Here is a 140,634-nt window from a genome sequence, read left to right on the forward strand (position 1 = left end):
AGCCCGGCTGCCGACCGATGATGCACTGAGTGCCAGACGAGCGCGGTTTCAGCCACAGCCCCAACCACCTGGCCACCACCTGGCCTAGCCAACAAGCGTGCAAGGGGGCACAGTCAGCGCAGCGGGGGGCCTGATTGGGTCATCGTTTTCTGGCCATGGCCTCGGCCACCCGATCTGCCGCTTGGCCTAGCCGGCGTGCATGCGCGGGGGAGCATGGGCCTAACCGAGTGGTCAGCTAGATCCACTAGATCTGATGAAGCCCCATACCTTGCTCATCTCCGCATACAACATGTGCCCAGCCTTGGCATCCACCAACAGCTTCATGCTAAGTGCTTCCATCACCAGTAGGAGATGGAGCACACCACGTCTAGGGATGTCGTAGCCAGATAAGATGAGGTCCTGCTCCTGTAGCACCTCATGCGCCAGCACCGAGGAGGTGACCATGATGCCTAGATTGGCACCACAAAGACACCAAGCAGATGCAGCCACCACCATTGAAGAAACGCTGAATCCAGCTGTGGAACCGATGGATCCGACCATTGAACCAATGGATCCAGCCAAGGAACTGGTGGGTCTGGTAATTATGGAGCTAACGAGGTCACGACCACTGGAAATTAGGAGCATGGACCGGTGACCACAAGCGTAGGGAAGTGAAGATACACAGAAGGGGAAGAGGAAAGGAAGCCTCGCCACAACCATCATTGCCGCTGGCAGCTGGCTCTAGCTACGACGAGATGCTGGGGCACATGGGGGAGGGCGACAGTGCCATCCTTGAAACCTATTGTGCTTTTCGTTTTTTGCTGCTTCAATAAATTGTGAAGCCCTAGAGTGGTCGGGCTGACTAGGATAGCCCGTAGCTAATGCAAGCCCTGATGGGATCTCTCCGGGGCATGTTTTGTGTTTCAAGAGATCTTGCCAATGTGCCTTGCGTGTCACGCTCCCAATGAGGCTCCTCTAGTGATGTCTCCTGTGTATCTCACTTGATGGCTTGGGCACATGCCTTCTTCTTCTTCTTCTCTAGCTCCATATCAACTGGGATGGGAGCCTTGGATACAAGCCCCTAAAGACACCCTGTAGGGAAAAGGTTCAACACCATCAGAGAGCATTCAGCAACAAAGAGGTTGGATGCAAGATAAGGCACTTATGGTGTGTTTGGCATGCCGAAATGTGTTTCGGATTCTAGTCTGGAACACAAGAACCAGATCCAAGCGATTGACTCTGAGAAATGTTTCTACCAGAATCATCCTAAAATGTTTATGGTTTTTGCACTTTTGGATTGAAATGGTAAAAGACTAGTTTTGCATGAGGATCACTTCTATTTCTCTATCTATGTGTGTGCTAACAATTATATTTTCTTTAGTTGTAATCCTTTTTTGGTGTAACAAGTTAAAATGGGTTGTATTTAAATTGTTCTTTGCCACAAAAAGGTTTGTTTTTTTAAATATATTTTATGTATATGATTTTTAGGAAAATATATATTTTCTCATGGATCAAAATCTAGTCTACTAGCCAAACATTTTATTCTAATTCACCATCCAAAACTTAATAAATGTCTATATTAGAATCTGGATCCCTACAAAACGCACCCTTACTCTGTTTAGGGGTCAACGAGAGTAAATGGAATCATGTGGCTGAAGGTATTTAGGCTCATCTCTGAGTCCAAGGGCATCCAGACTTGGTTCTCCACCTTGTGTGGTGCAGTCTCCCAAGTCTCATCTTGTGGGTCAACATACTCATACATTGGATGGACATGCAGATTTGGATACACACTACACTCCTCAAGTTGCTATGCCAAGGACAATCACTAGAGTTCGAGCATGACAATTTAATCTCTGAGTGAAGTCATTCCTAAGTACTCCTTTTGTGATTATGAGAATAGATTTATACCTAATAATGATATTATTATTCTTAGGAATGATGGACAGGTAAAAGAAGTACATGGAGAGATACATGGAGGCGGAGAAGACCAGCATGGGAATCCAAGCCAAGTTGGAGGCCCAATCCATATCAAGTTCGAGTCCATCTCGGGCCACAGGAGTTACTCACACTAAAATTGTTGTCCAGGTTGGATACATATTCCATTTTTAATTTTCTATATATGCATAGAAAGATAAGGCAATAATATTTCTAATGGTACCAATCCCACATTAAAAATCCTTATGGGTCAATAGGAATCCTCAGAACAAGTGGGCATATAGAATCTATCGTCATCACCATCTTTCGGGCTGTTGGGTCGTGTATCATGTTGGAGTCCATTAGGGACATGTCCTGGGGTCTGGCCGCCCCTAATACTATGTATTCAGTAACTGATGCCCAAGTTAGGGTTTGGATTCTGCTTAAATTATTTTTTCAATGAATAGTTTTGCTAACAATATTTCAGACTGTGTTCTTTTTATTATTTCTTGTGTTCTTCTATTCCTATTTAGGGATTAGACTTCATGGTGAGGCCAATCGGGAAGTGCACGGTTGATAACTAGACAAGATGTGATGTTGCAATTATTGAGTTTGGGTCTTTGTGATCAGAAGCCATCGTGTGTATCAAGTTTCCACCAAATTGAGAGTTATCTTCACCCACCAGAAGAATGGCCACCCATGTTCCCATCACTTGAGAAACCAAACTTGATTACATTGGTTCTTTTACGATGCTCTATTTTCATATTATCATGGCTTTAACAACAAGAGGTTGCTAGGAGCTGAGCCAGAAGGTTTGTGAAGGTATACAAAAGATTGAAGGATTGCTTTTGTCCTCAGAGTTGGATGTGGGCATGTGTCCATGAAGGTCATGCCTCATGATGCACACGAGAGGAGGAGAGGGGAGCTTAACCCCCCTCCCAGTGTTTGAAAGATTGTGTGAAAGAATAGTAAGAAGAAAGAAATAGAGGCATTGGAAAAGGAGGAAGAACTCAACCTCCTACAATGTGATGCTAGATCCTCAATGATAGGAACCTAGTTGGTTTATATGGCTTGTGCCTCTGGAAAGGTGAATTACTACTAGTTTACAAGCACATGTTGACCAATAAATTTTATACTCACTTGCATGACCATAGTAAACCATCATTGAATTTAGTTGTTAGGTTTTGGATTCTCAATGACATTGCATCAGCTCTACTTTATCCTATGTGTATGCATTCATCCTAGAGGTGGTATGTGGCAGACAAACATTTTGGACAGACTCTCACAATGAATAACAACTCTTTGTTGATTATGTCCTTAAGTTCTTGCAATAAGATTTGGTCATATTCATCATGGATCCAAAATTAGAATTGGGAGGAGAGCTCATGAAGGAGACAGAGGCAGTGCCAATGCTTGTTTGGCAAACATGAAGCTTGTTTGGCAGTACTTTCTTTTGGCAACAAGAGCCTTGAGCCCCCACCCCCCCCCCCCCAACCCCCCACCTGGATCCATCCCTAAGTACTTGTGGGGGCATTTGCAGAGATGGTAGAACAATGGATCATGTTAACATGAATCAACATATTATGGGAAGAGCATTATGTACCCCCCAGATGAAGCAGGGATAAGGTACATACTCTAAGTGCTAAGTATTTTCCATATAAGCTGCATTCATTTTCCATGTAGGATTGAAGATCCTTTGTTGCTTAAGAGTGTAGAGTTAAACAATTTCTGTGTTTTTTTTACTGTCAATGGCCCCTTTGTATGTACTGAGGAGGTAATAAATGTTTTGCATTCATTTGCTATGTGGCTAATCAGGACAAACATGGTAGAACCCATTTGCCATCGTGATATACAAGTTGAACTTAGGATCGAATTCATAATTTTGATTTTTTTTAGGCAACAAGCACTGTTGTTCTTCATGGCTTATTTACTTCAGCTATTGTGGCATGTGTTCCCCAAGTTCATTATATATGCGCTGGAATCTAGCTATATAGGCAATACTGCCTCGAGCTGTAATGTGCATCACTGGCCACTCCCATTCCTCAGCCCCCACAGCAGCCTCTGGGCTCTCAAAATCCTAGTTTCCTGGGTAGCCCTCACGGCCATCGAAGTGGCGGCAGCCAGGTGCAGCAGGAACCCTAACGCCCTCAGCCCCTCAAACTTATACATTCCAACCTAACAAAGCCTCTCTACGGTTGCCATTCGTCCTAAAAAACAAAACAGGAATCATAACTAAGTATGCAAAACCAAAAAAAAAAGACATTATTACCATTCGTCCTAAAATTAGTAAACCCGGAAGCTTTTGGTCGGCTGCTTGCAAACTAGCAATTCAGGCCACAGAATAAATGGCAAACTAGCCTCCTACGGCTGAGGGGGGCTCCTGATTAGACTACCGTTGCGCAAACTATTTAGGTTGACGAAAACAGGGACGCAAAACAGCGCACAGAGCTCTAGTGATCGAGAGGCAAGGGACGTAAGAAGTCGCCTAATTCTTTGATCGAATTAGGCGCCTTCTTCGCCCCACGCTCCTCTCTTTATTTGTAATTTAGCACGCTAACTTCTAATCTGCAGGATCTAAGAAACACTTGATTCAATTATGGACGGATTGGTAGGCCTCTTGAAAGTCCGGGTGGTCCGGGGCATCAACCTTGCCTACCGTGACGCAAGAGGCAGCGATCCATATGTCGTCATACGACTTGGCAAGAAGGTCTGTGTTCTTGTTGGATTCTTAACTTTTGTTCCATCTAGGAGTATATATCCAGCATTTTTTTGGCATTGTTGATTCCTTAGCGTTTGATTATACTGCAGATAATGTATGTGTCCTTATCTCACCTAGCCAAGTATTGTCTTTTATGATCTGCATGCAGAAACTGAAGACAAGCGTGAAGAAGAGATCTGTGAACCCCATCTGGCATGAGGAGCTAACTCTGACCGTCACAAATCCCAGCCAACCACTCAAGCTTGTGAGTGTGCAGGAGATCTATTTGTTTGTTGCCATTCATGGTTTCTAGATTGTCATGTACAGTACAATATATTCCTTTTCTGAATATATAGTATGAGTACTCACGCACAATTATATATATATATATATATATATATATATATATATATATATATATATATATATATTTATTTATCTATCTATCTCTTGTGATGCATTGGTGCATACAGGAGGTGTTCGACAAGGACACATTCAGCAGAGATGACCCGATGGGAGACGCGGAGATCGACGTCGCGCCATTGATGGAGGCGGTGAACATGAACCCGGAGGAGATCAAGAACGGCACCATCATCAGGTCTGTGAGGCCGAGCACCAAGAACTGCCTCGCCGACGAGAGCCACGTGTGCTGGAGGAACGGCAAGTTCGTGCAGGACATGATCCTCCGGCTCAAGAACGTCGAGAGCGGGGAGATACAGCTGCAGCTGCAATGGGTAAACATTCCTCCGGTTGCAACAAGGTGAAGCGACCTGATCATCCGATCGTAGCTGCTGTTCCTGTCATTGCCTGAGAGGCACAGGAATTCTCTGAATCGATGAGCACGGGACGCAGATGCCCGCCTCTGTTCATCCGCGAAATGAAGCGTCCCGTTTCAATCGCATTTTCACCTCTTGTGAATGTCGGATTGTATATAACTTAACCAGCAATGGGGTCAGGGTAGTTGATGTTGCTTCGTAGGGGGGAGAAGAAACAAGAAAAAAAGAAAAAGGAGAGTAAAATAATGTGGGATGGCGCTGCCAAAATGTATATATCCGGGGACAGGACACGCACGGCTTTGTAAAGTTCGGGACAGCATAATTGAAGTCAAGTGGTAGGATCCTGTTTGGTAATAAACACCGTATCTTTGTCTGGACTGGAACAATGAAATTCCTACCACAAACTTAACATACTCTGAAACAATAAACAAAAAAATATATGTATATCCACAGTACTACTTGTATGGTGTGTCATGCCAATCCCCGTACTACTTGTATGGTGTGGACCAGCATAGTGCTTATGTGGCTTGCCACTGTAGACATCTTATGTTAACCAAGAAACCTGAGCTGGTGTACAATTTTGTGTAATAGTCCTCCTATCTATAAAAGTGTTTCATTGCTGGCCATTCCCGACCCTAACTATTCGTCTTCTCCGCTGGTGGTGGAGGACTCGGAGGTGTGTTATTGTGGCCATCATTGGCAAGGGAGTCCGCACATGAAGGAGATTATATTGGATAAGTGGGATTGACCGACGCTAGACAAGCATGCTACGACGACCGAGAAGGATGGCGGTGTGATTGCAACGGAAATGGGATGCAAAGCCTTTGTACAGTGAGTTCATGATGCCCTAGTCTCTATGCTTTTCTTAGATTCTGTGATGCAGAACGGGATGCAGAAGGGATCCAAGCAATCGCTTCCATGTTTGGCGCCGGTATCACAACACACTCCAATGTCATCTTTGCCAAAAGTTTTGAGCCCAAACTGAGTTAATTATGTGCAGAAGAGAAATTGCATGTGTGGGTTGAGCACCTAGATGTCTTCAATCAAATGGTTATTGATCTAGCACATAGAGATGTCAAAAATTGATGATGAAGACAAGAAAATAATTCTTTTGTGCTCTCTACTACCATACTATGAGCATGTTGTTACTACACTATCATATAGCAAGGAAACTATCAATATTGAGGATATTACTGCAGCATTGCTTGCTTGAGTACAAAGGAGGAAGAACAATGCAGTGGAGGCACCTCAAGATGAAGGTCTGTTGGTCAGTGGTGAGCATATACTAGCAGGGGAAGGTGGAGGCCAAGAGCAACATGAAGAAGAAGGTGACGTGCTTCAAGTGCGAAGATTGGGGACATGTGAAGAAGGACTATCTAGGGAAGAAGGAGGCAAGTGCTAATGTTGCAACATCTGTGGGTGAATCAGACAATGAGAGTAATCTTCTCTAGTTGGTAGAGAGATGGTGTTGTAGCTGTACAAGATGCAAGGATGCACTGTTAGAGCTAGAGTCACTGGGAATGAAGTTGCAAGGCTAGCGGGGCTTCCTGTGGCAGTGCGTCTAAGGCCAAGTCAGACTCAGTCGGGCTGCTCTTCGTGAAGCAGCAAAGTCAGACAACTCAAGTCTAGAGTACATGGTGATTCACGCATGACAAGCTTCAAAATGGGGAAATATTTGCCAAGGTGGAAACGATGTAAATGTGTCAAATATTTATTTGTACTAAATAGGATATAGTGGACTTATGTTGTAATTAGCATTAGAGGGTTAGGTGGAGCTAACTGTTGGGTGCTTAGAATCAAGTCCTCTCTATAAAAGGGAGGGCTGCTGTTGTAACCCAAGGGGACAGAGTGGTAGCACAAACCACATAGTGACAGGCTCATGGGAGGGTGCTAGCGGCTTTGGGTGGCCAACACCCTGGGCGAGCGATGTCGTAGTTTTGGGGAGGAGTGCCTATAAGCATGGCTCGGGGTCCGGGGTCGTAGGCTTCAGGTCGAACCTCGTTACCAAATTTTGAGTCTCTAGTGTGTTGTCTAATCTTCTATGAGCATCTCGTACGTAGATCCAAGCAATCACTTCCGTGTTAGGCACTGGTATCACAACACAATTCAATGTCATCTTTGCCAAAAGTTTTGAGTCCAGAGAGAGTTAATTATGTGCAGAAGAATCTTGGTGATAAATTGCATGTGTCTACATTGATCTAAAGAACAAGAGGGTTGAGCAACAGATATTGATACATGAAGATGTTAATGAAGCTAGTTCCAAAGATAGTGAGAATGAAGATAAATATTTCTTGGACACTGATTATGAGTTAGAGGATGGAGATGATGATTTGTTTCAGGAGAATGTGGACTAAGAGGTGGAGAATGTGGACTAAGAGGTGGAAGGACTCTTAAGAGAGAGTGGAAGCAAAAGGGAACACAATGGGAAAGGGAAGTCAACTCAACTCTTAGAGACAAATGATGATTTGTAAAGTTTGGGGCAACATGATTGAAGGTAAGTGGTAAGCCTCAAGAAACACAATAAAGCCATGATGCTTAAGAACCTTCACAAGTTCTTCAACAGATTGGACATTCCACGGGTAAAACTGATATGAGAAAAGTTATACTTCAATGGGAAACTGCCAAACCACACCAAAAAATGATTGTTTTGGTGGCAGGAAAATCCGACAATTCTAGAGAACTACGAAGACATTGCAAAGGTGCACTTAGGCAATGGGTTGAGTATCTTCTTTTGGAAAGACAAATGGGACATTGAGGCTCTGGAAAACACTTTCCAAGAGCTATACCCCTTTGTAAAGAACAAGTCTCTACTAGTCAGCAAAGTCTTCAAACAAGATCAAATCACTACACTATTATATTTCATCTACCTCTCTCAGAACTAGCTTTTGCTCAATTACAGACCCTCTTAGCTATAATGGAAGAAACCATCTTATTTGACAGAGAGGACAACTAGGCCTACTTCTCCTCTGAATCTCTGATGCATACAAGGCCTTGGTTGGACAAAGGCAGGTACATATACTGCACAAATGGTTATGGGAATCTATGTGTCAGCCAAAAACACATTATTTTTCTAGATCCCCATTAAAGATAGACTAAGCACAAGGAATATCTTAAAACGGAAGAACATGCATCTTGATTCATACAGCCGTGCCCTTTACTCACTCCAAGTGGAAGAAAGTGCAGACCATCTCTCGATATACAGTCCTTTGGCAAGTTCAAGCTGGAATCTTCTAAATATAACCATACTAGTGTAACACCCTAGTTTTAAAATTTTCCAATTTCCTAAAAGTTCTTAGATTTAAATTAAGTTTATGACCAAATAATAGTGGAAGAAAAATATATATTATAAATTAAATTGTATTTAAGTTGCATTCATGCTGCTTGCATTTTTTTATTGAGTGAAAAAGAATTTATTTATATCCGATTTAGGTTCGAATCATTTTTGCTCTACTTATAAAATAAACAAAGTAGTTAAAAAGTTATTGTGAAACAAGTTCAAAATTTAGTTTCCAAAATTCACAAATATTAAAAAAGTTTTCTAAAATTTATTTGGTTCAAAAATCTTTTGATTTGGCTTTGAAATGAATTTACAAAAAAGAAAAGAAAACCTCTCTCGCTCCCTGGGCCGAATCCGGCCGGCCCACTCCTCTCCCTGCGCCCGCCCGGTGGGCCAGACCGAGCCGCAGTCGGCCGCACCGCACCTCCCTCTCTCTGACAGTGTGGTCCCCACCTGTCAGGACCATCTCCCACCTCTGGTCGTCCCTAACCTCCGCCATCACCGGCTCCCGAGCGACCAGGCTGCTATGCGCGACCGATCCTGCCGCGAGGACCGCGCCCTCCCCTTCCCTACTCTACCTCGTCCGCTCCTCCCCAGTCCACCGCGATACGCTCTCTGCGCGGTTCTAGGACCGCAGCCGTCATGGGTGGCATATGACCGAGCTCACCCACCACTCATTCCTCCCCCTCTCTAACCAATTCAAGGGAAGCTCCGGCCCCTTGCAAGCACACCGCCACCGCCCCACTGCTTCCCGCTCCCTCTCCCATCCCACGGAGCCTCCCGCCGCCATTGGCGAGCACACATCCGAGCTCTCGCTCTCCCACTATAGGCCCACGCTCGCCTCGCTATTGCTACTCTCAACCTCGCAGAAGAACACCGCACCCGCTGCGACCCTCTTCGACGCCAATCCTGGCCGTTGTGGGGTGCTACAAGCTCGCCGAAGCACGTCACCACCATCCATCTGCCTCTCCGCGACGCCTCCCCTCTTGGTGCCACTCCCGTCGACAAGATACCCTCCATCGGCTTCGCAGTGAGCTCCTGAGTCCAACGAACTTGATATCATCGTCTCTCGTGCTCCGTAGCCCGAGATCGTGCTCCGTAGCCCGAGATCGGGTTGCGTAGGCAGGCCCGTCCCATGGGGGAGGGCAGGCAGTGCGACGACCGGGGGCCCATGGCACTAGGGGCCCATGAGTATACGTATATGTAGTACATGTATTTGGCTCCATACGGTCACGTCCAGTTCAGTCTGTGGCTCTGCGCGGCAACCCTTTCCTATTCGCGACTCCGCGTCAAAGCATGCGTGCTATTGCGCAGCGGCGGCTGTTCCGGCGTTCCCAAATCCTGAAATCCCGATTTCCGTAATCTGGAATCCTGTGATCCCTAGCAGGCGCCCACTAACCCAGCTGCGCTGTAGTCCCTTCATCCCTGTCCCCTACTCTCTGCGGTAAGTGATTATGGTTTCAGTTCATCAGTATTTATTGTTTGTTCGATCTGAAAACTTCAGTTTCTTTTTTACCTTGCAATCCAATACATACAGGCATCAAGCGATAGTGCAGCGAATTGTTGATCTATTAGTTTAATTATTTAATTCATCAAGGAACTTATGGACATGCCACAGGCAGCAGGCTGCCCATAATTTATTTTAAATTTTAAGTCATTTCATGGTACTGTGATTTCACTGTTCTTTAAGCTTCTTTGATGTATTGTCATTTTTTAACGAACTATATTTTGTGAGTTAACTCTTATTACCAGTAGTACTATATAGTTCAATCTCGTGATATTAAAATATTAGATTGCCGGGACTTAATTGTCTTGCTTGCCCAAGGGCCCTAGAAATTGTTGGGACGGCCCTATGCGTAGGCGAGGGTTCGCCGCCGGCGACCATGGTGCCGCCGTGCTCTTCTCTCCCTCCAGCATACCCCTTCACTCTGGGCATGGTCCACGGTGCACCGCACACCCCACCACCTCCAGTGCACGGCCCGTGGACTCAGTCCACAGAACAGTCAACCGGGCGTGCCCTTTTGTAAAAGAGCCCCCTGGTTTTCCACGAAATCAACCCGCAGTCCTTGGTTCCTTTTCTTTTACTGTTTTCTTTTATTTAAAATCCAAAAATAAATTTAGTTTATTTACAGAAATGCCACTGATTTCAAAGCTTATATCTTGTAAACCGTAGCTCGGTTTTAGGTGGTTCTTTCGCTCACGAGTTCATAACGACGAGTACTATGCGATAGTAAACTTTATAATATGTTTGGTGTACTGTTTCTTATTATGTTTTGTGGGCCATGTTTGTTGTTGTGTCAGCAGAAGGTGCTGAGTGCGAGAACTTCTAGGATCAGGAGTTCGATATCCCCGAGCAAACCCAGTTCGAAGGCAAGTGTCCTTGACCATCTTGCACCTACATTTGTTTTACTTTGAGTTAGAGTAGTTAGACCATTAGTTGTATGCAGAGTCATAATTTGAATCCCCTGTTAGGGTTTACTAGTCCTTGTTTATATCTTCCTTGAAACCTTAGGTTGGATGGGTAGATTCACATGCTTAGCCTGTAGTCTTAGGTTGGGAAGAGTTTAGTATAATTTTGACTAATGATCTATGAAACTTTCATGTGGGTTGGTAACCCGTTGTTGGTAAGTAACATGGTGAGTAGGCAAATCCAGCAGGATAGACCGTTTGGTTGAGGTTGGTTTATGCCATGGTATGGCAGCTGATGTTGGTGGATTGGGTTTATGCTAGTGTCCTGCCTGGATCCTAAGGACCGGTTCTCGAAACCTGTAACCCTGGCTTAATAGCGCATCCATGAGACCTACATGGGCTATGGGCCTGGCTAATTAATTAGTTTTGTCCAAGGTATGCTACATCGGGACAGCTTATGTTGCTCACGAGGGGTCCCCTGGGGTCGCAGACTTATGTACGGGGGAGAATCCTTAGAGGTAGGTATAACACAGACTTGGAGGGGCTTTGTAAAGGCCTTGTAGTGTGACCCCGCTAAGCACCTAGGTAGTGTAAAGCGTGATGGGAAAAACACGACTCGTGGTGAAAGTGTGTAACCTCTGCAGAGTGTAAAACTGGTATATCAGCCATGCTCACGAACAAGAGCGGCTTGGACTTCTTCGGGATTAGATGGCTCTCTGGTTTCGGATGGGTGGTTCCCTTAGGTAAGAGAACGGGTGGTTCAGTTGGGAGGTCGGATGGAATCCAAGTGTGGTGGAGGAGAACGCAGAATTTACCTAGTAGTTAGGTGCTAAGGATTTAAGGAAAAATAGGATGTGTCCCTTAAGTACTTGTGTCAAACCTTGTAAGCCTTTCCTTGTGTTGGCCCTCATTTCATACTTTTCCTACACTTGCGGAGTACATTTCGATAGTACTCACCCTTCCTCTTTGTCCCCCCTTGCTACCCCATCCAGCTTGTTCGGACTAGAAGACGAAGTTTATAGAAGATGGAGTTTTCCAAAAGATGGTGTTTCCTTAAGACGGTATCGTTGTTAGGCTGGTGCTGCCCCCAGTCAACCTTCCTGTGAAGACAGCGTCCATTTCCGCTGGAAGATTATGAGATTTTCTTTTAGACCCAGGGTAACTTTATAATAATATTTCGTTATGTAAACAACTCTGATTTTGATACTATAATGAAGTCGACATATGTATGAATAATTGATCCTAGCATACATATGTTGTGCATCCGATTTTGTCCTTTAAATTCGGATGTGACAACTAGCCTAGACAAGTTTCCTAGACATTGTGAGCTATTTGAACGATCAACTTAATTCTATCTTTATGAATGCAATAGTACTGATGTGTTGGACAATTTGGTCAGCAAGGAATCACAAGATTTTCAGAGGGCACCAAGAAAATGTACAAAAGAGCGAGATGTTACTAAAAAGAGCTATCCTTGCTCACTTTAACAGTGACTTCAAGAAAAGCCACGCCTCTTTCTTTATGGATCAAATCTTGTGTAATACGTTGCTTTGTACCTTCTTCTTCCTTTTTATATTTCTTTAAATAAATGGTGTAGGGACTAAAGCCCCTTCATATCCTTCCAAAAAGATCAAGTGGCAGGATCTGCTTGGTAACAAATGTCTGTCCACCTGTCGTGGTACCGTGTGGCACCAATGAAATTCCTATCGCAAACTGAACCCTCCGTCAAAAAAAAATTACAATTTTAGCACAGTGCTATATTTTAATATCTTAAATCTGGCCAATTATAGATAAAAAGTATTAACATTTATCCAATAAATACCATTAGATTAAGTATGCTATTTATTTTCATAATAAATTAATTTAGAGTCATAAATACAAATACTATTCACTAGAAACTTAATCAAACGTGAACCGCTTTATCTGACATGCAACTCGTAATTATATATTTTTTTGGACAGACTTAGTGCTCTTATAAAAAAAGAATATATGTAGACTGTACTTCCATCGTCCTGTTCGTTTGGGCTGGTTTGACTTATAAGCCATGATTGAAAGTACTGTTGACTGGTTTGATATGAGAGAAAAATATTGTTCATTGACTAATAAGCCTATGACTTATAAGCCAAATACGATCGAAGCTAACAGAAGCATTAGCTGCAACCAACGTTCACTCTGTGTCCTGTCTGAAATTTTCTGAACAAGCTTCGTTCTCAGTGTCAGTGGACTGTTTGCCGTGGTTCACGCTGATGGGGCAGTTCAGTGCTGTGAATGTTGATGCCACTCGTTCTCATCAATTGCAAAAGTTGCATGATCTGGCGCGTCAGAAAGAAACTTTGGCTGGAAGTTTGCTGCTGTGCATTATTGGTATTGCAGGGTCAGGGTGCCGCGGCACGGTTCGTCGTCTCGTCGGCGGGGGCTTCTCCACCGCAGGGCCACCGGGCGAGGCGATAACCCAACCAGTGGCCATTGATCCGCCACCCAAAATTCTCGCTCCCCTGCCAATTTCGTCGCCAAGAAAACGAAAAATACTAATCCATCCATTCTCGTTTCCACATTATCCGCCGATGAATCAATCTGCACGGCCGCAACGCGACAAGTCCATATTCCAAATCTCTCTCCCTCCGGGCTCCGTCCTCCACCCACACGCAGACGCACGAGGCACGACGGACAGCAGTCAGCACAGCAGTAGAGTACAAATCCTCACCTGCTCCACTGCTTCCTGGTTTTCGTCCCCACCTGCCTTCCCCATTCTCTCCCGCGGCCCGTGACTCATCCATCCAGTCCACCCGCCACTCCACGGGAGGAAGGGGAACGGCGGCGGCGGAGGAGTGACGGCAGCGGGGCAAGATGGCGAGGAAGCCGCTGGACTACGAGGAGCTGAACGAGAACGTCAAGAAGGTGCGGTACGCGGTGCGCGGGGAGCTGTACCTCCGCGCCTCCGAGCTCCAGAAGGAGGGCAAGAAGATCATCTTCACCAACGTCGGCAACCCGCACGCCCTCGGCCAGAAGCCGCTCACCTTCGGGCGCCAGGTCAGGCCCATCCATCTCCGCTTCGCATCCTCATGGAGTTGGTTGCTCGACGCCTTCTATTCTATTCTTACCCAGACGGCTGAACCCTGTGTGTGACTGCATCCCGTGCGCAGGTGGTGGCGCTGTGCCAGGCTCCGTTCCTCCTCGATGATCCCCACGTCGGCCTCATGTTTCCGGCGGATGCCATCGCTAGGGCCAAGCACTACCTCGCCATGGCTAAGGGCGGTCTAGGTGCGTTACCATACCATACAGTGTTCTTGTTTTGGGGGGGAAAACAAGAGCCATTGGTTTTAGGTCTCCTAGAATTATCATATTCATATCCTGTGTAATGTTATCTTCCTGCAAGGTTCATAAAACGAGCACAAAGTATCAAACCTTTTGCAGTCTGAATAATAATCGAAAAAAGAAGCAACTTTTATCAGTTGTATGTGTTGTCGTAGGTTCATAGCCATATGAGATTATGAGTACTCTGACCAAACTTTTCATCTGACCATCAGGTGCGTACAGTGATTCCCGTGGTATCCCTGGAATTAGGAAGGAAGTTGCTGACTTCATCCACAAGCGTGATGGATATCCGACGTTGAATTCTTTACTGCAGAAATTTATTTTTTTTTAGAAATAACTGCTGAAAATTAATTTTATCAGAGCTGTAGGCCATTTTATCTCTAATGCTTATATGCTCTGCTTACTGCAGTGATCCAGAACTCATTTACCTGACAGACGGTGCCAGCAAAGGTGTGATGCAAATACTGAACACCATCATCAGAAACGAGAGTGATGGGGTATGATTGTTCTTCAAAAACATGTCTTTTCGGTTTTTCCACATATCGATGTGATGCTATTTCTACTCAAGAGTAAAGACTAACTTTGTTGATAAATCTTCTGTGGCAGATCTTGGTCCCTGTTCCTCAATACCCACTTTATTCAGCTTCCATTTCCCTCTATGGTGGTTCTCTGGTCCCATACTACTTGGAAGAAGAGGCTAACTGGAGCCTTGACTTTGTAAATATCCGACAAACAGTTGTGGAGGCACGGTCAAAGGGAATCACAGTGAGTGTTTTATTAGTCATCATTGTGCTAATCAAAATTTCCCTTCTCTTGCTACATGATTTCTGCAATTTTTGCACATGGCATTGTGAGCATGCCTATTGCCCATCCGTAGTTACATATACATGGATACAGAAAATGATACCAAGTAAAATGTCAATACCATATCATTGACTGATTCTAGTCTCATCGAGCTATTTCCAGCATTTCCTTTGTGGAACCACTCATGAATATTTTGTGCCATGGGCTTCAAATCGTGCCCCTTAGTTCAACAACTTGTCATGTCCAGCAAACTTGTAGGAGGCCTTTGGTATTGATCACCTAACAACTAACAGATAGCATGTAGAATTTTGGTCTTAATGATTAATATTGATCACTAAACATCATTTCAGCTTCTTGCAGTTCTTGGTTCTTTTTATCTTTTTGAAACCATCATAGTCATGCCACTCATGTAAAAATGTTGTCTCTCTCCTTTTTTTTTATGTATTCCACTCTGATGATCACATAGTCAATACTCAATACTACTCATGTAAAAATGGGGCCTTTTTTTATGTATGTATTCTGCTCTGATCTTTTCCTTTTCCTTACCTATGATGCTTAGGTTCGAGCAATGGTGATTATAAATCCAGGAAATCCCACTGGCCAATGCCTTAGTGAAGCAAATATAAAGGAAGTTCTGCAATTTTGCTACCATGAAAACTTAGTTCTGCTTGCAGATGAAGTGTATCAGCAGAACGTTTTTCAAGATGAGCGGCCATTTATAAGCGCAAGAAAGGTACTTTTGTTTTCTGACCAATGACTCTTTGTCATGAACTCATGGTTGCAACTTGACTTAAGCTTATGGTTTTCATCTGACAATCCTATAATATTGGGCTCACCAAAACATCCCTTAGAACCAAATATGGACAATATATTAAGAACTAAAATAAAAGATTATCTCTCTAACATGGTACATTAAAAGATTGTTGGGAATTCCAAAACTCGCTGCTGATGTTGCCTTTCTCGACTTTTTCCAGGTTATGTTCGACATGGGTCCGCCACTAAGCAGGGAGCTTCAGCTTGTTTCTTTCCACACTGTGTCCAAAGGGAACTGGGGAGAGTGTGGACAACGTGGTGGATACTTTGAAATGACAAATCTTCCTCCCAAGGTAATATTTCATTGCAGCATGTCAGAATGTCACTTGTCCCAAGTATCATTGAAAAGTTCCTAGCTACGTAAAGTCAATGAGACAATGAGTGTATGAAAAGATGTAAATGAGATATTCGAAAATATTGAATTGTTCACACCCAACTGCAAACACATTAAGTAAACTGCACAGCATAATTAATTGGCCATGCTGTGCCGTTTAACTTTGTTAATATCTTGCACAATGCAATTTGGGCCAATGCTCCATCCAACTGACTAGAGTGCAGTTATTACATTTGTTGCATCAGTGTCTTACTTTTACCAAAGTCTCCTTTGACAAACTTTCGGAAACTTTAGAGTAATCAGTAGGGTCTACTGGAGTTACATATTTATGCCACCACGATGTACATTTACAACTGGTTTCCTTGTCCAGTCTAAACTGCAGAGTAGTGTTAAATGCTCTGGAAACCTTTAAACTTTGTCAGTTAAGATTCTCCCTTTAAACAAGCTAGGCACTTAAATAAGGCATGCTAGACTCTATTGTACAAAAAGGCACTTTGAAGGTCATTTTCTAAATATAATGTTCAAGGTCTGATGCTAACCACTCTGTTGATTTGAGCTTGCAGACAGTAGATGAGATTTACAAGGTTGCATCAATAGCACTGAGTCCAAATGTTCCTGGGCAAATTTTTGTAAGTGAAACACTGCTCAATGTTTGATTCTTTATTATTTTTCCCTTCACTAAACCCGGTACTCTGTTTTGGAATGACATATGTTTGGATTCATCTCGGGACCTCAATTAGAAGTTTTCAAATTCAAATTATGTCAATCACTGATTTTATTCATGAAGCATCAAGCAATATTTCTATGGATCAGTATAGTTATGGGATGCAGATAATTGATTGAGCATCTTAATAATCTCTTCTTTTTTGTGGTTTGTTTACTGACAAGTTTGTTCGCTCACGTTAACCTGGAATGCTGTACAGGTTATTACTGTATGCAATTTTTTTTCATTCTTTGGACCTACACCAATTTTTCTTAACCTAATTCAGTTCAAGCTATGCTAATTTGCTTGAAACTTCGTTTCTTTGCTTTACCAAATTACAAAGCAGTTCTGAATAGCTGCTTCTGGAAAAAAGGGGGTTCTGAATAAGTTTTCCTTTTACAGATGGGAGTAATGGTTAACCCTCCTAAACCTGGAGATATCTCATACCCCAAATTCGCTGCTGAAAGGTTAAACATACTGCCCCTCAGAAGTTTTAGTCTGCATCCAGTTTCAGTTGAAAAATGAAACTATGCGGGATACTGAATACTTATTTGTCTTTTTTGTACATTCTTAAGTTTAATGTTTGATGTGGCTCCAAATGATGTTGCAGCAAGTCCGTCCATGAATCTTTGAGGAGGAGAGCACGCATGATGACAGATGGTTTCAACAGTTGCCGAAATGTCGTGTGCAATTTCACAGAAGGTAACATCAAAATTCTAAATGATTTGCAGCAATTAGAGTATGGTCATTGCTTACTTACTAGATTCTCTTGCAATTGATTGTGTTGTTGCAGGAGCTATGTACTCTTTCCCCCAAATACGGCTGCCACCAAGAGCGATTGAGGCGGCAAAAAGAGCCGGCAAAGCAGCAGACGTTTTCTACTGCCTCAAGCTCCTGGAGGCAACAGGAATTTCCACTGTTCCAGGCTCTGGTTTTGGGCAAAAGGAAGGGTAAGTGATTTTTTTATATGATGACTTATCTGTGATGTATAACGTTTCATAAATTTAAGACCTCAGAACGGAATATATATATAGTTTGTGTCACTGAAAAAAAAATGAAGCGTAGCTTTTTGTCAAAAAAAAAATGACGCGTAGTTGAATCTGCTGCCCCTGACCTTCATCCAGTTTTTTATATTCTTATCAGTATCTTCTGAGACATATTACTTTGATTTTCTTCTGTGATCTGTAAATAACAACAGAGTAGAAAATCTGAGAGAACGTTACTGAAGTGGTGGATTTGTTGTTTTTCTCTGAACACAGGGTGTTCCACCTTCGGACAACTATCCTTCCAGCGGAGGAAGACTTCCCTGCCATCATGTCGAGCTTCAAGAAGTTCAACGACTCATTCATGGAGCAATACGAGGGCTACTCCAGGATGTGAACAAGAGCAGAAAACAAGATACTAAAGGATGGGCTGAGAGATTCGTTGTTCCAGTCTCAGCACGATGGAGCATTTCTGAAGAGATGATGAATTGAAAGTTAATTAGTTGTAACTCTCTTAAAAAGAAGCAACTGCCTCCTTTGATGATATGTATAGGGAACAGAAGTTCTGCGGGTTATTACTGAATAACAGTCCGCCATTTGCTTCTACTGCCATAGTATATAATAATTGTCTTGTACCTGCTGGAAGATGTATGCTGCTGCTGCTGCTGTTGGACCATTATGCCATACAACTATCACAGTTGACAACAGTCTATATGCCTGCAAAGCTTGTTTGCTCCCTCCATTCCAATATCCATAGGACTAATGGGAGGGAGAGGGTTGTCTGCTGGTTGCTCAATCTGTGCATGGATCACGCGGCAAATTGACTGCTGGTTGAACTGTCCTCTTATAACTGCTGGAATTTATTGCTTCCTCCAGCACAAAATTACTGTTGCTCAGTTGGGGAGTTTGGTTTTGGTGTGGCTACTAGATGTTGTTTTGGTTGTATTTACAGTGCTAGCCTGTTGTTGCGCCAACAAACATATGCGCCCTATTATATTGGTTGCTTGGTGGTTTCAGAAATTCAGAGAGACTGAACAGGCGTATAACCAATTCAGATTTCAGAGACCACCAAGTGTGTCTTATACATGTTCTGATGACATCGTGGGGCTGGAGCAGTGAGTTGTGAAATTGTAGGCGAATGCTCGCAGCACAGATATAATATAATGATGGTTTGATTTGATCACGCAGACAGGCGTTGATTAAAAATTTGATGGTACTCGATATCTCTGACTTGTGACTTTTTGAGGCCAAATTTTTCATGTCGGCCAAGGTCCTGACCCATGTGTGTACCTGTAGTACCTATCAAGTCAGCTGCCCCTCCTCCTGGCCTGGGTCAAGTTGCATTTCGGATTTTCAGTGTAGTCATGGCTGCTAAGCAAGAGTCTTGCTACAGGTATAGATTTTCAGTATATTTCTAGCCGATGCTGCAGTAAACAGCCGCAGCCGCAGGGCTGCGAGAAGTGCAGCCGAGCAAGCTGAATGGAATTCTTGTACTAATTAATCATTTCATGCTAAGTAAAGCAGAGTGGGATTACAGTATATTCTAGTGTACTAGCTAGTTGATTCGTCAAAAAAAGTGTACTAGCTAGTTTGTTGGGGAGCAAGGAATGCATGAGAACATGTCACTATGTCAGATTGCTCCGGCTGGTGTACGAATGAATATATAATATAATATAAAGGCACTGCAGGTCTTTGCGAATGTTTTTTTTTTTCCTGAATGCAGAGACATTTGACAGGAACGAGTCCGCAGCCTCAAAAGACCAGCACTGCCTGCACATATCTTATTAGTCATCATCAGTCTGTAAGTCAGGATTAAGTGATGAGCTCACTGACACTCAGAGCGAGAAGAAGAAAGTAGCACCGTTGAATATATGGCCCCCAGACCAGACTCTGGCTAACTGCGAGTCTTGAACTGCGACTAACTCACCGTGCATACATATTTTTGTTATATATTTTGACCATTCCCTATTGTTGCTGGGGCCCTCCATTGTCTGGTCTGCTGGTGGCTTTATATATAGCCTATAGTGAATTCCTATATATAGCACACTGCAGTTGGTTGGCGTGCAGAGTAGAGACGAACGAACGGAGCACACACGATACCATTCGAAAAAGCCATCGATAGAATTGAAATTGTAACTGCTGCTACATCTATAGAGAAGCAAAGCAAGCTAGCATTTCTTCCATCTCTCTGTCCATCTACTAGTAGCTAGCAATAGCAATGGGTGAGGAGGCGGCAGCTACTCCGTTGCTGGTGCGGGGCAACGATGGTGACGATCTCCGCCTCGACCTCACCCACACCATCGTCCATGGAGATGGAGATGATCAGCGGAAAGCTGCAGGAGAGGCGGCGTCATCGGCAACGTCGAGGCATGCGGTGCTGGGGTGGGACTGGGCGGAGGTGACGGGGCAGCTGGGCTTCGCGGCGCCCATGGTGGCCACCAGCATGGCCTACTACGCCATCCCGCTCGTCTCCGTCATGTTCGCCGGCCGCCTCGGCGACCTGCAGCTCGCCGCCGCCACGCTAGGCAACTCCTGGGGCACCGTCACCGGCATCGCGCTCATGGTACGTACGCCACATCTCTATATATATAGCAAATTTAATCAATTCGGCTTCAAAATTAGAACTTTTTTACATACAAATATAACAAACAATCCACCGAAATTTCACACAGACCGGGCTGAGCGGGTCACTGGAGACGCTGTGCGGGCAAGGGTACGGCGCGCGGGCGTACCGGACGATGGGCCGTGCACCTGCAGGCTTCCCTGCTCACCTCGGCGCTGGCCTCCGCCGTCGTCTCCCTCCTCTGGCTCTACTCGGAGCCGCTGCTGGTCTTCCTCGGCCAGGACCCGGAGACGTCGCGCCTGGCGGCCGACTTCCTCCGCCACTCGGTGCCCGCGCTTCTCGCCTACGGCTTCATCCAGTGCGCGCTCCGGTTCCTGCAGGCGCAGTCCGTGGTGTGGCGCCGCTCGTCGCCTTCTCGCTGCTCCCGCTGGCCGCGCACGTCGGCGTCGCCCACGCGCTCGTCAACGTGCTCGGCATGGGGTTCGCCGGCGCCGCCGTGGCAACCTCCGTCTCGCTCTGGATGTCGTTCCTCATGCTCGCGGCGTACGTCATGTTGTCGGCCAGGTTCAGGGAGACCTGGCTGGGGCTCACAACCGAGGCCTTCCGACACGTCCTGCCTGGCATGAAGCTCGCCATCCCCTCCGCGGTCATGGTCTGGTTAGTCTGATGATCTCCTCACACATTGTCAGATGTCAGCTACTCAAATTCGTGGTGGTTTTGAGATGATATTTTTTTGCTGAATATATGAAAATGGCATGCAGCTTCGAGTACTGGTCGTTCGAGATCCTGGTTCTGTTTGCTGGGCTGATGCCGGAGTCTCAGCTCAGCACTTCCATCATTGCAATGTGGTAAGTACATTTCAATTTGATTAAAAATCCTGTCTTCATGTGTTCTTTACAATATATTTAGTGATGTGGCTATTTCTATTTGACAGCCAAAACACTGAAGCCATATCATACATGATCACCGATGGCTTCGCCGCTGTCATCAGGTATTTGTTACTCTACTAGTCATGCCATCTTCTTTCTTTGAAGCTGCTGACAATATTCATGCATCATCAGCACAAGGGTGTCCAACGAGCTGGGAGACCGGAACATCGCCAACGCGAAGAAGGCGCTCACCGTGTCGCTGGCGCTGTCCCTGATGCTGGGGGTGGTGTTCCTGCTACTCCTGGGCCTCGGCCACGAGCTGTGGGCGCGGCTCTTCAGCAGCAGCGAGGCCGTGGTGAGGATATTATTGCCAACAGGCATGAATGAGTACTGAAGCTATTAAAGAGAAAAGTTTACGTTTATGAGTTTGAAGTTCTTATAGCCTGCCCGGTCTTTCCTACTTTTTTGATCTGGTGTGATCGACTTGTGGAGGGAAGTACTTAATACGCGTTCAAGAACAACCCAGGAAAGAAGACCGGTGAGATATGGAATGGAAAAGGTTGGAAAAAGGGGTACTAATAAAAGTACCGAGCATGTAGATATCTCTGCTGAGTACTTGCTCCCCATTTCCACAAGCACCTGTGAGTGCTGCCCCCCTTGTTAAGGGAAACCGAACAGACGCTTCAGGGCGAGTCAAAGAGGGATATTGTAAGGACCCAAGAGCTTAACGGTATAATTTTGGATCAGCTGGCGAGCCATCTGATAATTTAAGAACTTCAGTAGTAGCAATAGGCGTTGAGACAGCCTTGGCATCAAGGCTTAGCTCAGGACCCCACTACTCATTGTATTTGGTTTGATATGGCTACCACATATGATTTCGAAAGTCATGATGATATTACTGAGGAACGTCTTTATCAGAACATTTTTGCTTCTCACTTTGGGCAGTTAGCAATAATCTTTCTATGGACGTCCGGAAATCTGTTTCATGTAGCTTGGTAAGGAAATTTTGAATCATGGTTACAGGATCCTTTACACGTAAGACCTATAGCACCCGATTCTCTCTACTCTGCACTTGGCCGGGATACCGAACTTAGGTGGGAACTTTTGGATAAAGGCTTAAACCTATTCATCTATCCTATCCCTCGCTTGACTCGTCTCGGAAAAGGTTCTCGTTCTCATGAATCTTGATCCGCCTCCTGGCATTGATAGCGATTGATCGAATTCCTACTCTTGTTTGAGAAGTTTTTCAGTTTTCCTTATCTCTCGTGCCTTTGAACTGTCCTGACTGAAAAGAAGCGTTACTTTTATTCTTTTTTTTTCCGCTTACCCACATGTTTAGATTATTTACTTGCCCTTTCACTTTTTCTTCGGCTGTCACCAACTTTGTTCAATGCTAGTCCCTAACCCATGAATAAGGGCTCCGCTGGCTACCGGGTTCAGAGAAGTTTGTAAGCTCTTTCTCTTTTTTTTGTTTTTCGGCACCTCCTGTGTCTTTCCGTTTAAGGTCTTTAATTCAGCATTAGCTTGGATAGAGAAAGCCATGCGTGAACTACAAAGCACCGGATCCTGGACACCATGAAAAAAGCGTACAACTTTTCAATAAGGTCCGACTTACTTTTCAGAGAGGAGAGACAGTATACTTTAGACCCTAAATCTGGAATCTAATCTTTCATGATGTGAATATGTGCTAGTATACTTTTTATATGGAATCTATTCTTTTTATGACGTGAATATGTGTTGTGTTAGTGGACTGACAGAGTGAGCTGTAAAGGTAGAAAAAAAGATCCATCTTTGAGTGGTTCGGCTTTTTTTTCTGAGCAAGGACAGAGCCGTCGAGTGAGGATTGGCTGAGCGTGCTTTTCGCTGCTCGTGATGGAGTACTTTTTTAATTATTCGCTCTATTATTGCCTCAGGATGTGATCGGGATTAAGTCGCATGTGTTCTTACCCGGCCAAAAAGCTATATATTTAAAATAAGAGCACGTCGAACTAGGGCCCAACTATTGCTTTTTTTACTAATAGTAAGCAGGTGTGCTCGTCACCAATCTTATTCCGTTTAACTATTAGTAGATAGTTGCGTGCAACTACTGATGCCGGGGGGCGGGGAGGAGTTAGACCTGACCATGTTCAACAAGGACAACGATTTCGTCTGCTGAGGATCCAGAAAGAGGCATGCTAGTTTCCATGTACTTTTTGCTTCTTCTGTTGTTGACTTGTTGAACCCTGAGCAACAGGCTTGACAGAGCTGTCTAATGTTTGCTCATGAGCCATCATAGTGTAACACTACAGATTGTACTAGTAATACAATATACCGAAGCAACTTACCCTGAGGAAAATGCGTCCATCAATGCCTGTAAAACTGATGTTCACTTGTAAAACAGAGTCGTTGGAAAGTGCTATGGACTGTGCAAAGTTTCAGAGGGCATTGCAGTGCCAAATGGACAAGGAAGCACAGACTTCAGCATACCATTAGGCATCAAAATGACAATTTCCAACGCTCAGCAAAATGTTGGTTCAATCTTTTTTCTAAGCAAGCATAGTTTCAAAATGAACAACCGTACATCCATTCCAGGAACTAACAGGAAGCAGAGTTTCAGTATCATCTTCCAGATGGGCCCACAAAACTTTACATCTACTACTAACTTTAGAGCTACTAACTATTCCTTACTCAAGATCTGGAGAACATGAAGGCCACCAGTCTCTCAGATATAGGCCAGGTAACAACAAAAAAACAAAACTAGTTCAGGGAAAAATGTGCATCATGTACACTTTCAGGGCACTGCAATGCTATATTCCCTAACACTTACAAGAGCGTGGACTTGCAAACCACATTCTCACTATTCCATGTATGGTACACAGGACCAACATCTCATCAAGTCCTTAACAAAGCGTATGGCACACAACCATCTTCCATTCTAAGGAAAGGAAAACTCTGTTCCTAGCTAGACAGGTTATCCATCTATCACTAAGAGTAACATGCCTAATTCCTATCGAGACTGCATATCCTAGGTAATGTCTGACTTCCAAAGACGACGTTCTTCATTCAGTCCAGAGCTCCAGCAAACCCAGTATGTTCAGTGGTCTCGTGTTCTTTCAGAATACAGCCACCATTTGCTCCAGCCTCCACGGCTCCAAGTTAGTAGTGTAGTAGTACTAGTCCAGAATCGGATCACTCAAGTACCATGCATATAAAACAGCCCAGCACGTGATCCCAACCCAGCTCCCCAGCTGTGGTTTAGATCAAACAGCGAAGAACTGCACAAGTCATGGCTGCTTTCGGGCCAACAAAATGCCGTGATGAGAGTGTCTGCCATGCTCTGTGCAAATAGTAGCTCCCCTGTTTTGATGCTCCAAATGCGAACAGTGCAGTCCTCCCCACCTAGCAATGAATGGGCATGTTTTGTGAAATGAGGATTTCATGCCCTTGAAATAGGCATTGTAATTTACTAAATCCACGTACAAACTAACTAGTACACAAATAATTTCGTAAATCACAATTCAACCTAGACAATCTGTAATTCAACATTAATCTATATCCCTTGGTGACATTATCATGCAGCATTTCAGAAATCCAGATGCAGCCATGCAGTAAGCCATAACCCTTCCACTGCAGCAGTTGATAGATTTAGGTCATCAAGTGAGAATGCAAACAAACTACTGTGTAAGTTTCTACTGATCAATAACCACTTCAAGCAAAATATAGAGCTTAAATAACACAAACTATTGCATAAGCTTCAAAGAGCATCCCCTAGCACTAAATGGCAAAAAACATAAACACTTATTTACACATACACAGCTAAAAATGAACAAACCTGACATAAGTAAGGTCTCAGATGGATCAACAACAATTGGTAAATGTGTGTGTGATTTCACATGCCCCTCATTAGACTGTATACCTCCCTTCTGAATGAGACGAAGATCGAAGAGTTTGATCTGTACAACAAAATAATTTTAAGTCAACTTCAAACTCTTAATCATAAAGAGGTGCAAAAATACGAGACAATAATTTTAGATAAGATAACTAATAACTAGTTCACAGCGATGGACGCTGTTTGCCCTCAAAATATTTGAAATATCCATGTCCAATTTATTATTCAATCAATGGTGTTTTATTTCAATATATGTGCCTGTCATTGTAATAAAGATGAACCAAAAATCCGTGAAATTAACTTCATGCATGATATTCAAGTGTCAAATTTCAAATCTGGCACATTACATGATTACAACAGATAAGTGGGAAAAGACTAAACACAACTCTAATTAAAATATTGTTACTGCATCGATGTGTGGTGTCATCAAACAATTCTAGTTTTGGAATAAAGCAATCCTAGCAGATTCCGAGCAAAGTGTGTGCTTGAGAGTTTGTCACCTAATCTAGCTAGAGCTCTTTTGCTCGCTAGTGAGGATTTCTATCTTTGGAGTTTAACTAGCGCTAGAGGCGTTTCAATCCTCCTTGCCGTTGTTGAGTTGAGTTTTTTAGGTCATGTCGTTTTTACCTTGGGCAAAGGCGCTATTGTTGTATGCGTGTGAGTTTGTGTTGAGTTCGTGCGGATTTGTAAGGGCTCTCACCCCTTTTTTCTCTTCTTAATATAATGATACACAGCTCTCCTCTACATGTTCGAGAGAAAAAAAATCTTGCTCATAACACTAAAAAAATGATCCGAGTATAACTTACAGATCCATCCATGGAGCTTCCTAAGAAGTAGTTCTCATCTGATGAGAGTGTAACCAAACTGTGCAACAATGTCAGTTTCAGTACTAGGGAACATAAACATTGTCCAGCACTAAGGAAAGAACATTAGTGTTACCTACAAACTGCTGACGACATAGAAATAACTCTTGAAAATTTATCCATGCCAGCCTGCATGACAAGTTTCCAAGAGACAACAATAGCATCACAGTGGCAAAATTATGCATTCAAAATAAATAAATATATTTCCCATCATGCATTTTATTGTAGCTCTATGTCAACTAGGAGGAACCTAACTTGACCAGTTTAATAGATGGTGATTCACAGTGGCTACAGTAAACACCTGTTACAGAATTGAAATTGAAATATCTAAATTTTTCCAATCCCTTTAATCATTTAGGATGTCATGTGAACACAGTGCTCTAAAAAACTTGCTCCACCTGCACTGTGAGTATGACCTCTGACACAATAAGCCTATAAAACAGAGAAGTCAGCATATAGATCTTGGACCTATCCTGTCCTGTGCCCTAGATAACCACTTCAACAAACGAATCAACTGATTCCATGTGGCAGACATGTATGGTAACAATGGATGTTGTTTACTAGTATTACACACCTGGTTTCTCTTCTTCCCAGCATGCCTAGTGGGCAGAATGGGAACTGTCCTCCTAGCATTGCTAGATGAAGCCACTCCAGTAGGCTGATTATGCTGCTTTTGCCGTACATCAACAGGGGCTATACTCCCATTCCGTAGACCACATAGCACAACTTTCCCCTTAATAGAGTGAGAAAATTCAGTGAGCATAGCAGAGACAGGAATAGCATGTCATAGTAAATTCCGAATTAATCATAACACAGATACAGGGTCAACAAGAAAGAATAAAATCCATATTACTTAGTTCTGCAAATTATCACATATGCTGCAATAGGAATGGCCACATCGGTAGCATATTGCTTTCCTTTCAAAACTTTGAGAATCATGTAGTCATGCATTAGACACCACCAAATTTAAGCTAATTGAGAAGTGGGAGCAAAAGGTTGAGGCAAGCAAAATTTTCAGTAACTCTCTGTTATGACCGGAATACAGTATGTAAGGAGAAGGCCCACTAGGTGGCTGACCTGGGCGCCTGATGCATGGGCTTAGGGCCCAGGATAATTAGCTATATTAGAATTATGGGCTATTGCCGAGTTAGTTTCCTATTTTTAGAAGGACTATATATATAGATGCATTGTAAAACGATTGGAATTAAGCAGAAACAATATATTGTTTCCGGCTTCCTCAGGGAGCCGGGATTGTGCCCTAGCCGCCTCTTCCCTACTGCTCACGCGCCCTCAAGCCTCGCCACGGCGCCTACTCGCCGGCAGCGAGGTCCCAAGCCAGCTCTCCCTCCCTCTCATCCCTACAGGCTTCGTAGTATCCCTGGTAGGATCAGGAATCCTATCAATCTGGTATCAGCTTGCCAGGCTACGATGTCGCTTCCCTTGCCTACAGCCACCACGCAGCCGGCCGTCACCCCCACCGCGCCGCCGTCCTCCATGAACTCTGCGATCTCCGATGTAACGGTTTCCTCCGGGGCGCCCCTCACGCTGCATGCGTTGGCCTCCGTCGTCGTCGACATCCAGCGCGAGATGCGGGAGATGAGGGCTGCCTGGAACGGGCTCGTCCAGCAACCGCAGCCGCCGCCGTTCCCGGCGCCTCCCCATCCGCCGCCGCCCACATCTTCCACACCAACGCCATCTGCTCCGACGGCGTCTTACCCCTACGGCATGCCGCACTCGGGGTCCAGCGTTCCCCTCCATCAGCTGCAGTGGCCGAACTCGCCGTCGCCGCTACCCGCCTGGCTGCAGGCCCAGATGGCGGCCTCCGCGCCGATCTACTCGACAGCCGTCTCCTCTACGCCAGCGACTCCGGCTCCGTCATCGACGATCGCGGCCTCTTCCCTGCCCCCCGCCGGCGACATCTTCTATGGGGGGGTAGATGGACCGCTGTTCCAGGGAGCACCTCCACCCTCGGCCGGCCAGTACACAGGGATGGTCGACCCCGGCCTTGCTGCGGCGCTCGCCTTGGGTGGCGCCCAAGCCGGGCCCAAATTCTACAAGCTGGAGTTCCCGACATTCGATGGATCGGTGGACCCCCTCAACTGGTTGAACCAGTGCGAGCAGTTCTTCAGGGGACAGCAGACGCCGGCCTCGTCCAGGACTTGGCTCGCGTCCTACCACTTGCGCGGTGCAGCTCAGACTTGGTATTATGCCCTGGAGCAAGACGAGGGGATGCCACCATGGGAGCGCTTTCGAACCCTCTGCTCACTCCGTTTCGGACCGCCGGTTCTGGGTACCCGTTTGGCGGAGCTCGCCCGTCTTCCCTTCGTCTCTACGGTGCAGGACTACTCCGAGCGCTACAACGCCGTGCTCTGCCATGCCCGCGACCTCTCCGCTCGCCAAAAGGCGGAGTTGTACGTGGGCGGCCTCCCGGACCACCTCAGGAAGCAGGTACAGATGCGTGCGCCGCCGGACCTCCAGTCCGCCATGTACCTGGCGCGGGCCTTTGAGGACTGCACGTCTACGCCGACGCCTTCACCACCAGCGCGCGGCGCCCGACCACCACAGCGGTCGGCCTGGGCACAACAGCAGCAGCGCCACCCTAACGTCGCCCCTGCCGCGGTCGGAGCCGTGCCGCCACCGGCCCAGGGGGCCGTCGCAGCCCCGCCCGTGCGCCAGTTTCGTCGCCTGTCTCCTGCCGAGCAGCAGGAACGTCGCCGTCAGGGGTTGTGCTTCAACTGCGACGAGCCCTACGTTCGCGGCCATGTGTGCCCGCGGCTCTTCTACCTGGAGGGCGACGACTACCTCGACGACGAGCCGGCAGCCGACGCCCAGGATGGGCTGCCGGTCGACCAGGACGCCCACGCGCCGCCTGCCGCTAATGCCCTCGTGGTTTCCCTTCAGGCTGTTGCAGGGATTCGGGCGGCTAATTCCATGCTGCTGCCCGTCACCATCCAGGGGGAACGTTTCCTCGCCCTCCTCGATACCGGGTCGACGCACAACTTCGTGGCCGGGGAGACCATGCGTCGCCTCGGCCTCGTTCCGGCCGGTGGTGACCACCTGCGGATCACGGTGGCCAATGGTGACCGCATGCCCTGCGAGGGTATCGCTCGCAACGTGCCCATCCGCATCTACGAGGAGGACTTCGCCGTCACCTGCGTTGGTCTCAACTTGGGCGGTTTCGACTTCATCATCGGCTTCGATTTCATCCGGACCTTGGGCCCCATCCTATGGGACTGCGAGGCCCTCACGCTATCGTTCTGGAGGAACGGCCGCCGCATCACCTGGCAGGGGGTGGCCTGGTGCGTCTGCACCTCAACCGGCCGCCTCTGCCCAGCTGTTCGCCGCGATGGCACCGGACTCCCGGCTGCCCTTGCTGGACGCCCTCCTTCAGCAGCACGCCGCCGTCTTCGCGGAGCCCATGGGGCTCCCGCCGGCGCGTCTCTACGACCACCGCATCCACCTGCTGCCCGGTACCGCCCCTGTGGCGGTGCGCCCCTACCGCTACCCCCAGCTGCAGAAGGACGAGCTGGAACGGCAGTGCGCGGTTATGCTGGCGCAGGGCATCATCCGGCCCAGCACGTCGCCGTTCTCCGCGCCCGTTCTCTTGGTACGGAAGGCGGATCAGTCTTGGCGTTTCTGCATCGACTACCGCGCTCTTAACGCCAAGACCTCCAAGGACAAGTTCCCGATACCGGTGGTCGACGAACTGCTGGATGAGTTGCACGGGGCGAGATTCTTCACCAAGCTTGACCTCCGCTCCGGGTACCACCAGGTGCGGATGCACCCCGACGACATCGACAAGACGGCGTTCCGCACCCACCATGGCCACTTCGAGTTCCTGGTCATGCCGTTTGGGCTCTCCAATGCCCCGGCCACGTTCCAGGCCTTGATGAACGACGTCCTCCGCTCCTATCTCCGGAGGTTCGTGCTGGTATTTTTCGATGACATACTTATCTACAGCTCGTCGTGGGCCGAGCACTTGCAGCATGTCAACATCGTCCTCAACGCCCTGCAAGCGCACCACCTACATCTGAAGCGCTCCAAGTGCTCCTTTGGGGCGCCGTCCGTGGCTTATCTGGGCCATGTCATCACCGAGGGCGGTGTCGCCATGGACGCCGACAAGGTCACCGCCGTGGCGGCATGGCCGCTTCCCCGCTCCGCCCGGGCCCTCCGCGGCTTCTTGGGCCTGGCGGGATACTACCGGAAATTCATCAAGGACTTCGGCATCATCGCTGCCCCGCTGACGCGTCTCTTGCGGCGAGACGCGTTCCTGTGGGATGACAACGCGACGACAGCTTTCGAGGCGCTCAAGCGCGCCTTGACCACAGGGCCCGTCCTGCAGATGCCGGACTTCGACGCGACCTTTGTGGTCGATTGCGACGCGTCGGGTGCGGGGTTCGGCGCTGTCCTCCACCAGGGCGCGGGACCCCTCGCCTACTTCAGCCGGCCCTTTGCAGTTCGGCATCTCAAGCTCGCCGCCTACGAACGCGAGCTGATCGGATTGGTGCAGGCGGTGCGCCATTGGCGCCCTTATCTATGGGGGCGGCCCTTCCTGGTTCGCACTGATCATTATAGTCTCAAATTTTTGCTTGACCAGCGTTTGTCCACCGTTCCTCAGCACCAGTGGATCAGTAAACTTTTCGGCTTCGACTTCACGGTGGAGTACCGCCCGGGACGCCTGAATACCGTGGCAGACGCCTTGTCCCGCCGCGATGTTGGGGACAGCGCAGCCGCTTCAGCACCGGGAGCGTCCGGGGCGGCTATGGCCGTGTCAGGGCCCTCGTTCTCCCTCCTGGAGGACATTCGACGCGCGACGTCGTTGGCACCGGACGGCCAACGGCTGCTGCAGCAGCTGCAGGCCGGCGAGCTCGGCGAGTCATGGCGTCTCGACCACGGGCTCCTCCTCCATGGATCCCGCGTTTATGTGCCGGACCATGAGGATCTCCGCCACCAGGTGCTCCTGCTGGTCCATGCGGCCGGCCATGAGGGCATCCAGAAGACGCTGCATCGCCTCCGCGCCGACTTCTACTTTCCGCGGGACAAGGTGCTGGTTCAGGACTTGGTGCGTTCCTGTACCACGTGCCAGCGCAACAAGACGGAGACGCTGCAGCCGGCGGGACTGCTGCAGCCCCTCGACGTGCCCTCCCAAGTGTGGGCGGATATCTCCATGGACTTCATCGAGGGGCTGCCGAAGGTTGCGGGCAAATCCGTCATCCTCACCGTCGTCGACCGTTTCTCCAAGTACGCGCATTTTATTGCACTCGGCCACCCCTACACCGCCACCTCGGTCGCCCGTGCTTTCTTCGACGGCATTGTGCGCCTGCACGGGTTCCCCCTCTCCATCGTCAGCGACCGGGACCCCGTGTTCACCGGCCATGTGTGGCGGGACCTTTTCAAGATGGCGGGCGTGCAGCTCCGCATGAGTACCGCTTTTCATCCTCAGACGGACGGCCAGTCCGAGGTGGTCAACAAGGTGATAGCTATGTATTTGCGCTGTGTGACAGGTGACCGGCCTCGGGCGTGGGTGGACTGGCTGTCATGGGCGGAGTATTGCTATAATACTTCCTTCCATACCGCCCTCCGCGCTACGCCCTTCGAGGTCGTCTACGGCCGCCCTCCACCGGCCATTCTGCCCTACAGACCGGGGACGGCCCGCACGGAGGCCGCCGATACTATCCTCCGCAGCCGTGACGAGATGCTTGCCGAGGTCCGTCAGCGGCTCCTTCAAGCTCAGCAGCTGTCCAAGAAGCACTACGACGCCAACCACAGGAACGTGGAGTTCGAGGTGGGGTCGTGGGTCTGGCTGCGTCTTCTCCACCGCACCACGCAGTCCCTCGACCCGCGCGCCAAGCGCAAGTTGGGGCCCCAGTTGGGCTGGGCCGTTCCGCGTTCTCGAACGCATCGGTCGTGTCGCCTACCGTCTCCAGCTGCCGGAGGGCGCTCGCATCCACGACGTCTTCCATGTTGGCCTCCTGAAGCAGCATCGCGGTGACCCTCCACCGACTCCAGGCGACCTTCCTCCAGTACACGACGGTAGGGTGCTGCCCGCTCCGGAGCGTGCCTTGCGCGCCCATCAGCGCCGCGGGGTCTGGCGCGTTTTGATCAAGTGGAATGGCCTTCCTGAAGATGACGCGACGTGGGAGATCCTCGACGACTTCCGTGCTGACTACCCCGACTTCCAGCTCGAGGACGAGCTGTTTTTGCAGGCGGGGAGAGATGTTATGACCGGAATACAGTATGTAAGGAGAAGGCCCACTAGGTGGCTGACCTGGGCGCCTGATGCATGGGCTTAGGGCCCAGGATAATTAGCTATATTAGAATTATGGGCTATTGCCGAGTTAGTTTCCTATTTTTAGAAGGACTATATATATAGATGCATTGTAAAACGATTGGAATTAAGCAGAAACAATATATTGTTTCCGGCTTCCTCAGGGAGCCGGGATTGTGCCCTAGCCGCCTCTTCCCTACTGCTCACGCGCCCTCAAGCCTCGCCACGGCGCCTACTCGCCGGCAGCGAGGTCCCAAGCCAGCTCTCCCTCCCTCTCATCCCTACAGGCTTCGTAGTATCCCTGGTAGGATCAGGAATCCTATCACTCTCATTTGACAACAAACCATAACAATATCTGAACCAGTTAAAACTACAAAGTGAGAAGAAGTTTATGTAGATTTAGATTATTACCGAGTGCACAAATTTCAGGGAAAGAACGTCACTTTTAGATCGACATAGCCACGATAATCCCCTTGTTTCCAAATCGAGTAGACCAGCACCAATGTCTGAACCTAGAAATAAGATGAACAAGTGAAAAGTAAATCCCAAGCGAAAAGGATGCTGTATTGTGCCAGTAACATAAGCAGGCTGCGAATTGCAAAAACTGTAAGAATGAGAACATCTTGTTATGACAATTAAATTAATTCCTCCAACTATAGAAATGACTAACCTTTAAATTGAAAAAAGGCATCACAAGAACCAAAATTAACTGAGTTATGGTGGAAGAAAAGTATATAGGTATACAAGTACCAAAACAAGAAGGTCGCTATATGGATTCAATACTCAACTGTCAAGTTTAAATCCTCAAAGAATTTCAGGAATGCTGATTCAGTAGCAAAATTGTCAGTGAACGCATCCAACTTGATAGAGTTATGTAACACAAAGTTAAAACAGAAACAAGTTACAAAAATAGTGTATCTATGTGCAAGGGAAATTTTATTTATCTCCTACATTTAAGCTCTGACTCAGTGAACTCACCGAAAGCTGCATGTGTGCCATCAGAACTACAATCAGCTGTCCACATTGTACGATCAAGTGAATGAACTCTATAGGTAGTCCATGATCCCATTGCCGAGTCAATAGCTTCAGAAAGATCCATAGTATATATAGAGCCGCCAGATTCTCCAGATCCAAGAGTAGCCACCATGTTTCACAATGTCAAGGGACCCAAGCTCACAGCATATTTCCAGTTAACACTAAAGAAAACAGAATGCAAAACATGTGCAACTATGGCAACACCAAATATATAGATAGTACAGTAAGTAACGAGTTTAGGATACAATGCTCACTGAACTGATGAATTGGTGTTGGATGCATCAGGGACATGACGTCCAAGCTTCTTTATACATGATATACTGGATGGGAAAGTTGTGTAGCCTACTTCAGATGACCAAATGCTGGGGAGTGCGCCTGCCTTGTGCTTTCCTACGGGAGTCCAAGCAGGTTCGGGCAAAAACTCTGCCTCATTCTCAAAGTTATTCAGAGCAGTCCCTAATCCGTATAACCTGTGAGAGGATTATAGGAAAATGTACCATTGCATTTGACATCAGTAAGGCCATGAGCTCATGCTCTTACAAAGAAGTGAGAACAATTGAAGACGAAACAGATCGACTGATTGAAGGATAAATAAACAGCACATGTTCACTTAGAGCGACCAACAGTCTAAGACGAAAGACAATTTGTGCAAGCAGACAATACAGTAGCATGACAATTTGTGCAAGCAGACAATACAGCGGCTGTGACATAGTGATACCAAGATAGGCTCAACAAAGGCTTGCATACTACAATTTCAGTCTCAGGCTACATATGGTAATGTCATAAATCTACATAACTGGAACAAAAATAAAAACAGATCGATTCAAATACTAGATAGTAAATAGAAACAGATGCGAATGAAGACTCTTACCCAATCAAACCATTCATGCTGCTGGTGACTAGCATCCTGGACTCTTTCAACCCTTGCGGTGTCTGAACCATGGCGTCCAATTGTTCGAGCGCCTTATCAGCCACAGAGGAGGTGGTGGCTTGGTACTTCCAGACCTGCCAGCCGCACAATGATGAAAGATTACAGAGTATAACAATACAGTAACGCACCAAAAACAATCAACGGAGTAAGTAGCTCGGGCAATCACCATGGGTTGAGACGCCTGCGCGTAGTGCCACTGCTGCTTGAACGTGGACCTAGGCGGCGCTATTGGAGAAGATGACCCCGCCGCCGTGCATCTCCCTAGCGCTGAGCAGCTCGGGCCGCCTCGCCCTCTTCCTGCTGCATCCCGTTGTGTCCGCGGGCAGCGGTGGCACTGCGGGAGCGGGAGGGGGGCGGCGGCGGACAGCAGCGCCCGGGATGGGGCCCCTGATTGGGAAGTAGCGATTCTTCTCTGGGTCGTAGTAGAACCCCGGCAGCTCTGCAGGCAAGCGGTCGTCGTCTCTCGACTTCAGAGAAGCGCGGGGAGGGGTAGGACAATAGGAGGAGAAGGAGAAGAGGACGGACCTTTGGGCGGCATGTCGCCGGCGCGGCGGTTGGAACGGCGAACCGAGGGGCGGCGGCGTCGGCGGTGGAGCGGTTCGAGAAGCAAGGCGAGGAAGGAGGAGGAGAGGGCCCAGGGGCGTGGGCCACTTTTATCTTAGCAGGCCGTGCCGGAACGGGCCCATATATGTGTGACGATGTTAAATATTTTTTTTTATGAAAAGCACATTATTTTGCTGTAAATCAATTTGCTACTGTGGCTACTTCCTGCTGCTATGATCCAAACTCATCTTCAAGCTGCACCTGCACCAAACATCTTGATTCTTGAGGGGGAACAAGAACATATTTCCAATTCATTGACAACACAAAGCGAAAACGGGAAGAAGAAAAAAACACCTATGTTTTAATTTCCGTTCCACCACACCTTTGTTCATCAGCATTTGAAGTACCAATCAGGCACAGGAAACAAAAGGGCAGCCGGAAGCATCCAACGCTCAACAGTTCATGACGCAGCAAGCAAGCTGATCTGATGCTCCTCGACGCGCGCACAACCCACAAGACTCAAAGTCAAACAAATCAAAACAACAATAAAGTAGCAATATTATGAACAAACTTAATAATCTCAGAGACTAAAGAGTACAATCGAGCACTCGCACATCTCTTGAAACAGGATTCATTTCAGGCACATCTGCATTCTGCGGTGTCTGTCGAACATCTGCTTACAAGGTAGCCGCTGCATGTCTAAAGAATATATATGCCAACAGCAATAGATGCAGATGACAGAGTTTCAGTATTGGACGGCAATTTTACTGATTACAATGACCCTATCCCAGGAAAATTAATAGCTTTGCTGTAGAAACTGTTCATTCAGTTGAACAACAGATATGTCCATGTTTTAACAAGTGTAAATGCTTCTGTCAGCCATCAAAACTGTAATTTAGGGCGATTTTGATGTGGCCAAAGATATCCCAGATTCCAGAAGACGTGTATACTGTGGACTCGTGGTTCACAAAAATAGGTATATCCAGCCAAAACCTATAGTGCAGACAGTAAAACTAATAATGAATTATATATTCTTGGCGTTTGGCGTTTTCAGCGCTGCAGTTTCCTCCTTGCAAGGGCCGGGGTCTTCTTGGGTATGTAGACCTTGTAGCTGACCTATAAAAACAGAGAGAAAAAGGAATTAGATTGGATGAATATAGTTTCAGCATGACAATTCAAGGCACCTGAAGCCACAGTGAAGGTCTGCTCCTTACCTCCACTGTCTCTCCATCATGCATTCTAGAGAAAGTCTTCTTCTGAAAACTATCTTTATCCTCAATCCTAGCCTGGCTCTTGTCCTCGGCAGGTGACAATACAGAGCCGTTAGAGGTTGGAGCTTCACTTGTTTTTTTGTCCTCTCCATTAGTTCCTTCAGCCTTGTCAGTGTCATTCAGAGGGAGTCCAACTTTGCTACTGCTTTCAACAGGGGAAGAATCCTCACTGAGCTTAGGGGGTGTAGTATGTGTGCTACCATCAAGCCTTTCCCTATTGGGTATGCTCACAACTGATCTAATCCTTGGAGCTCCATTGACATGATTCAGCCCTGCACTGCTTCCTAACCTTTGATTTACGCTAGCAGAACTACCTGGAGGGGGCACCAGCCTTTGCATTACACTGCGACCATTCCTAGCATCCAATGGTGACAAAAACTGAGAAGCCAAACGAGTTGATTCTACAGCTCTTCCCTTCAGTTGAGTTGGGCCACCAGTCTCAGCAGGCTCAAGTGTTCCAGGTGATCCAGCCCCATAACTCAAGCCGGCACTGTTTTCCTGCTTCCAAGAATGACTTGCACCATTCCCAAAATTCTGTGATCTAGGTGATCCAGCAGAATGTCTGGCTCCAAGCCTGCTTCCCTGACTCTGAAAATGGGCTGCTTCAGCAACCTTTGTGCCAGCATTCTTTAGGCTATCATCTGTTAATGCTTCCTTCCCTGCAGCTCCATTATCTGTTTTGCCTCCCATGGTCGCTGCTGCCCTGAACTTTCTGAAGTTCTCAAGAGCTTTCTGCCTAAGAATCAGCTCCAGATCCTGAGCATCTGAATTTCCACCACTGGCAGGTACAATCTCTTCTGTTTCATTGGCATTCTTGGAAGGTGAACTCTCCAATTCTGAATTCTTCTTGTACCTGTCAATATCATTGTCCGCCTCCTTGGCAATGGCAAGTCTGCCTTCATCCTTATCATCCTCATCCACGTTCATGTCAGACCAAGAAGAACGGCGATCGGTGTAGTCCTTTTCCATCTTATCCCTTGTAGTGCCATCCTTAGTGCTACCAACAGTTCTCCGCTTCATGCTCTTGCTCTTGCTCTTGCTCCTACTCTCCTGCTCCTGCTCCTGCTCCTGCTCCTGCTCCTACCACTACTTGCTGAGGTGCTAGACGAACTTGCCAATCTCTGCAGCTTTCTCCCCTTGCGATCCCTTTTTCTGTCCCTCCCCCTCCCCATCACTTTTTTCTTCCTAACATCTCTGGACCGGCTCCTGGGCAGCGGGCTCACCGACCTCTCTGAGGCGCTGCTGCTGCTACATGAAGAGCCACTGCGTCGAGCTACTGAGGAAGGGCTGCTGCTGAGGCTACGGCTAGGGCTTGGGCTAAGACTACGGTGCCGATGTCTGCGGCTGCTGCTGCCACTCGCCTTGCTCCTCTTGCTCTTCTTGTCAGGAACCCTCTTGCTGTGCTTCTTGGTGCGCTTGCGGGGCGGAGATTCAGAACTAGAGGAGGAGCAGCTGTGACGGCGTCGCCGGCGCTTAGTGCGTGAAGACCGGATCTTCTTGGGCTCAGCATCATCCTAGTAGCAAGTAAAAAAAAGGGGGGAAATTCAGTCAGCAGGGGGTTTCGGGACAAGATACAGCAATATACACGGTTGAAGAATCGGCGCCTCAATTTGACAGTTAATTTCGTTTTGGCGTGGCTTCTGAATTCAGGGCTCCTCTATTCTAATTGTCATGAATGAACACATGAAAGAATGGGCATCTTAAACGAGGTGAAAAAAACACATGATCCTAATCGATGTGGAAGAATTGTGAATCTGGAGTACGGGTACAGTAAAGCAGCAGTTTTTTTGTCGACTCATATCAATAAAAAAAAGGAAATTTTGTTCTCAAGAACCGGAGGTAGGTATACCCTAGCTAGGTTTTAAGAAACCGACCGGAGTGTAAAATAAAAGGAGAAAGATGGATATGCGGGCCGCGATGGTTACCTCGTCGGCGGCGGATGCCTTGGCCTTCATGAGGCGGGCGCCGGTCCGTCGGCAGGGGCGCAGGGCAACTGGAGCCTGGAGGAGAGCGGGACAGAAGCAAGGGAGAGAGAGAGGGTGAGGGAGAGGCGAAGTGAACCTGGAGGAGTGGAGATGGATCGGATCGACGGCCGACGGAAGGAGAGGAGATTCGGGCGGCGGCCGCACCTCCGTGTCCCTGCTGGCCGGGCCGGGCTTCTCTTCTTGGCTGGGGCTGGGGGCCAGGCCACACGGGCTCTTCTCCTTTTGGTGGATAAAGGGAAAGGAACCCAGGATTCCCGAGTCCCGACAGGTGGGGACACCTCTCTTTTGGATTTTCCACTAAAAAAAAAACTCTCTTTTGGATTTGGACAGACAAACAAGAGGTTCTATGTTATGTCCTACTCCTTTGCTATACTTATATGCTCCTATGTTTCGGTATACTCCTATGTTTAGTGGGCAAATTGCCAACCTTTTTCTTTCCAAAACGAATTTCTAACTTTTTTGTCTTTTGATGAGACGAAATCCTCAACTTTGTATATTCCCTACGTGTGATATGGCTATGTATGAATATAAAATGTCTCATTCTCCCATGCCAAGAGTGTGACGCATGACTAGACATGGCAAAGTGATCGGTCTCGGTTGTTGGGCATATCTATCACTACTAAAAATGGCCTAACATCATTTAAAAAAAATTGGCCTAACATGAGACGATGTGCTAGTTCAATTTCATCTTGGAAATAACTCTGGAAGTTAACGCCAAGATCCAATTCTGGCCAAAATGGTATGGTAATGTCTCTGCCTATGCAACTCCCTTCGATAATGGAATTTTTACATATTTACCATCATGGCGATGTGAGTGGTATAAGAAATACCATGTCAGTGACTCATATGTGTCAGTGACACAGTGTAAGATGTCATCCGTAATAGTGGTAAATATGTAAATGCCCCTTCGATAATAATAGATGATGTTACATCAAATTTGTCTTGAAATAGTTATTTACCGAGCAAACATCATCCAGTTATATCATCTAGCATCAAATATAATGCATCGGACATCCATCATCTCCACATCTAAACCGACCTAATGAATTACCGTTGACTATTCGATCTTTAGGATACCTCGTTGTCTACTCTACCCTAGTTGATGGCTATCTTTTTCAAAAAAAAAAGTTAATGGGTAGCCTTGTCAGCAAGTCTAGTAGGCAAGACTTCGCTTCTCTGATTTCATATGTATATGACTCTGGCGAAGTTTTTAGTCGGATCCACGATAGCAAGCGAGCGGGTTGTGGACCATCCACAAGCCACCGAACATGTCGTCCGAATTTTTTACTTTTTAGCCCTTTTTTCGAAAGTTTCTCACAAATAGACCCCTGGCGGAAAGAATTCAGAAAATGGACCCTAGCTCGACGCCACCGATGCTGGCGCCGAGCTCGGCGCCAGCGTCCCTGGCGCCGAGCCCCTGGGCTGGGGCAAACTTACGTGGAGCCCAGGAGCTTCCTTCCATGTAAGTTTGCCCTAGCCCAGGGGCTCGGCGCCAGAGACGCTGGCGCCGAGCTCGGCGCCAGCATCGGTGGCGCCGAGCTAGGGTCCATTTTTTGAATTCTTTCCGCCAGGGGTCTATTTGTGAGAAACTTTTGAAAAAATGGCTAAAAAGTAAAAAATTCGGACATGTCGTCTAGAGATTAAGCAGTCTTTGTGGTAGTCACAGGGCATAGGCCTATCCTCACTATTATTTACTACATAGATGCTTAAAACTCACTAGTGTCTGTTGGAGATCGTGAACACTAATAGAGTACTGACATCCTTAAAAGGAATTTCTAGCCATATTATCTGGAAAATAAGGACATTTGATTACATTGCTTAAAATTAAAAATAATATTAGCTTCTATCAAGTCAGTAGACCATGCGCTATGACTTAGTGGTGCAAGCCAATGAAGCAGAATATGAATGGTCATACAAATATCAAAAGACAGAAAATTGGGGTATATATAGAGTATCTAATATAGAGCATAGACAGAACACAACACAATGACTTAGTGGTATGAGTTTCTTGAATAATTGTACATGTCACCCTGCAATCTGAACAGTATTCTTTTAGAAATTAGGAGAAGTTGCACCCTATTTGGTTATATGAATATATTGTCGTTGAAAAGTATAAGTTCTTACAAAGGCGCTCAAGAAACAAAATGTTGTTCACGATACCTAATATATTATTAATCTAAACAGTAATTTACTCCATAGTATCCACAATTCTAAGTAATTTCTAAAAATAATGAACTAGATAGACATCGTAGGCATCCAAATTAGCTTCTTATTGTAGGAATTCATAAACTCAAACTATGTTTCTTATTGCAATTATTTTCGTAATTTTTTTGTGACGTTCAAATATCCACAGAAACCTTCATTACACATTTTTAATAGTTAGAGAATTAGGCACGGCATAGTATACTATGTTATGTTCATATACAAACTAATATGTTTGGTCATTATAGTATAAACTATTTTTCATATTTTGGTTCTTTTGTTGTTGTTGTCATTTTGGAAAAAAAATAATAGTAGTTCAAATGCTTCTCGTTCCATGTTTGGGTAGTACCACACTAGTAGAGAAACGACTTTTGATCTACTTCGAAATTTGGCTTTAGTCCCGGTATTTTTCACGCCCGGAACTAGAGAAATCTTTAGTCCCGGTTGGTAGCTCCAATCAGGACTAAAGGTCCCTGCCCAACGGCTACTGCGGCGGGCTTTTGCTGCAGGGGACCTTTAGTTCCGGTTGGAGCTACCAACCGGGACTAAAGGTTAACTTTTACTCCCGGTTGGTCCCTTCAACCGGGAGTAAAAGTCTACTCCCGACTGGAGGCTCCGTCCTGGATTAGAAAGGGACCTTTAGTCCCGGTTGCTGTCTCCAACAGTTTATGTTGAACGTGGGACTTCCAAAAATTTCCTTGGCAAAAATTTTACCGACTCCAACAGTTTCTCTCTCCTCTTCTTCATCCTTATCTTCTCAACATCCTCACGCCAGTGCTGCATCTCATCCTCTCTTCAGTCTTCACTCTCTCTCTTCAATCTCCAATCCACCGGATCTCCTTTTCCAAGCTGTGCGCCATTGTGCGAGCCGAGCCGCGACGACGGCTGCACGCTGGCTTGCGGCGCACCGGCCGTGCGGCGGTGGCGTCATGCGGGCCTAGGAGCTGCGTCTCCAGCGAGTTCGTGGCACAAGCTCTTGCGGCAACGGCACTCTAGGTGTAGTGGATCTGGCTATTTTCGGCCAGGTGATATGCGTTGTGGTCGCTCTCATGGAGTCCATGCATGCAGCGCTTGCGGCAAGTCAGGAAGACAAAGCCCCGTGGAGCCTTGAAGTCGTGCTTGGATAAGTGAGGTGAGTACACCAGTAAAATTCCTAATCTTGTTGGCCAAAACTTTGAAACTTTGTCAGAGTAATGTATTTTTTTCCTTTATATTCTTGTTGCGGTTGCATGAATGAATGAAACATTTAATGGGAAGAACAAGAAAAATTATTCATTTTTTATGGGGAGATTGGTTAATTCTTTGCGTTAATCCTTCTATGCAGATTGGTCAATTCTTTGTGCGGGGGATGCATCAATGGATTCCGGCTGCAGCGATGAGCTCTCGCAACACAGTGTGTTTGCTAGTAGTTGTTCGCATGGCCAGCGACGGTTTTTGGAAGTCCCGGTTGCTGTCTCCAACAGTTTTTGGAAGTCCCAAGGATATGATAAAATATACAATGCAAGCTTTATTTGTAATATATATATATATATACATATTATATGTACATAAAATAACATACAATATATGTATATGCATGTAATATATACGTTAGTTTCATACTTTAGTTTGTACAAAATGTTCGAACATTATAAGCATGTAGAATACGTATATTATTAGCAGCGTAGAATGCGTATTCGAAAACCTATTCGAAAACCAAAACGAATCATCAATTGAAAATAGAAACAAAAAAAAGAAAACCTTTAGTCCCGGTTGATAACCGGGACTAAAGGGCCGGCCCACGTGGCCAGACCGGAAGGCCTCTTTAGCCCCGGTTGGTATTACCAACCGGGACTAAAGGACCTTTAGTCCCGGGCGAGAAACCGGGACTAAAGGAGGGGCCCTTTAGTTCCGGATTCGTGCTCCCGGTTGGGAAACCGGGACTGAAGGGGTTTCTCAACCAGGAGTACAGCTTGTTTCTGTACTAGTGCCACCTACATTCTACGACAAGGCAAAGGCGTTCAAATTAACTCAGATTGCTTTCCTATTCTGTTTATGAGTTTATCTCTCATGTCCGGTACTCCCTGTGTCCAAAAATAGAAGTTGTTCTTGCTTCCTGAGAAGTCAATTTTTTTTTAACTTTGATCAATTATATATAAAAGAATATTAATATTTATAATACATAATTAGTATCATTAAATAGGTCATCGAATATACTTTCATAATAAATTTATTTAGAAATATAAATGTTACACATATTTTCTACAAACCTAGTTAAAGTTGGGAAAGTTTGATCTGCACACATCCCATAACGACTTATATTATGGGAAGGAGGGAGTAGTAACTTAGCAGCCACGTTCTCATACCAATAGGAATGAGAAATGTGAAACAAGAGTGGTGCTATACTTAGGTTTTTGCACTGTTGGGACGGAGCTAACTGTTCCCGGAATGACATTTTTTAGACGAGGAACATGGTCATGTACTCATGTTTCATATTTCCGACCGCTAAGGTCTAGTACCTCCTAATCCTTCAATGATATCTAAAACAATGAAAGTGGTACGTAAGTGGGAAATTTCTGTGTACGTGCCTCAATTCTGAAACCAAGCCGCATGGATGTGATTTGCATGTGTGCCAACGTGACATGTACCTGATTTGCATGTGTATGAGATTTAGTGACTAGCTTGTGGGTGTGTAATCCAAAAAATCAAAGGCTCACATTTAATTTATTATTTGAGGTATTACCTCCTAGCAAGCGAATGATGTACCGTAGCATTGTCCTTAAAAATAAGAGTATGTTGCCTCTTCAAGCACACCTTTATACTGTAATAAACAGTCAGCTTTGATGCAGCCTGACATTAGAATGCGCGATAATAATGTTGCCGGAGCTTACCTAATTAGTCTAAAAAAATGAGAACTCGTCAAAAGCGATCACTAACCTCCACTGTAAACACATAGAACCGATGGGAACTTGCGGTTTCTGCGGAATGGAGGATGAAACTACTTACCACCCACTTACACACTGCACCTTTGCGACTGAGTTTTGGAACATGTTCAGAACACTCACATCAGGAGTGAAGTTGCCTGCGCTTTGTCCGAGAACATGGGCAAGGGATTTGCTAGAGATCGAGTTCCTTTTGCAATAAGGAGGACAGGGGCGGCGTGATCATGTGCGGGATGTGGTCTTTATGGAGAAGTAGCAATGACCGTCGGCATGGAAAAATACCAATAGATCCAGGCAAGGCTTTGGCTTGGGTGATTGAGACATGCTACCAGCTGATTAGTGGCAAGCAGAAAGATTCACAGACAACACTGAGGCAGGTGAAGCATTGGCAACCGCCTGGGGAGGGGACAGTGAAAATTATATTGATGGAGGATACCACCATGAGTCCAACACCGAGCAAGGGGGTAGTGTTATAGCTCGATTTGGTAGTGTCATGTGTCATCTTGAGCATGGTGAAGACGGTTCAAGTTTAGGAGCAACTATTTCGTCGTGTTGAACGCATTAAAATTCGTGCATGACACTTGTTTCGGTTGCCTGGTCACCATCGCGCGGAGCCTTGGCGTCGCTGAGCTTGGCCGCGCGCGCGCTGCCGCGCTTGGCTGGCCTCGGCTGCCCCTTCCTGGCCGCCTTAGCTCGGTAGTGTGGGGCTGTTGCTGCTGTCGCTTGCGACGTCGGGCTTGACGCTGCCTGCTCGCCGTGCTGCCCCATTGCGTGGCCGCCCGTGCCACGATGGAGCCATGCCGGTGTCGTTTCCTCGTCGTCGCGATTCGTGCACTGCTGCACTGCCTTCTCACTACCATGCTGCGTTGCGGTCGCTCGCTTGCTCCCGCGTGCACGTGGGATGCCTCGGCCGCGCTCGCGTCGTCACCTCGCCTTAATGGCGCTGCGGCCGCGCAAGCCACGCCATGCATGTCTGTCCCGCACACGCATGTGGTCCGGTCATGTGTCGCGTAGCTCGGGCACAAGCGCAGCCGCATGTCCGGCCGACCACTTGCCGCCAAGGCTAGCCGAGCGGTGCCCTGTCGCACCATCTCTCTTCCTCTTCCTCTGTTCTCGTCACCGCGTCGCGCCCACGTGTAAGCCAGTAGGCGGTCACCTTTCAGTAATTACTGGCGCCTACACTTTCACCCTCCCGTCTTATCGCCAACCGAACCCGCACAACCATAATGGCGGCCCGGCCATGCGCCAATTTGGTGTTTTCCCTCCAGCATGCCGTTAAGGCCGCATCCTGGCCATGACCAAGGGCAGGCCTCAATTCCTCCACCCGCGTCCAATTGCTTGCGCCACTGCACTCGCACTGCTTCCCTCCTCGCCCTGCGCGCTTCCGTCCAACCGCTACCGCCCTCACTTCTCCACTGACGCGTTCGTGCCACCGCGGAGCGTCGTCGGAAGGCACTGTAGCACGTGCCTAGCCTTGCTCGGGGCATCTCCGGCCGAACCATCTCCACGGGCAGGCTTGTGGTGAGTCACTGGTAGTCACCCGTTGTCTCTACTGTTTCCATAAGGCCGTAGCTCATCGAAACTTGGCTACCACCGCCGCAGGGTGCTCGTCGTCGTGGAGAGGCCATTCTACTGTGTCCTGCTCATCCAACCGTTGTCTGAAGTTGCACGTCGTCCTATATAGGTGGGGGTCGGCCTCCTAGGTGAGTCGGAGGGGCCCCCGGTTGCCCGGCGTGCCGATCCCACGCCGGTGAGCGCGGGGGTGTTGGGAACCGACCGGATGTAAAGATGATTGGGGGCGAGGGCCTTTTGGCAAAGGACCCGACTGTAGGAATAGTGTGCATAAGAGTGGCGTTAATACTAGAAAGAGCAAGGGCGCTTTTGCAAAAGTGTCATGCGTGCGGGCTCCCTTCTGCCGTGGGCCGGCATGTGTGCATGGGCCACGCGTGCGCATGCGTGCCGCGCGCGCATGTGGGCCGCTTCCGCGTGGTGGTGGGCCGCGCGGGTGGAATTCGTTTTTCCTTTTCTTAAGGAATTAGAAATAGCTTTTCATTTATATTTCTGAGCTGAAGTTTGGTAAATCATATAAATCATGTAGGTATCCAAAAATTGTGAAACTAATTTTGTTAAGTTCCTAAAATTATGCTCTATCTGTTAGTATATTTAGTTTATATATATACTTGTTGATACCAGGAGCTATTAAATCATTTGAGAGTGATTAATATTATTAAGTTAAATATTGTAGGAATTTTTGTGGTAAATTGGTGATAGCTTTAGCTTTGAAAATTTTACAGTAGCTTTATGGTATTATTATGTGCTCACTGTAATTTTTGTAGCTTTAGAATAGACCTAACATAAGGGTAGTTAAATGCTCTTTGTTTCAAATATACATTAAGTCATTAGTGGAAATGAAGATATATCCTTCGTTTGTAAAGCTAGGTGTTTGTTAGTTGAACCCAACACTTTACTTGAGGAAGATGATAGTTAACTTAGTATCTTAGTCATTAGAGCTAGCTTAGTAGTTTACCATGGGTATTCTTATTTTAAGAGTTGTTGTTGCCAAAATGCTAAGTGTTGCATCATCATCGCATGCATGTAGAGAATGAGTTGACGAAGATCGTGACCATCGAAGACCACGAGTTTGAGGAAATCATTGAGGAGTACGAGGAGGAGATTCTCGTGTAGGAGGAGGTTCTGGAGCCGCCACTGACTGACTGAGCTGACACCCCACCTACCCAAGGTAAGCCCCGATGCATAACCCTTTTTTTTTGAATAATCACTGGATATATATATATATATATATATATATATATATATATATATATATATATATATATATATATATATATATATATATGTGTGTGTGATGTGCAGTTATGTTACAGGCTTATTATTGAAACTACATGCATAGATATACCTACCTATGAGTTCTACTAGCTTAGGCCACGTAGCTGCTATGTTTAGTTTTTTCGGTGGCGTGAGTAACCTGTCGTTACTCACAATAGATGATTATTAATATTACTCTCATGATAAAATGGTGAAAGGAAATGGAGATCGGGTAGGGATATGGACGGGTATTGGTGGGTGTAAGAGGTTGTGTTCCGTGGCCAACGGAGTATAGCTTGGTTACATTGTTTTCCCTGTCCGTGTCGGTTAAGGATCGGCCGTTGCATTGAATTCTAGTTAGGTCACAGACTTTTATTCTGAGCACATACTTGTTTGTGGGAGCAGGGAAGGCTCGTTGCTCTCTTATCGTGGGTTCCAGCTCTTTCCGTATCGACTGATTGGAGGCAGGGATGGTGGTGGTCTAAGCACCACACTGAGTTCGAGACTCAGATGTGGGGGCTTGGAGTCTAAGTTTGGACGGGGATCTAGACCCCTTGACAAGAGAGTGGTGGATTGGTCCTGTTTGTGTCTAGGGTACAAGCGGGGCGTGTGTTTTGGGGTACCCAGTTGGGCTACATTGGTTCATGAATCACCGTGTAATACGGTACGACTTGTCTACGATCTAGCACTATAGTAAAAACTGAAAGATAAAAGATGGTGAAATGGATCTGATTGCTCAACTCTTGTTTGAAGGTAGAACAGGTTCTTACATAGAATGGTTAGCTAATGAACTAATCATGACCGCTAATAAAACACATACATAAGGATTCACTACTAGTATTGCTTTTTACAAAAAGAAAACCCAGCAAACCATAAAGCTTATCATATCATTTGGAGTCAGAAAATTATTCCCACTAGTCGGGTAAGTCTTGCGAGTATATTGTATACTCAGAGTTTATTTACCCCTGTTGCAGGTGCAGCTTGAGGAGTGACTGTTGTGTGGAGGATTCTTCTGGTGGGCACAGACAGATCCTTGTATCTTATCGTTAGATATTTATTTTAATTCCGCTGTTTAAATTCCGCACTCTGAACTTGATATTGTAATAATGTATTTCCGAGAACTCTTGTTGTATGAAATGGACTAAGTACTGTAAACTCGTTCTTATTATTGGATCCTGGATGAAAACATGGAGTGTTCGAGTTCTTCCTTGGGGTGTGCTCGATGAAATCGTCTGGTGTAGCCAACTTTTGGGGTGCTTAGTGTCTAGTGGAAGACGAGTGCCTCCGAAAGGTGTTTTATCTCGGACGGTTCTGCCACAGTCTGTGACGCTCGATACATGATAATTTAAAAATCCATCGTAGATAACCTTCTATGATGGATGTTGGGGATATTATGACGAAATGGATCCATCATGTATCAACAGAATTCATGTAGTGTTTTTTTTATGAAATATGTGTGAAGTCGTGTTCTCAGAAATGAAAAAAACAAGACTCGACTTAACTATGTTTGGATGATTTTTTATATCAAGATGGAAGATCTTTTTATGATATAGTAAACTTCATATAGCTCATAGGATCCGCGCTGAGAGCTCTATGTTTTGTCACTATTCACCAATCGTGTGCAGCCACGTGGGCTCGTGCGTGTGTGAGCCTCAGTTTGGTCTCACTTCGTTCAATTGGGCCCTCCTGCTAACCCTCGCTCTCTCCGTCGGTCAAAGTAAAAAAAAGGAAAAATCCTCGCCCGGACTCGCGCCTCGCCGTCTCCATCCGTGCTTCTTCCTCTTCCTCTCCCTAGCTACGGTGCCTCTAGCTCCTCGGTTCTTCTAGCTCCGGTAGGGTTGCCTTTTTGCTCCGATTTCTGCCTAGGTTCGTGACTCCGTCGTTTTTTGTCCTCTGCTCTGTTCTTCAATTCCATATAACGCGCTCAGGCCGATCTGCAGAATTTTTGGGTCCTATGCGCTATGAAGGTTGCCTCATCGTCTCCTATCCTACGACCTTCTGCCGTCGTCGCTTCGTGCCCTGCGTATGTCTCCTTCGACCATGGCGACCTCCGTCCACGAGCACTCCGCTGCCACGACCTCGAGATCTCCACGAACCACGCTGCCTACAACACTAGCAGGCACGAACCAGCGCCGGCCTTGGCCGCGTCCTCCTCTGCGAGAACCCTCGCCATTTGGTATGTGCTCTCGAACAACCAAAGACTCATGGAATTAGATAATCAGTACAATCGCTACGAAATAGAAATTCCAGGCGTGGAATGACTCAATCATGTCAGGATTAGTTAGCATCCTTGGTGATACCAGTACGTGCAGTGGATTTTAGTAGATTTATTCCAGAAAATTTATCCATGGAATGGTATTGTCTCCTTTTCTTTTCGTTCAACGACCAAGATTAGAATGGATTTTTCAAGGTGCTAGGAACATGTCTCTTTTAGAATTGCTACTCGCATGCTCCTAGTCCTACTGTTCAACCAATGAGGCCTCACGGTCCTCTCCAAGAAGGTGACCTTCTTATCTGATAGGCTATTATAGCCTTATTATTAGGCCAAACATTCATCTTAATTTGGAGATTTGCCAATAACTTTGGTCCAATAATATTTTGCTTCACTAGGATCTGCAGAATGGAATGTGTGGCCTAAAATCAGGGCTCCCTTTTTTTTGTTGCATATTTTGCATCCTGTTTTTAGCAATAATTCATCGTCATTGCCATTTTATATGCAGCACGCTACTATGGCTTGCTTTGTGTAAATAACTAATTCACATTACTAATGGAGGATGCAGCATGTGTTACATGACCACAAAATCACGTAAACGAAAGATCAGGACTTAGGTTAGGTTCTCGCGTGTCATTTTGCATGGAAGGAATTGACGGCTTGATTTCTCCTTTTAGGTTTAATCGTAGAGAGGTCAGAGCAAATCTCAAAGGTGGGAATGCTGGCAAATGTAAATTCAGTTCTGACATTGAACTAGCAAAATTTATGTTCAGGATGCATGACTTCTTTATCATGAACTTGTGGTTCGGTTTAGCCTCAGATTCCCGGGTTCCATCACCTAGATTGGCTCTATGAAGCCTGGATTGAACACTCAAACTGACAAATATGTGTCATGTTCAAGCAATGTTATGTGCCAATGGCATTGCAGTGAAGGAAAACTCCATTTGCGGAGTGCCAGAACGATTTCATGTGAGTAGTTGCGGCACCATCTCTTCATGGTTGTATGCAGGGACCCTGATTTCAATGCCTTCAGTCTCAAGGTTCAAATATGGTGTCACTATTGGTTTGTGCATATTTTTTTTTAGTTCATACCAAACATTGCTAATCGATTTTTTTTCAGGAACCAATGGCCCAACGAATTGCTAATGTTGATGCTGAGTTTTCTATATACTCCTACTTCATATGATTAGGCCCTTTCACTTCTCAAGTTCGTGCTATGAGTTTTAGTATTTTTGTGTGTCAAGGTTGTGATAGAGTCCCAACTGCATACGGTCCTAATAAATTGGCGGATTAACCAAGCGAATGAAACATCAAAGCAAAAAATAAAAAATAAAAATAAAAATACTTAGGTGTGCATGAGGATTACATTGAAAAGTAGGTTTCCAAGCATAGGTCCATAATCATATCACCATGTCTAAACTGATTTACATGACAATACTGGTACAATGCCTCATATTAAGGTACATGAATTATATGCCAAACTTACTGCAGCTTAGCTTCATCATGTCACCATGTTCATTTCAGTACTCGCCGGTAATCTCATATTTTTAATATTGATCTATCCTTATGTACTGAGAAATGCTATGTGCCATTATTTGTTGATAATGCAGTACATTGTTTACTTGCTATTAATATTTTCAGGATTTATCTATATCCAACTATCTAACAGTGAAGGATATAAATTCTTACAGCCTTACAGGGTTTTCAGATGAATCATCTTTTGCAGACTATAGCAAATACCCATGAGGCTACGGCGGTCGTGTTGTCACCAGGTACTCAGTTGAACAGCACTTAGAAGTGATGAAGATCACTACTTTTCATCTTTGTCCTACAAGCAAGTGTCAAACATCCGATGTGACAGGGAACTTTATTCAAGCTATCCCAACACCTGGGTACAGTGTTTCTGACAGTCATGCAGCTAACGCTAACAAATCTCACCTGAGCTTTATGGCTCCCAATACAAACCGGCCCACAATGGCATAGGATACCTCATGGCAAAAACAAGCAAAGGTAAAATGGTAGCACCTCTTTAAAAGTAAAGCAAAAGGCTGATTGCTACAAGGACCACTGGCTTTCTATGGCAGCATTAGATGCCATTATCGTTTGTGCTGTTATATTATAGGCAAATTTGTGAGTTATTATACCAATTGATGGAAGAAATTAGTACTACTGACTAGTGAGGGCTTGTTATGCAGAATGTATCCTTTCTTGGTTGAGCAAAGCCAAAGTTATATGCCAAGTTTAGTAAGTGTGAATTTTGGTTGAGCAAAATACCTTTCTTGGGTCATGTCTTATCTAAAGGTGGAATTTCTGTAGACCCATCTAAAGTACAAGAGGTCATGGATTGGAGGGCTCTGACTTCGGTTCATGAAGTTCAGAGTTTTCTAGGGTTAGCAGGTTACTATCATCGTTTTATTCCTAATTTCTCTAAGATAGCTAAGCCCATAATTAGACTACTTTAGAAGGATGAAAAGTTTAGTTGGTCGCCAAAGTGTGAAAGTGCTTTTCACACCCTAAGGACCTTGTTAATTACAGCTCCTGTTCTAGCACAACCCAACATTGAAAAGGCTTTTGATGTGTTCTGTGATGCATCGGGTATAGGAATAGGGTGTGTGCTCATGCAACAAGGTCGAGTTATTGCCTATGCTTCTCGGTAGTTGAGAAAGCATGAAGTCAATTACCCTACACACGATTTAGAGCTTGCAGCAGTTGTTCATGCGTTGAAGATATGGAGACATTATTTGTTGGAAAACGTATGTCACATATATACTGACCATAAAAGTCTTAAATACATCTTCACTCAACCTAAGCTGAACATGAGACAGCGAAGATGGTTAGAGCTAATCAAGGACTACAATTTAGAAGTGCACTACTATTTAGGAAAAGCCAATGTTGTAGTAGATGCACTTAGTCAGAAATTTCATTGCAACACTTTGGAAGCATTGTTAGAAAATGGATTTAATTTGTTACATCCTGTTGTGCTGCACAATATCACTGTGAGTTGCTCACTTGAGAGCAAAGTCATAGAACTACAGAAGATAGATGTAGGTGTATCTCACATCAAGAGAAAGATGAAAGAGCAAGGAACCAAGCATTTTAGGTTAGATGAAAAAGGTGTGCTATGGTTTGAGGTGCGACTTGTGGTACCGAAAGACTGTGAGCTTAGAAATCAAATTTTAGATGAAGCTTATTCATCCAAGTTATCTATCCATCCGTGTAGTAGCAAAATATATCAAGATTTAAAAAACCCATTTTTGGTAGACCAAGATGAAGAAAGAGATCGCCACCTATGTCGCTAGGTGTGATAATTGCAATAGAGTAAATGTCGTTCATTTGAAATCTGCTGGATTACTTCAGCCATTGCCTATCCTAGGCTAGAAATGGGAGGAAATAAGTATGGACTTTATTACAGTCCTTTTGGTGACACAACAAGGTCACGATTTCATATGGTTCATTGTAGATCGTCTCACCAAGTCAGCATATTTTATACCGATGAACACAAGGTATCACGTGGGAAAGTAGGCTGAGTTGTATGTTTCTTTGATCATGAGGCTACATGGAGTACCCAGGACCATAATCTCATATCGGGGACCACAGTTTATAGCTCGTTTCTAAGAACACTTGCACCAAGCATTGAGGACTAAATTAATCAGAAGTTCAACATATCATCCACAAACTTTGAGACAGACCGAGCAAGTGAACCAAATCTTAGAAGATATGTTGAGAGCTTGTGTTATATCTTCCAAGGGTTCATGGGAGAAATGGCTACCTTTAGCCGAGTTCTCCTACAACAATAGTTATCAAGCGAGCATCAAGATGGCTCCTTTTGAAGCCTTGTACGGTCAGAAATGTAGAACTCTTTTGAATTGGATTGAGCCCGATGAAAGAAGATACTTTGGCATTGACTTTGTCACCGAAGCTAAAGAGCAGGTACGCATTATCCAACATCATATGAAAGCAGCTCAGTCCAGACAAAAGAGTTATGCTAATAAAAGAAGAAGACCACTAACTTTTGAAGTGGGAGACTATGTATACTTAAAAGTGTCACCCATGAAAGGAGTGCAGAGATTTAGAGTAAAAAGAAAGCTTGCGTCTAGATATGTGGGGCCATACGAGATTATTGAACGAAAAGGAAATGTCGCTTACAAGTTATAACTTCCTCCAGAAATAAGTGTGATATTCGATGTCTTCCATGTTTCTCAGTTGAAAATATATCTTCGTATACCTGAGGAAGCCATTGCACCGACCAACATTAAGCTCCAATCGGATTTGACGTATGAAGAGAAACCAATCCGAGTGTTAGAAGAGATGGAAAGAGTAACACGAAGCAAGATCATTAAGTTTTACAAAGTGGTGTGGAATAACCACAGTGAACAAGATGTCACATGGGAACGGGAGGATTACTTACATGAGGTTTATCCCACCTTTTATGAAGAATGGTAGGTCTTGCAATTCTCAGGATAAGATTTCTATAAGAGGGATGGGTTGTAACACCTTTGTGTTAAGCATTGCAATTAACACTTGCATTTCATGAGCACAAGCATCATCCAAGCATTCATGAACAAGAGCATATGAAAATTCATCTCCTTATGCATTATCACATGAAATGTTAACTTATATATATGTTTATGCTTGCATTCATGTATGACCAATGTATGAAATGGTTGTGAGGTCATGAAAACCCCTTAGACACATCTAGGATGGCAAATGGAACAATGTTTGTATTCATGACCTAGGCCAATTTTGCTTCTAAGTGTTGGTTTCATTTGAAATGTCATTTTCATGATGCTAGTTTGACTAAAGTTGAACAGTAGCTTAGATTGTTTGCATGGTTGTGTGACCTAAATAAAAATTGTAGTACTTGACTAGAGTAACAACTTTTATTTTTGGGTCAAGGTCTAATTCAATGCATAGCATGCTCAAAAATAGCTCACAAATATCAACATAATGTTGTTTTGAGACTTGAAAAATTTTCTAAGTGTTGAAACAATTTTCAGTTTTAAAGTACCTCACTTTGGAGCAATGTAGTTTGTTAACTAGTGACAATTAAATGATAGTCCTTAAAGCAAAGTTGGAGATCTCATGTAGCTCTACAACTTTTATTAAGGAAGTTTTTGTAGTGGACAAACGGATTAGATAATATAGCATTGTTAACTTGCACATTCAGTCAGTGATGGCGGTGCCAAAACTCGCGCCCGTGCGCGGTGTCGTGGCCGACCGGCCACAGGCCGTGGCCGCTGTGTGTCGGTAGCACATCAGCGTTGGCCTAGCTGGTTAAGAATGAGCATGCACTTAAGCGCCATGCACCCACCGCACCCGCCCTCGCCTTCTCCCTCTCGCTCTGCTCTCCGCAACGTCGCGCCAAGCACCGTCGTAGCCACTCATCGCCGATGCAGCCTCACTGGCTGATTCGTCTTGGCCATAGCTACTATGCCATCCACTCCACCTCCTCAAGCCACCAGCACCACCTACCGACCATAGGTAGAGCGGCATTTTGCCTCGCTACAGCTGCCGCCATCATCAGAGCATCGCCGCGCTCGTGGCTCACTGTGGCCTCGCCATCCCACTGCATCAGAGGCCTTCGTTTTCTTTGGTCCAGCACCATGCTAGAGTATAGAAGCTTAGGCCAGAGTTAGGGATGATGCCACCACGTGACGGCACTGAAACGAGCCACCGCTCCGCCCGCGCCCGCCATTGCCATCGTGGCACTCGAGCTCGCTACTGTCAAATTGGTTCACCATCTCCCTCCTTTCTCATGCGCCTTAGATCGAGTAACTCTAGGCCTCGCTAATGTCATGACGGAGACTCGCCTTTCACTGCCGTTTAGTCAAAACAGCATAAGCACTACCATGCTCCATGCGCCGCCGCACGGCCATGCACGCGACCGAGCTCACCGACGCCACCCCGAGCCCTCACCTATGCCGTGTAGCTTCGCTTGGTTAGCAGGATGGAGTAGCCATCCTCACCTGAGTGTGCTATAGACGGAGATGGCCGGCGTACCGCCGCCGACCTTCGTCGTCTTCCACGGCCGTCGTTGAGCTTGCTACGGCGAGCCACCGAGCAAACTAAGCCTACCAGTCGATGTGCGTGGATGAGATGAGTGCGGTGGTGAAGACGCTACCGTCGAAGACCTAGCCGTCGGTGAGTTCTCACCGATCAGCGTCGTCCTCTGTTTTGTTCTCACTAACGGGTGGGTCCCCGTTGACCGTGGGCCCCGGTTGTTAGTTTATGTGATGTTTGATTTTCTGATTTATTTTTCTAGATTTGAATGCATGTTTCAAAAATTCATATCTCAAGCTAGGAGTTTCCAATTTTGGTGAACCGAATTTTGTTAGTTTCATCTTGAAGTGTAGTATTTGATAAAAATATAACATGCACTATTTCTAGTATTTTTCTAGGAGAATAAAATGCAGCTAGATAAATGCTTTTTAAATGGTTTTTATCTTGTAAATTGCATAACTTGAGCTAGATAGGTGATAAAATTGTGATTTCAATTTGTTAGTCTTATGTTGACATGCTCTAGCTAGGAAAAATACTAAACTTGCAGTGGTCATACTTTGAATATGGTCTTCATATTTAATCCTAATTAATTACTGGTTTCTACTGAAATTTATTGGGGTAAAAATACATAACATATGATCATGTAATTTTTTACACAATATTCTTATGCTTGGAGGAATGTAAGAAAAATATTAAATCTATTGCTTAATACTTTTCACTATGCTAAACTATTTTTGCTAAAATGAGCCTATGTAACTTGTCATTTTTGTAGAGGTAGTTGTACTCATCCAAATGGCATGACATTTGTACAATAGACTATTGAGGTTATTTGTAGGCTACTATAATTTTATCAGAATTTATTAAGTACTAGAAATAATTATCCTTTAAATCACCTTATTATCTAAGGAAATTAATAAATGGATATAAATAATTTAGGTATGTTTAACCATAATGTTTTCTATGGTGCTTGAGATGCATAGGATCTGTTGATGTTATTATTAAGGCTTAAAGGCAATTGGTTGTATGCAACTAGTTAGTTATTGCTTTCTACTTCAACTAGATGGCTGCATGTATAGTTTTAGTTGAGTTGATAATTTCATGATGATGATGGTCTTTTCTGTAAAACTTATTAACAACAAAGTTGTAGATAACTTACCGATATACCTTGTGTTAAATTTTCATAGTCATAGGCCTTATGGTTTAAGGATTTTGGCTATTAGAAGTCTGCTGTCAGGAATGCTTGCTCTTTGGACATATCTTAAGGATTGATTGTTTTCACCTAGATAACTATTGAATCATATTATGATGATTAAAAAAAAGTTGTGGGGAATTTCATAAGCTTTCCATAATGTCCATAACCATATTGTTTTGATATGTATAACTCCAGTTATGGTTAAAACAAGTGGCTGTTGTCTTGTAGTTCAGAAAATAATTTACATAAGTGTTTGTTTAGTTATTAGAAAAGAGATATGTATCTACTCAGTAAAATAAGATGCAACTTGTTATTACTTGATGCAAGATCATTGAAAACACTTACGAGGATGCATTCATTACATCATATCATATTATACATGTCATCATATATGTATTCATGATATCTTAATTCATGCTCATGCATATAGGATCATCCGAAGAAATAACGCTGTTGGAGTTTAACAAAGAAGAGGAGGAGGACCAGTAGGAGACGCCTTAGGCCGCAGATCCAGGAGAAGAGGAGTAGACTCTCGAAGATCTCCCTGAGTACTCGAATCACCAGCCAACCTCTTTCCTCAAAGGCAAGCTCCAGAGCATTCTAAGTCTCCCATGTTTTACAAAATATCACTTGAATCCTTTATTTTTGATGCATTAGGTTATAAGAATTGATTGAAAACACTTGATGCATAGAACTACCTTGTCCAGTTACATATACCTTTAACCCTGTGTAGGTCTAGGATCGAATATATGCTTAGCCATGCTTAGACCGGTAGAAGTCGGGTGATTTCCTATCACTTGCGAGATATAGATGGATACCAAAGCACGGTTGACTATATTTGCTATCGTGAAAAAGAACCATAGGGTAATGTAAATGGAGGTCAAGCAGAGTCTATGTGTAGGTGGACTCATGTGATTCCGTCTACGCCGATTAAGGATCGTACCGTTGTCGGCACTTCTAACAAGATTGAATGCATGCCTCTCACTTAGCTGGCCGGATAACTCGTTTCGACCGTGAAGCCGAGTAGCTTAACTCAGACCGGGCCCCGTTTTGTTAGAGTGCACACTATGGATGGTAGTAAGGATATGCGGGGAGCCAGACATAAGGCCAAGGGTAGGCCAGGCCTAAACATCCTGGTAGCTGGTTGTCCCTAATTGTGCGTTGCTAGGTGAACCCGTGAAATGTTGACCTAAGTTGTACCAAAGGTGACCTAAGGTGACCGTTGATCTGGTCTGTCTAGGTTTATGTTAGGAATAAATTTTCAGCTGGTTGAAATCGATTTGAATCACCGTCTCTCCTAGACAGTGAGAAACTTGGCTAGCCCCAATATCGTAGTAATTGTGTTATGAAATGTGGTGGTTTGAATGAACATGGAATTACTACACCGGCTATGGTTACTATTGTATGCTACTAAATGATATACCACATGTTTGGCACAGGCTAGCTGCTAATCTAGAGATGAATAGCTATAATTAACTTGATGACCAAAGTATAATTCCATGGAGTCACCTTATTTTTTGTTTATAACGGGTAAGTCTAGCTGAGTACCTTCTTGTATTCAGGGTTTTATTCCTATTGTTGTAGATGGTACAATTTGTCATGGCTATTGCAAGAACTGCTTCTGTCCCGCCGTAGATAAGGAGTAAGCCCTGGGCAAGCATCTCTTAATAATCCTTCTTATATGCTTTTGGGGGAGTGTGATCATGAACTGGCACTATATATTTAAACTATGATGGCAGATGTTAATTTCAAACTTTAAATTTGCTTCTGCTACTATTTACTAAACTTGGTTTGTAATAACATTAATTCGTACTCTGATGAATGAACTCTATTTGTGAACCTTATGTAACATATGACATGTATGTTGAATTATGTACGGTCTTGGTTGTATGTTGATGGTTAATCGAGACCCGTCGTGGTACTCAACGGACTACCGGGTTTATATGGGCTTAAGTATAACAGTGCGACCGCTTGCGGGCTGTCATTGTACTTGTGCTCTTATAAATTGGTCGGTTCTGCTACAGATTCCACGCTTCAAATTAACTCTATGCTCTAGTTAGTTTGAGGTGGTTTTAAAGACATGGTATTATCTTTTTTAAGGTAGAAAAAATTCAATAAATACTTGACAACGGCTAACTTTCTAAAAATTTAGAAATAGGTTGGCACATGACGAATCCGAACAAAATATTTAACGCTCACGAAGACATCTTCATGAACTTCAACAAATTGGGTTTATCTCTAAAAACTTCTAGAAAATTTCTAAAATATTCTAATCGATGTATAAACATGTTTCTTTTTAAAAAAAAAAACTTTGCACGACAGAAACATAAGATGTAACCAGCATGAAATATAATGCAACATACATTAGTGCCGAGTGTATTTATGCTATGCATATTTGTACTAGTTGCTTGTTATGTCTTCCGTTGCCTAAAGTTTTCAAAACACATTTATATGTCCGTTAGAATGTTTTGGGATTTTTTTTGGATTCCTTTTCTACTATCCTAGACCTAAGTTTATCTTTTCCAAAATATCTAGAGATATTCTCACGAGCTATAAATATTTTTCTGATTTATCATATCCCAATCTATCTTTATATACTTTTTGAAATTTTCAAAAGTTTAGAGATATTTTCGGTATTTTAAAAACATTATCAAGCATTTGTTAATTTTTTTCATAATAAAAAGTATAAAGCCATCTTTTGAAACTGAGACAATTTAAACGGTTTTGAGAGCTCTGGGATACGATACAGCCTGTTCGACAGCGTGTATCTGGCTTATAAGCCTTGTCTTATCAACCAATGAATAATATTTTTCTCTCACACCAAACCAGCCATAATACTTTCAGTCATGACTTATAAGCCAATTCAGCCAAAACGAACAGACAATCGTCGATAGTACAACAGCTAGAATAGATTTTTGGGATTTTCCCCGAAGAAACTTCGCGAAAACATCACGCGACCACAGACCACACCGGCCTCTTCTAGTCCTACCAACAAACGCGGCCAACCACCTGGTTTTCTGCTCCCGCCGCGCTCCCGCTCCCGCTCCGCCCCCGCACCGCCGGCCTGTAGCCTGTTCCTTCGTCTCCGGTGGCCCCACCACCGCCACTGGAAGAGACAAAGTAAAGAAGATCAATTTTTTTGGGTTATTTTGATTCAAAGCCCTTATAATTTTCATGCTTTGAAAATTTATCATTACAATTCAGCTATTTGAAAATTTGCCATTATAATTGTTGAAGTTGCTGATAATTGTCATTATAGACGTATCCAACGCTCTTAGACCCACCTGCAGGTGTTGCATGCATACTGTATTTCCGTATGGACCGAATTGCCCCTGTGGACAAAAGGATAAGGTCCGATTCCTATCAGCTCGATTTAGCGTTTCAGTCGTACGTGTCCGTGGCTGAACAAGGCCGGGGGCGTACTGGCTTTCCAGCAGCCTCGATTCAGGTCTCACCGGCGGCGGCTTTGTAGACCGGTGCAGGCTGCCGGTCGCGGCATGCGAGCAGTCGCGGGTGGGCCGTCACTGCGGAGGCAGGTGTGGCGGTGGCGGGCGCAGGTGATGCGGCGGAGGCGGGCGGACGCTGCGGAGGCCGTCGCGGCAGGCGCAACTAGCGCGGCGGGCGGACGCTGCGGAGGCAGTCGTGGCGGGCGCAACTGGCGCGGCGGGCGGACGCTGCGGAGGCAGTCGTGGCGGGCGCAGCTGGCGCATGCGGTCGCTACGAAGGCAGGTGCTGCAGCGCTGGTGGCTAGAGCAGGCACTGCTTCAGCAAATGCAAATGCTGTTTTCTGAGAAACCTGAACACAAATTCCTTCAAAGGTACAGCACAATTCACGCCTGAACTTATCAAGCACAGTACATAGGCCAAAATTGACAAATCAAAAGCCGTTGAAATGGTAATCATACCACGTAATACAAAAGATTTCATTAGAACAGAATCACAAACTGAACATGCTAAAGGCAGCAACTACATTCAGGCATTCAGGTCAAGAGTAGACAGGAGGCAGTGAGCATTTAGAACAGAGAGACATTCAGAGCAGCAGCATGGCTGGGAGGGTAGAGAGACATTCAGAGCAGCTAACATTCAGAGCATTTAGAGAAGAGAGACATTCAGAGCAACTCGCCGCAGCTCGCTGAGAAGAGGACGCGATGACTGTAGGTCTTCTCGTCAGTGTGCAGCAGAGCTTCAAGCTGAGGGCAACTGGAGACACTCCTTCTGGAGCTGTGCGAGCGAGATTCAGTGGAGCCACGGGCAGAGGCAGGGATGGCCGGCAACCATGGGCAAGGTCGTTGCCGTGGGGTGGTCCAGAGGAGCTCACCGGCACATCCAAGCCACGACGCGGTGCAGCGGCGCGGTGGCCGAGGTCCATCCGTGGTCGCCGTGACGCACTGCCGCGCGGGCTCGGCAAGGCACGAGCCGGCGGCGGCTCCTGCTGCCCGTGCGGATGGGGGTGGTCAGCAGGGTCGCCGGGTGTCGGGCCAGGGCGCGGCGCGCAAGTGGGCGGCCGGGAGATGCCCTGCAACGTAGGAGAACAGCCGTTGGTGCCTCCCGGAGCTTCCCCTTAGTCGCCATGGCCGAATCTGCAGCGAGGAAGACGGCGAGTGGCGGCTGGTGGCCAGGATGCCTTATCCTTTTGTCCACAGGGGCAATTCGGTCAATACGGAAAATACAACATGCATGCAACACCTACAGGTGGGTCCAAGGACGTTACCATAATAACAATTATCAGCAACTTCAGCAATTATAATGACAAATTTTCAAATAGCTAAATTATAATGGCAAATCTCCGTGACACGAAAATGGTAATGGCATTGAATCAAAATAACTTTTTTTTTTCCTCCCACGGATCCACGGTCACTACCCCCAACGTACGGCGCACCAGCTCCTCCGCTCGACTGCTCCCGCATCGTCGCACGCAAATCCACAGTTTGGATTTTGGAGACACCATTCAGACGCCGAAGCCACCCACGGTGCCAAGTCAGGTAGGTGGGTCGCCACTGGCAGCGGCCACCGCGCTGGTCGTGGTCGTGGTCGGAGGCGAGGCACTAGTGGCCGGGGTCACGGTCAGCGCCAGGTCGATGGCACCATTTTTTCTCCCGCTCTCAAGATGCTCGACGAAACGCCGGAGTCGTTGATGCGCTTTTCAGCAAGCCCCGCTTCTTTGGCTGGCAGGTACATGACTTCAGTTCTGCTGCCTCGATATATTTTGTTTTGTTCCTCCGCGGGAATCGACTGCGTATTGATTTTAGCGAAGCATTCAAATTTACATATTATAAAAGAATAGGCAAATATTTGTGAAAGTTCTAGTCTCATTTGGATCTACAGGTTAAGTAACAACACAGCAGATTTTTTTCTCTTTTTTTTTTTATAAAAAAGTAACAACACAGCAGCATTCAAATTCAGTACATGGGGGTGCCAAATCAATGTACACTGCCCGTATTTAACTTTGGGGAAACTGGGGTTTACATTTTCATGCTGAGACTTGATACTAGTTTCAGAACAAATATCCATGACTGTGTCATGCTCTGGGAGGTAATATGTATACAGATGCAGAGCGTTGTCCATGCAGATTATTAACGCGGAGATTCCCTCTGGCTTGCTTCTAGGATGGCACGAAGACGAGATGCAACTTCGGTGAACGAAGGGCGTCTCTCAGGTTCAGTTGACCAGCATTGTTCCATCAGTTTCCTCCATTCTGGGTTACATGAAGTTGGCACTGGTGGCCGTAGTGTGTTGCTCAAAATACCCCCTGCATACCACGCAGACAAAAGGTATGGTACATTATTCTGTATCCTTAGACACCATCGCTATCTGTATGAGAATGCATCCAGAAGAATATGCAAATCTTTATATCAATTTCTTGAATCCAGCAACTTCAATAAGGCTGCTGGTTTTCAACACTAGGCCTGGACTGGCTAGTTAGTTGACTCCTAAAAACTAGGACATAGTCCAAGCTATCTTTGGCACCATTGACAACCCAGACAAAAATATTTCCTGGAAGTTCTTTATGATAACTTTGATGATTTTGGAAATCAAACTGGTCAAGGCACAACATTTCACCAACCTGGGCTTCTCAGTCAAGTGAAATATAGAATGGGGTGATAGGAAATTTATATGAGGGAGTGTTAATGCGTCATTCTGGCTTTATGGATATAATATAATGGATATATGTTATTTCATTGGTTGTGTGGTAATGTGAGCATCAGTAATCTATGAAATGAGACAGCAAGTGGCATATAAAAACTTTCAAAAAGCCTCTAGTTGTGTGAAATCAATAGCTGCTGTCCATACATTGAATGCTGTGGTTGTGGCCTGTGGGACATCAAGTTGCTTTGAAAGTCCATATTTTAAATTTGCATCAAGCAAATCACTCATACTCATACATAGGATGCTGTCAGCAACAAAGGTGTGGTGTCCTTGTTCAGAAGTAAGGTTTCATCTTAACATAAGCATACCTATCACTCCTCCATAGTGCATGCCATCATATGGATCCTCGCCTGTGATAATTTCCCACATTACAATGCCAAAAGAATAGACATCAATCTGTGCCAACACAAAAAAAAACATGTATTTGGTCTAGCAATTAGAAAAAAGAATGTCCATGTAGGAACCAAGCAATTCACCTTATTATTTCTGTCTGCAACTTTGCATTGGTAAACTTAAATTTTGGTGAATTTCTTGCTGTTAGGCTTTAATTATGTCAAAGAGTCAGAACAGTACCTTTTCAGATACTTTAGTGCTACTCATTGTTAGCAACTCTGGGGCCATCCATGGTAGTGTTCCTCTCATTCCACCAGAAACAAGGGTGGCTTGTTTCATCTTCGATAAGCCAAAATCAGCAACCTGTAGTAATTGATTCTCCGTTATGTGCATCAACTCCAGCTGTATGCTAAATTTCAGCTTTCATGCCATACTGAACTTATCTTTTGTCAGCAATGCATTTAGAACTTGAGATGAAACAAATTTTACTGAGTTGTGTACAACTTACCTTGCAAATGGGACGAGATGGATCCTTAACATTCACTAGCAAGTTATCACATTTCAAATCAAAGTGGACAATGTCCTTGGAGTGCAAGTACTCCATCCCAATGGCTGCATCCATTGCAAGCATTATCCGTTTGCGCCAATCAAGATACTTGTCCTTGCGAAGGAGGACTTTCTTGAGAGATCCATTGACCATGAATTCTGTTACAGTAGCTAATGTTGCCTCAGGTCCGTTATTTACAACTCCATAAAATGCCAGAATGTTCGGGTGGTGAAGTTTCGAGAGGATGGCTGCTTCTCTCCAAAATTCCGTAATCTGCATGTTTGCACATGTTGTATTTCTTATGATGGATAAAGCAACAGTCCTTGTGTTCTTTTGATTAACATTTAGTGAGAGTAATTTCTATATAGAATATTTGATTCTGAATCCTGTATCAAGATAATAAATCTGTGGTTGCTAGCTAATATTTGCGGCCAAACATAGCAGCCAGCTGACTGCTTGTCCTGTATGGTTCATGTCCAATAACATGCTGTTTAGGTTGTTTAGAGGAGAATGGAATCAGGGATATGTAACCTTATTTCTCGGTTCAGATAATAATATGAAACATCAGTACATAACATGATACCCTTGAAGAATATTGACACTGGGTTATACCTCTTAAACTGACCATGGACAAGACCCTTGGCTGTGCCCTCAAAAAATGCTGGTGAATTATAGAGGCTTACCAGCTTATCGGCTTGAGGTGATGGTAACATAAAGCAACTATTCTTTATCCGTTTAATAGCAACATCAGTCCCCTTCCATTTTCCATGGAAAACTGTTCCGAATGCACCGGATCCCATCTCACGGAGATCTTCGAGGTCCTCATTGCTTATTATCTGCCATATATGTCACTAATTTCAGGAATAAGTACTGCATAATTTCTATTTATTGCGGAAATGTAGGAATTTCCTTGGATTATTTGCTTATAAACCCTTTCTTTTGTATACACGCATTAAATCTTGTTTTACGAACCAATTATCATTTTTACCTGTTTCTTTTGATCCTTTCAGTTATTTTTCCTGAGCTTCAAGTGGCTATGTTACATATTACAGAAGTTGACTACAAACCTGGACATTACTTGTAAGACCTCTGCCCAAATCTTCATTTTTCAGACTATCTTGTTCACTGTTCTTGGTTTCATGTTCCTACCAGGGAAAACATATTTTTAAGTTATGCAGCAAGGTAATATTTTCAAATCAGCATATAAAAAGAAATGCGCCGATGTACTTCATGCTCTGAGATCAACGGTGCGATGTTGTCTTTAGCTTCTTGTGGCAGAACTATGATCTGAGGACTATTAGCACCAACTGACCGAGACTTGATCACTTTTGACGGTTGTTCATTGGGCCGTTCTTGTTGTCTCTCGCTCAAAGCACGCACTAGAGTATTTGGTTTCGGCTCAGTTCTCTTGTCTGAAGATGTAAAAGGGCTAGAAAGTAATGTTTCACTGCTATTGCTGGTAGTCTTGGATGGATGATCTTTCTCTGGAGTGTTACCACACGTATTAGGAACTGCAGGCTGTTGCTGCTTCATGCTGATGATTGCAATTGACTTCTCCATAGTATGCAAGTTTGAACTGATGTCCATATCATCATGGCAGTGCATAGGAGAAGCAGACTCAGGACTATGTTCGGGTATCTCCGTCTTATTATGCAATTGAAAGTTGTTGTTATTTCTTGGTGGTTCTGTTGCTGCTGCTGAATGAGATATACCTTCTTCCTGGGTGCTATTCCTTTCTGGTCTCATCTTCTTATTATCAGAGCTTGTTTGTTGATTCACCGTTTTCTGGGAGCCCCTTGATGAAGATTCAAGTATAACAAACACGGATTGATTTGTATGGGGTGTTGGACTTGAATTAGATGATGATATGTTCACATTGCTGTTGTCTAGTGGTATCAGCAGCTCTTTTCTCAGTGATCCTTTTTCCTGAGATCCTGTAGCTTGATGGCCCTTTCCAGTTATAGCTGTAGTAGTTTGCTGCATTTCTGGCTGATGTCTTGAGACGGCATGATCACTACTGGTCCCTCTCGTAGCTGCATGTGTGGATTCAGATGGCACACATGGACCAAAGTGAACATTTCTACCAGAGGTGATCAGGTTGCCTTCCCTGTTTTGCACATTATCTTTTCTGGCCTTCCGTGTCAGGAATTTTGGTGTTGGAAGTGTCTTCTCCAGCGGCCCACTTGATGTTTTTGGCAGTTCTACAACGATCCCTTGCAAGGGCTTGCCTTTGATGTGCATTGAATATTCCTCTTCCATGCCTGCCGGCAACCTATCCTCTTTGGCGCCAAGCATCACCTGATCTAGATCACTGGCTGACGTGCTCCCAAGGCTGTGCATTCTTGATGCCACAACTGGTGCGGCGAGTCCATTGACGAGAGCAATGAAGTGTGCTTCCTTTTCCTCCTCGGATGATGAGCGTGTGACAAGGAAGTGCACACCATGCTCATCCTCGTTCGCGGAGAAAAGGTACATGGTAAGTCTCTCTCTGCTTGCTTCTAGAAATATGCACTCATCAATCATGTTGCGAAGGTCATCTTCAGAGGTGATGGAAATGAGCATGTTCAGTTGCTCCCCTGGGAGATGGTACTTGATCGTGTGATCCCGCCTGATTAGCTTTGTTGTCTTGCAGGTCAGCTCGCGCCATGACATGTCCCGGTCAATCCGAACCAGATGCCTCTCGCCACCAACATACCGGAGCTCCCCGTCACTTGGCCTTGGTAAGAACACGCCGCCAAAGCTGCAGATGAACTTTATCTTCTTTCGCTGAACTTGATAAGGGTTTGGAGGGATTTGCTTCCATGATGCTTGGCTGCTGCTGCTGCTGCTGGTGGTGGTGCCACCGAATGGAGGACTTGTTGGCAGCTGCTTTTGGGGGTTTTGTTCGTAAATGTTGAACACTTGTTCTCTCCAGTCCATGTTGCTGATTTTGAGAGTGCCTGAACTGAAGTTAGTAGTTCAGTTCATGTCTCTGAGGTGCTAGCACCTATAAATCTGTGGTCCTAGGTTGTTGACGGCAAAACTACTAGGAACCTTTAACTGGTAGGTCCAGGGCCTTGATTCCTGTCCAGTCATAACATAACAGGGACGATAAGAACCTTGTTGAGCACCGAGCTAGAAATAGATGGCAACACGAGATCAACCGAAAAAAGGAAGCAAAAGAAGAATCATAAGTGCTGCTTTTTGTTTGTGTATTTTTCAGGCGGATGGGAGTGTTTTTTTTTTCTGGGAATTAGCATGGAACAATACGGAAACTTGAATCTAAGTATCAAAGTGGAAGGCAGGCATGCTACACGCAGTGAGAAAGCAGAAGAGAAGCCACTGAACTGACCTGATCTCTGACCTCTGGGTCTCAGCTGACGGGTTGCTGCTGGCAGAGGTGAGAGCTGAACATGGCCAACTCAAGCCTGTGCTGTTTTGCTTCAGTTGTGACTTGTGAAGAAGCTGCCTGTTCTGGCTGCTGATATGCGCATAAGAGTGGGCAGGAGTTGTTGTTGGCTGACTCAGCTGTCTGTGATTGATTGGATCGGCGGCACCTTGATGACCTCCAGTCGGTTGACCGCGGGCAAGGGCAAACCGGCCAAGAGCCCAAGAGGGCTGGGCGGCTGGCTATTGTCTGGTGATAAGAATTAAGAAATAATACTAGAATGCCTTTGCCTGTCACTGTTTGCATGATGTGGCCAGCGTTACTCAAACTTGTCACTGCGAGGATGATGATACTCGAATAATACGGCTGCCCATTGCCCAGTTGACAGCCAATCATCCAGGCCTTTCTTTTTGCAAATATATTTTTTAGAATCTTTCTTTTTAATGAGTTGCAGACTAGCATCTGGTAGTCCTCGGTGGGGGAAAAAAAATTAGCACCCGGTTCAAATCAATTTTCATCTCCCGCCCTATAAATTTGAGGTAGGTTTATATATAAACTTCAGAAAGTGGTGGAATGTCAAATTTCAAGCTAAATAGCCTAATTTATTAAGTAGATTTTAATTCCTTCGAATGAAAAGATCCAAACGGCCCCTAAGTGGCTCATTCAAGTTTATGGTTGGATGTACAGTGAACTTGACAAGAATATGGAAAAAGTTTAAGGACCAAAATGGTGCATTTCAATCTATAGTTTATCTGGGCTTGTTTTTAGGGTTTATCGTGTGTTTTTTTTGGAAAAAATAAAAACCGTACATATGGGACTGAAAACAGTTTGTACTGTTTTAGCAATTTATCGTTCTTTGCCAAACAAATAATGATGATATTACTACTACTATATTTGCTTCCTATTTGCGCCTATATATACTTACAGAAAACGATTCAGCTTTTTACGAAGCCTTTGGAACACATGATTCTCAAAACACCTGAATAAGGAAAACACAGAATTAGAGTTGCATGAAACTTGCAATCCTAGAGGAATCTGTAATGTAGATTTTTTTATAATATAGCCTTTGGATGGCACACAGGAAAAATGCAGGAACCAGAAAAGAGAGATAGACACACAGGAAAGTTTTCATGTTTTCCTCCAAAATTCCTATATTTTCATGCATCCCATGGCAATCCTAAGAGCATCTCCAAAAGACTCTTTATATCTTTCCTAATTTATAGGAATAGAGATTTTGATGAAAAAAAAACTCTCTAACAGCCTCTTCAATTGGATAATTTAGAGACTAGATTTTACAAAGGCTAATTTCATAGATTCATTTCTTTGTTCCTATGTTTTTCCTTTGTCCAAAGGAGCCCTTAGAAAAGAAAAAACGATTCAGAAAGAAAACCAAGCCGGCCCGGCCCATTGAATTCAGCCCAGCAGCCACGGACGGTGAGGCCCAGGCCCAGGCCCAGGCCTAGCCATCCGACTAATATCCTCGGGCCGCGCGGCAGTGGGCGGGGAGAAGGAAGCAGGGAAAGCATCAGCAGACGCCGCCGCCACCGCTCCACTGCCGCTGCTAGAGCCCTAAACCCTAGCCAGGCCATCCATGGCGGCCACTCCCCAGACTCTGTCAGCTCCTCCGCCCGCCGCCGCGGCCGCCCCGAACCCCGGCAAGCGCAAGAGGCAACCCAAGGGCAATAAGAAGAAGAAGAAGCTCGCGCGCTCCGACCAGGATGACTCTGTCCGCCGCCGCCGCAACAAGCCCAGCGCCAAGTTCCTCAACCTGCTCCGGAAGCGCGCTCGCGACTACAACTCCGACGATGAAGAGGAAGATGACGACGATCAGCAGCAGGAGCACCCGCCGAATCCCCGCCGCCGCCGCGGTGACGACGACGGCGACGATGACGAGGCCCTCTCCCACTCCGAGCCGGAGGAGGACGAAGAGGAGGGGGCCTCCAGCTCGGCCGTCACGAGGTTCGAGCAAGGCTGCAGGGCGTTCCGCGTCGCCTTCCTCAAGATCATGTCCAAGAAACTCCCCGACAATCCCCTGGTAATCCCCAGCCTTCATTTCTTCGGATATAGATTCGCCGCATTTCATCATTTGTTGTCTGGCTGGCTGGCTGGTGTACGACGGGCAATCAGTAGATACGAAACAGAGGAAGAAAAATGTGGGTTGTCTCTGCAAGACTGCTAACAAGTTTCTCTCTCATTAGGGTCCAATCATGTCAGCGCACAAGACATTGGTGGCCGCCAAGTTAGCCGAGGAGGTGGAGGAGCACAAGCCCAAGGGAGAGTCTCGAAAGGAGAAGCGAGTGGTATATAGCCTTCATACTCCTTGCACATTAGGTGCGCTCTCCTTGAAATGTGGTTACTGCAAGCCATTAATTAATTTGCTCTTGCTTGGTGGAAGGAAAATTTAGGCAGCAGAAAAGGGCCATGTCATACCTAAAGACCACTTGGACAGCACAGAGAAGGAGCTCGTCAAGGTTGCAACCAAGGGGGGTAATGCTCTGTTTTAAGTACCTCACGTTTTCTCTCAGATTACAGATTTACCAAATTCAATGTGTTGTTGACTGAAATGTGTTTATTTACATGGATTGTTTGGCCACGGTCAATCAGTCGTCAGGCTTTTCAATGCGGTAAGCACACCAATCTTATCTCGGTCCCTGTGACTTTTAAACTCTACATGCTGCTTTTCTTCATTTTAGTGAGCTGAACTGCGTTTACTCCACCTATTCTTGCTTCTGTGCTGGTTTTGGGTGTTCATCGATTATATGAAAGTAGGTACAGTAGTATTCTAGGTGTTAGGACAGAGAACCCTCTAACCACTTGCCACTCCATGTTTGTTCAATAGATATAATTATTTTGTCCAATGTTCAAAATGGCTTCACTTACGTACTAAATGATAGTGGAAAACAACTTACATGGATATTAGTATATTTTGCACCAATGGGTTGATAGTTACCGCAATCGCCTTTTCTTTCCAGGTGAGCATGGCACAAAAACCTCGGAAAGATTTGAACCCATCAAGGACTAAAGATGCCAAAGGTATGATGTTGACCTCCTCGCTCTACTATGCTATAGCCGTTCCTCCTCTCCTTTTTTTGGAGTCTATGAATTGCACTGTTCATTTTATTCTACGCTGCATCTGCTAAAACTCTAATTTTCAGTGCCATATATAGAATTATGCTTGGCTGGAAGCTATATAGCACATTTCTTGCATGCCTTCTTAGAGGCTTTTAGTTATTTCTGCATTATAGATGTGATAATTAATGTTGTTGAGTTCTTGTGTTAAATTAAGGAAAGACTAAGTGAGTAACATCCAACATGCAGAGTTCCTATCCAAACACTTGGTGGAGGGTGGATTTATTTATACTAGAAAAATCCTGTACAGCTAGTAGAGCAAGGCCTGGACTATTTCAACAGTTGAGCATATGAATGAGTCGTTCTTCTTCATGAGAAGAAAAAGGTCCTGCTCGAGAAATGAAATATTAAGATAAGAAACCAAATTTTCGGCCCAAAGAAAGAAATGCTCTAGCTTTATGATAAAATTGTTTCAAGTTAAATAAAAATATTCTAGCAGTGAGAAATGAAATGGATGCATAGTATCACATCTCTCTAATTGGATGCATAGTAAGGAATTATTTAAAGTAAGAGAATTTACAATAGCACATTCGATTTAACTTCTAAATGCATTCAGACTATCACATGTATTTGATGACTTCAGTGCCATGTTCCATGATGGCTATGTGCACAGGACTTTCCTGGTACAAAATCAAGAAATGCATACATTCTGTCTTGCTTATAGCCACGGCACGCAAGTTGCCGCTGTCCAGGTTACACATGAGTGACTTGGACAACAGCGACTTAGAAAACGTGGCTACAAACAAGACATAATGTATGTGTTACTTGATCTTAAACCAGGAAAGTCCTGGGCACATAGCCAGCATGGAATATGTCACCGAAGTCGTCAAATAGATATCATAGTGTTTGTATGCCTTTAGATGTTAAAATCCAATTTGGTATTATAAATTCTCTTAGTTTATAAAATTCCTTACTATGCATCCATTTTGGAGATATGTGATATGTATCTATTTTGTTTCTACTTCTAGAATATTTTTATTTAGCTTGAAACATTTTTCTTATATAATATAAAGCTAGTGCATTTTCATTTCTCCAGCAGAGCCTTTTTCTCATGAAATAGGCACTCATCAAATTTGGTCTTATCTAGAACTTGAACTCATACTGGGGTTGGTTTGTATTCTTCTTGTTCTTATGCAGTGTAGGACTATGTTAGCTGGACCTACAAAACCCACAAATGATGGACCACTGAATATTCTTCTATATATGATTCAATGAATGCAAATAGATGTGCGCTCGCTTGATTACTCAAACATACAAATTATAAGAGGTCCAAACAACGACAGCATCTGCTGCATTTCATTGCAGTGCAGTACTGTGTTATACTGTTATATCAAACTTTTGTTGTACACACTGTGTTTATGTTTATGCATTTCATTTTGAGATGCGCCAGCAATGATCGTATCCTAATATTCTGAATGATTTGCTGATAACTCCTGACAGTTCTAGAAAAAGAAAGAAAAAACACCTTCCTCGCGGAACTGGATATGCCATCTCGTCAAGATAAAAAGAGCAAGGCATCTTCCAATTTTTCCAAGGTACCTACTGCAAATTATTTCTTGGGTGACTCCTTATTTGGACAATATGTCACTGATGTCTCACTGCCATGGCATTTGCCAAACTAGTTACAAGAACACACCACCCACTTTCCACATCTACATATATTGATTGATGCCTGAGAAATTTTATTATGACTTCACATGAATTTCAATCTATAGCTATAGCACACTACCCTCTATGCACTTGAATCTCAACCTTTAGCATCATGGAGATCAAGCTAAATTGTACACTCCCTTCCCTGTTGAATGTTTTATTGTTGTGATGAGGATTTTTGACATGCAGCATTACTAGATCAGGATTTGTTGAATGGCAGGCTTTGTACTAGCCACAATATTTCTATAGGGTGTATAAGCAATCAAACCGATAGTTACTAAAGCTGTATTACTGATAAAACTAGCTTAACTTGCTAGTTCATTGTTTGGGCAAGTTCATTGCAATAAGAGTAACCACACTTAATCAATTTTCTATAAGGTATCCACTTAGGTGTGGGGCGCCACTTAGCTGTTGTGATTTTGCTTTAATAGGCTAACTGGACAGGATGGCTGACTAGACCTGGCAACCATAACCATTGGAGTAACTGGTTTAGTAGTATTAAACCATGAGCACATGTTTCAACGGCCTCAGATTCAAATATTAGATTAAAATTTTCATTGGTTTAAAAACGGTTTGTTGTTAGAAAAAATGGTCTAAAGATTAGTTGTTTCCCGTGTTATGACCGGTGTACAGTATAAGAGGCGCAACCGGCCCAATAGTGGCTGAATAGGCCCGTTTAGTTATTGTTTACAGGGAATAAATATTTATCTATTAGCTTGAGGGTTATTCCGTAAAAGGATATTTTAGAGTATAAATTATTGTAATTGGGATTATTGAGAATTAAGCAGAAACAATCTTAATTGTTTCCGGCTTCCCCCAGGGAGCCGGGATTTGCCCTAGCCGCCCTCCCTGTCATCTTCCACGCCTACTACCTCGCGACGGCGCCCAGCCGCCGGCAGCGAGGCTCCAGGCCTGCTCCTCCTCCCTCACACCCATACAAGCTTCGCAACGTTGCCGGTAGGATCAGGAATCCTATCAACCTGGTATCAGCTATGTCAGGTTCTCCTCCACTCCCTCCGCTGCCGCAATCCTCTGCCCCCGCCGTGTCGGCGGTATCCTCTGCGGCCGCCTCCCCTGCGTCCTCGGGTGCCCGGCCCCTTACGCTGGACTCCCTCGCCGAGGTTGTCGCCGAGATGTCGGCGAATATGGCCGTGATGAACCGGAGTATCGCGGCGATGCAAGCCGCCTGGACGGGGCTCACGCAGCAACGCCCTCCGCCCGCGTCATTGCCTCCACCGCCCCCGCCGCAACCCACCCTCCCCGCGCCGGCTGCCGCGCCCGCAGATCACTCCGCGGCGGTGCCGCCCGTGAGTCTGCCGGGGCTTCCGAGCACTGGACTCCCCCTCCACATGCTCCCGTGGCCGCCTTCGCCGTCACCAATCCCGTCATGGGCGATGGCGGGCTCCGCAGCCGCTCCGATCTACACCATGGCTACTTCCACGTCAACGGCGCCACCACCGCATGCCCTTGAGGGTGGGGATGTGTCCCTGCCTCTCGCCCCCGGCGTCTTCTACGGCGACGCTGCGGGCAACCTCTTCTACAGACGCGCCCCATCCTCGGCTGCGCTGACTTCTGGGAACGAGGCAGCGATGGCTATCGCCATGGAGGGTGGCGCTCCCGCCGCCACAGCTGTCCACGGAGCTCACGCGCCACCGCGTTTCTACAAGCTGGAGTTCCCGACGTTTGATGGCAGCGTCGACCCACCCAATTGGTTGAACCACTGTGATCAATTCTTCCGCGGACAGCGAACCCTCGACTCGGACCGGACCTGGCTCGCCTCGTACCACCTCCGCGGAGACGCCCAGACGTGGTACTACGCGTTGGAGCAGGATGAAGGCATGCCAGCTTGGGATTGTTTTCGCGCCTTGTGTCAACTCCGCTTCGGGCCCCCAACGCAGGGCACACGACTCGCTCAACTCGCGCGGCTGCCCTTCATTTCCTCGGCACAGGAGTACTCCAACCGCTACAACGCGGTTCTCTGCCATGCGCGTGATCTGAACCCACGGCAGAAGGCCGAGCTCTACGTCGGCGGTCTTCCGGAGCACATCCAGGTGGACGTCGAGCTGCAGCACCCGCCTGACCTGCAGACCGCGATGTACCTCGCGCGGGCCTTCGAGCGCCGAGCGGCGGCCTTCATGCCGGCGCAGCCGCCACAACAGCGGGGTGGGCGACCACCTCCACGGCCGTCCATTGCTGCCCCAGCAACGGGAGGGGCTCCTGCCAACCAGTCGCCGGCCCTGTCCCCTGCGGCCACCGGTCAGCCGCGATTTCGACGTCTGACTCCGGCGGAACAATTGGAGCGGCGACGCCAGGGCCTCTGCTTCAATTGTGACGAGCAGTATGCGCGGGGACACGTGTGCAAGCGCCTTTTCTACCTCGAGACCGTCGACGAATCCGCGACCGCCGAAGATGAAGGGGCTGTGCCACCAGAAGATTCGGCTACGCCGGCAGAGGAGCCTACGGCTAATGCCCTTGTTGTCTCGATGTATGCTCTAGCAGGCATTCGAACGGAAAACACAATGCTCCTGCCTGTGTCGCTGAAGGGCGAACGACTCCTCGCCTTGCTGGACACCGGGTCCACGCATACGTTCCTCCAGGGCCACGTGATGCGCCGTTTGGGGCTCTCTTCCTCGGGAGCCACGCACCTCCATGTCACCGTCGCCAGCGGGGAGCGCCTGCCATGCGAGGGGATCGGCCGCGACGTACCCCTCTCCATCGGTGGCGCGTCCTACCCGGTCACCTGCGTCGGCCTCGCGTTGGGCTGCTTCGACTTCATCCTCGGCGTCGACTTCTTGCGCACCTTGGGGCCGCTCACCTGGGACTTCGACGCCCACACGGTGTCCTTCCAGCAGAACAACCGACGCATTACATGGCAGTGCGAAGGCTCTCCACCGGCGTCTCAACACCTGCTGGCCACGGACGCGACCGACCAGCCCCGGCCCTTGCTGGACAGATTACTACAGCAGCACGGCGCCATCTTTGAGGAGCCGCGCGGCTTGCCGCCCGTGCGGCCATACGACCATCGGATCCATCTCCTTCCTGGCACGGCACCGGTGGCGGTCAGGCCGTACAGATATCCACAGCTGCAGAAGGATGAGCTCGAGCGTCAATGCGCCATCATGCTGGAACAGGGCATCATCCGGCCCTCTACGTCCCCATTCTCGGCCCCTGTCCTTCTGGTCAGGAAGGCGGATGGCTCCTGGCGCTTCTGCATCGACTACAGGGCTCTCAACGATAAAACATCAAAGGATAAGTTCCCGATTCCGGTGGTCGACGAGCTCCTCGATGAACTACACGGCGCCAAGTACTTCACCAAGCTTGACCTCTGTTCGGGCTATCATCAGGTGCGCATGCACCATGAGGACATCGCCAAGACAGCGTTCCGCACTCACCATGGGCACTTCGAGTTCCTGGTCATGCCGTTTGGCCTCTGCAATGCGCCGGCAACCTTCCAGGCGCTGATGAACGACGTCCTTCGGCCATTCCTCCGCAGGTTTGTGCTGGTTTTCTTTGATGACATCCTCATCTACAGCGCATCATGGGCAGCACACCTCCAGCACGTCGGCCTCGTCCTCAGCGCCCTTCGCGCGCATGGTTTGTTTCTCAAGCGGTCCAAGTGCTCCTTCGGCGCCTCCTCCGTGGCCTACTTGGGCCACGTCATCTCCAAAGACGGCGTCGCCATGGACAGCGACAAGGTGGAGGCGGTCACAGCTTGGCCGGCCCCCCGCTCACCCCGCGGCGTACGGGGCTTCTTGGGGCTGGCCGGCTACTACAGAAAGTTCATTAAGGACTTCGGGTCCATCGCTGCGCCCCTCACACGTCTCCTGCGCAAGGAGGCGTTCGCCTGGGATGAGGCGGCTGACGCGGCGTTCTCCAGCCTCAAGCGCGCTTTATCATCGGCTCCTGTGTTGCAGATGCCGGACTTTGATCGTCAGTTCGTGGTCGACTGCGACGCCTCCGGCACCGGCTTCGGCGCGGTGCTGCACCAGGGGGCGGGTCCCCTGGCCTTCTTCAGTCGGCCGTTCGCTGCCCGTCACATCAAGCTGGCGGCTTACGAGCGCGAGCTCATCGGCTTGGTCCAGGCTGTGCGCCATTGGCGGCCGTACCTCTGGGGCCGCCGCTTCCTCGTCCGCACCGACCACTACAGCTTGAAGTTCCTCCTCGATCAACGGCTGTCCACGGTTCCTCAACATCAGTGGCTCAGCAAGTTGTTCGGGTTCGACTTCACCGTCGAGTACCGGCCGGGGCGCCTCAACACCGCCGCCGACGCGCTCTCCCGCCGTGACGAGGACGGCCCCACGGCGCTGGCTGTGTCCGGACCCTCCTTCCGTCTCTACGACGACATCAGGGCGGCATTGGCGCTGGACCAGGAGGCCGGTGAACTCCTCCAGCAGCTGTCCAGCGGGGGTGCTGGATGCTCCGTGGCGCGCCGAGGACGGGCTGCTGCTCCACGGCAAGCGTGTCTTCATCCCGGCACATGGCGACCTCCGTCCCCAGGTGGTTGCGCTGGCACATCAGGCTGGCCATGAGGGCATACAGAAGACCCTCGTTCGCCTCCGCCAAGACTTCTACTTCCCAGGTGACCGCGTTCTGGTGCAGGACTACGTCCGCTCTTGCGACACGTGCCAGCGGAACAAGACGCCGACAACGCACCCAGCGGGGTTGCTCCAGCCCTTGGCTGTTCCATCGCAGGTGTGGGCGGACATCTCTATGGACTTCGTCGATGGCCTTCCCAAGGTGCATGGCAAATCGGTCATCCTAACGGTGGTTGATCGGTTCTCCAAGTACGCGCACTTCATCGCCCTCAGCCACCCCTACACGGCTGCGTCGGTGGCGCGTGCCTTCTTCGATGGCATTGTGCGCCTCCACGGCTTCCCCACCTCCATCGTCAGCGACCGCGACCCCGTCTTCACCAGCAATTTGTGGCGTGATCTCTTCAAGCTTTCAGGCGTGAAGCAGCGTTTGAGTACGGCTTTCCATCCACAGACGGATGGGCAGTCCGAGGTGGTCAACCGGATCATCGTGATGTACCTACGCTGCGTCACCGGGGATCGTCCTCGCTCCTGGGTCGACTGGCTTTCTTGGGTGGAGTACTGCTACAACACGTCCTTCCAGACGGCGCTCCGGGCAACGCCGTTCGAAGTGGTCTACGGCCGCCCCCACCGCCCCTCCTTCCGCTCCAGCATGGGGCGGCTCAGACTCAGGCGGCTGACACGATGCTTCGCGATCGCGACGCGTTCCTGGAGGAGGTCCGGGAGCGTCTCCTTTAGGCACAGCAGTACGCCAAGCGGTACTATGACGAGCATCACCGCGACGTGTCCTTCGAGGTGGGCGCCTGGGTGCTGCTGCGTCTCCTCCACCGTCCTATGCAGGTCCTCGTCGCGCACTCCAAGGGCAAGCTCCGCCCATGCTACGCTGGGCCGTTCATGGTGCTCGAGCGCGTCGGGCCGGTGGCATACCGTCTACAACTTCCTGCCGGCGCTCGCCTTCATGACGTCTTCCATGTCAGTCAGCTCAAGGCCTACACGGGAGCTCCCCCGACTGCTCCAGTTCCTCTTCCGCCGGTGCAGGATGGCCGCCTTCTTCAGGCGCCTGAGCGCGTGCTGCGCGCTCAACTCAGTCGCGGCGCATGGCGCGTTCTTGTCCAGTGGCAGGGGCTTCCAGCGGATGATGCGACCTGGGAGCCGCTGAAAGAATTCAAGGAGCAATATCCTGAGGTCCAGCTCGAGGACGAGCTGTTTGCCGAGGAGGGAAGAGATGTTATGACCGGTGTACAGTATAAGAGGCGCAACCGGCCCAATAGTGGCTGAATAGGCCCGTTTAGTTATTGTTTACAGGGAATAAATATTTATCTATTAGCTTGAGGGTTATTCCGTAAAAGGATATTTTAGAGTATAAATTATTGTAATTGGGATTATTGAGAATTAAGCAGAAACAATCTTAATTGTTTCCGGCTTCCCCCAGGGAGCCGGGATTTGCCCTAGCCGCCCTCCCTGTCATCTTCCACGCCTACTACCTCGCGACGGCGCCCAGCCGCCGGCAGCGAGGCTCCAGGCCTGCTCCTCCTCCCTCACACCCATACAAGCTTCGCAACGTTGCCGGTAGGATCAGGAATCCTATCATCCCGTGTGGCAAGGATAACACAGCCGGACTGTAGTGGTAAAATTAGCATTCTAGATTTTCATGATTTTCTTAGCTAGAACTTTACAGGTCAGGTGACAATTTGTGTGGTTAGTCTTTAGCCTAACAGGTGTTACTAGCTGGTGCAATATTTGCTTTGTAAGTGAATCTTAATGCCTTGAGCTGTCTTTCTCATAATTGATTTGCCCTTTCTAGCATACTGGCAAAGATGAAGATGAACCAGCATGGGCACCTCTTCGTGACACATACATGCTTGGTTCTAAATTGAAGGAATGGGACAAAATGAAGGTAATGTCTCCTCATTTATGTGTTCTTTTTCCTGTTGGCCCAAAAGTGGCACTTTGCCTTTTTTCTCTTAACTGTCCTTTTATGTTTTATGGGTAGGATTCTTCTGCGGCCAGTGAGGGGAAAAAAGGTTCCTTTAAGTGACTCTTCTGATGAGGAATAGGAACATAGGTAGTTTGGTTAGTCGAAGCAGCATGTATCTTGCTTTGCATAATGTTGTCCTCGTTGCTTGTAAAGCGTGTTGAGATGGGTTCTGGATATTCAGATTATCAATTTCACACCTCACTCCCCTTTTTGGGATTTTTGTTTGCATGGCATTTGTTCTGAATCTATAGTATATATGTATCCTTTATACTGGCATTAGTGATGGATGTTAACAGAACAGCAGTATTAGAACTTCGAAGCCTCGCCCTTGTGATATCACGTTGCATCTGATGGGTGCATTTGGTTGGAGGTTTGGAATGGGTGATCGCGCTTGGACAATCTATAGGAATACTATCATTATTGTTCAGCAATTGTATCCATTCTGTCCTTGCCTACCACCAAATTCTACTCCTGCCATTTCAAATTACGAGATGTTTTGGCTTTTTTAGATATGTAGCTTTTGTTATGCATTTAAATAGGTATTATGTTTTGATACATAATAAAATCAATGTATCTAGGAAATCCAAAACGTCTATAATTTGGAAGAGAGGAAATAGTAAGCTGCAGAAATCTATAAGGTGCCTGCTCCGATTTGGAACAGACCTGCATTATTTCAGCGTTCATTCTCAGCTCTGGTGAAACGTAAACGCATCCAACTGTTCAGGACACAGACTCGGAGACTCTGCAGCCATATGGAACAGTGTTTTTCTCTCATAACAAATCAGCTTCAGTCGGTTTATTAGCCGCAGAAACCATCAGCATTTCTGTGGTAAGATAAGATCAGAGTTGAAGGTGACTCAAAGCATTGCATTTCCCAGCAAATAAACCAGTGCAAAGCAGACGAGATCGTTCGTTCGTTCATCATGCATAAACAGGACGGATAAGCGACAGACATACCCCGTTTGGCCCAAGACAAAGGAAACAAGATAAACCAATGTTCAGGAAAACAGACCCAGCAACTAACCCTAGAGATTGTCCTTTTTCCAGGCTGAAGGAACTCTGAAAGTAGAGATGCTCTTGTCATCTTTTTCATACTCGAACTCAGATTATAACATGAGCTTAAAAAAAAAAGAGAGAGAGAGAGACCGTTCAAGTGTCCCTAATTTATATCAGTTCCTAACTACTAAGTCTGAAATTTATATTGTTGGCAGAATTCAGTGCATTTTCAGATTTGCCAATGTCTTTCTGCATGTACTGGTTAAACTGGGAATGAACCCTGACTGACTTTAATGTTACTGGTTTCATCTCAATGTACCCCTCTCCTGCCAGGAGGTCGGCAAAATCAGTTGAACAAGAGTAGCTATGTCCAGCTCTAGTTCGTTCAGTCACAAGTTTTTATGGCTTAAGAATGGAGAAGAGCAACAACCACAATTCATGCTTCTGCAGACAACAAGAACCACAGTTCAGCTGGATCAGATGGAAGCAACTGTTAAACGAATAGAAGGGATCGACTACTACTACGGGAAGTTTTTACACCCTATAATTGTCATTGTTCTGTACCAATTCAGCTGCATCAGTAAATCTTGTGTTGTTTTCAGATTCAGCAAACCTGCGCAATTAGAACAACAGGGGACCTCCAAAAATGTTCCTATTCGCCAGAAGCTAGACCCCAAAAGGAAAAAAAAAAAAGCAAAGGGATATCAAGCTTGTCGAAATTTGGCACAGCTACTTTACTTGCTGTCACTCAAGTGTGTGGGGCACAAGAATTGACTGAAGAAATATGCAAGAAATTGAATTCATGAAAAATCACAAGGGAACCATGCTGCCACGGATCACACTCATCTAGAAATACATTTCAACCAACATGTTGCCCAAGCTAAACTTAAATTTCAGGCTTCAAAAATTTCAACCACTCAATGTGAGCTGGAATCCCTACCCACCACCCAAAGTTAAAAAGTGATGTGTGGCTGAGAAAAATGCAAACAAGATTGCTGGTAATTAGCCATCTTAGCCTCAAGAAGGTAAAACCTGCACTAACAGGTAAAATGTGAATTTAGGCAAGGTTGCATCAAAGTGAGGCTGCCAACAGGAAAATTAGTGTTGTTAGCAGGCAGGCTCAAATCAATTTGAACATAGGCGTTGATCTGTTTGTGGGCTAACCAACTTAACACACAAGAACATTGCGCTGTTGTTCCCTGATCCCCTCCTATCTTTTCAAGCTCCAAATTAATCCCACGGATCTCCCATCACCAATCCTGATATATCTGTATATACTAATTCCAGATTATGTGTCCCTAGACCCTTAGCCCCTGCACAACAACATATCACCAAGCTCTGTTGAAACTGGATTCAGTTTCTGAACTGAAATAAGATATCTATTTACTAAACTGCAATTAGGCAACTCCAATAAACAGAGTCATGGCTGTGTATTTTCAGAGCACGCTGTGTTAATTTTGTTCCCAAGCCTCACTGAAAATGCAACTTTGTGTATCAAGTATAAGCTCAACGAGATACAAAAAAAGGACACAAATTTTCATACTCAGTATCTGAACTGGAATCAGAAATCTATTTAGTAGTAACTAAACTACAATTAAGCAACTCCAATAAGCAGAGTCATGGCTGTATTTTCAGAGTAGCCGTGCATTTCACTCAGTTAATTTTGTTCCCAAGCCTTAACATTACAAGCCTCACTGAAAATGCAACTTTGTGTATCAACGAGCACAAGCTCAAGCTCAACGAGATATAAAAAAAGGACACAAATTTTCATACTCATGCGAGCTGCTTTATGATAGCATCAATCCTGTCTCCAGATTTTAAGACATCCTAAAAATAAACCATACTCTCATCCAAGAAATAGGCAAACAGAAAACCAACAAACAAATCAATCCAGGCCAGCAGTCTAAGTCAATTCATTCATAAGAAAACAAACAGGGCTGCCTCTGCCTGAGTGACGGAGCTAGCCTATCCTAATTTAATACACACATTAGTTCTGTTTCCTGTTGTTCCCTGATCCCTTCCTCTCTTACTCAGCTCCAAACCAAATTAATGAGCCTTTTATCTGTGTGACATTAAAAAAGTTTGTAATTACACACAAACCATTAAAAAAGTTGACCACACACAGGTGCCACTGCTCTAAACTTCTTTGCCTTACAAGCCATTCCGTCCTTGTTCTGTTTGTTTTTCGCCGTTTATTATCCCTTACAGGTGGGACCGGCCAGTGAAATTGTCTATGTTACCCTTGGGCGGTGAAGACCGTGTTGACTACGATTGACCGTCACCTCAGTCCCTCACTCTTCCCATCTCGCTCGAGTCCTCTTCCCCCACACCCTAGCGGCGTCGGCGGGAGAGAAGAAGACAATCCAGCCCTGCTTGCGGCTGCGGCGCGGAGAGAAGAACCCCCAATCCCCCGTGCTTGCGGCGTGGAATGGGGTAGTGGAGCAAGGAAGAGGAGGCCTGAAGAAAGAGACCGTGGATCCTCCGGATTGGCGGCGCATGGCCACGAACAAGGGGGCGCGTGCGGGCGACCGATCTCCTTGGCTTCCTGACGGGTGAGTACCATTTTTAGGGGTTTTTCCTGCTTCGATTGCTTGGTCCTTGTGATTGTGGTCAGTTAGGTGTAGTAGTTGTGGTTGATATAGTGTGATTTTAGATAGATAGATGTATGTGAACTCGCTGTTGTTCATCTGTATGATGGACCCTGCTAGTAGCTACAACCTAGAAATCCAAATAATTGCTCGCCATACTCGCGCCCGGTGGTTTAGCTTGAACAAAGTCGTCGATGCTGATCGTACCAACTTCGTAGATTTGGTTGCTGAAGTTGAGAATATGTATCCTTCTGATTATGGGGATGTTGTGAGATTGTTTTACTTCTGCATTGAGAGACAGATGAACATCCAAGTTTGCACCGACCAAGATTTGCTTGACATGTTTGCAAATCATAACACTTCCAAGTGCTGCTTCCTGACTTTTGGTTACCACAGCCCTAGTACTGAGCCTCCTGAAATTCCTCCTTGAGATTTTAGCAGTTCTTGACAGTCTATTGAGAACCCCTTCAACCCTTCACTGCCTTGTCCTAGCATTGCACAACCAAGCCATACCCAGAGTGAAACTGCAGATGATGAATACCTGGCTAACCCAAACCCATCCAATGAGCATGTGGGTGTTGATGAGGAAGAGTTGTATATAGACCTTGGTCCTCAACATCCACCACCTCCAAAAACTCAAGTCAAGGTTGCAGATACATACTGTGAAACAGACATTGATGATAAATCTGTGTCTGATGAAGATGATAATTATGAAATGGAGGGTGTAGATGACATTGTTAAAGATAATGAGCCTGATCATATGCCTGATGCTGAGTATGACAAGAAGGATCCTCCTATGACAGTAGGCAGTGTGTATAGAGACATGTATGACAAGAATGATCCTCCTATGAGTATGACAAAGAGACATGAGTGTCCAATATACCATGAGTTAGGACACCACTGGTACACCTGTAAGAATGGTAGTCCAGCAAACATAGTTGCAATAAAGGCTGACAGGTGATCTTCTCTTAGTTACATTTATTTATATATGATATGAACTGCATTAAATAATCTAACATAACTAAAATTTCACCTGCACGGGTCTGCCAAAGAAGAGGCAGAAAAAAGCAGCTAAAGCTAACATAGAAACAAGCATTGTTGTGGCCACTTATGTTTGTAATGTATGAAGATTTGCATGTTGGTGAATGAACAATCTGAGAATTTTATATTTCTGAACTGCATTCATCCATGCATCATTGACTCATTTATTCATTGATTGAAGCATACAAACACAGTGACACACACATACATAGGACCCTACTTCTTCATAATTGCATATAAGGCAAGGAAGATGACAACAAAGACCAACTTCTCAATCCATCAGAGCTGATGCATAACCCTATCTTGCACTACTACTCCACCAGCCTGACCACATTCCTGGATGAGAGCCATTAGAGTGGGAGTGGGGATAGCAGCTGGTGCTGACACTGCCTGACCACCTTCCTCAGTGCTGTCTATTTATAGGAGCCACCCAGGGAGAGTTTTTGGCGCCAAAGGCCCATCAGATTGGCGCCAAAGCACCATCAAATAGTCTCTTCTTTCTGAGGGCATGCTTGTCTTTTCCCCATCCATTAGCCACAATTAGCGCTGTATTTGGACGAAATGGTTTATAAGGCAAAGAAGTTTAGAGCTGTGGCACCTGTGTGCGGTCAACTTTTTTAATGACTTGTGTGTAATTACAAACTTTTTTAATGGCACACAGGTAAAAGGCTCCAAATTAGTCCCCCCTCAATTTCTTCTCCATCTCCAAATTTGAAATACAAACTCTATATATACTTTACTTACAACAGATTATATGTGTCCCTAGACCTTGCACAACAACATATCACCAAGCTCTGCTGAACTGAATTCAGTCTCTGAACTGTAATAAAAAAAATAATCTATTTACTAAAATTAAACTGCAATTGAACAACTCCAATCAACTTGTGTATCTCTGTCTGAGAGAATGTTCAGACAGACAGACCATCATGACAGAACTCCAATTAAGACTGTGATGTTTAAATTAAACTGGTGTGATGACTGTATTTCTAGAGCAAGAACAACTTCACTCAACTAGTATTTTCCCAAGCCCTGACACCACTGGCATCCAGCCTCTTCGCTTGGTCGTATTTGACTTATAAGCCATGGCTTATTAGCCACACCAAACCAGCCAACAGTACTTTCAGCCATGACTTATAAGCCAAACGATCCCAAACGACGATCATTGAAATGCAGATTTGAGTATCAAAGAGTACAAGTTCAGTCAGATACAGAAAAAAGGACACAAATATTCATACTTATACATCCAGCATCGATTATTATATCCAAATTTTGAGACATGGGCAGAATTTGGGTTGAAAAAATCTAGTGACATCAAAGACTAACATCAAATAATCCTAAAAATAATAACTCAATACTCTCATCCAGGAAGCAAACATAAAAAAAATGTGACACGACCGGACGAAGAGCATGTGATTCATTCGTTGATTCATCATTCGTAAGCCATAAGCAGGGCTGGCAGAGTGACAGACATACAAACCATCCAACATTTGAGTACATGATAAACCAGGGGAGCCTAATCTAACTTAATACAGTAGCTAATAAGAAGATACAAAATTAAAGAGGTTCTGCATGGTAGCATAGCTTTTGTTTCTTACCATTCCTTCATTCCCATTATTACTGATTGAGAAACATGAGACGAAATAAGCTACTGTAGGTAATGCAAAAATTATTGAGAAGAGAAGAGAAGGACGAATATATAAGAAAGATGATGATGGTGATGCGGTGGACCGGATAAGGTTGTTCACTCGGATCTGGCGGCGTATCGCTCGACCTTTGGGTCGTTGAGGTTGATGCCGACCATGGCCTCCCCGAGTCCCGCGCTGACATCAGCCAGGATGGTGGGGTCGCTGTAGTGGGTGACAGCCTGGACGATGGCGCGCGCGCGGCGGGCGGGGTCGCCGCTCTTGAAGATTCCCGAGCCGACGAAGACGCCGTCGCATCCAAGCTGCATCATGAGCGCGGCGTCGGCGGGCGTGGCCACGCCCCCCGCCGCGAACTGCACGACGGGGAGCCGACCCAGCTGCTTGGTCTGCATCACGAGGTCGTAGGGCGCGGCGATGCGCTTGGCGTAGGCGAAGACCTCGTCGTCATCCATGTTCCGGAGCGCGCGGACGTCGCCCATGACGGAACGCACATGGCGCACGGCCTCGACGACGTTCCCCGTGCCCGCCTCCCCCTTGGTGCGGATCATGGCGGCGCCCTCGCGGACCCTGCGGAGCGCCTCGCCGAGGTCGCGGCACCCGCAGACGAAGGGCACGCGGAAGTTGTGCTTGTTGATGTGGTGCGCGTCGTCGGCGGGGGTGAGGACCTCGCTCTCGTCCACGTAGTCGACGCCGACGGCCTCCAGGATCTGCGCCTCGACGAAGTGGCCGATGCGGGCTTTCGCCATGACGGGGATGGTGACGGCGCGCTTGATGTCGCGGATGAGGCCCGGGTCCGACATCCGCGCCACCCCGCCCTGCGCGCGGATGTCGGCGGGCACACGCTCCAGCGCCATCACGGCGCAGGCCCCGGCCTCCTCCGCGATGCGGGCCTGTTCCGGGGTGACGACGTCCATGATGACCCCGCCACGGAGCATCTGCGCGAGCCCTACCTTGACGGAGAAAGCCGCCGACTTGGGCTGCTTCGAGGGCTCCAGCAGCGCCGCGCCGTTGTTGCCGTACACCGTCACCACGCCGCTGCCGTCCGACGCCATTGTTTGGTTGGGTGGTGTGGAGGGGATTGGAATGGAATGGATCGGCGTGGGGAGGGAGGGAGAAGAGAGGAGGGTTCTAGAGACTGCCTGGCGGTCTCTTTTGCTTTCCTCGATGCGGGCGCCTTTTCTCCCCTATCGATCCTCTCGTGAAGGTTCAGGTTGAGGGGAGAAGAAGAGAGGAGGGTGGCGGCGGCGGGGTGAGGAGGGAGGGGAGGAGTGATTGGGCCACTACCACTCGCGGTGTGCTAACGGGCGGCCCAAACGCGAGTGGGCTGACTGCCACCTCCCTCTCCCTTATCTGACAGAGACGCCTAGGGTATGCAATCCCAGCTCGGAAGCTCAGTGCCATGGTGCAAGAATCCAACCGCACTTTCGCTTCCTCTCTTCTCTTCTTCCTTTTCCTCCACACCGACTGAAAAGCTAAAAATATTACGGGTGCCACTGCTTAGGCCCCGTAGATGCGATTTTTTTTTTCTTCTGGCTACTGTAGCACTTTCGTTTGTATTTGACAAAAATTGTCCAATTATGGACTATTTAGGCTTAAAAGATTCATCTCACCAATTACGGGCAAACTGTGCAATTAGTTATTCTTTTTATCTACATTTAATGCTCCATGCATGTGTCGCAAGATTTGATGTGACGGGGAATCTTGAAAAATTTTGGATTTTAGGTGGGATCTAAACAGGGGCTTACCAAGATTTTTTTCTACGCCTTTAGCTTTTGCATTATATTATTATTATACCATGCATATATATAACAAAAGATGCAGCTTTTTCTCGTTTTCTTAGTTTAAATCAAACAAGCAAACAGAGAGTGCCTTTTGATTCTTGAACAAACAACACGCCGCCCGGGGAAACAAATACACCCTTCGTCCTAAAATAGAAATCGTTATGGGATATATGTAGGTTTAACTAGATTTTATAGAAAATGCGTGCAATATTTATATCTTTAAATAAGTTTATATGAAAAAATATTCGACGATCTATTTAATGATACTAATAATAATGTATTATAAATATTAATATTTTTCTGTATATATTTGGTCAAAGGTTAAGAGTATTTGACTTCTTGAAAAGTAATAATGACTTATAGGAAACATACAAAACTGAAGATTCGGAGCAGAGCAATTTGGCTGGTGATGGTGTCATCGACAAGGCCGCCACACATTTTCATCACAAAACTGCATGCTGCTCCTGCATTTCTCATGTCTTTCCATTAGTTTCATGCAATCTTGAATGGACTGAAACAAACAGAGAGAAGAAAGAGAGAGGAAAGAAACAAAACAAACTGGTGATTGGGACGAAGGCTACCTCTCTCTCCCTCTCGCTCACTCCAAATATCTCCTTGCTGCTGCTGCTGCTACACCAGAGCTCCATTAGGATGGGCTGTGATTGGCTCAGGGAGCTCCACCAGCTCCCACACACACACACACATTCAGGAGTCACGACTTTCTTTCTTCAGTGCTAGTATGTTGCTCCTCATCATTATCTAAACAAAAGTATGTTGCTCCTTCCAAATGCACTCCCACTAGTAAGAAAGTTTTTTTTTAAAGAAAACGAAAGTTCTAGCCATCATTCGGTTTCGTCTTGTTCACTCCGTCGGCAACGCTTCTTGTTGAATACAGCCCGGCCCAGGAGAACATTAAATTACTCGATTTCGTCGGACACACTCTAGGGGAGAACCTGAAAATCCACATTTTTGCCATCAGGATCACAAATGAGAGGATAAAGCTTACATCATTCTGAACCATTTCTTACATCACTTTTAATACAATATCAGAGTATAATATTTATTAATATAACAGCAGAATGAAATTATATTATCAGAGTTATAAACAATTTAAATGAACAACAAAATATAAACATGTGATCAGTATTACAGCGGAAATGAATATCTAATCATGACATGATGAAGTATTGATATATAAACTACAAAAACAGATTATGAAATTTTCATTTATAAAAGCATTTGGTGAGAGTTATAAATAACAACTACGATCGCAGCGTAAGGAAATCCTCTCTGAGCCCACCAGAAGGAATCCACACACAAGGGTCAACTCTAGCCTCCACCTGTCACCTGCAATAGGGGAAATAAAACCCTGAGTACTCAATTGTACTCAACAAGACTTACTCGACAGAAGAAAAGAAAAGACTCCAAGGATATGCAAGGCTATTTGGCTTATGGGTTTATTGCATCTGCAGGAAGCATTACTAAATGTGCGTCCTTATATTGATTTTTATTAGCAGTGCATTGGTTCATTAACTAACCATTCTATGTAAGCACCTGTGCTACTTTCAAGCAGGTGGTAAGCAATTAGATTTCCTTTTTCCATCTTCCATCTTTCATCTTTCCGTTCTTACTACGGTGCTAGGCATGAAACAAGCCGTAATAGATTGCCCGGCGATTCGCGAATCAATGCCCCTATCTGGGTACCCCGAAAACACACGCCCCGCTTGTACCCAAGGCACAAGCAGGACCAACCAATCACTCTCTTGTCCCAGGTGTCCAGGTCCCCGTCCAAACTTGGACTCCAAGCCCCCGCCCCTGAGTCCCGGACTCAGTGCGATGCAAGGACCTTCACCATCCCGCCTCCAATCAGTCGGTCCGAAAAGAGCCGGATCCGCGACAAGAGAGCAACGAGTCTTCCAAGCGCCCATACCCAAGTATGTGCTTGGGATAATAAGTCTATGACTTGTCTCGATGGCTTATGCAATGATCGGTCCTTAACCGATCAGACAGGGAGAAACAGTGTAACCAAGCTATGCCCCGAGTCCACAGTGACACAACCTCTTACACCCACCAATACCCAAACCATATCCCTGCCCGGTCACCATTTTTCCATTCCACCATTTATATTTTCCAAGTGATAATAATACAATAATATATTTCCTATCTCTCGTGAGTGACAGGCAATCACTCGACTTCTACCGGAGTCCTGTAGCATAGCATTCTACACGATCCTGTCATACTAGTAAAACTCATAGGATAAAGATATATATGCAAGTGGGTTTCATTCAACTCCTTAAAACTTAATGCACAAATATAATTTAGACTGCAGAAAAGTAGAGGTTATGCACCGGGACTTGCCTAGGTAAAATATAATCAGAAGTTAGCTTTCTATCATGGCGACATGATCTCCAAAAGCACCATTTCTCTAGTAACTCCCAATGACTTCGTGATCCATCGACATCCCTATCATGATATGCAATGTAATGCAATGCAAAGATATAATCAACTGACTGCAATCGTGACTCTATAAATACGCTTTACGCCTCTCAAGTTAACGAGCTAGTTCTAACAACGACCGCACTTAGGCTACATATTCATGTTGTCGGATAAGACGTTATTTCCCCACAATTATTTTAGTTATATAAACCAAGGTGTTTCTTTATTTTATTCTATCGATTTAATCTTTATTCGCAATAGGACATCATCATCTTATTTAGCAACTAATTATTCCGGAGCTACAAAAATAACAGCGAATACCTAATATTGCTACGAGCGTACAGTACAATTTTTAGATCCAACAATATTACCAATTTATCATGAAAATCCCTACAAGTTTATATTTTACAATATTAAGCACCTTAAAATAATTATATAGTTTCCAAGAATATTATCAAACTATGTGAATAAAATATACTAACAGGTAGATCATGATTTTAGGAGACTAACAAAACTAGTTTTACAATTTTTGGATACATACACAATTTTATATTGATTTTACAAGTTTATTTCCAAAACTAATTTAACAAGTGCTTTAGAAAACAAAGGGCCAATGGCCTTCAGATTGGCCCAGCGGATACGCGGCCTAGGCGCACAGCAACGGCGGCCCAAAGGCGCGCGCGGCAGGCCAGCCCAGCGCAGGCGCGAGTGGCACAGTCGGCCCAGAGCGCAGGCGGACCGCGCCGACCCAGCGAGGCACGCGGCAACGGCGCGCGCGGTGGATCGGCCCAGGCGCAGCAGCCCACAGCCGGCCCAGCGTGGCCTGCCCAGGCGGGCGGGGCGCGAGTGGCCCAAGGCGGGCGCGTGGCCCAGCGCACAGCGCGCGGCCCAAGCGCCAGCAGCGGCCTAGCCAGGCGGCATGAGGTCGGCACAGGCAGCGAACATGGCCCAACGTGAAGTGGTGGCGGTTCATTTTGCGAGAAAACCCCTATATTTTCCTTAAATTACTCCGCGGTAGTAACATACTATTCACATGAATCTAGTATTTTGCGTAAAGAACCCTGTATAAAATATTTTCTTAGATTTATCACCCGCCTCACCTTCCTTCTTCCCAGGGACAGAGCGCACAGAGCAGAGGAGGTCCGGTCGACGAACACAGCACGAAGACGAGCGGCTCCGGCGTGGACGGGAGGACGTGCGCTGCGGCACAGACGCGCCAAGGGTAGCAGGCCCAGCGCAGGGCCGGCACCGGCGTAGACTGTAGGCCAAGGTGATGTGGTCGCATTCGGCATGGGCACATAGGGGATCAGCGCGGGACGGCGCTCTAGGCGCACCATGGAGAGGATGATGCGGAGCTGTGCACAGACGTCAGCGGGGCGACTTGGTGCAGCGGCGCATGCGTGCAGTCACATGGGGAGGGGCGTGGACGCCGGCGAGGCGCTGCGGCTGCAGTGGCAGGAGCTCAAGGCGGCAACGGTAGCGGCCATGGCGATGAGGCGCAGTGACGACGGCTACGGTCCGAAACGGACCAGGGCTCGAGGCAATTGCTCACGCGAGACGGAAGGGAGGCGCACGAGGGGCTCGGTCTAGTGCGGTGGTTGTGGGGGTATGGCCCCCAAGACATGGGCCGCACCATCGGAGGTGGCCCAGCCCACAAGATCAAGGCGTGCACGGCGCTGCTCGGCGTGCACGACAAGACATTGTATAGTATCAAATGGGATACTTTACTTGTAACCCTGCCCCTCCAGAGTATATAAGGAGAGGCAGGGGTCCTCTACTCGACATCATGTATTCAATATAATACACCAAAGACACAGGACGTAAGGTATTACGTCGATCAGACGGCCCGAACCTGTCTAAATCGCTGTCTCTGCGCCTTGTGTCACCATCTGGTTCCTGATTACACGCATCCCCACCGACAAATCTACCATCGCGGGATACCCCTCGGTGGACTGCCGAGCATATTCTGTCGACAGTTGGCGCGCCAGGTAGGGGTGTGCACTTGATCCATGGCGAGCCAGATGGACCTCGAGTCAACAACACGTTCTCGTCGTCAATCTCGTGGAGATCCATCCCGGTCCATGACGACGATTCATCGCTGCTACACCAGCCCCTGTGATAGTAGATCCGATCTCGGAACCACCTCCGAGTAGAGATGGCAACGGGGAATTCCCCGTCGGGGATCATGCCACCATCCCCGTCCCCGTGGGGACAAATTGTCCCCATCCCCGTCCCCGCGAACATCAACGGGGGACAATTGTTCTCCATCCCCGTTCCCCGCCGGGGATTTAATCCCCGCGGGGATCCCCGTCCCCGAGCACCAACAAACAACAAATCGTAGAAAACAAATCGCACAAACATGACTACTCGAAAAAATTTACAAAGTTTAAGCAATCCAGTAGGCATTTGGTGGCAGGCATGGCTGTTGCGCCTAGCGGCTGGTGCCTCCGACGAGGCTGGCAGGCGGCGGATGATGTAGCGGCGTCGGAGAGATGCAGGAGAGATGCAGCGGTGTTGTATCGCGTTGGAGCGGAGGGAGCGATGCAGGTAGCGGCGCCGCCTCCGTCGAAGCGGAGGGAGGGGACACGGGGAGAGGCGCCGCCTCTGTCGAAGCAGAGGGAGGGGACACGGAGAGATGCGGGCCGGAAGAGATAGCGGCGCATCTAGCAGAGGAGCGGAGGAAGGGAACACAGAGAGATGCGGCTCGTCAGATTGAGGATTGGGGAATTAGGGTTAGAGAGTTAGTGGTGCGTATATATACTCGGTTGCAGTACATGGGCCGTTACATGGGCCTGGACGTTGTTGCCTTGGCGGGGCGGGGCGGCGGGGATCGGGGCCGGGGAGCAGCCAACCATCCCCGTCCCCGTCATCCCCTACGGGGATAGATTTCCTACCAAATTCATCCCCGTGGGGAACAATCTGGCTCCATCCCCATCCCCTAATAGGGGAATTCCCCACGGGGAATCGGGGATCGGGGCCCCATTGCCACCTTTACCTCCGAGGTCGTCTTCACCAACAACTCACCGCCGCTGCTCTCGTCAGCCCTCGTCGATGACTAGCCGCCGCTGCTCTGGTTGGCCCTCGTCGACGACTCGCCGCCGCTGCCCTCGTCAGCCCTCGTCGATGACTAGCCGCTGCTGCTCTGGTTGTCCCTCGTCGACGACTCGCCATCAATGCTCTCGTCAGCCCTCGTCGACGACTCACTGCCGCTGCCCTCGGCGGACTTCGCCGACAGCCCTCGCCGACATCTTTCGCCGACGTCCCTCGCCGTCGACTCGTCGTCACCGCTCGACGGCCTTCACCGACATCCTTTGCCGATGTCCCTCACCATCGACTCGTCGTCACCGCTCGGCGGCCTTCGCCGACATCTTTCGTCGACGTCCCTCGCCGTCGACTCGTCGTCACCGCTCGGTGGCCTTCGCCGACATCTTTCGCCGACGTCCCTCACCGTCGACTCATCGTCACCGCTCGACGGCCTTCGCCAACATCCTTCGCTGACATCCCTCGTCGACGACTCGCCGCCACTACCCTCGGCGGCCTTCGCCGACAGCCCTCGCCGACATCTTTCGCCGACGTCCCTCGCCGTCGACTCATCGTCACCGCTCGGCGGCCTTCGCCGACATCCTTCGCTGACGTCCCTCGTCGTCGACTCGTCATCACCGTTCGGTGGCCTTCCCCGACATCCTTCGCCGACGTCCCTTGCCGTCGACTCGTCGTCACCGCTCGATGGCCTTCGCCGACATCTTTCGCCGACGTCCCTCACTGTCGACTCGTCGTCACCGCTCGGCGGCCTTCGCCGACATCTTTCACCGACGTCCCTCATCGTCGACTCATCATCACCGCTCGGCGGCCTTCGCCGACAGTGGTGGGCTCGCGCACTCGCGCACGATGGACGAGCAGCCGGAGAGAGAAGCTTTCGGTGGCTGCAGGCGCCTGGGAGGGGAAACGGCGGGACGCCGATGTGCAGGACGCCGCGATGGCGGGGCATGGGCGCGCCTCCACGGCAGTGGTTGGTGACGGTGGGCACAGCCTAACTAGTGCTGTAGGCTCATGCGTGCGCCCTAGCGGCGGAGAGAGCGCCGGCGCGCGGGGAAGAGGAGCAGTGCTCGTGGCCTGCGCATGGAGTGCGCCGCGGAGAGAAAAAGGAGGGAGGGAAAAGCAGCGCTCAGCTCGGCATAGCAAGCAGGCACAGACGAACGAGACAGACAGCAGCGGAGACAAACAAGGGAGCGAAGACAAGCAAGGTAGGCAGGGAGACAAGGACGTTGGAACTCACGAATTGGAGCATTGCTCGCCGGCCACGGAGACAGCAGAGGCGGCAAGTTGACTTTGGCACATAGATAGACAGCAACAAGCAAGGACAATCAGAGACAGAGCAAGCAAACAACATGAGGGTTCGGCCAACACCATCAACGTCGGGACAGCATGGCGCGATGCGAGTAATTTGGGTGACCGATTCAGAGCAGGGAAAACAACACCATTGTACCGATGAGGCAGGTGGGGCGAGTGGCCAGCGGCACTCACATTTTTATTTGTATTTTGTTTTTAAGTTTTGAACTCGATTAACTTCCACTAGTAATTATTTCATGCAAAAGTTCATACTTCGCCCTAACCCACAGAGGCAAAATCTTTAAGTGTTATTTAATTACTTTGCTCAGTATAGTTTGCTAAAAATGGCATTTTAAACATAAGCTCAATATTTAAATTTTAAAATTCGAGAAACTCATTCTGGAAATCTTGCTTAGGCCTAAAGCGCGGTGCTATATAAGATCATAACACCGGGGTGTTACAACCAACCCCCCTTAAAAAGAATCTCGTCCCGAGATTTAAAGCTAGAACCAGAAAAGGGGAAACGCGATTACATTTCGTAGATCAGGGATTACACGAAAGATTACACGACTTCGAATACTAAACCACACAGGGATCTAGGGATACATGGTTAAGAGCAACTTGGTACAACCGAGGCCTACTCCAGAAGTCGAGATAGATGGGGACAATGGAAAAACAACAAGAAGATGATTATCCAAAACATGGCGTAGTACCAACAGATCCAGAAACAGTCGACTGAGAAGTAAAACATCGTGAACCCTAAGATTGACTACCCAAAAGAGAACTTGAACTTCTTCGACGGATCAAATTCTTCTTTCTTCTCAGATTACACCATCACCTTAGACTGACAAATCTCGCTTCACAATGGCGACTGGATCTCATAGCTCTGCTCTGAATGCGAGCGGAATGGGGATGAAGAAGAAGAGCAAGGACCAAGGGGATTTTATATAGGTGAACGGAGGTGGGGAGCAACACCCCAGAAGCGGATGCGGTGGGGATGGGATACATAGATGGTTCATGCTGTGGGGATAAACACGGCCCTAGTGCGCTCCCTGCACAAGCGAGCGGATGGGAAATAAAGGAGGTGAGAGGAGGTCCGCTCGATGAGGCAGGCGTGCGGGCGGTCGTGTCACCAAAAGAAGAAAGAAAGGGGAGGGAAGGGGGGGTCCGGTACAAGGGATGAGGCATGAGAGTCGAGAGCCGACCGGGTGCTGGGAAAAAGGAGAAAAGTGCACAGTGCACAAGGACGACGAGTGCGGCACGATGCTGCGGCCATGCGAAAACGGGGTGCTACAGATCCCGACACAGGCGGCGTTCGCAGGGCACGCATTGAAATGACCCAGCATGCGTAGCGTGGTCAACTAAACATAGGGCTTGGGACATGACGTCCACTCAGGCTTTTCTATTACTCCTGACTACCCGAGGCTAACTTTCCTTACTACTCTTCTTTTTCTTTCCTTTACTCGACCACATCCGTCTTTCCAGTAGACTGAGACCATGTCATACTTCTTCCTCCAAAACCACCTCCTCTTGCTTAACTTGAGAGAATGCTTCTGCATCAACCCGTTGTGGATTCCCCGTTTGAACACCTGAACATTTCCAAGGAGAAAATTTTTAAAACAAAATGGTATGGCGGTGTAACTTGGTAAAGGTACTTGGTTAACAACCTCGATTCCAGCGTGTGCCGAGCAGCGTCACATGTGGCAGCTGTTCCATAGGGAGCCCTCGGTTTCATCGCGGCACCATAAGCTTTTAACCAGGCAACTATTACCAACTTACACACCATGAAAGCAGTGGGGTCATAAACCACAGAATAAGAGGAGTATTGCAAGGGAAAATTCAAACAGCAAGGGTTCCCTTCATAACAAGGGACAAGGAATTCAAATCCAATGGTGGATTTGGTTTAAAGAGACTCAAGTGTTCTGTTGGGACATCCACAATTAGTCGATACAGTGTCCTATATTATCCAACCACGACTGATCTGCTGGTATCTGAATGGCAACTTCCCTTGTAACCCGCTTGATATCGCCCATGAAACTCTTAAGCACATCTAACGAACTAAGGGTAGATGTACGCAATAAACATAGCGAAATAAACAGGATGCATTTCCAATGGTCTTAGATGGGTACAACGTACAGGCATTCAGGCTCCCATTCATGATATAGTATTCACCTTCCCTACTGGCAGACGATCTCAATAACTATGGACGAACAACAACAGCAAGAATACAATACTGGAGGACAGCGACGAAATGCACTACTACTACGATACAGCATTACAAGGCGACTAATCTACATCTTCTTGGGGCATTGGCTGAGTAAGAGGAACCAAGGGCTCTTCTTCTGACACTTCCGAGGGTGGAGGTGCTGACGGTGCTGCAACATCAGTTCTTCTTCTTTCTGGCGGGTGGATAGGGATCCCTTCCAAGATCGGGGCATCCTACCTTTCAGTAGCCAACGTCCTCCGCTCGGCCCTGGTGACAAGATAGGCCACTCGTAGCTGATGGACATGCCAATCTTCAGCCTCCTTTAGGGCTTCTGACATGGCAGTCTCCCGACTCTCAGTAGCTGCAGCACTGGCATGCGCTTCGGCGAGCTGCACCTAGAGCATCCGGTTGAAAATCTCGGCTTCCCTGGCGCGCCGAAGGCATGCCCCTAGTTCCAAGGCTTGATGGTCGTACTGCTCATCTAGAGCAAGCAGGTACATGGTCAAGTGCACCACGGTTGGACTATCTTCTAGCGCATCCTGCCCTTGCAGAGCCTCCATGCCCATCGATTCTTGTCCAAAGGAGGAAAGAACCGCATAGGGGTACGGGCAATGGGCTCGTCATAGATCTGGCAGAGGTACCGTAAGGCTTTGTGGGCCACAACCTGGTAGGTGTCGACGAAACAAAACCCGATTGCGATCACACTCTAGGCTTCAGTGAGGTCGGGGAACTCTTCACTCTTCCCGATGTAGACGGTAACCTCACATCGTTCGGTGCCATGCTCCTCATACTCACGGCCCTCATACTCGGGATGATCTTTGACTCTGAGCTTTTGCAGGGTGGCATGTAGGATTCTAGGAAAATCCTCAATGTTCAAGCAGTAGGTACTAACCCAGGCTCCTACCATTTCTGGCGGTGGTTGCAAGGAAGGCAGAGTGAAAAGCTGGCTCAAAGGAAAAGCTAAGCGAGCTAAAGTGCGCTAAGTGGTGATACCAATGGCTAAGTCAGGCTCTGCTTATAAAGGCAGAGCATTCAGTGGTCCTAGCGTGGTTCACTAGGGTTCCCGCGTGAGATCACTATGACGAATCGACCAAATTCCGCACGTTCGAGGCGAGCGATGTCCGAGGTCATTACTAACTAGTACAACTGTAGGGCAAGGGTCTGACAAGAGCGCAGAAAAGGGGTACACAAAGATGTGGGTCACGACCGACGTGAACCATGGGCGAGCGCGGAGCACGAAGCCACAGCGCAGACCTAACTCTAGGACAGAAACGAGCCAGTCGTGCGCAATACGACACGCGTGATACCTATGGATGGCATATCTACAAGCAATACTAGCGCTACAATGCACAAACAGGATATGCATGAATGCACGTCCTATACGTCCTTCCACTGTTACCAACATATAGGGCAACCATTCTTAGATTTTTGGCACATCGTTCTCTCCCTGTAGCTAGTCGATACTATCGAACTATGCTCGAGTCAGTGTACCTGCAGAAAACTTGATTAACCCTATCTAAGTCAGTAGAGTGCCATCTATCTTGGATACATAACCATAGTAATAGGGCTACTTATATAACTGTGCATGCAAACGTCCTAACTTTTTGCAAAAGTAGGTTGTCAATTTTTTGTTTAGAAAAGGTTTTTGAAGCCTTATTTCCTCATTTGCGCTCTGATACCACCTGTGGCAGAACCGCCTAATCTAATGCCTCATAGGAGTGCTTGTCTTCCATTAGACATTAAGCACTCAAGGGAGAACACTAAATTACTCGGTTCCGTCGGGCACACCCTAGGGGAGAACCTAAAAATCCACATTTTTGCCATCAGGATCACAAATGAGAGGATAAAGCTTACATCATTCTGAACTATTTCTTATATCACTTTTAATACAACATCAGAGTGTAATATTTAATAATATAACAGCAGAATGAAATCATATTATCAGAGTTATAAACAATTTAAATGAACAACGGAATATAAACATGTGATCAGGATTACAGCGGAAATGAATATCTAATCATGACATGATGAAGTATTGATATATAAATTACAACAACAGATTATGAAATTTTCATTTATAAAAGCATTTGGTGAGAGTTATAAATAACAACTACGATCGTAGCGTAAGGAAATCCTCTCTGAGCCCACCAGGAGGAATCCACACACAAGGGTCAGCTCTAGCCTCCAACTGTCACCTGCAATAGGGGGAATAAAACCCTGAGTACTCAATTGTACTCAGCAAGACTTACCCGACAGGAGAAAAGAAAAGACTTAAAGGACATGCAAGGCTATTTGGCTTATGGGTTTATTGCATCTGTAGGAAGCATTACTAAATGTGCGTCCTTATATTGATTTTTATTAGCAGTGCATTGGTTCATGAACTAACCATTCTATGTAAGCACATGTGCTACTTTCAAGTAGGTGGTAAGCAATTAGATTTCCTTCTTCCATCTTCCATCTTTCATCTTTCAGTTCTTACTATGGTGCTTGGCATGAAACAAGCCGTACCGGATTGCCCAGCGATTCGCGAATCAATGCCCCTAGCTAGGTACCCCGAAAACACATGCCCCGCTTGTACCCAAGGCACAAGCAGGACCAGCCCATCACTCTCTTGTCCCAGATGTCCAGGTCCCCGTCCAAACTTGGACTCCAAGCCCCCGCCCCTGAGTCCCGGACTCAGTGCGGTGCAAGGACCTCCACCATCCCCGTCTCCAATCAGTCGGTCCGAAAAGAGCTGGATCCGCGACAAGAGAGCAACAAGTCTTCCAAGCGCCCATACCCAAGTATGTGCTCGGGATAATAAGTCTATGACTTGCCTCGATGGCTTATGCAATGATCGGTCCTTAACCGACCAAACAGGGAGAAACTGTGTAACCAAGCTATGCCCCGAGTCTACGGTGACACAACCTCTTACACCCACCAATACCCAAACTATATCCCTGCCCGTTCACCATTTTTCCTTTCCACCATTTATATTTTCCAAGTGATAATAATATAGTAATATATTTCCTATCTCTCGTGAGTGATAGGCAATCACTCGACTTCTACCGGAGTCCTATAGCATAGCATTCTACACGATCCTGTCATACTAGTAAGACTCATAGGATAAAGATATATATGCAAGTGGGTTTCATTCAACTCCTTAAAACTTAATGCACAAATATAATTTAGACTGCAGAAAAGTAGAGGTTATGCACCGGGGCTTGCCTGGGTAAAATATAATTAGAAGTTAGCTTTCTATCATGGTGACCTGATCTCCAAAAGCACCATTTCTCTAGCAACTCCCGATGACTCCGTCATCCATCGACATCCCTCTCTTGATATGCAATGTAATGCAATGCAAAGATATAATCAACTGACTGCAATCGTGACTCGTATAAATACGCTTTACGCCTCTCAAGTTAACGAGCTAGTTCTAACGACGACCGCACTTAGGCTACATATTCATGTTGTCAGATAAGACGTTATTTCCCCACAATTATTTTAGTTATATAAACCAAGGTGTTTCTTTATTTTATTCTATCGATTTAATCTTTATTCGCAATAGGACATCATCATCTTATTTAGCAACTAATTATTCCGGAGCTACAAAAATAACAGCGAATACCTAATATTGCTAGGAGCGTACAGTATAATTTTTAGATCCAACAATATTACCAATTTATCATGGAAATCCCTACAAGTTTATATTTTACAATATTAAGCACCTTAAAATAATTATATAGATTCTAAGAATATTATCAAACTACGTGAACAAAATATACTAACAGGTAGATCATAATTTTATGAGACTAACAAAACTGGTTTTATAATTTTTGGATACATACACAATTTTATATTGATTTTATAAGTTTATTTCCAAAACTAATTTAACAAGTGCTTTAGAAAACAAAGGGACAATGGCCTTCAGATTGGCCCAGCGGATACGTGGCCCAGGCGCATAGCAACGGCGGCCCAAAGGCGCGTGTGGCAGGCTAGCCCAGCGCAGGCACGAGCGGCACAGTCGGCCCAGAGCGCAAGCGGACCGCGCCGACCCAGCGAGGCACACGTCAACGGCACGCGTGGTGGAGCGGCCCAGGCGCGGCAGCCCACAGCCGGCCTAGCGTGGCTTGCCCAGACAGGTGGGGCACGAGCGGCCCAAGGTGGGCGCGTGGCCCAAGTGCCAGCAGCGGCCTAGCTAGGCGGCATGAGGCCGGTCTAGGCGGCGAACATGGCCCAACGTGAAGTGGTGGCGGTTCATTTTGCGAGAAAACCCTATATTTTCCTTAAATTACTCTGTGGTACTAACGTACTATTCACATGAGTCTAGTATTTTGCATAAAGAACCCTGTATAAAATATTTTCTTGGATTTATCGCCCGCCTCACCTTCCTTGTTCCCAGGGACAGAGCGCACGGAGCAGAGGTGGTCCGGCCGACGAACACAGCACGAAGGCGAGCGACTCCGGCGTGGACGGGAGCACGCGCGCTGCGGCATGGACGCGTCGAGGGCAGCAGGCCCAGCGTAGGGCCGGCACCAGCGTAGACTGCAGGCCAAGGTGATGCGGTCGCATTCAGCATGGGCGCACAGGGGCTCGGCGTGGGACGGCGCTCTAGGCGCAGCATGGAGAGGATGATGCGGAGCCGTGCACGGACATCAGCGGGGTGACCTGGTGCAGCGGCGCACACGCGTGGTCATGCGGGGAGGGGCGCGGATGCCGGCGAGGGACTGCGGCTGCGGTGGCGGGAGCTCGAGGTGGCAACGGCAGCGGCCATGGCGATGAGGCACAGTGACGACGGCTACAGTCCGAAATGGACCGGGGCTTGGGGCGGTTGCTCGCGCGAGACGAAAGGGAGGCATGCGAGGGACTCGGTCCAGTGTGGTGGTGGGCTCGCGCACTCGCGCATGGTGGCCGAGCAGCGGGAGGGAGAAGCTTCCGGCGGCTGCAGGCGCCAAGGAGGGGAAACGGCGGGACGCCGACGCATGGGATGCCGCGACGCCGGGGCACGGGCACGCCTCCACGGCAGTGGTTGGTGACGGTGGGCGCAGCCTAAGCCGGTGCTGCGGGCTCACGCGTGTGCCCTGGCGGTGAAGAGAGCGCCAGCGCGCGGGGAAGAGGAGCAGCGCTCGCGACCTACGCATGGAGTGCGCCGCGGAGAGAAAAATAAGGGAGGGAAAAGTAGCACTCGGCTCGGCATAGCAAGCAGGCATAGACAAACGAGACAGACAACAGCTGAGACAAACAAGGGAGCCAAGACAAGCAAGGTAGGTAGGGAGACAAGGATGTTGGAACTCGCGAATTGGAGCATTGCTCGCCGGCCACGGAGACAGCAGAGGTGGCAAGTTGACTTTGGCACATAGACAGACAGCGACAAGCAAGGACGATCAGAGACAGAGCAAGCAAACAACGTGAGGGTTCGGCCAACACCATCAACGCCGGGACAGCACGGCGCGATGCGAGTAATTCAGGTGACTGATTCAGAGCAAGGAAAACAACACCATTGTACCGACGAGGCAGGTGGGGCGAGTGGCCAGCGACACTCACATTTTTATTTCTATTTCGTTTTTAAGTTTTGAACTCGATTAACTTCCACTAGTAATTATTTCACGCAAAAGTTCATACTTCGCCCTAACCCATAGAGGCAAAATCTTTAAGCGTTATTTAATTACTTTGCTCAGTATAGTTTGCTAAAAATGGCATTTTAAACATAAGCTCAATATTTAAATTTTAAAATTCAAGAAACTCATTCTGGAAATCTTTCTTAGGCCTAAAGCGCGGTGCTAAATAAGATCGTAACACCAGGGTGTTACATTTGGTGTGCAGTCGAAGCGTAGCCGTGGATGGGGAGAGTTTAGGGTCGCAGACCCAGGTGTTTGGTGTGTAGTCGAAGCGTAGCCGTGGATGGGGCAAGTTTAGGGTCGTAGACCCAGGTGTTTGGTGTGCAGTCGAAGCGTAGCCATGGATGGGGCGAGTTCGAGGTCGTAGACCCAAGTGTTTGGTGTCCAGTCGAAGCGTAGCCGTGGATGGGGCGAGTTTGGGGTCGCAGACCTAGGTGTTTTAGTGTCTTGAGCCCCCGAGCCCCGTTGGGTCCTGGTAGGGGTCGGTTTGAGTTATGTGCGTTACCCCATCCTCGGTTTCTCACAACCAGAGGGGCTGAGCTTTGTCGCTTGCCTCGGTCGCACGAGCTCGAGTGACGCACTCGGTGAGTTCGCTAACGGGTATGATCGAGTGGAATTTGGGTCCGTCATTCATGACGGGGTCGGCATAGCCCTCTTGTCACATTCCACTGCTCCTTTACCTGCAACCCGACAGATGCATGGGTCGTTCTGGAGACCGACCCGGCTGGCCTAATGGCGTCCCCTTGATGGAGATTCTATGGGCTTGGCAAGAGGTTTAGGATCGAACGAGAAGGTTGAGATGACCCTGTCTGCTTTTGGGCAAACTGGGTGAGGGCCGCACGGGGCTCATCTATGTTTTTCTCTCCTGGCTCTATTTGATGTGGGGCAGCCCTGAGCCCTTCGTGGGCCGGCCTTCGAACCCCGGTTGGTCGTTGCTCATGTCGAATGAAGCAACTGTCGCTTCGTGACGCAACATGGAGCGTTGTGATGCATTTCGCTGCACGTGCGATGCTTTAGTTCTCGAGCCCCCGGGCGCTTCAGGGCCCAAATTATTCGGGGGGCATGAACGTATGGAATGAATGCATGTATGGATGTACGAAATGATTATTAAGAAATAGCGGGGGTCGGTAGTGTTACCTTGATGACTCAAGTGACGGGGTTTGAAGAGCTCCAATCAGAGATGTCCGACCGGGACCTATGCTCGTTGTTCGTGACGGAGTTGGCATGGCCTACATGGGGCATCCCTTTGCTCCTTACCTATCTCTCGGTATTTTTCCTGAGCCATTCGATCGACATAGGAAGCCCGATGGTCTCTCCTGGAGGAGATCTCATTTTGGTTTTTTTCTAAGTCCTGCCTGGGGATGTAGAGAGCTGCCTATGTGCGGTGGCGCTTTGGTTCTTATGCTCGGCGTGCGGTAGTGGTTGGCGTGCGGTAGTGGTGGGCCATACCTAGGCCATGTCCCATCTGATCAGGCATTGTTCCATCAGTCAGGGCGCGTCTCATCGGTTAGGGCGCGTCTCATCTACATTAAATGGGAAACAAAGAGGGTTTTTTGCTCCGCCGTTTCGATTTTCCCGATCGGCGCGCCTTCCCCAACTGTCGTGCTCTTTTCCTTAAGTAGGAGAAGGGAGAAGGTTTTCACCCCATTCCTCTGCCTATTCCCCATCCACCGCCTCCCCTCATTTTCCTTCTTGTCGAGAGCGTCTTTGAGAGCCGCGGTGGTTCCTAGGAAAGAAAAGGGGGAGAGCGAGGGAGAGGAAAAACTCACAAATCCTTTCACGAACCTAGAGTGAGATGTCAGACAGGAGTTCATCCACTGTGAGGGAGTCGGTGTTGAAGGCCTTCACCGTGAAGGGGTTTCTGCTGTCGAAGAAGGTGGCGCACTGGAGGGCTCCTGGGAGGGAGGAGTTCCCGCACCCTCAGGCCAGCGAGGTGGTTTCTTTTCTTGCCTTCCATGAGCGTGGGTTAGGATACCCCGTGCATTGGTTCCTGCATGGGCTCCTCAACGAGTGGGGTCTAGAGCTGTAGCACCTCAATCCGATGGGGGTGCTACATATCGCCGACTTTGTTACCGTCTACGAGGCCTTCCTCGGGATGGAGCCGCACGTGGACTTCTTCCGATGGCTGTTCTCTGGGTGAGCTTTGCCGGTGTGGAATCCGCCTGAGGTCACGCCGGTGGGGGGCTTTGCCCTGTAGAGGAAACCGAGCACGGGGGGCTCATATCCCATGTACATCCCCTGCGACTCCAATCGGGGGTGGCACAGGGAGTGGTTCTATTTGAGGAATCCAGCAGAGGCGCTGTTCCCAGCGTTCACCGACGGGTGGCACGAGGAGATAGTTGGTCATGGGGCTATTCCTGTCGGGAGAAGAAGAAGGTGGAGATCATCGAGGTGGAGCTCTAGAAGCTCGTGCGGCGCAGACTTGATGGGGTGCAGGTGTTCCACACCCTCTACCACGGTTGGGTTGCTCCGTTAGCAGAGAGGGCGTGGCTAATGTGGAGGTACGGCGACGCATCAGACCCTGATCGTGCATCGTCGGAGGAGCTGTCAGACGATGAGGTCTGGAGTTGCCTTGATCGAGTGCTGCAGCTGAAGCCCAAAGAGAAGGTCAATGGGAAGCCCGGACCTCTCAACGCCTTGGTGGTGTCCAAACTGGTATGCTCCTCTCTCTTTACTTCATGTTCTTTTCCCCCTTTGCTTTCCTACTTTTTTTATCTTCAGTTGCCTGTTGCGTAGGGGCTTGATGCTTATAGGTCCCGGCCGCACCTTCCAAAGGGGCCGGAGGGCGCAGCTCGGCAGGCCGCCCAGAAGGAGGCGGTAGATGCCAGGAAGAAAAAGAAAGCCGAGGTGGCTTAGTGGAAGTATAAGAAGGAGAAGGAGATTGCCCGGCGTGTGAAGGCCGGGGAAAATAAGAGTGCATCGAGTCCGAGCTTGAGTCGAAGGATCCCACATACATGGATGACATGGTTTTTTCTGAGGAGGAGGAAAGTCAGGAGGTCGTTGTGACCTCGGCAGAGCGTCGTGACCCTACGACGATGTCTGCTGGCGATGAGCGGGAGGCGGAGAGCCATGCCGTGGTTCCCATGCCAAGGAAGCGTGCGGCGAGCGTAGATGCCACCGGCGAATAGGAAGTGAAGCGGGCATGGTCACCGCACCCCTCGGTGGCATCGCCGGTCTTGTCCCTGCCTACCATGGGTGCGACCGAGCAAGCCAGGCGATCAGGGGAGCGGGCTTGCACCCATGCATCGCTGGGACCGGTGCCAGTGCGTGACTCATAGCGGGAGGATGCCCTGCCTACTGCTCTAGTTGGAGCATCCCGAGCCGAAGGTCGTGGTGACCCGCAGGCCGGGCAGGAGCTAGTTGGGATGACTCCACCCTCGGTTGAAGTGAGGGGGCGCGGGTCGTAGCCTAGGAGCGATCCTCGCCCTATGGGCCCATCAACGCTGGGTCTTGGCTTTAGAGTTGTGTCGGTTACCTCTCGGCATGTTTTTCTTTGTTTCTTTTCGATCTTGCTGTTGAGTCTTTTTTTGGAGTATGACTGACCTATACTTTTTGTAGGCAGCCGGACGATGATGGGGTTGAGCATCACCCCAACTCCCATGTAGGAGGTTTGGAGGCCCACCCTGCAGCGTGCCACGGCGAGCGGTGGGGGGAATAGGGTGGTGGCGGTGAGCCCTTCCCTTCCGGGGGTGGTGCTCCTTGGGTCGGTTGCTAGTACGGCGGCTGCGACAGCGATGGTGCTGGCGGCGATCCTGTTGGTGATGATGGAGGCTTCACCGGAGGTGTCCCTCATGGCCCCTCCTCCACCAGCTATGGCGGAAGAGGAGAAGGAGACCGCGCCCCCTACCTCATCGGGTGGAGGGCTGCACGGCTCACCCTCATGGTCGGAGCTAAAGGCACCGGGGGGAGACACGACCGGGATGGAGTAGGAACGCCCGTCGGTGGCCTGTGCAACCGAGGTGGTGGAGATCCCATTCGACGACGAGGTGGATGATGTGGTGGAGCAGCCGGTGTCATCGTAGGAGCTGGTGGTGGTTCGGTTGGAGGCTGGGCCCTCTGGTGGGCTACCAGAGGGTGACCTGGAGTGGCCCTGCCCTGAGGACCTAGCAAAGGTGCGGTTCATCTTTCGAGATTCCCAGGAGTGTCAGCTCTAGGACATCCTTGGGAGGAAAAGGACTTGCCATGGAGTCTGAAGTCGCCAACCTATCGGTGAAGCTTGAGGACGCCCAGGAGCGGGTTAAGTCCGCCTAGTAGTTAGTCAAGCTCGACCTGTAGCTCGCCACGGAGGTGAGTTTCCCATATTTGTCCTTGACCTCTGAGTCTCTTGTTGGTTGCCTCAGCATGCTTGCTTTTCGTTTTCGTAGGGTCTGAAGGAGATGTCGTTCCGCAAGTCCCACTTCCTCTGGATGGAGCATGCCCGGGTGGCTGAGCTTTAGCATCAGCTAGAGTCCACCCACCGCGAGTACCAGGACCGAGCGACCGAGGTGACCACGGTGCGGGTGGAGGAGCATCGCGCAGCAGAGCGGACGGCTGCCGCCGAGCGGGGGCTTGAGGTGGCGAAGGCCCGCCAGGCGGAGACCAAGGTGGGGTTGCGGAAATCCTTGGCGGACACCGAGGCGGCGCTCCAAAAATCCCTGGAGACCCTTGAGTCAGAGCGGAGCGCCTTGGTGTCAGAGCGGAATGCCCTGGATTTGGCACGAAAGGCCCTAGAGTTGGAGCAAAAGGCCCGGTCGAAGGCAGACCAGGAAGTGCTCGCGCTTTGGGGTCGGGTGATGGGGACTGAGTAGGTGAGCGCCCGGCTACGTGAGCAGGTAACCCGGTAGGCGGAGGAATTCTCCACCCTTGAGAACTTCTGCCTTGGTACATACCTTTTCTATTTTTCGTCGTGTTGGTTTTCTTCTTTTAGCCTGTTTCTGAGCTTGTCGCCCTTCTTCCAGAGCTAGGCGGAAAGGTGAAGTCATTGGAGCGGGACCTAGAGACGGTCAAGGTGACTTTTGGCTGGAATGCAGAGGAGCTGGCCAAGTCCCTTGAAGAGCGACGTGCTCTTGAGGGGGAACTTGACCAGATCCACAATGTTGCCCAGCTTGTCATCCAGCTGGTGGAAGTCCCAGATGAGGTCCAGGCGCTTATCACAAGCGGGATGTTCTATGGAGCATCGAGGGTGTTAACTTAAGTGGTGATGTATCACCCAAACTTAGACTTCACCACTATCTGCAGCGGGTATGCAGATGGCTTGAGCACAGAGGACATCCAATCGCTCGGGGAGAGCTTGCTGCCGCACGCAAGGTTGGTGGCAGAGCAAGTCTCTGCACAGTGGGTGATGGATGTCTGCCATGAAGACTTGGCTGGAAGCATGCGTCGAGAGGATGTCGCCTAGCTTGTGGATGACATGGAGCTTTGGTCAGAAGTGGATGTCGTCCCACCTTCAGCGAAGCCGAATGTGGTCCTGTCGAGGAGTGAGTAGCCCGCACCTTCGCCGGTCGTACCGACAACAGATGATGCCGAGCTGCCCCAATAGCTTGCAAAGTATAATTAGTTTAGTAGATGTAAAAAGTTTAAGTTCATGGGGGAGCCCCCATGTAAACGTTCTTGTGTACTCAATGACTACAATCGGTTTCATTTTTTGTGATGGAGTTACTCCATTCGGGGAAGCTCGTCCCCTCCGTTCCTTAGTTTTCCCTTAGCATAATTTTGTTTTTTTTTCTTTCTTTCTCATACTTGCCCGTTGGTCCCATAGGCTGCAACCTTAGGAGCCTGGGGCATGACCCATGAGGCTCAGCTGCTTGTAACCGTAGGTAGAGGCGGGGTGTGATCGGTCGGAATATTTTAAAGCAAAGCTATGTAAGGCAAATTAAAGGAATGAACTACCCTTTTGTTCGGGTAGGAAGGAGTTTCACCACATGATAGTAAACAAAAAAGAGAGGTAGTAGTGCACCCTCGTGGAGCCCCTGAGCGACCCAGGCCGAAAAGTGTTCGGGTCGGGGCGCTCTTATAGGAGCAAACGCTAAGTAAACAATGGTAGGACCGAATTTTTAGGGGAAGAAAAATGACATAGCTGTTCCAAGTGTTTGGTGAGAATGTCATCGTTGTCGTCCTTCATTCGGTAGGCGTCCGGTCGGATCACTTCAACCTTCAGTCATACGGATCCTTGTCCGCTACACCCCCTTTCTTGGTAGCTGCTTCTTTGCATGTTTCTTCCTTTGGCCCGCTGGCCTATCGCAGAAGGCGCTTGAGGAGCTCGTAGTCCTTGTAGAGGTGTTTGACGGGATAGGCATGGTTGGTGCACGGGCTCCCCATGAGATCATGGAAGTGCCCCGGAAGGTCCTGCTGGGGCTGCTTGCCCGTGTGATCAGCCGTGGCGACTAACACGGAGTTGGCCAGTCGGCGGCGATCTTTTCTGTTCTTTTTCCCCCTCTATGTGGAGGGGCCCTCATCCTAATCCTAGCACTTGGCCTTGCCTTTGCCTCGGCCTCTATTGGAGCGTAGCGGGAATGGCGCTCGCTGGATGCGCTGTTCAAAGGCCTGTGGTCCTAGGCCATCTGGGCTAGGACTTCGATCGCTGGTGTGAGCATCTCGATTCGGCCCGAGCCGCTCGTGTATAGGCAGTCGGTGCAGAGCGGTTGCCAAGTCAAGACGAGGCGCAGATGCAGCCTCTTGTGCCACATTTGGCGGCTGTAGTGGTGAGCGGGTGGAGTGATTCATTTGGTGCATCCCCACTCCCCTAGTAGGGAGAGGGGCCACGAGTCGGTGTCACGATGTAGAGCTCTCCGCCTGTTGAACTACGGCGGTCTCCACTAGTGCCTGGAGGTTCCGGTGGATCGCCTGTTCCTAGGGGTCGTTCGTCTCAGGAAGGCCGAGCAGAAGCATTGCTGCAGCGGCGATGTTCTGATTGTCCTGAGCGAACTGTGGGGGATCGTTCCCCCTATCCATGGTGTTGCGCTGGACCCAACGGGCGTGACCCCGAGAACCGCTCTCCGGTCTATGTGCATGGGGCGCAGTGTGGTGCGTCGAGCGCGCTGGTGTAGTCGGCGGCTGGTTCAGTCGTTGTTGTCATAGTTCCCCACCGTGCTCCCATGGGAGCGCGGGGGTCTCTGTACGAGGGTCCGGAGGGGTGTGAGTCTGCAAGGACTCTATTACCACCAATGGCTGTCCCGGAGCATCCGCCATAGCGCACTCCTAGGACAGACGGTGGCTAGGCGCCACATCGCCGATGCTGGAGTCATCACTCTCAACTTCGTCATCCATGAGGTCAAGAAAACAGGTGGGAGCATAGCTCGCCATCCCCACAAATTTGGACATGAGAGGGGGCGGCACCGGCATCCTTCGGAGCCCTCGGGCGTACGCATCCGTGGGAGACGCGAGACCATAGGGGAACCGGTCGTATGGCGGTCGCGGCGGGGACAACGGGGTACCTCTGAGTAATCGATGGAAGATAGAGAATAGTAAGTAGATAACAGTATGTACATTACTTATAGTGGGGTTTGAGCAGAGAGTTTGCTCAGAATGAAGCACAAATGCCTCATCATTGAAGTCGTCGTACGTCCCAAAGCCGATGGAGGGTGCCCCTCCGATGGGCGCTAGAACGAGTGCCTCCTCATGGAGGTGTAGTACACCGAGCCGGTCGGCGACGAAGTCCAGGCTTACAAAGAGGAAGGCCTGTGATGGCTCGGAGACGGGTGGAACCTGTATCCCAATAGGTGGGAGAGCGGGGAACTCGAGTGAGCCGAAGCGAGTCATATCGCCTGAGCCCACCATAGCGAAGGTGGCGGACAAGTGGGCCATACGATGACCAAAAAGTGTTGAACATACAACGTCTTCCCCACGGACGGCCCCAACTGTCGGTGCAGAAGGTGACCAACAAGTAAATATTTGTAGTTTTGTCATACGTTGTGATCGGAGGTGGACTAGCACTCAATGACACAGGGTTTATACTAGTTCAGGCAACGTGCCCTATGTCCAGTTTGAGTCAGTCGGTGACTTTATTCCTGAGCCCAGGTGCTCAAAGTTTGTAGTGGGGTTACAAATGAGAAGGAGAAAGATGGGGGGTACAAGAGGTCCGGTCGAACTCCGGTCGGAAGGGCCCGGAGTGACGGGAGCCCCGCTATGAGCTAAGTGTTCAAGCATGTGTTTGAGGTTCTAACCTGGCTGTTCTGTGGTTATGAACTAGTGAACTTGAATGATATAATGAATCTGACCAACCTTAATGACCTGAATGTTGAGAGAGAGTGCATCCCCTTTTATAGATGCAGGGAATAGCCTTACAAGTGAGAGGGAGAGAGTACATATGTTTCTAAGCCTTGTTGCCCACGCCGGCGGGTATAGGATGATTTGTAGGCGCCCACAACACTGTTGGATGTCAGATGCACTTGGGAGGTTGTATTGTCTTCTTCGGGTATGGTAGATGTCGGCGCCCACCACACTGTTGATACCTGGAGGCATGCAAGGGGTTTCACCACGTTCACCTAGTATGGTAAATGCCGGCGCCCACAACACTGTCGATGCCCAGAGGCATGTGGGGGGAGCCTTACCGTATGGGAGTTAATGGCGCCCACAATACTATAGGGGAAAATGTCAGCGCCTACAACATTGCTTGGGCTCTGCCATGCCAGGGAGGTTGCAGAGTACTATTTCCGTAGGTATACAGGGTGTGAACCCTAGCATTGCGGTTTGACTTGTGCACCCTGCCTTACTTTCTTCGTCCGTTTCCTAGTCCTTACCAAGCGGGCGTCTCCAGTCGGTTGGTCCCAGTTGGCTCTGATCGCGCCAATTGGAGAAGAGCAGTGAACAGGGTTTTGGCGTATCCTCGGTCGGAGACATGGGGTCAGAGTCGGAAGTAGTGCTTTGGCCAGACCTTCCGGTCGGAGAGGTCGTCCGGAGGCGGGCTGGAGATCGAAGCGAGCGCTCCGATCGGAGAGGTGGGCCAGAGTCATAAATGGGCGCCGTTCCTCCCCGGCTAGGCTTTCTGATCTGTGATTGGATCGCCCTTCTGGCCTGTTGTTTAGGTATTCGGGCCGGCTCATGAGTTGCGCGTTGTTTGCAGCATTGCCTGCTGGACCGAGCCTTTGTTCAGAAGCCGGTCCGTGAGGGACCCTGGGTTTATGAACCCGACAAATAGGGTGACTAAATTAATTAAGTGTAGAATAAATGGTACTTTTGAGCTATAATTGTTGTTCATGAAGCTCGACTTCTTATTAATTTCCCTGTAATTACTGTCTCAATATTTTTAGTGCTGAGATGGATCGAGAGTGGATGCATCCGTCCCGAACGGATAAGCAGTACATGCATGAGCTAGTTTATCACCAATGCCAAAGCCCATGCTAGAAATGGGAACATGTCTTTTGTCCATGCAAAGATTGCATGAATAAAAGGGAATGGGCTCAAATTGAGTCTGTACGAATGCACTTGATTACTAGGGGGTTCATGCCAAACTATACGATATGGACTAAGCATGGCGAGGTTGGTGTGAATGTTCCGTAGGAAAACGATGATGATGTGGACATGCCTGACGTAGCCATCCACGATGCTGATGAGGAACCCGGTGTGAACACGAAACCTATGTCCACAGTTAATGATGTGTTGAGGAACACGCTAGCTGATGACACCGAGGATAACGATGGCATTTCTCAGCTGCTACGTAATGTAGAGACGAGATGTCTTAGTGAAAGACAGCTGAGAAAGTTAGAGAAAATGAGACAAGATGGCAAAACACCATTGTATAAGAATTGTCCAATAAGAAAATTAGAAGCCGACATCATGCTGTTAGAGTTCAAATCGACAAACGGATTGAGCGATAAAGGCTTCGATCAGTTGTTAGGTATAATAAGGAAAATGCTCCCAGAAAAAAGAGTTGCCAGAAAAGACATACCTGGCCAAGCAAATGATCTGCCCCATCAGCCTTGAGGTTAAAAAATTCCACGCATGTTCCAATGATTGCATATTGTACCGTGGAGGTGAATACAAAGACTTGGATGTGTGCCCCAAGTGTGAAGCTCCACGGTACAAGGAAGGGCCATTAGCTAAGGGTACCAAGACCAGAGGAGGTCCCGTGAAGGTCATTTGGTATTTCCCTATAGCTCTTCGGATGCATAGGCTATTTGCATGTGCAAAGTCAGCCAAGTTGTTGCGCTGGCATGGCGAAGAGCGTAAGAAAGATATAATGATGAGGCACCCCACTGATGGGAAGGACTGGAGGACAGTCAATACTATGTTCTATAAGAACATCGGTGGAGATGTAAGACACCTTTGGTTTGGTTTGAACATAGATGGGATGAATCATTTCGACCAGGTTAGAAGCAATCATAGAACCTAGCCAGTGATGCTTTGTATATACAACCTTCCACCTTGGCTCTATATGAAGCGGTCGTACATCTAGATACCATTACTGATCGAAGGGCCAAGACAACATGGGAATGACATCGATGTGATTCTAGAACCAGTGATCGATGAACTAGTGGAGATGTTTGAAAAGGGTGTCGAGGATGTTTGGGACGAGTACAAAAAGGAACATGCCACGATCATGGCAGTACTTATCGCTACAATCACTGACCTGCCAGGTCAAGGTTTCTTGTCCGGAGAGAAGACAAAGGCTATACTAGATGTGTCGAGTGCTTGGATGACACCGATGCGGTACATGTGCCAAAGAACTCAAAGATAGTTTATATGGGACACCGTAGGTTCATACCTAAGGATCACCCTTCATGTAGGAACAGAAAAGATTTTGACGAGACTATTGAGAAACGTTTACCTCCAAAATATCGAGACGGGCCTGCGATACTTCGAGAAGTCAACAAACTAGAGGTTGTTCTTGAGAAGGGGGTCAATGCAGTAGCAACGCCTGATGGGAGCATCTAGAAGAAAAAATTGGTTTTCTGGAAACTATCTTACTGACCAGTGCTGAGTGTACGCCACTGTCTTGATCACATGCACATTATTAGAAATGTGTGTGGTAACACGCTTAACTCATTGATGGACACCGGGGGACATCGAAGGATTCACTAGCCACATGCCTGGACATGCAACACTTGGGAATTAGAAATGAACTGCACCCCGTTGCGTTAGAGGATGGCCAGTTCGAACTTCCGGTTGCGTCGTGGACCTTGAAGAAGGAAGAAAAGCGTGCGCTTATTTCTTTTTTAATGAACTTAAAGTCCCGACGGGCTACTGTGTGAACCCGAAGAGGCTAGTGAACATAAAAGAACTCAAGTTCAACTATGGCTGTATGAAGGCCCATGACTGTCATGTCATTATGACTCAACTGCTCCCTGTTGCCCTGTGTGGTATCCTCCCCCAAAGGTCGGTGCCCCAATCATAAAGTTGTGCTCATTCTTTAACTCGATCTCAAAAAAGGTCATTGATGTGTCCACGCTGGACCAGCTGCAGCGGGACATAGCCAAAACTCTCGTTAGGCTTGAGATGTATTTCTCATCGACTTACTTTGATATCTCAGAGCATCTACTCGTTCATCTTGTTGACCAAATTAGAGCCCTTGGCCCAATGTACCTGCATCAGATCTTCCCTTTCCAAAGGTTGATGAAAGTTTTTAGGAGGTATGTTAGGAACAAATTCAGGCCAGAAGGAGGCATGGTAGAAGGATGAACAATGGAGGAGGCCATTGAGTTCTGCACATATTATCTAGACATCAATAGGGTCAGAGTTCTAGAATCTCGTCACGTGGGAAGACTAGGTGGCAAAGGAACGATCAGAGAGAAATCTATCATAGTAGACGACCCCGTTTCTTTCAGACAGGCACAGTTCGCTGTTCTCCAGCAAGCAGAGGATGTGTTGCCATACATTGATGAGCATAGGCAATCACTGCAAACTTTGTATCCGAGCAGGTCGCAGGCTTGGCTTGATAAAAAAACATAAGGAGAAATTTGTCAGCTAGTTGCGATGCCGCTTGATTGGAACAACATTGGGTAATCAGTCGGATATCTTAGCCAAGGGACCTTCGAGTACATTGCTTAAGTACCAAGGGTATGAGATCAATGGATTTACATTTTACACAAAAAAGCAAGATGGAAAGAGCACATACCAAAACAGTGGTGTTTGTTTCGATGCTCGCAATGAAAACAGCAATCTGCAGGCGATGTACTATGGTTTTCTAGAGGAGATATGGGAGCTGGACTACGGTCGATTGAAGGCAGCTCTTTTTCACTGCCTGTGGGTCCGGCTCGAGGAAATCACCACCGACAGAGAAGAGTTCACTACCGTTGATCTCACCAAGACCGCATACAGAGACGACCCCTTCGTCCTTACAAAAGACGTTATGCAAATCTTCTATGCTAGGGACAACAAGACAAAGCAAAGCTAAAAGTAGTCCTAGAAGGAAAAATGAAGATTGTCGGTGTCGATGGAGTGACAGACAAAGATGACTACAGGGGCTATCAGAAAATACCTGCATTCGGGGAGAATGTACCCCTACCTATCCTTGAAGAGGGTGATGAACCTGCTTACGTCCAATGTGATCACGATGAGGCCCTCATTGTTGGACCCGATGAAGATAGTTAGATTATTATTATTAACTATGTAATCATTATTCAGACGTTGTATCAGTAATTCACACTGAATATCTAATTTATATTTTGTGCGCATCTCTATAATTTAATTATTGACTATGTAATCAAATATTGAGATGATGTTCACAAACACTATTGATAATTATTGACCATTAATTAGTTATCATAGAATTAAATAATCAAAGCATAAATTTTTGTCTTATTTTAGAATATAAACTAACAGCATTATTTATATTAATAAATAAATAAAAGAAAAGCAAATTAACCGAACTCTCTATCCTAGCTCAGCGGTTAAGGCCATGCACTCTGTACTCCGAGACCCACGCTTGAATCCTAGGCGGGCCAAAAAATTTTAATTTTGCATTTATTATTTAGTAATGCGTTACAATGTGATAAACAGAAAAAATAAAACCAATCTAACCGAACTACCTATCCCAGGCGGGCCAAACTTTTTTTTATTTTTCATTTATTATGTAGTAGTAGTGTGTTACGACGGGATAAAACAAAACGTACAACAAATTCTAACGTAATCCCTATTCTAGTGTAGTAGTTAAGGCTCTAAACTAAGAACTCCGAGACCTGTGTTCGAATCCTTGGCTCGAATTTTTTTTATAATAAGGCTGCGATGGCAGGCAGCCCAGCTGCTGGATGTCACCATGGCAGGGCCCATCACTGTCGGTTCCCAGAACCGGCATAGAAGGCAACCTTCACTGTCGGTTTTTAAACTAGAACCAATAATGATGTCTAGATGCTCCTCACAGGCCAACAGTACTCTCGCTGATCACCATAGCAGGAGCACTGCTCCCACCTACCCCGACAACTTTAGTTCAAAAACAAAAAAAGTACCACGACTGCTAGCCCCTATAAAATGGTCCTCGGCCGGGAGCTAGCCTCTCAACAGCCAAAGTCTTGCCACCCTCTTGTTGTTTATTTCTCACTTCGTTCTCTCTAGCTAGTATACACATCTATGGCCTCTCTGTGGGAGAAAGCCCTCCACATACAAATTTCAATAAGCGTGGTCATCCACAAGGATGGTGCACATAAAAGGTACTAGAAAATGTTTCTGAAGATAGAGCAACGCCGAAGCTTAGGGACACCGCAAGGTTGACAGAGTCATCCTATTCGGTGTGCTCTAGACTGTCTAACCAGAGCGGCATGGATTCATCGCTGCTCGGCAACCATCCCGTGTGCTCTGGACTGTCAGTCCGGAGAGGCATGGGTTCAACAGCTCCCGGTAACCTCCCCGCTCGTCTCCCGAAGGCATAGCTCGCCAGCCATCTCTAGCATTCTCTGGCGGCTATTTGACCCTAGTTTAAATGGCAGCTTATTATGATATATTTGGCTCAAGTAATTGAAGCACATATTTTGTAGTAAAGGCCACATGTTAGATAATTTAAACCACACCATGTCCTAATTCACATTTGTATATGAGTTATGACAATTTTTAGATTTTCATGAACTTGCTTTCGTCTCTTTAAGTTAATAGTAGAGGTGACTTCAGTTACACATGGGTAAAGATGCCTATTTTAAGTAACAAGTGTGGATGATGCCTATTTTAAGTAACAATTGTGGATGCATGATAGTACACTGCATGCAGTTTTGAACTTTTGTGCTCATGAAAATGTACTGTTTCCATCCATATATTGATTTCATGTACTGTTTCTTAGCTTATTCATTTCTAAACGCACTTCTAAAAAACTAATTTGCAAATAGAGCAAAATTTTTACCTATGCTCAGATCTTGGGATGACTTTTAGACGTTATGGTATGATTCATATCTAAATTTTTCCTATGCTCATATCTAAATTTCCTTCAACTAGAAAAATTGCAATGTAATGTATGTTGATATATGCTGACCTAGGAGCTTGATGTTGTCCAATACATATGCATGAACCTAGAGCTGACTCGAATCTTTATATCTTTGACTAATGTTTGTAGTTTGTGGTTGCAAGGTGCTGCCTTAGAGGTTAATAGTTTGGCCTAGAAGGTATCTCAGTGAAGTGAAAAGCTTCAGTAATGTATGTTTAGGTGTAGCTACAACTCTTCTTTTAGTTTGATGAATGTTCAAGAAGAAATGTATGTTGTTGGTGTCATTTTGGACTTGTGACTTAGATGTAGCGTGATGTATGATGTATATTACTACCAAGTTTGATATTATAATTTTTTTGCTACCTGGGATTTGCTCAAGATTGTGTAATTTGAATATAGATGAGATATGCAAATTAAAATTTGGGCTAAAAAATGAAATGCAAATTGGAATGATCCTGTTATGTGGTATGGCGTAAGTTGTGACTTAAAATCAAATGCCATAAAGCTTTGTGACTTCAAAACCAATGTCATAGATGTATGATGTGAACATATAAACGTCACAAAACATGGTTTAAGACGCGTGGTTTTTGACACACGTTTTTTCGTCATGCTGGTGTCACAAATGTTGATATGTGACAAAAATTCCATATATTATGACTTAAATGAATTGTCATAAATCGGCACATTTCTTGTAGCGTTTGTTAACGGGTTTTGGTTCTTGTCTGTTTGGGTATTGAACCCTGTTATGCAAATCTGATAGATTTTCCTTTGTAGCGTCTGTCAGTTTTTCTAGCAGATGTGGCAGCTTTTAATTTGTCAAAAATTTGATAGATTTTTAGTTGTCAAGTCTGTCAACAGATGTATAGAGTCACCCTAAAAAATAAATTAAAAAAAAAAGCGAACGTGAAGACATGGACATGGACATGGACATGGACATGGACATGGACATGGACGTGGAGGGATGAGCTAGCGCACAAAGCAAGCAAGCAATGCCCTTGTGCCCTGCCCATCCATCCATCTCGATCTTACTCAACATACATGTCGTACTAGTCGTATAGTGGTAGGTGAGCTCAACAGCTCCTGCATCGATCGAGTCGATCCATCTATCTTCGGATTTGTTGGTTTGGTTACTGGTTACTGCTACTACAAATCACTACTAGCTCAACAACCATCACACTAGCTAATTGACCTGCATGCAGAGCGACAGAAAGAGATCTAGTAGTCAGTAGAGGCCTACACAGTGCTGCTGGCAGGCTGCACATGCTGTCAATGGCATCTAAATCATCCATCATATGTCCTCTTCGTTCCTAATTAAACTAACCCAACAACCAGCACCACCTCCGATTCGCCCATACATAACACAAGCAGCTAGCTAATCTATTTCCATTCCGGCCACCCTTATCACAAGCTAGCTAGCAGCACGTACATCGGCCGCAACCACGCACATTCCTTGACGCGGCTAGCGGCCGTGCGCCATGGCCACCAGCACCGCGCCCGTCCTCCTCCTCCTCCCCCTCCTCCTCTCCATGTCCGCCGTCATGACGCTGGCGGCGGACAGCAACGGCACCACCCACCTGAGCTTCTTCATGCACGACATCACGTCGGGCAGCAACCCAACGGCGGTGAAGGTGATCAAGGGTCCGGGCTCCACCCTGACGGCCCCGACGCTAGGCATGACGTTCGGCGACACGACGGTGATCGACGACCCGCTGACGGCGACGTCCTCGCCGACGTCCGCGGAGCTGGGCCGCATGCAGGGCATCTACATGCTGGCGTCGCAGTCTGGCGCGGCGCTGATGGTGTGCGCCAACCTGCTGCTCACGTCGGGCGCCCACAACGGGAGCACGCTCGCCGTGATGGGCCGCGACGACACCGGGGAGGATGTGAGGGAGATCCCCGTCGTCGGCGGCACCGGGACGTTCCGGATGGCCACCGGGTACGTGCTGTGGAAGACGCCCCAGGGGATCAACGGCACCGACGCCACCGTCCAGCTCGATGTGTATGTCACCACGGATGGGAACGGCGTCGACGCGCTCGCGCCCGCGCCCGGTGGTGACGGCGGCGGAGACTCGTCGTCCGGAGGGTCGGCGGGGTCAGGAGGGTCCAAGTCCAGCTCCGGTGCGGCGACGGCGAGGAGGATGACCGGAGGGTGGGTCGTCGCCGTAGTGGTTGCGGTGGTTGGATCCCCATGGGTTTGGTGAGCAACCTGTTGACGATGACCGGTGGAGCTGAGCAGCAGGAGAATCTTGGACAGCGATGATTGGTTGGATTGGACAGCGAGACAGCGAGTGCGTGGTCGGTCCGAAAGTTTAGTGAGATGTCGGTGTACTGGGGTTTGGTGTGGTGTGTATGGGTGGTGGGTGGACCCACATGGATGGGAGTTGCATTGCGCTGCTCATAATCATTTCTACTGGCAGTAGCTTTTTGAGCCTTTTTCCTGTACGTCATCACGAAAGATTATCTACACCTACGTGACCCCTAAAAACTTCAAACGCACCCTGCTGTTACGATTCCGTCCACTTTCGCCTCTGAGGTTGGCCCAGTTTAGATCAAAAAAATTTGGTAAAATGAGTACTGTAGCGTTTTTGTTGTTATTTGACAATTAGTGTCCAATCATAGTCTAATTAGGCTTAAAAGATTCGTCTCGTGGATTTTGTCTAAATTGTGTAATTAGTTTTATTTTTTATTTATATTTAATACTTCATGTATGTGTCTAAAGATTCAATGTGACGGGGAATCTTGAAAAATTTAGCATTTTGGGTGGTAACTAAACAAGCCCGTTGTCAAACAAAGGTGAAAAAAATCGAAAATACCCTCGTGTCCCATCGCCGTGTTCCTCAGCTACCTCCACTCCGGCGGTGGGCTCGCTCGCGGTGGCGACGGTGAGGCCTGACGGGGAGCTCTGAAAGCAGCAGGACTGCGCGTCCTCCACCTCGCCGCCTCCATTACTGCCTCACCGACGTTGAGCCGCGCCACCCCGTCCCGAGCCGCCGGCGGACCGCGCGCCGCAACCCGGAGTTCCGCGTCTGCGCTGCGAGCGCCCTCCGCAGCCGCGGCCGTCTCCACCGTGGCCGTGCTGTGCTTGCGGGCTCGGGCTCCAGCGAACGCCCGCGGGCTCGGCCAGCGCACCGTGCGGCGCTCGGCGGAGGCCGGAGGGCACGACGGCTCTCCCAGCCTAGATCCCGGCGGGCGGCAGGTGGCTTCCCCAGGCGCTGCCTCCTGCTTGGCGAAGGGAAGCGCGGCGACGGCGAGGAGGTCGCGGAGCTCGCGAGCGTTCGCTGCTAGCTCTGCTCGCCGGCGGCAGGGCGCGCGGCCGGTGGCAGTCGTAGTACCTTTAGTTACTGACTTCGTCGTCCACAAAGAGTAGAGGAGATTTCGTCACCGAACACCCGCTCCTCCTCCCGCCGCCGACACCGCCAGCCAGCCGCTCCACCGTGCTAGGAGCAGCGGGGCGTCCACCATGCGTCGAGCTGGCATTGCAGGGCGACCACGACTTCAGTGACGACGGCGAGGTGGCAGACCTGCTGCTGCGGCAGAGAAGCAGAAGCAGAGGCAGGTTCGGAAGAGGCGAGGATAACGGCGGCGGGAGGAGCCCTTCCGGTGCCTCGGACAGCAGTAGCCGCACCCTGGAGGACGCCAGGGCCGAGGGCGCACGCCGTCACGACGCCGCCGCACGCCGGGAGCGGGCGCTCGCCTACGCCTACGCCTACCAGCAGGTGCGCCGTGCGCGTGTCTGCTACCAGCTACTACCGTACCTGGGTCTGAAAAAAATTTCAAACCGATGAATAGTAGCACTTTCGTCTTATTTAGTAAATATTGTCCAATCGTGAACCAACTAAGCTCAAAAGATTCATCTCGTGATTTCCAACTAAACTGTGCAATTAGTTATTTTTTTACCTACATTTAATGCTCCATGCAAACAGTTAAAAATTGATGTGATGGAGAGAGAGTGAAAAAACTTGGAATTTTGAGGGTATCTAAACAAGGCCCTGGTGCCGGTGATTATTAATAAGCCTGCATTTACTTCGATTCGATCTGACAAATGTTTGGCGACCATGACACATGAGAGAGAAGAGAGACCTCGTGCTCGCCGGCCACAGGAGAGCATTTTGGACGACCCACAGGTCAGGGCTGTTAAACGATAAAAATCAGACGGGAGGCAGACGGAATAGCTTGGGAGATAAAAAAAAATGTCATAGCACTAGAATGTGTTTGAATTTTTTAGTGATATATAGGTCTGAAGCATCTTTCTTAATAACACACAGGAAAAAACTCTAGCTTTTTCCTCTGCTACTTGCATATATGATTTTTACTATAACAAGGCTTTCTTTCCTGCTTGCTTGCTATCAGTCATGCTCGTGCATGCATCACTGTCGGAAACAGCAGATTTGTCGAGTGCAAAAATATTTGTCGAGTGTATTCTATCGGGCACTCGACAAACAAGCTATTTGCCGAGTGCTGCCAAAAACACACTTGGCAAAATAATGGCACTCGGCAAACAGACTCTTTGCCGAGTGCTGAAAAAAAACACTCGGCAAACTAAGAAAAAACACTTGGCAAAACAGAAACACTCGGCAACAAACCGCCACGTGAACATCCATCAGTTAGTGTGCCGGCCATTAGGAGTTTGCCGAGTGTCCGTTATTAGCACTCGGTAAAGAAATAAGTTTGCCAAGTTTTTTTTTTTTTTGCACTCGACAAAGAAATAAGTATGCCGAGTGTTTTTTTTTGCACTTGGCAAATAAATAAGTTTTTTTTCTTCTGACCTTGAAACTTTTTCTACACTCCACATACAACATGTGGTACTCCATGTTAAGATTTGGTATATTTTTTGATCTGTTTGCTATATTTAATTAATTTATTGTATTTCAAGGAATTTTTTTGGTATAAGCCAAATTTGAACTGCAAGTGATTCAAATAATAGAATAAAATGAGTAGAAAAATGATATTCATGTTATTAAGTCCAGTGTGAGGCCTTACCCGGAAAATGAAAAGAAATTTCGAACATCTTGTTCAGGAAACACAACCACGAACGTGTGGCCGAATGATTTTTAAATTCTAAAAAAAACAAACGAAGTTTGAAAATCATGAGATTTGTCAAGATCTCATGATATCATATGTGGAGGCTGTGGTAAAAAATTAAGAAGGTTTCGCATAATTTTTCACGTACGATGCTTACAAACCGAAGCATCTCCGAAGAAGAATCGTAGCGTTGATAAGGATTCAATAAGATTTGGAGTCAAATTGATGGTCCAATTGGGGTTTGACTTCAAAACTTTTTGTATAGGCAATAGAGAACAGAGATTGTTACATGTGAAATTTTGGTAAATTTTTGGATCCGTTTGATAATTTTAATTTATTAAGTGTAATTATAGAATTTTAATTGATATAAATTAAATTTCATAAAATAATGGAGTAATATTTCTAGAAAAATCAAATATATATTGTTGAGTGAATTTGACAAGGTATTTTTAAAGTACATCGGAACAAATTTAGAAAAACATGTTACGGAAAAGGAGAAGGAAAATGGAAAAAAAATAGGTTTGCCGAGTGCCCCTTATCTGGCACTCGGCAATCAGACCTAGGACACTCGACAAACTCCCTAACCACGTCAGCGATCCGTGTCTTCAAAATGGAGCTCTCCCATTGGCCCAAACTCCTCTCCCTAGATCCCTCCCCTCTTATCCCTTCCCTCTCCCCCCCCCCCCCCCCCCACCCCCCTCTCCTTATCCATTCTGGCGACCAGGGCGGCACGGCACTCCGGCGGCCGCGACGACGACGAGACACACGGCTGTGAGCAGCGGCGGCAGCTTAGTCGGTGTTCCCATCTTTTTGGCTAATGTGTAGTGTTGTTTGATTGACTGATGGCTGGAGCTCACCCTGGGCAATCGGTTAACCAAAACCGTTCGGTTCGGTTAGAACCGAACTAACCGAGCCATACATTACATCAGCGAAACAGAAGAGAAGAAAAGGAGAAAAATAAAAACCGAGCCATACATTACATAAGCCATACAGTTCGGTTCTTTTGCTATTGGGCTAATATGTACGGATTCGGTTCTTCGGTTCTGTTTGGTTAACCGAGGTCTGGAACCGAATTACCCGATATTATTTCGATTCATGAGAATTGGGAACCGAACTAGGAACCAAAATTTCCGGTTTCAGTTAATTCGGTTTCGGTTTTGGTTATTTCGGTTCGGTTCTCGGTTATTTTTGCCCAGGGTTAGCTGGAGCTGTACATATATCCCATCCATCAGCATTCAGCTCCCATTAGTTATTGCCACGACAAAGACGGGTCGATGGACACTGTTTATCTGCGTCTCTGGTCCATGCAAAGCGAGCAATAATGCATATCACCTCTCAAAGGAATTTGTTCACGTTGCAATTCACACTGTTACTAAAGACCCTGATACCCGATACCTGACCGGTATTTGATCCATTAGGGGATGTGGATGGAATCATATCTTTACCCGCGGATATCTAAATGGGCAAGAATCCATCCCCGATGAGTATAGCGGGTACGGGAACGTTCCCTGTTTATCCGTCCCCGTTACCCGTTGGGGAACCCGACTATTTGAGCTGTCATGCGAGTATTAGGCCTAAAGAAGCTCAACATAGGTATTTTGGCCCAAATCTGAACAATCATATATATAGTTTATGTGTTTTAGGAACTCTAGTTCAATTTTTCCTCATCATCTCCGCCAGCAGCACAAGCACGCTTGCCTCACGAGCGCTCGTGCCCCTCGCTTTCTCAGTTCGATCTCTCTGCCACCTTTGCTCGTCCTCCTCGCAACCTCGCTCCTTCTCCTCAGCATCTCCGAGACTCCGACACTTATACCCGGGTGAAGAAGAAACGTCTCCGATTGCTAAGCTGCGACCCCAAATGTCCTTGTTTATCGAGTATGTAGTACCCGTCGGGTATCTGTTACCCAACCGATGCCCGACGGGTACGGGGATAGGCAAGAATCTATATCCGAAACAGTTAACGGGGACAAAAACGGGATAAATTCTCCATAGCGGGGAAGAGAACGTTCCGGCGATACCTGACGGGTACATCTCCGTTGCCATCCTTAACTGGTACTCCATAGCCACTCAGCTACGGAAAGTAAAGCATCACCAACACCAACAGTCCAGCTATTACTGCTCAACAAGGAGAAAAGGGACAGGGAGAACGACGACGAGGTGGACGAGCAGCTGCAGCACACCAGCATATTGCAAGTCACAAATTACCACCCCACTGATTTAGGGCCAAAATTCTGATGCGTCAGCTTAATTACTTGCTGACCCAAACTAAACATGCTCACAGAGAGGATTCAAAATCAGATCCAAACAAAAAATGCATTACATGTTGGAATACATTGCATGCTGCTAGCTTAGCTAGCTCCAGGGAGCGGTCAGGGCAGTGGAGTCACCGAGCACCTTGCGAGCACGCGAGTACACGGCGTTGGCAGACTCTGATGTTCCCATCTGGTAATACAATCAAGAGCGGCATGTCGGTGACTCGAGATAAGATGGCAAGCATTTTAGACTTTTATGAAATGTGGCAACATATATATAGTAGTAATGTGCGGTCTCACCTTCAGCTCCAGGTTGTAGTAGTTTCTCCATACTTCACTTTCCTGGGGATACAGGTCGAGCACTGAATCATATAACCGTCGAGCATTTGTGAGGGCGCCATTGTCTCCGAGCGATGCAAGGTTCGCCTCCAGCTCTATGCAGTACAGCATGAACTTGAGGCTTGGCCGAGGTAAAGCAAGCAATCTGTGTTGGATCCAACAAGCAAAGGCCAAGGTGTCATCAGGTCCCAACACTATGGAGGCAATATGGAATGCAGTTACATTTTTCTTTTTTTAACTTGAATCACAAGCAATGGAAAGGACTGTGGAGAAAGATGGAACGATACAGATAATGGCCTATCAAGCCAATTACTACATATACAAATATTTAAATAACAAACTATGCATAGAACAATTGTTATTTCAATGACACACAAAAGAAGCAGCCAGATGAATGGCATCTGCTCTGAAATCTAAAATGCTAGTTCACCGTGTCAATATTATCTACATAGGCTGGCTCGAAATGATAATTGAAGAACATTATCATGCGAGAGCACACAATTAAATACTGTATGCAACATGGCAAGTGTACAGTTAGTTTTCATACCTCTTGTACATCTTCCTAGCATGCTTCATACCATCTCTTTGCAAATACCTCCCAACGATAGCAGAAGAAACAGATGCACCTGAATCGCTGCCACCTGCCAAACTTAATGATAGCATTGCAATCTTCACCAACTTCTCGAAGAAGACCTTATCATGGAAAAACAATTTCATGGCCTGAAATGCATCACGAAAAATTTCAAACAGTCATAGTAGTAAAGGTAAAACCAAAGTTTGCCGATGTTAATCTAAAGAACTTACCATATGCCACAATCCCTCAGCCTCAGTTACAGACAACTTAGAAAGCACAGTGCTAAATAGATCAAATAGAGAGCTCAGGTTCTCCTTGCTCAAGGGAGAACTGCCAGGAGCAGTTGCAATCGAATTTATCTCCATAGAAGCTCTCAGGCTCCACAATTTTGCAGCATTTGAAAGAGGACCATCACAAAGCTTTTCTGCAAGAGTCTTAGCTTCCTCCAGTCTTTCCAGTTTCAAGTAAAGTGATATGTATTGGCAAGCAAGATCCTCAGTAAGACACCCACATGATTCTGCATTTTCATAAACTTTAAGTATGGATGAAGTGAACTCTGAAGCATCAAATTCAGAATCCTGGAATAATGTGATGGAATCTTCTCTGTCAGGATATAGCACATCCATCCAAAACTTTGCATACAACGAGTACATTTTGGTATTTGGCAGCCTTCTGACAGCTTCATCGTACACCTACAATCCACACCACAATATAGATTAGAATGTTCAGAAAGGTGTATCAGACCTAGTGTGCAGTGTAGCTGCCAGATCCTGGCTGAGAAATGGGAAAACTACCATTGTGCTCTAAACTGCAACACACAGACATACTACACGGCTATTACAAAAGGACAGCTTTAAAGGGTACACAATATGCTGTACAGATTAGTCAAGCTCTAATACTATAATTGCAAAGGCATTAAAGAAAGCTTTCATAACCAGCATGCAATAAGATTATAAGAAATTACCTCGTAAACAAATTAGGTAACAATCTACTGCATAAACCTACACAAACTAGAATGCACTAAGCATGTGAGTACACAATACCACAATTAAAACCTTGCATCTATATATGAATTGCCTGTAGTGAATTGACACAGAAAAAAATTATTAGTGCAAGACAGCCACAGTGCATTCAACTACATTCTCATCTTTTTATTTTCTTTCGCTTGCATGATGGAGGTTTATATTTATATGGAAGCGGTGATATAATTCCTTTACCTGAATTGATCTGTTCAACTTATTCGACAATGCATCCTTTCTATTTGAATTACTGGAATTGCTCGAGTTGCTTAGCTGAAGCCTAGCAAACCAATCCCAGTAGTCCTCGCTATGAGAGAAATCTCTCTTAAGGTCATCCAGGACCTCCAGTTTCAACTCATCAGAATGTGCCAAGTCAACACTGTTTAATATCTCCAAGAACTTCTTCCGCAAGGTTAAGCTCGACGGAAGAGCTTCCACCGCACCATGATATATGGTCTGAATGATTAACAATCCTTGACGCCAAAATAGGTCTTCCTTCTCCTCCAGAGCATCTCCAGCCGAGCCCGACTCCTTGGGATCTTCGCCCTGTTCGTTCAGTGGCATGAACAGTTCCTTGTTTTCCTCTTTCCACTGGCCTGCATCGTTATCGCTCTTTTGAAGCGTCTTGACATCCTCTCCAAGAGCAACCTTCCGAGCCTTGAGCTTGTTAAGGTAGGTAAGCTCCATGCGAAGATACTCGATCCACATATCCTCTGATTGAGGACAAGACCTGAGACCGCTCTGCATCAGTGCACGTGCCGCAGCAACGTTCAGGTTCTGATCGAATTCCCATGCTGCCGCGTAGATCCAAAGCCCAGGAACCTTGGGATGGAAGCGAATAGCTTGTGCCAGAACCTGTAGTAGGAAGACAAATACAAGGACAGAGCAGAACAACATTAGAGTTTGCCAGTGTATGCAAATAAAGGTCTTCCATCTGATCATAGCTCAAAATTGAACTTTCCTACTCGATTAGAAATACTTGAAAGAATGTGCAATGCAATTTATAATTGGCTAACTTGTTGGCCAAATTACAGTGTGTAGCCCCAAGCAGTACTAAATGTGTAGCTGAAATCCTGAAATAGCACATTATGGGCATAGAAAAGTGTCAAGTTCCCCAGATTTTTTGTGAGCATCAATGTCAGAGTAAAGGGTAACAAATATTGAAATCAAACAGAGGAACAGCAAGTAACAGAGATGGAAGCTTGAACTTAAATGGGTAGCATAGAAAGGTTGCAACTTTTCCAGATTACAGCGTGTGGCTCCAAGTCATCATACTAAGATAGCGTTTGGTTTGGTGGAATGTAACGTAATCTAATTACTCCCGGGACTGTATGACGATACAGCTGCTTGTTTCGGTCCTTCCTGTTATGAGATACCGTCAAATAGCACTCTATTCATTGCCGATACCGCCACTCCTCGACCTTTTTCTCATAACATCGCTGATGTCTCTCTGCAATACCGTTACCACGTCCGCTCCAAACAAAGTCTGGAATCAATGATCCCACCAATCAAACCCCAGTGAATTGATTCCATTTTCAGTTACGTTACCCGAGCACAAACCAAACACCATGTAAATGTGTAGCTGTAATAGCACATTATGGGCATAGAAAGGTCTCATCTTTTCCCGATTTCTTGTGAGCAGAGCACAATGCCAGTGTATAGTCCAAAACGAGTTGAAATCGAGCAGAGCAGCAGCAAGTTACAGAGGTGAACTTTGAACCTAACAACCAACTATACAGATATTAATTAAGGCATCCAATTCGCAAGGGAATGATGCTGAAGATACCGATTTGGTGCTGGACTGTTGGAGGTGGCATACCTGCTTCATCCTGCCGTGTCGCTTGTCGCGGCAGAACTCGAGGTAGCGGAACCAGAGGTCGAGGTCGCCCTTGAACCTGACGGTGGCCATCCGGTAGATGTCGAGGACGCGGAGGACGCCGGCGACGTCGGAGACGGACTTCTTCCACTTCTTGGATTTACCCTTCTTCCTCTTCCTCCCGCCAACCTCGTCGTCGCTGCTGCGAACCTCGTGCCGGGGCTCCTCCTCGTCGTCGTCCTCGTCAGCGGCGGCGCGTATGATGGCGCGCTTGCGGAGGTTGCGGAGGGAGTCGAGGCGGAGCTCGTAGGCGATGTAGTCGAGGAAGTCCTGGCGGAGCGGGGAGTGGCGGCGGAGGCGGTACTCGAAGTCGCGGCGCTTGCGGACGACGTCGGAGAGCTCGGCGCGCGTGAAGAGGCCCCGGCGCTCCAGGTCGTCCAGCTCGTCGGTCATCCGCTCCAGGCGGTACTGCACCGTGTCCGCCATGGCGCCCGGCGGTGGAGGCGGCGAACGGAGGGGGGGCTGTTTCGCGGCGGCGCAGGGGAAAGGAGCAGGATACGACAGTGACGCTCGCGCCGCCGCGGTGGTGGTGGTGCTGACTGCTACAGAGAGACAGGGTTCCGGTTGGGGGCGATGCGAGATGTTGGAGAGAACAGGGGGGCAGGGCAACCACGTGCGTAAGCGGGCCGCAGAGGCCCAAAGTTACTCATTCCTGGACCTGGAATCTATAGCACAGTAGACATTAGGCCTGGTCGTGATATCGATTGGGCCGCTTGGGAACCCAACTGAATTGGCTCGCCTCAAAGAGAAAAAAAAGTCCATTTTCTTTTTTTCAATTCTAAAAACGGTAAACCACCTCCCTCGACCTTTTAAGGCTCTGTTTGGTTGAGCTGTGGCTGTGGGAAAAAGCTGCTGTGAGTTGTGAGCTATGGAAAAGCTGCTGTGGGCTGTGAGCTGTAGAAAAGCTGAAAGTTGTTTGGTTAAACAAGTATAAAATATACCTTTTATCTTTATCTCTCTTGAAACAACTATGGAAGAGCTTTTTATTCCACCAATTTCGAAAAGCAGAAAGCCAAAAGCCAAAAGCAGGGTCAACCCAGCTTTCAAAAATGAACTACGGAAAAGCAGCTGCTTCTGAAAAAGCGCCCTCCAAAAGCAGCCCCTTTGGTTGGGCTTTTGGCTTTTGAGACCAAAAGCCAAAGCCAAAAGCCCAACCAAACAGGGCCTAAACAGTTCATTTTACCTCCCTGGCCTGGTTATAGGTGGTTTCAAGACGGTTTTATCTTCTTCTCTTTTATTTATTTTGCCTAAATTTTCAAAAAATCATACTAAATCATAGAAATATCAAAAAATGGAAAATCTAATTTTATTGGACTCCACATGAGTAGATCTACACAATAAATATATAATATGGTATACTTTAGTACAAAGTTTTAACTGTAGCTTTAGATCTATGATTTTTCGTAATTAATTCAAAGTTGTAGTTTCTATGTTTCAATTGTGGTAAAATTTTTATGGTGGGATAATTATTATATAATTGAATTATAGTGAAAATTTCATGCTCATTGGATCATGTATAACCGAGTTATAGTTTATTTAGTTTTATGCTTGTTAAATAGTTAAAAGTGTGCAAAAATAGAAACGAGTATGGAATTTTTACTTCACGTAGCAACGCAATCAACTTAACACGGAGAAACAAAGGGATAATAATTTATAGAGTAAAATGCACTGTAGGTTCTCAAACTATTGGCTCCTTCCCATCTACGTCCTCAAACTATTAAACCAACTATCTAGGTCCCTGATCTATTTCCGTGACACACGCAGTGTCCAGATGCAGCCACGTCAGCCACATAATCCGACGTGGCCGTGCTAGAGTGGCAGATGAAGGGCGAGGTCATGCCAATTTAGCAGAAAAGCCCCCGCCAATGTTCTGTTCATTAGTTGGTACTCCGGCCTTCTCTTCCCCAATCTTCTTCAGGCTGCTCGCCGCCCGCCGCTTGCCGCTCGCCGCCCGCGGCCGCTATCTCCGGTCCGGCCGCCCGCGCCTGCATTCTTCGGTCCGCAGCGCCTCCACGCAGTCTACGATGTCGCTCGGCAGCTCATCATCCGCGTAGAGGGTTGGGCCCCTGAGATTGGGCGCGCGCACTGGGCTGCCCCTTGTGCCGTGCCCTAAATGCGACGAGGAGATCCTCGAGTTCACTTCGGGTCCAGGATCTAAGGTCCCGGGGGCCATCTTCTTCAAGTGCCAGCTCCATGAGAGAGATGCAAGTGCCGACCTCTTCAATTGTTCCCTCCCTGTTCAACAGCGATGATACTCTTGTTGTAGTCTTACTATATAAATTGCAGGACTCTACAACTTGCCCTTGGTATTTGTTTGCCGACAAGTATGAGAAGCTGCTGATTGCCAAGGGATTGGTGGAGAAGAGAGGGACTGCTGACGCCGGCGTTAGGCAAGAGGATTCCATGAATGAAGTTGAGCAGATCAAGATTGCAATTGGACGCTTAGAGGGAGTAGTGGAAGTAAACAAGACTGAATTGACACCTTTGCTTGCTGATGTAGTGTCTCTGAAGAATGGAAGTGATAGAGTAGCTGAAAAGCTACAGAAGTTGATAGACCTTGGAAAAATTATAGCAGTGTGCCTTGTAGTTGCTGCTGTTTTTCTTGTTCTAGGTGTAATAACCATGTTTTTCATGTAGAAGTGGCAGCTTAGTACCTCTACTGAACCATGTGTTCAAGTATGTTTCAGTTTACAAGCTGTAATAACCATGTTCATGTTCAATGAATGGAATATGAGTTTGTATCAATGCAAGTATGTTTCAGTTAGCTTTTATGCAATTCTCTTGCACCAAATGACAGAAGTTGATAACATGGTGACATAGATCACTGGAATTTCATTATCAATTCAGTCACTGCAGTTACATATCATAGCTTAGGCCATTAGTTCTTTGACCATCAGTCACTGCAGTTACATACCATAGTTTAGGCCATTCCTTCTACCACCCTACTGTTTGCATTGCAAATGATCTATATATCTATGATCACTGCACAAAAGGCAAGCTTAGCTGCTTGACAAAAGGCAGCCATTGCTGCTGTACAAAAGAAACAGTAGCTACTATACAAAAGTAAGACACCACACTGTCTTCACTTCTCTCCATTTGTCCCTTTCTTGGACTTGGATTTGGCCTTAGCTACCTTCTTCTTCTTCTCTGCAGGTACCCTGCTGGCCCTCACAATCTTGGATGCTATTGTAAGTGGCATGTGTCTTGCTGGTGGGAGATTGGAGCTGATGTAGGCACAATCTGGAATAGGTTGCCTCACTGCAGTTTGCCTCACAGCTTGGGCAGCCTGCAACAATGGGATCCAATTATTAGTCTTCCAAAGGAGAAAAAAATAGTGCTAGGAGCTGGGAAGAAGGTGTTGCCTCATCTTGCAGTTGTGACACCATTGGGTTCTCCGAAGTTGACATAAGTGGTTGTGTTACACTTTCTTGCAGGTTCATCTCCTAAAGAAAGTTACAAATGAGTTTCATATAATGTCATCCAATTAAGCATTTGGTTGGTTTTGCACAAACCTGGACAGTGGCAGGTTGTTGGCTGGAATGTTGATCTAGACAGATGGACTAGCTTTCTTCCATGTTTTTTTCACTGCTGGTTCTCCTGCTCTCTTTCTCTCACAGGTTGCTGAGTTGTGCCCAGGTTCTCCACAGTGACTACAATGCATGGTTACTCCATGTTTGGTTAGTCTTGGCCCATTTGGTCCACCAACTTCATGTGCTTCTTTCCTTCTAGCTTTAGGTGGCCTTCCAACCCTTTTTTCATACACAGGTGGTTGAACTTGTGGGCCACCAACCTTTTCCCAAGTGGACTTGTCATTGTATGGGTGAATGTAGCATCCATATGCCTTCTTAAAAGCTTCAGTAGAGTAACACCAGGGCAGCACTAACTCCTCAGGTATCCTCTCATACCTCAGGCAAGAAATTGCATGACTGCAGGGTATACCTGTCAAGCTCCACCTCTTGCAATCGCAATGCCTTCCTCTAATGTCTACATTAAATTGCCACTCCCTGTCATGAACCTCAAATACACCACTCCCACTTGGTATTACATAGCATGTGTTGGCCATCTCTGCATGTCTTGCCAATTTCTTCCTGATCTTTGGACAGATCAGCATCCCTCTCCATTTCTCTTGCACTTCTTTTTGTTTGTTGTAGTGCCTGGCCATGAGCTGTCCCTTGATCCTTTGCAACATGCTTAAGATAGGAAGTTCTCTAGCTTCTAAAATGTACCTGTTAAACACTTCACAGGTATTGTTCAGCAAAATATCACATTTTGGGTACTCACTAAAAAATGCCCTAACCTAAGTGTTTGGGGCCATTTTCTCTAACCAAGTATGGGCATCTTTGTTGAGTAGTTTCATTTTGTCCATCTCTTGATTCCATCTTGGCACTGTACTTGCCCTTGCACAAGCCCAAAGCTGATTCTTTAGGTTTTCCCCTTTGAACTGCCCCTACAAGTTGGAGTAGAGGTGCCTAACACAAAACCTATGTTCAGAGTCAGGAAAGGTTTGCTGAACAGCAGGGATTAAACCTTTTTGTTTATCTGTCATGATGGTCCAAGGTGTAGTATTTTCTATTCCTAGATCTTCTTTCAAGTGCTCTAGGAACCACTTCTAAGAAGCAAGACACTCCACCTCAACCACTGCCATTGCAACAGGAAATATACAATCATTAGGATCTATTCCTACAGTAGTTAGCAACTGACCCCCAAATTTAGTCTTGATGTGGCAACCATCAAGACATATAACAGGTCTGCATCCACTTAAAAATCCCCTCTTGCATGTATCCAATGAGAAATACAATGAACTGAAACAACCATCAAGCAATTTCAAATACAAAGTGCTTCCTGGATTTGTCTTCCTACTAAGTTCCTACCCATAGTCCCACAACTCAGTGTACTGCTGCACTTCATCTCCATATATCAAGTTCCAAGCCAGTCTTCTAGCTCTAGATAATTTGTTCCTGCATGAGGTCAAATTTAACTCCAGCTGCACTGTCTTTGCAAAATTTGACAAACTCGTCTTCTCATCAGCTCTGAACCTCTCTACATATTTGTTGGCAAGCCATTTTGCAGTACACCTTTTCAATACCTATTTTTTCTGACATGTGTGAGTCCCAACATAAGTCTTGATGACAAAACAGTCCACCCTTTTGTCTTCTGAAGCATACAAGTACCATGGACATTCTTCATCACAATGAGCTTTGATCCTAGTCCTATCATTTTTTGGCATCTTTATCTCCACTCTATTCTTGATACTATATTCAGTAATTGCCTTTCTAAGCATCTCTACTGAATCAAACTTCATGCCAACTTTGAAAATTAGGTTCTGCAAATCTTCAGGTCTGAAACTTCTCATGTTCTGCCCAGCCCTACCCTCTTCACTAGATTCTGGTAGCTCTAATTCTTCTTCATCAGAGTCCAACTCATCCCATTCTTTGCCTACTGGTTCATTGTCTACTGGGCCAAATTTTTTCCTCCCTGCTCTGACCATTATCCCCTTTGCAACACCCTCATCAACCGCACCTTCATCAACATCGTCACAAAAAAGGTCATCATCATCATCTCGAACTACATAGTCACTGTCAACAAAATCAACATCTGAACTGCATTCACTGTCATCACCATCAGCACATTCTGTCCTAGCAGGGGCAGGCACCTTTGAAGGACTAATCACTTTGGGTAAGGTTGCAATTGGGTTGTACACAATGTCCTCCCAGTTGTTGCCATCAACAGTATTGTAATGGTCCATATAAAGCACATAATTCTTGACCTTAAATGCAACTTGCTTCATTATCTGTGCTTCTTTATCTGATGCAATCAAACGCAAACCAGTTGACAAGTTCTGCTCAGGCAACAACCACCACACTAGAACACCCAGATCATAACCTAGCACCACTGATATCTCATCTATTGCATTAAAAGACCAGTACTGCACTTTGATATTGTCGAACCAATCGACCTTGCCATCGAGGTACACTCGATCAACACCAGACCCACAGAAAAAATCCATTATGATGCACTTCCACAGAAAACTCTTCATCGTCAGGCCCTAAAGAACAAAAAACAACCCTAAAATTAAGCACCGAATCGGAGCATATCAAGCAAGCCTACCAGACCAACTACTACGCCTCCAAATTGATCTGGCACAGATAGCATTGAGTATAGGATACAGCTCTAGGGCACTTACCATAGGTTGGAGCCAGCTCCCCTTTCAATCGTCGACGCCCTGCCATGGTGCCGCCACGCCGCAATTTGTGCGGCCGGGCGGCACCCACCGCGGAGCTCGTTGACACCGACGTTGGTGGGGCCGCGAGTTCGCCGCAGCCCCGGCCTGCCCTCGTGATCTCTCCCTGCCCGCGAGTTCGCCGCCGCCCCGGCCCGCCCTTGCCTTCTCTCGGCTGACAGAGATTGGGGGAGAGGGTGGCTGCAGTTGAAAGTAAGGAAGACAACGTTTGCGGGGGGGGGGGGGGGTTTGATAAAATGGGATGACCTCGCCCTTCATCTACCACTCTGGTACAGCCACGTCGGATTATGTGGCTGACGTGGCTGCATCTGGACCGTGCGTGTGCCGCGGAAATAAATCAGGGACCTAAATAGTTGGTTTAATAGTTTGAGGACGTAGATGGGAAGGAGCCAATAGTTTGAGGACCTACAGTGTATTTTACTCTAATTTAAAGTTTACATTTGTTGTGGCCAGCACGCGTGCTGAGGATGTCCACGATAGCAAATGGAATGCTGGCCGTCCAAGTCGTGATGGGTGGTTCTTGTTGCGTTGACCGACGGGCGTAGGCGTCGTCTGGTCAGAGCCCTGATGCGCCCAGGACGTTGTCGTCTCGCCATTGGTCAGCCCGTGGCCAGTGGCCCGCGCGCATGGGCACGCCCGAAGGACTAGTTTATATAAGAGGACCCAAGTATCATATAAGTAATGCTGTAAACAAAAGAAACTGAAAAGGAACGCACTATGAAAACAAAACGCTAGCTCCATGGGGCGAACTGGCTGAAAAAGTGGTGGTTTTCCACTACGTGATGATGATGTGGTGCAGAATAAGCGAGCTTGGGATTCCGATGAAGAACACGTCAATGCCCAAAGTTACAAGACGGAAACTCTGGTCGTCCATCAACCTACAAAACGAAGACGACAAGACGTTCGATTATGGCGGAGTGAGTGAATCAAGTAGTTGATCAAAATCCAAATCCAAATTAATATAAATAAACGAACCAACAAAACAAATTAGTAAGATCCAGGGCCGCTTCAAGCCGAGGAGGCGGCGCTGGAGATAGAACGGGACGAGGTGTCCCTGCACGGGCATAACAACAGATCTGCTTTAGCGGACGCAGCCTGCCATGACGACGATCGCTTCTTACTTCTCGTCTCGATGCTAGCTAACGCGGCGACAAAGTCGATCTCGACTCGAGAGCTAGCTAGTTCTTGGATGTGGAGAAACAAAAATAGTTGAGGTCATATATATATATATATATATATATATATATATATATATATATATATATATATATATATATACACACGCGGCAACGCTGTTCAGTATCAGTTCAGTACTATACCCAATATCTCGAAATACTGAATAATACTGTAACACGACTATTTAACCGTACTGAATTTTATGTAGTATAACAGCTTGGTGTATAATAGTATTCTACACCACCTTAGGTGTAGAACAGCGTGTGAAGAATAATACATACATATTATATGACAATCTGAGCCGTTATAAGTAGCTAGTACTCCGAATCGTATACGCTGATTAAGCCTGGGCAAAATACCCGATACCCATTACCCGTACCCGAATTACCCGGATCCGAATTACCCGAACCCGAGGTACCCGATCCCAAATTCGGATAGCGATTTTGATTACCCGAAATTAGTTTGGGTAATTCGGGTAATATCCCCCGGTACCCAAACTACCCGAACTACCCAAAGATTTATTTTGTCTTTGTATTCATCATGTGTTGTTAGCTGAACCATTTAACTTATCACTTTATTAGAATATAATTCTCTCTATTTGAATGAGTGACTGTAATATATTATTCTCTACAAATTGCTATTGAAATTCTATACAAATTGCTGCTGAAATTATGTATAGATCGCTACTGAAATTTAGTGTAGTTTGTTGTTTTCTGTAAATTTGGGTATATTGGGTAATACCCGAACCCGAACCCGAATTATCGGGTACCCGAATTTGCGGGTAGTGTTTTTTCGGGGGTAATATCGGGTAGCAATTTTTATTACCCGAATTTTGAATTACCCGACCCGAAAAAATCGGGTAACCCGAACGCCCAGGCTTAACGCTGATGAGCTAGGGTGACAGCGGACGACGGGAAGCGGAGGGCGCTTGCTTTGCTTTCATCCCATCCCGATGGAAGGATAGATGAAGACAAGGGCTCTAGGGGTCTGTTTGGTTATTTTACTAAAGCTAGCCTGGCTTATATTTTAAGCCAGGGCAGCCTAAGATAGGCTACAACAATGTAACATTTGGTTGGTCTTGGCTATGATGATAGAATCACCTTGTATAAGAATGAAGGTGGACTTACCACCATCCACCACCACCAGCACCATGTCTGATGAGCAACGAATCCACACAATCCCCACTACGGCCATGCCAGTCGTCTCTGATAGCCGTCCGGCGTGGGCCTCACATCATCAAGCTTCACGATTCCAACCCACCCCTCCTCAGCCGGGCGCGACGAGGGCCTCCTCGCAAAGTACCCACGCGCCGCCCCCTCGAGCGTCTCCGATGCGCACCCCGCCTTCGCCCTCATCGTTGGCGTCGCCTCCAGGGCGCACGCCGAGCGAGAGGGCGAGGTGCGCGTTCTCGCCGACTAGGTGGCACACATCGACCGGCTCCAGGTGTGCGCCCTCATCAACCGGCTATTGGAAAATACCCTCATCAACCTCCCTCATTTATAGTATACATACAGATACAAGGTAGCTACAGCATGCATGCATCCATCACCAAGTTGCATTGGGCCCTCTTCTCCTGTGCCTATTTTTGGGCTCAACTCGTTCACCAATCACCACCACCGTATGTACGTACGTACGTATGTATGTATTGTTGTCGGTGTGAATGAAAAAGAAAAAGAAAAACCAGCACCATAGTAGTCCATGGATGGATGCTGGGACGAGACAGGACAGAACAGTGGCCGGAGAAACTTCACCGCCGCACCCGCGCGTGCCTAGTAGCTCTGACCGCAGACTTTGAGGCTGTACCGCTGGTACGAAAAAAAAAATACTGTTGTGGCTGGTGGGTTGTGAGAGAAAAATACTGTTTTTGATAGGAAGATACTGTTTATGTAAACAGTAACCACGTGAGTAGGCTGACCAGCACCAGCCAGCTAGCCGAACACCCTCTTTTATTATTATCCATACCACTATGTTAACGAATATTCGGCTCGTGCATGCGTCGTTGCTTTTTTTCTTTCTGTCTGAAATTTATTATATCATCTATTGATCTATATCTATACTATAAATGAGCAAAGGAATTGAAAAATACCTGTTACCAACAACTTCCAACCCACCTTAGATCTCCTCCGTTGGATGTGTTTTGATTTTGTATCCAACGTTTTATATAGACCTGACAGTCAGACCCAAAGACGGGAAGGACGATACTTATGTGACGAAACACGCTTTCCTGTTGCCGATCTCCCCCTCCGATGCGTTTTTTTTTTCTTACGCGTGCCGAAGCATACCCGCGGACCGCTCGGAGGCGCAGCGTAGGGGCGCGACGAACGACGAACGACGAACGACGAACATACCCGCACGAGGCTTGTCTGGGCGAAGGCAGAGACATCAGGAGGGTGGAGGCATGGCCCTGTTCGGCTTATTTTTTTTTAACCGAAATCATATTTTTCTCTCAAATCAATTCAGCTGGAACAATATTTTTAATCAGTTTAAACCAAATTTCACACCAGTCAACGGGGTCAGAAAGCGCGAGGCAGCGAGGGTCGAGGGTTCTCCCTCGGCAAGCAGCGTCCTGGTTGCCTGCTGTCTCTCTCACTCTTTGCATTCGAGAACAATTCCCGGCTGCATGCCAGTTTCACAGCCGCTTGGCCAATCGGTGACTGAAACTACACTTTATTTATATTAATTTAATCTTGTGGCTGATTAATCGATTCCCGATCATAGGTTTTGCAATAAAAATAATCTTTGGTTAGATGTGCTATCAATCTCAAGTGGAAGATGCAGGATGCAGGTATAGGAGGTGCTATCGATCTTTGGAGGTGAGCGTGATGCACAGATTGATGCAAAACAATGTGGTGCCCTGATACAGTACGGTAAATCTCACAATTCCAATTTTCTTTCATTGTTAATTGAACTGATAGTTGTTGTAATTTGGTAGATTCAGACCCTTGGTGGAGGATTTGATTTTTGTAGCATCCGTGGAATCCATACTCCATCGGTGTGCTGCTATATCACCTTTTTATCAAATTATTTCTTCTATTTGCACCTAATGACTCCCTGTGTTTGAAACAGTAAACAACTGCATATAATATCACTATCTCTGCTTAAATGCGCATATTAAATTGTAGGCATACAATCCTGTATTAACTTACTGCTATTGCAGAGTATCCATGCATTAGAGAAAATATGCCATAGCGATATACAACAAGCAGCACATGTCTCTGATACCTAGAATGTATGCGCATTCAGTACAGCATATTAGTTTTCAACTACCAGTTTTTTCTTCAACCAAATATTTCAACCTGTTATGCTTATCATCATTGGTGATTCAGTTCTCCAAATGTGATGGCGGCTGTAATTTTCACTGAAAAAATGCATGGAGTTTCATATATGTAATTTGCACCGGAAACAATAATTAATTATTGATAGTTTCGGCAGCAATCACGATGCCCCGCCCCGGCCCCGATGTTGTCACTAGCAGGATGGAGGTACCTCGGAACTCTATATTGAAATTGTTTCGGTGTTTTTTTGTTAGTTTGTCTGTTACTCTTTTCTTTCTTCTTATTTCCCCCTAACCCTTAGTTTGGTCGCTGTAGTATGCTAAATCTTACATTAGTCTTTGAAAATCAAACCTGTTTACTAGCTTCTTTATGTTACTTTTACACGGTGTCTAAGGGTGAAATTATTTCTTTTTTCAGTGCTTGTACCAACAGATGCAATGGAACCTCAGATCTTTAAATGTAAGTGTTTGCAATTTTTTGAATCCTAAAGATTGTGATATGTTTAACGCTACACGATAACTTTGAAAAAAATCATGCTATTCTAGATTTTAAAATGTTGGCACCCATGAATTCCCTTTTTTTGTATTCTATATTGAGTGTTGACCCACTAAAACAGAATGTGGCTCAACTGATGGTGACTCAAAAAATGTAATGAAACTGACATGTCTCAATTTGGTTTACTTTGTGCGGTATTGTAATAAGCTTAAAGCATTATTTCCTCCTTTTATTAAAGTATGTTTCTCCTGACTGTGTGTAGTTTTGGGTGGGTGGGTCACTTACAACTTACAAGAATAGATATCGGCGCTCCCTCTTGAAGAATTTACCATTGGGGTAGCTATGTTTTATATGGTTGTTTGGGCTTACATATGAGTTTCTTGATATAGCTCCACTATTGATCATCAATTTAGTTTTGCACAAATTATGATTGTTAGATTAGATGGACGACATGTTCAAGAGTTTGTCGAATTGTGCCTAGAAATATTTGAATGCATAGAACAAAAAACAATTCAGTCATCAAAATACAATTCAGTCATCAAGGTGACTTTCATTTGACAGCTGTTTTTTAAAGTGTGTTAACCCGTTGCTCTGGAATCAATGTAATATTCTAAACTCAAAATTGTGCTGCAGTTGCTGCGTTCAAGCAATCTTACATTCTTTTCCTTGAAAATCACAAGGACTGTGGGCATCAATGCACTATCTGACCTGTCCAAAGGAACTTGAAAATCTTACCAATCTCTTATCACTATAAGATCCTCCAGTCATTTTGTTATCCTGGGTAGTGTTAAAAGTCAATATTCTCTAACTAATATTAATGTTCAGTTACTGTCATGCATATGTTACCCCAGTTATACTTGCTTTTCAATTGCATGAATGTCACGAAGGCTCTATGCCAAAGGCTTGAAGTTTTGAATATACTAGCCATATATTGAGTATAATCTTATAATATGGTTTTCTAAAAAAGAATATAATATTGTGGAAGTGAAATCTGGAGAAAAAGAATGTGCATTGTCCCAATCAAGCATGTACCAGCATTTTGAATTTTCCATTGTCAAGAAGTACTTAACATCACTTCTATTTAATTTGAACATTTCTTTGGATCTAACTTAGTTTATTTAATTAATTCTTTCAGGGCAGGTCTCAATAATTTAAACAGCACACTACTTGACGAGCTGGGGAAATTGACAAAACTTCGACAGAGGTGAGTTGTCTATTTGGTCACTTTACATGTGTTCTACATAACCATCTATGCTTTCTTCACTCTTTAAGCTGATAGCTATATGCATGACATAACTGAAAAATGCTATCCATGTTTGAGTTGCAGATACACGAGTTATTGTCTTCTATATGAGACTTGTACAGGATGCTTGGGATCTTCTTTTCGTTTCTGTTAGTTTTGCAGGTTGTATAGAGTATAGACTTTAGGTAGGTGACTCCAGAAAGTGTGGTGATCCGGTGCTTAGCCATGATGGGCTATTCCCCTTATTATTGCAGCTTAATGAGTATTCTAAGCTCTCAATGCCCACGAATATCACACAGACTCTCTCCAAGTTGTGCCGTGTTTTTCTATCAATTTTTTTTATGCATGCATGCATTGCCTCTTTTTTCTGTCATCATGGATATCTATGTATTAAATTAGTGAAAAAATGAAGAGATAGTTTGCCCAGCTATATATTTATGTTGCAAATCTGGAAGATGCAATATAGACTTGACAATATTCATTAATATTTTATAAATTCAAGGCAACTATAAGTTTCCAGTACACTATTTTCTTAGGCTGCATAAATAAACACTAAGATTAAAGCCCCTTTGGCACGGCTCATCCAAAACGGCTTCACCGGTGAAGCCAAAGCCGGTGAAGCCAGAAAAACTGGCTTTTCCCGGCTTCTAGTTCATTTTAACCCCGGCTTACAAAACGGCTTCACGCTACAGTGCCTCGATTTACGCAAAATAGATGAAGCCGAAGCCGGCATAAGCCGTGCCAAAGAGGCCCTAACTTTAGCTTTCATGGGATGTAGAGCTCTATTGTATTAATATAAGTTGTTACCACAACACTGACTGCATGATATTTATTGCATGGCCGAGGAGCACAAATAATGTGTAAATATTAATGATTGATGTTGTGGTGACTTTTTTTTTTTAACAAAACTACCACAATAAGTTACAACAAAAAGATATTTCCTCTATAAACAACACCTTATTCTGTGCTTTAGAACTGGTGCCAGATCTATGGTAAAATGTACTGTTATTTCTGCTCCATTTTTTGCTCTAGAAATACTAAGATTTACGTGTCAATTACATAGCATGACATTTCACCCTTACAAACACTTTTATACCGACACGTGCGTGTCGCACGTGCATTTCCACTAGTGTGTGTGTGTATATATATATATATACGTATTATTCTGTAGCTGGCCGCAGAATAAGTTATTCTATGGCCACTTTGAGTTACGATAATTACTATACTAATTTACGAGATTACGATAACTCTCTCATAAGTGATTTACTATAACATTATGGTAAGTATCATCTTGAATTATAATAACCCATGTATCGTAAATGTGTATTGTCATTATTGTAAATTGGTATAAACATTATTGTAAATCAAGGTGGCTATAGAATAAGTTATTCTGTGGCCAGCTGCAAAATAGCCTTACCGTGTGTGTGTGTGTCTATATATATATATATATATATATATATATATATATATATATATATATATATATATATATATATATATATATATATATATATATATATATATATATATATATATATATTCACGTCCATCACCATTTATATACCAGATAGTACTATTCACAGTTTTCAGACCTATACTATCATACTCAGATGATGCAATTGCGTGATGTATATATAGCTAGAGCTGAGACTTGACCGTATCATTTGAGGGTGGGCTATGACACGGCCCAAAGCACGGTACGACACGAACAAGACGATCGAGCCGTGCCTAGCATCTAAGCACGACAAGTTGTACAGACCGACCATATTTTGGACCATGTTTGGACCAGCATAGCATGAAAATCACGTAAGCACATCTACAATGATATAATATAATTTTCTAGTATTTTACAATACTAGATGTCATCTAATTCTTGAATGTTCTAAAAAATCTAATTCTTGAATGGATTATGAAACTATTGAAACTTTCATGGAAATAGGACATACAAAACATATTTTTTTGTATATCACAAGCAGATAAATAAAACTAACAAAGATATTTTGAGGGTCGTGTTGCCGGCACGACATGAAGGCATACCGGCATGCCATGGGTCGTTCTTGGACCGAAGCAAAAAAACTTACCATACCATACCGGCACAACCCGACGTGTCTCGCGTGCCTAGAGAGCATGACCCAAAGTGGCACGAAGCACGAGATGGCCGTGTCGTGCAGTCCCCACCTCTACATATAGGGGCCTCCCATCCATACACACATGCTTTCGTGTTAAGTCTCTCCATTCTAAATTATAAGTTGTTTTAAATTCTCTGAATACGTGATAGAAACTTTTTGGATACCGAGAGCAATTTTAGTTCTTTGTTAATTAGATCATCTTTGTCGGTTCGATAGAGGCTAATTGTTAGCCTCACTTTTTAGTCGGTCCATTTGAATGCCCAACGGCTAACGATTAGTATCATTCACAATTTTCAGGCCTATATATACTACTCACATTCTAAATTATAAGACATTTTGACTTTTCTAAATACGTATTTTTATGTATTTAGATATAAACTATATCTAGATACATGACAAAAAAAGTATTTATAGAAGCCAAATGTTTTATAATTTTGAACGAAGGGAGTATAATATTAGAGTCTGTTTGACATGACTTCTTTTGGCTCTGGATGAGTCAGCCAGTTTTTTTTTACGACTTCACTGGCTCCTAGTTCATTTCTATAAAAGAGAGAGAAAATAACTCTTCAGCATAACAGGCTAACAGCTAGCTAACCGTTGCCTTCACTTGCACTTGATGATTATTGTGTGTGCCAGCAGCGTCCAGTTTTCTTTTCTAGTCAAATGGATGGATCCTCGGGCGACTATATAATCACTGCTAATGACCACTTGAACGTGACCCTGATCCATGACCACTTGGAAGTAGTACTGCTAATTCCTAGTGTGCCCTTCTTCCAAACGGTCTTTGACTTTTTTTTTTCCTTTTTTGAAAAAGTT

At 46.7% G+C, this 140,634-nt stretch overlaps 7 protein-coding genes, 2 long non-coding RNA genes and 3 pseudogenes across 18 annotated transcripts; 7 read left to right on the forward strand and 5 right to left on the reverse strand.

The window, feature by feature from the left end:
• The first annotated feature begins 4,358 nt into the window (after window positions 1-4,358).
• Window positions 4,359-5,599, forward strand: LOC136550754 (GTPase activating protein 1-like). The gene is made up of 3 exons (XM_066542352.1): window positions 4,359-4,600; window positions 4,761-4,856; window positions 5,065-5,599. The coding sequence occupies exons 1-3, from the start codon at window positions 4,490-4,492 to the stop codon at window positions 5,353-5,355; spliced, it is 498 nt and encodes a 165-aa protein (XP_066398449.1). The 5' UTR covers window positions 4,359-4,489; the 3' UTR covers window positions 5,356-5,599.
• Window positions 5,600-13,652: 8,053 nt separating this feature from the next.
• LOC136549280 (glutamate--glyoxylate aminotransferase 1-like) lies at window positions 13,653-18,611 on the forward strand. Its single transcript, XM_066540517.1, has 12 exons — window positions 13,653-14,083; window positions 14,197-14,314; window positions 14,581-14,662; window positions 14,778-14,865; window positions 14,975-15,133; window positions 15,732-15,905; window positions 16,147-16,278; window positions 16,883-16,948; window positions 17,425-17,489; window positions 17,633-17,724; window positions 17,816-17,972; window positions 18,282-18,611. The coding sequence occupies exons 1-12, from the start codon at window positions 13,901-13,903 to the stop codon at window positions 18,400-18,402; spliced, it is 1,437 nt and encodes a 478-aa protein (XP_066396614.1). The 5' UTR covers window positions 13,653-13,900; the 3' UTR covers window positions 18,403-18,611.
• A 1,430-nt stretch (window positions 18,612-20,041) lies between these two features.
• On the forward strand, window positions 20,042-21,859 carry LOC136550755 (protein DETOXIFICATION 19-like; annotated as a pseudogene).
• Window positions 21,860-23,951: 2,092 nt separating this feature from the next.
• LOC136550756 (uncharacterized) lies at window positions 23,952-34,955 on the reverse strand (annotated as a pseudogene).
• A 1,040-nt stretch (window positions 34,956-35,995) lies between these two features.
• Window positions 35,996-38,234, reverse strand: LOC136550691 (uncharacterized; annotated as a pseudogene).
• A 9,636-nt stretch (window positions 38,235-47,870) lies between these two features.
• LOC136549283 (uncharacterized) lies at window positions 47,871-63,870 on the forward strand. Of its 7 annotated transcripts, none has more exons than XR_010781861.1 (8): window positions 47,876-48,016; window positions 48,091-48,326; window positions 49,040-50,134; window positions 50,224-50,372; window positions 55,985-56,137; window positions 61,161-61,325; window positions 63,592-63,661; window positions 63,734-63,870. It is a non-coding gene; the product is annotated as an uncharacterized lncRNA (long non-coding RNA). The 7 variants fall into 7 exon arrangements; XR_010781860.1 differs by lacking the exon at window positions 50,224-50,372 and adding an exon at window positions 52,566-52,801; XR_010781863.1 differs by lacking the exon at window positions 50,224-50,372 and adding an exon at window positions 57,139-60,726.
• On the reverse strand, window positions 60,881-66,039 carry LOC136549281 (uncharacterized). Of its 3 annotated transcripts, none has more exons than XM_066540519.1 (8): window positions 65,913-66,039; window positions 63,809-65,644; window positions 63,649-63,726; window positions 63,265-63,417; window positions 62,543-62,854; window positions 62,275-62,397; window positions 62,010-62,097; window positions 60,881-61,303 (listed from the first exon to the last, which is right to left on the reverse strand). In XM_066540519.1, exons 2-8 carry the CDS (start codon window positions 65,498-65,500, stop codon window positions 61,128-61,130), a joined length of 2,622 nt encoding a protein of 873 aa, XP_066396616.1. In that variant the 5' UTR covers window positions 65,501-65,644; window positions 65,913-66,039; the 3' UTR covers window positions 60,881-61,127. The 3 variants fall into 3 exon arrangements, with proteins under 3 accessions (XP_066396616.1, XP_066396617.1, XP_066396618.1); XM_066540520.1 differs by having other exon boundaries at window positions 63,809-65,695; window positions 65,913-66,000; XM_066540521.1 differs by having other exon boundaries at window positions 61,166-61,303; window positions 62,010-62,051.
• LOC136549284 (uncharacterized) lies at window positions 64,920-66,340 on the forward strand. Its single transcript, XR_010781866.1, has 3 exons — window positions 64,920-65,057; window positions 65,214-65,301; window positions 65,784-66,340. It is a non-coding gene; the product is annotated as an uncharacterized lncRNA (long non-coding RNA).
• Window positions 66,341-67,279: 939 nt separating this feature from the next.
• On the forward strand, window positions 67,280-77,570 carry LOC136549282 (uncharacterized). The gene is made up of 8 exons (XM_066540522.1): window positions 67,280-67,983; window positions 68,147-68,248; window positions 68,354-68,435; window positions 68,553-68,572; window positions 68,921-68,981; window positions 70,518-70,612; window positions 77,064-77,156; window positions 77,253-77,570. The coding sequence occupies exons 1-8, from the start codon at window positions 67,540-67,542 to the stop codon at window positions 77,295-77,297; spliced, it is 942 nt and encodes a 313-aa protein (XP_066396619.1). The 5' UTR covers window positions 67,280-67,539; the 3' UTR covers window positions 77,298-77,570.
• Window positions 77,571-83,421: 5,851 nt separating this feature from the next.
• LOC136550757 (probable pyridoxal 5'-phosphate synthase subunit PDX1.1) lies at window positions 83,422-84,828 on the reverse strand. Its single transcript, XM_066542354.1, has one exon. It carries the CDS (start codon window positions 84,555-84,557, stop codon window positions 83,604-83,606), a length of 954 nt encoding a protein of 317 aa, XP_066398451.1. The 5' UTR covers window positions 84,558-84,828; the 3' UTR covers window positions 83,422-83,603.
• A 30,536-nt stretch (window positions 84,829-115,364) lies between these two features.
• Window positions 115,365-116,770, forward strand: LOC136550758 (dirigent protein 1-like). Its single transcript, XM_066542355.1, has one exon. The coding sequence runs from the start codon at window positions 115,653-115,655 to the stop codon at window positions 116,376-116,378; it is 726 nt and encodes a 241-aa protein (XP_066398452.1). The 5' UTR covers window positions 115,365-115,652; the 3' UTR covers window positions 116,379-116,770.
• A 4,520-nt stretch (window positions 116,771-121,290) lies between these two features.
• LOC136550759 (uncharacterized) lies at window positions 121,291-125,817 on the reverse strand. 2 transcript variants are annotated; one of them, XM_066542357.1, is made up of 7 exons: window positions 125,203-125,817; window positions 123,582-124,238; window positions 122,595-123,056; window positions 122,338-122,510; window positions 121,752-121,935; window positions 121,520-121,641; window positions 121,291-121,368 (listed from the first exon to the last, which is right to left on the reverse strand). In XM_066542357.1, the coding sequence occupies exons 1-6, from the start codon at window positions 125,683-125,685 to the stop codon at window positions 121,552-121,554; spliced, it is 2,049 nt and encodes a 682-aa protein (XP_066398454.1). In that variant the 5' UTR covers window positions 125,686-125,817; the 3' UTR covers window positions 121,291-121,368; window positions 121,520-121,551. The 2 variants fall into 2 exon arrangements, with proteins under 2 accessions (XP_066398454.1, XP_066398453.1); XM_066542356.1 differs by lacking the exon at window positions 121,291-121,368 and having other exon boundaries at window positions 121,401-121,641.
• Window positions 125,818-140,634: the final 14,817 nt, after the last annotated feature.

This window comes from Miscanthus floridulus, chromosome 4, assembly GCF_019320115.1.
Source record: "Miscanthus floridulus cultivar M001 chromosome 4, ASM1932011v1, whole genome shotgun sequence".
Lineage (NCBI taxonomy): Eukaryota > Viridiplantae > Streptophyta > Magnoliopsida > Poales > Poaceae > Miscanthus > Miscanthus floridulus.

Excerpts from the sequence above, each read along its gene's own strand:
- LOC136549282 (XM_066540522.1), top strand. The coding sequence starts at position 67,540 with ATGGCGGCCACTCCCCAGACTCTGTCAGCTCCTCCGCCCGCCGCCGCG. Across the intron at positions 68,436-68,552 it reads CAAGGTTGCAACCAAGGGGG|TCGTCAGGCTTTTCAATGCG; the intron begins GTAATGCTCTGT and ends ACGGTCAATCAG. Across the intron at positions 68,982-70,517 it reads AAGGACTAAAGATGCCAAAG|TTCTAGAAAAAGAAAGAAAA; the intron begins GTATGATGTTGA and ends AACTCCTGACAG.
- LOC136550754 (XM_066542352.1), top strand. The coding sequence starts at position 4,490 with ATGGACGGATTGGTAGGCCTCTTGAAAGTCCGGGTGGTCCGGGGCATC. Across the intron at positions 4,601-4,760 it reads TCATACGACTTGGCAAGAAG|AAACTGAAGACAAGCGTGAA; the intron begins GTCTGTGTTCTT and ends ATCTGCATGCAG. Across the intron at positions 4,857-5,064 it reads CCAGCCAACCACTCAAGCTT|GAGGTGTTCGACAAGGACAC; the intron begins GTGAGTGTGCAG and ends TGGTGCATACAG.
- LOC136550758 (XM_066542355.1), top strand. The coding sequence starts at position 115,653 with ATGGCCACCAGCACCGCGCCCGTCCTCCTCCTCCTCCCCCTCCTCCTC.
- LOC136549281 (XM_066540519.1), bottom strand. The coding sequence starts at position 65,500 with ATGGACTGGAGAGAACAAGTGTTCAACATTTACGAACAAAACCCCCAA. Across the intron at positions 62,098-62,274 it reads GCACTAAAGTATCTGAAAAG|ATTGATGTCTATTCTTTTGG; the intron begins GTACTGTTCTGA and ends GTGTTGGCACAG. Across the intron at positions 61,304-62,009 it reads GCACTATGGAGGAGTGATAG|GGGGTATTTTGAGCAACACA; the intron begins GTATGCTTATGT and ends CGTGGTATGCAG.
- LOC136550757 (XM_066542354.1), bottom strand. The coding sequence starts at position 84,557 with ATGGCGTCGGACGGCAGCGGCGTGGTGACGGTGTACGGCAACAACGGC.
- LOC136549280 (XM_066540517.1), top strand. The coding sequence starts at position 13,901 with ATGGCGAGGAAGCCGCTGGACTACGAGGAGCTGAACGAGAACGTCAAG. Across the intron at positions 16,949-17,424 it reads ATGTTCCTGGGCAAATTTTT|ATGGGAGTAATGGTTAACCC; the intron begins GTAAGTGAAACA and ends TTCCTTTTACAG. Across the intron at positions 17,973-18,281 it reads GGTTTTGGGCAAAAGGAAGG|GGTGTTCCACCTTCGGACAA; the intron begins GTAAGTGATTTT and ends CTCTGAACACAG.
- LOC136550759 (XM_066542357.1), bottom strand. The coding sequence starts at position 125,685 with ATGGCGGACACGGTGCAGTACCGCCTGGAGCGGATGACCGACGAGCTG. Across the intron at positions 124,239-125,202 it reads GACACGGCAGGATGAAGCAG|GTTCTGGCACAAGCTATTCG; the intron begins GTATGCCACCTC and ends TTCCTACTACAG. Across the intron at positions 122,511-122,594 it reads CTGAGGGATTGTGGCATATG|GCCATGAAATTGTTTTTCCA; the intron begins GTAAGTTCTTTA and ends GATGCATTTCAG.